This window comes from Macaca fascicularis, chromosome 4 (assembly GCF_037993035.2).
Source record: "Macaca fascicularis isolate 582-1 chromosome 4, T2T-MFA8v1.1".
Taxonomy (NCBI): Eukaryota; Metazoa; Chordata; class Mammalia; order Primates; family Cercopithecidae; genus Macaca; species Macaca fascicularis.
This window is the reverse complement of record NC_088378.1, coordinates 58,304,826-58,449,004: the sequence shown is the minus strand read 5'-3', so window position 1 is coordinate 58,449,004 and position 144,179 is coordinate 58,304,826. Positions and strand designations below refer to the sequence as shown.

The following is a 144,179-nucleotide window of genomic DNA, read 5'->3' as shown; positions in this document are numbered from 1 at the left end:
TGTGTTCATTAAACCTTTATTAAAATGTAATTGTGTCAGCACAAAAAAGGAAAGACCTGCAACACCTCCAAATACATAGCTTAGAATAGCAACCAGGGGTTAGCATGGTCTCTTCCATATTGATGAGTACTCTAACATAGTTCTTTAGCTGGTACTCCCAAACTAAGGCACTTTGGGGTAATTAAGGACATCTTTGCAAGTATTCTTTCTGGATTTAAACTAACCCAAACAGCATTTCCTATTCTTTAAAAAATAGTGATATATAACTTATTCCTACTTATATTACCTACTTATATCATTATCAGAAAAATCTCTTCAATGAAACTATAAAATTTGAAGCATGTACAAAGCATGGCATATACAGCACAAAGCCACTTGCAAGTCTTCATATTAGACTGAGCAAATATTCATAGTTGCTTTAGATCTCAGTTGTCCTGAAAACAACAGAAATTCCCCTCATTAGTGTGGAAGAGATCATTTGAAAATAAGGAGATAAAAACTGATTTTGAAAAGACAAGTAAAACTTTTTGTTTCAAAAAGTATTTTTCTAGCTTTTGTATTAGTTGTCATTGCTATATAATAAATTATGCCAAAAATTGGTGACTTAAAATAATAAACATTTGTAATTTCGCAGTTTCTGTGATTCACAAATCTGGGAGCAGCTTAGCTGGGTGGTTTGACTCAAGGTCTCTCATGAGGATAAGGGCTGCAGTCATCTGAAGGCTTGACTAGGGCTGAAGGATCTGCTTTCAGGTTGATTCACTCACATGCCTAGCTAGTCGGTGCTGGCTCTTGGCAGAAGGTCATCACCCTGGCTACATGGACCTCTCCATGTGACTGCTTGAGTGTCCTCACAACACGGCAGATGGCTTCTTCCAAAGTGAGTGATCCAAAAGAGAACAAGACAGAAGCAGCAAGGTCTTTTATGATCCAGCATTGGAAGTCACCTGGTTGTTTCTACAATATCCTATTCATTGCACTTCATTGCACAGGTCAGCATTGTTCAGTGTGAAACACACAAGGGTGTGAATATCAGGAGGCAGAAATCACTGCTGGCCACCTTGGAGACTGGCTGCCACACTGCTTGAAACTAACATCCCACCAATAAATATCATATTTTATTATAGGACCTAAAATACCATGAGCTGTAAGATAATTTTCTTTCTTTCTTTCTCTCTCTCTCTCTGTCTCTGTCTCTCTCTGTCTCTCTGTCTCTCTCTGTCTCTGTCTCTGTCTCTTAGACTCTCTCTGTCTCTGTCACCCAGGTTGGAGGGCAGTGGTGCAATCATAGTTCACTGTACCTTGAACTCCTGGGCTCCAGCAATCCTCCTGCCTCAGTCTCCTGAGTAGCTGGAATTATAGGCATGAACCACCATATAAGAAAGAAAAAATGGCCAATATTGAAAGACTCTACAAATAAGTTGGGCTAACAAAGGCTATACCTTCATTGTAGGAGTTAATGAGAAATAAATCCACTCCACAAAAAAGAACAGCAGAGGACTTCCAAGTCTCACTGGCATTGGGTGAAGATGGGAAAAATATATTCCCTGCATAGTTTGAACCCAAGTAGGTAAGACCACCAACTTGAGACAACTTTAAATAGAATTATCTGCAAATCCCTTCTAGAGAAACTTGATTTCCATCCATGTTGAATAAAATTGTAAGACACATTCCAATTTTAGAGGATGCTAAAATTTGGGAAAATGTTCATCTTAAAATCAAGAAAGTAGTCAGTCATATCAGTGAAGACAGAAAAAATGTACAGAAATAGTTTAGAGTCAGCATTCCTTAGGGCAAGATTATAAAAATGGAGTCTTATTTATGAAAAAAGAACAGAACCTCAGTCCATCTGTTGTGTTCTCTTGGCCAATACTGTGTCCTTTCTCACATTGGTTCTTTAGACTCAGCTAATTGCAGAAGCAGAAAATGAGAAAAAGCAGAAAGTTATGAAGGGAATCAGTGTAGAATCAGTAGAGATAGAATAATATTTTTTTTAAGACAGATTCTTGCTCTGTCAACTGGGGTTGAGTGCAGTGGCACAACCACTGCTCACTGCAGCCTCAATCTCCCAGCCCAACTGCCTCAGCCTCTAGGGTTAATTATTTTTGTTTTTGTAGAGACAAGGTCTTGTCATGTCGCCCAAGCTGGTCTTGAGCTCTTGGGCTCAAGCAATCCTCCTCCCTCAGCCTCCCAAAGTGATGAGATTGCAGGTGTGAGCACCACAGCTGACCTAGAAAGAATTTAGAATTAGACCCACTTAGGTCCAGATCTTTAATAATTGTGTTATCTTGGGCAAATTGCTTTACCTCTCTGGGCCTCTTCATATGAAGTCATATGACCTTCAGATAGGGTTAAGGCAACAATCTACCTTGCAGAATTGTAAGAATTAAATATCACATATATGAAACACCTAACACAGAGCTTATCCCATTTGCTTGTCTTAGTTCATTTAGTGTTGCTATAAAGGTATAATAAGCAGGGTAATTTACACATTAAAATGGTTTATTTGGCTCTCGATCCTAATGGCTGGAAAGTTCAAAATTGGGCATCTGGTGAGGGCCCCAAGCTGCTTCCACTCACTAGTAGGTGAAGGGGAGCTGGATGTGCAGAGATCTCATGGCAGGAAAGGAAGCAAGAGAAGCAGCAGGGAGGTGCCAGGCTCTTTTTTTGAATTTGATATTATTGTATGCTCAGGCTCTTTTTAACAACCAACTCTTTTGGGAACTCACTTACCCCTAAGGGAGGGAATTAATCTATTCATGAAGGATCCACCCCTTGACCTAAACACCTCCCATTGGGCCCCACCTCCAACACTGGGGATCAAATTTCAACATGAGGTTTGGAGGGGACAAATATCCAAACCATGGCATTGCTCTACGATGATACTCAACAATGATAGCTATTTTTATGATTACTATCTGTCTCTAAGACTGCACTTCTTTTTCGAGATTTTTTTTTAATGACTTAATAGGAAACACAGTACCCAGGAGAGACTACCTCCCTCCTGCTACTCATTTAATAACAACTGTAAATATTGATGGGGTCATAGGTCTTCACTGAACATGGGTCCTGGGCTCAAGTGTTATTCCAACTGCACCAGCTAAGCAGCCCTGCCTCCTTCTTAATGAGCTGAAAAGAGAATAGAATGGTCCTTAGATGGGACTGCCTTCCTCAAACCATCACCGAGAGGAGTCACAGTAAGTCTCCATTCTGGAGGAGTCAGGCAACCCTCACTGATGGGAGATTTGGAAAGACTGGTTCTTCATTCTGCAAACATTTGCTAAGAATCTCCTAAATTCCAGACTCTGGACTAGGTTTCAGGGACACAGAGATTACTAGAACATGGCTAGTGTCCCTGAGGAACTGACCGTCCAGTGGAGGAAAGAGCAGGAAGAAGGAATCATGGCAGCCAAGAGAAAAGTCCCACAAGAGAGGCAGGTGGGGGTTGTGGCAGCATCTGGGAGGACACAGTGACTCTGCCTGGGGAGATCAGGGAGAGCTTCAAAGAGGAAGTGTTATGGGTGAACCATAAAGATGTGAAGTATTTTGCTAAGGGGATAATACTGAGGTCTTAGGGCTTCAATACATAACATCCATTTATTTCTTCCCTTCCCAAATATGGACTCAATTGAGAAATAAGACACAAAGAACAAATGGAGGTCAAAATGTCAGCTTTATTGCTGAGAAAGACCATTGGAGAACATGACTTTTGATTTTTGGTCAAAAGGGCAAGCCAAAAATGGAGGAAATTTACAGTGGAGGACCCTGACAAACACCACCTCAGCCAGGTCATCAAGCTCAGTATCAACACCAATAAGTCACGTTGACAGAAAGTACCCTTGATATGATATGATGTGATGTGATATGATATGATATGATATGATATGATATGATATGATATGATGAGAACAGCACTTAACCTCCAGGGTCTTCCTCCCCCAAACCCATAACCCCAGTCTCATCATGAGAAAAACATCAGATTAATCCCAACAGAGAGACTTTCTACAAAACCCCTGGGTCATCAAACACAAGGAAAGCCTGAGAAACCACCACAGCCAAGACAAGGCTAAGGAGACATGATAATGAGGATGGGATCCTGAAACAGAAAGAAGGGATTAGGTAAAATCTAAGATCTAAATAAACTATGGACTTCAGTTAATAAGAATGTGTTTATATTGGTTCATTAACTTTAAATAAAGGTATCATACTAACATGAGATGTTAATGACAGGAAAAACTAGGTATGGGGTAATGGGCCCTCCCTGTACTAGCCTCTCAGTTTTTCTATAAACTTAAAACTTTTCTTAAAGAAGTAAAATCTGTTAAAAAGAAACACATGGAGGGGGCATGCCAACACGCCCCAGCCCCACCCAAGTACAGAGTGTGGTACAGCTGTGTGGGGACTGCAGGGAAGACTTCCCAATCCAGGGTTGTGCACAGGACAGTCAGGAGAGGGAAGGAGAAGAAACCAAACCCCAGGACTCAAAGGCATGTAATTGGCCCCATCCAACTATGAGCCCCAGGCTTTGGACCTCCACTCCCTATTGGGTCACCAAGACGGCCTCCACGGAGGGTCAGAGGAAGGTTGCAAGAGGACAGGTGCTTTTCCAGAGCAGCCCTGTGGCAAAGCAGTCAGTGCCTGGGTGCTGGAGCTCATCTCTCTGAACCCCAAGCCTGGGTTTGCCACTGTCTACTTATAGGACCTTGGCAGGTTGCTTAACCTCTCTGAGTTTCAGTTTTGTGAACTGTAAGATGGAGATTGTCATAAAACCTACTTCCATGGGCTGGGAGAAGGTAAAATGAGATGCTGTGTGTAAAGTGGCTGTGGGGTACAGTAAGGATGTGGATGCCTGCTGTTATTATTACTCTTGTAGAAACATAAAGCCAGGGGAAAGGGTGCCTCTGCCCCCGGGGGCAGTCAGTATGGGAGAGGACACTGGAGATCTGGAAGCAGCTCCCAGGAGGGTAAGGAGATGGGAGGAGCAGCTGTCTGGAACTTGCGGTCATGGCTGTGGCTGCTGCACAGGGCACACGTGAGGAAATTGTGTGGAATCAGACTGCAGCAGAAGAGATGGGCTCAGGCGTGAAAGTCAATGAATGCCAGGGTTCTGGACTTTTCTATGGTGAGATGGGAATTTTTCAAAGCCGTAATAGGCAGACTTTTCCTGGAAAGATCCAGAGAGTAAATAGTTTAGGCTTTCTGGGTCAAGAGGCAAAAGGCTATTCTGTAGGTACTTTCACGACAAGAGGAAATTTCCCATTAACAAAAAGTGGATTTCCTGAAAAACAGCTGGGCAGGCATTCTTGGGCATCAGAGAGATATTTGAAAACAACTACTAAGTAAGCCTAACGTAATTGTGTAGCTTAAGCTTAATTCCATCCCATCTCAATTGTTTTCCCCTATACACCTCAGTGTAAGAAAGGGTTAAAAAATTAAAGCAAAGAACTAAGGTAAAGTGAGGAATTCTCATGGTGAAACCTCATCTCTACTAAAAATACAAAAGAATTAGCCGGCATGTTGGCACGTGCCTGTAGTCCCAGCTACTCCGGAGGCTGAGGCAAGAGAATTGCTTGAACCTGGGAGGCAGAGGTTGCAGTGAGCCGAGATAGCGCAACTGTACTCCAGCCTGGGTGACAGAGCGAGACTCCATCTCAAAAAAAAAAAAAAAAGAAAGAAAGAAAAGAAAAGGAAAGAAAAAGGAAAAAAATGAGGAATTCTGAGAGCTACAGTCTTTAGCAAAATCTCCTCGAGAGTTGGAAGTGAATGCCTCAGACTCACTCACCACCTCTTCTTTTGTTCTCTATAGTTTAAAGTCTTTGGAAAAGCTGGTAATACAAAATAAAATGAAATGTTCTAGGACAGCATGGGCGGGTAGCACTCCAGAGGCTGTCGGTTTACAGCAGCATCGCTGCGATTTATCATGTGCAGGCAGCAGAGAACAGCGCTGAGGGTGTCACGTGGGCTCTTTCCCAGCTACTCTGCAGTTACCACCCCGGAAAGCAGCTGTGAACAACACATAAACAAATGGGCGTGATCTGTATTCCACTAAGTATTTATGGACATTGAAATTTGAATTTCATATCATTTTTACGTGTCACAAAATTCATCCTTCTTTTGCTCTCCCTCCATAATCATTTTAAAAAGGAAACATGATTTTTAGCTTCAGGACCCTACACACACAGACAGTGGACTCTATTAAAGGAGGTTTTTTTTTTTTTTTTTTTTTTTTGAGATAGAGTCTTGCTCTGTTGCCCTGGCTGGAGTACAGTGGCATGATCTCAGCTCACTGCAGCCTCTGCCTCCCAGGTTCAAGCAATTCTCCTGCTTCAGCCTCCCAAATAACTGGGATTACAGGCGTGCACCACCACACCCAGCGATTTGTTTGTTTGTTTGTATTTTTAGTAGAGACAGGGTTTCACCACGTTGGCCAGGCTGGTCTCGAAGTCCTGACCTCAGGTGATCCACCCGCTTCGGCCTACCAAAGTGCTGGGATTATAGGTGTGAGCCACCATGCCCGGCCCCAAGGATGATTTTAAATAAGCAGCTGTATCAAGACATTAGCAAATTGCATACCTAAAGCATCTCTTTGTCTTGTAGAGCTCCTGGTGACATCATCTCTGCACAGAGCAGCAAGGGTTTAGGGAAGCCGTTCAGTCTCCTCTAATCCTCCCCTTTCCTGGTGCAGTTTGCAGCATTTCACCCCTGCCCTTCAATCTTGGCTGTTGTTTCAGACAGCAGTAGGGTGAAATTCAGAAATACTCTTAATCACTGTAAGCTGAGGTCGGTCGTTCTGGGCTCCTGCCACCATTAAGAGAAAGCTTCTTTTTAGCTTCCTGGCTGTTGCCAGAACTTGAAGAGCTCAATTCAGCTGCTATAATTCACTTCTCTGGCACCTTCCAACTATGCAGGTCTTTGCAGTAAAGGAATCTGTAAGCTCCCAGCCTCGTGGAAAGGGACTTATTATACACTGTGCTTGAGGAAAGCGGCATGTAAACAGCTGAGAATAGAATACCACATAGTAATGGCATGCCCACAATTAAAACCAGTTTTGATTTTGTAACTGGGTCACTTTGCATGTTAAAACAGGAGTTTTGAAATTAATAATAATAACGACAGTGCTGCGTTCACAAGCTGATGCGAAAATGAGGCCTAGGTGCTGGAGGAAAAGAGGGAGAAAAAGGAGAAAGGAAACAGGAACCCACAACTCCTTCATTAGTACAGAGCCCCAGAAATGATCTGAAAGGTCAGTCCATGTTACAGAGCAGGAGACGAGACCAGGCAGGCCAGCGGTTGCCCAAAGTTCGGTAGAGCAAAGGCTGGTCCCTCAGCCTCCCCTGGGCTGAGAATTACATGGCAGAAATATACATCTCTCCTTACTCCTCTTATCAAACTGGCCAGAGCCACAGGGTTTATCTTCATTTACACCAACAATCTCATGTTTCTTCTCTTAAGAAAGTGGGCATTAGATTGAGTGTCCAGGACAGTCTGGTATATATTTTTGTTCAATTCAACTGCATCCTTTTCACTCTCAACATTATGTGGTTTGAATAATTATATGGTCATCCTAGGGTTTAGCCTGTCAAACAGGGTGAAGGAGTGAAAGTGTGGGGCAGGACTGCTAGCATCTGCCGGGCCTCAGGGACAAATACAAGCTAAGGTGTTCTGGGATCTGCTTTGAGACTGCAGGTCTGCATTCAATGGCTTGAAACATGTGTTAATAATGCACTGGTTTGGCCAGGCGCTGTGGCTCATGCCTGTGATCCCAGCACTTTGGGAGGCCAAGGTGGGTGGATCATAAGGTCAGGAGATCAAGCCCATCCTGGATAACAGGATGAAACCCCGTCTCTACTAAAAGTACAAAAATCAGCCGGGTGTGGTGGTGGGGGCCTGTAGTCCCAGTTACTCAGGAGGCTGAGGCAGGAGAATGGCGTGAACCCAGGGAGCAGAGCTTGCAGTGAGCTGAGATTGTGCCACTGCACTCCAGACTGGGCAACAGTGCAAGACTCCATCTTGAAAAATAAAAATAAATAAAAAATAAAAATGCACTGGTTTTATTCTCCAAGCGACTGTCATGGGTATCGAAGAAGTTCAAAGGGTCTTTTGTCCTTTGAACTCCGCAGTGATTTTCTCTGTGCACACGAGGCTCAGTGCTGGTTTCCAGTCAGAGCAGCTCAGCAGCAGCCTCAGGGCATGAGCTGGCACCTTCGGCACATCTGTACCCACCGCTCCAACAGCCTCAGGGCCCAGAGACAGTGATGCTGTGCGGTCTAGAGAAAACCCTTGCCTCCTCGGAGATACGGCTTTGAAATGGATTGTTCTGTGAGAAACAGAAAGGCTAGAAATGTTTACTTGGTGCTGAGAAACAAGGGCCTAAGTCTCACGAGAAGACTCACTCCACACACTCTTGAGTGTGACTCCAAGCATCTTAACATCTAGTTAATAAAAGGAAGAAAGAAGGGGAGGGACACATTGTGAACAGATTTCCAAAAGCGTGACCTGGGGATGGGGCGGGGACAGGGGCTGGTGAAATGCAGATTCCTGATCACCACCTGAGATCCTGTGGTCTTCAAGGCGGCATCCGTACAGATGACCCTGGGTGATTCCAGCATACACCGCACATTTGGGAGACTGACTGAGGAAGGTTTTTCAATACATTCTGACCATTCCTGTCTCTTCCTGCCTTCTTTACTGCCTCGTGGTTGCTTAATGGGCTTTCTTCCCAGAGCTGAAGGTGAGATCCTTGAGGACAGATTTTGATTAATGAAAGAAAGAAAGAATCAGTCAACGAAAGAAGGGCAAAAAGGAGCAAGGAAGGAAGGAATCAATCACATGAACATGAATCCCAAGAAGAATTTCAAGCTGCTCTTGCTCAACAGCTTCCCCCCTCTCCTCTTAGGTGATGCAGGAAATTCACATGCATCCTGGGTTCACATGATCCGGAATCACGTGTCTCCACCCTACATCCTCCCAATAGGTTCCAAGTCAAATGTCTCTGTGGCCTCGCCGTCTGCCTGCAGCCTTGTCCATATATTTCCACAGCACCTTCAGATATCTTTTTCCACTTGTGCCATGAAGTGGAAATTAGGAAACACCAAGATTATTCTGCTACAGACATATTTGCTAGCCTTCTCTTTAACTGCTTGACATGGGGGAGAGTGCTTCAGTTAGCTTGCTATTGAGTGGGACAAGAAAGCCATGTAGTCATAAGCATGTGCCTTTTAAAAATCAAATCCTACAGTCAGTAAGAGCCTAATGGATGCAAGGTCAGCGACTGCTCTGTGGCTTCTCTCCAGAAGGTGCTTTGTGTCCCCAGGCATCTGAACGTCATAGCATTAATCGGTTCTCCAAACTCTCAATCTTAGGTCCCTCTCCTCTCTTCCAGTTTCTTTCTTTCCCGGCTCTGTTTCCTGGATGTCAGCAATAACAAGGACAAGGGTCGGGCAGGGGACCCAATGGGAGAAAGGAGTGTGGAGGAGGAGGAGAAGCGCTGGGGTGGCTGTTTCACCTTCAGCACTCGCTCCAGGCTGCTCTGATGAAAAGACCCAGGAAGGCCATTCACTGCAGACTTTTCTCACCCTGGCAAGCTGGACAGCTCGAGAGCAGAACAAGGACGTGGTTTCTCCCCTGAGACCATCATTTCAAGACCTATTTGCCGTTTGAGGCTACCCACGTTTGACCCTGGAAGATGTGTGTGGCTATATTTCACCTCAAACCCTAACCTCAGCAGCTGTGCTGTTTGGTTACTCAGCCGAGGAGCAGCGGGTGGCCTTCTGCTGTTACCCACGAAGGAGTCAAGCTAGGCTGGGCCTGCTGGGAGCCCAATGGAGATTTACTGGCAGTGATGCCTCCAACACTTCTTTTTCCAGAGTGAGAGCAACAGCAGGTGAGGCAGCCATGCCCTGCCTGTCACTTTCCTCGGAGAAAGAGAAAGGAAGCCATATGCTGACCTTTTGTGTGCAGAAGTAGCACAATCAGAACATATGTCCAGGAGCTGCAGAGATGCCGTACGCATAGCATAGCCTTTGTCCAAACACTTTTTCAAGAACAAAAAAGACTTCATTAATGCAACGCACTCCCTCATGTCCCCCAGACGCCAGCCAGCCTCTTGATGATTTCACCAGCCAGTCTCTTTGTTGTCTGAAGAAGGTTGTGGGCCCTTCTGTCTATCTTCCAGATAGTGGAGGCCAGATGGGCAATAGACTAAGAATAGGGGCTAGCACTGCAGTGGTTTTGTTAAGTTAGCTATACAAAATAGAATTATCTGGCTGGACACAGTGGCTCACGCCTGTAATCCCAGCACTTTGGGAGGCCAAGGTGGAAGAATTGCTTGAGTTCAGGAGTTTGAGACCAGCCTGAGCGACAAAGCGAGGCCTCCATCTTTACAAAAAAAGAAAAAGAAAAAAAAAATAGCTGGGCATGGTGGTGCATACTTGTGATCCCAGCTACTAAGGAGGCTGAGGCAGGTGGATCATTTGAGTGCAGGAATCAGGGTTGTAGTGAGCCATGATTGCACCACTACACTCCAGCCTGTGAAACAGGGTGAGACCCTGTCTCAAAAGAATAAAAGATAAAAATTTGCTGACGGAGTGATGAATATTGCAATAGAAAGCAATGATGTTATCCTAGGTTGAGTCTCTGCAAGAGAATAGATTTGTATCTGCAAGATGAGGGCCCCGCTCACATGTATGTAGATGTGGACAGACAGGCTGACTCATTCTCAGATTGTTTTTAAAAGCCTGTGGCTTAGGAAGGGAAAGGACAAAAAGAGGGAAAAGTGCCCAGATTTGACCGTGTGGGGTACAAGTTTAGGTGAGTTTTGTCTTTCTTCCTACAGGATAGATTTTCCAATATTCCTATAGGATAGATTTTTCTAGTCTCCCATGGCAAGCATTTGTTACCATTATAATCAGAAAGAAGATGACACAGTGTCCCAACACTGGATATACTATAGTCTACACCATGCAAATGAATTAACTCAGTGTCAGATGCCTCACCAAAGGTGGGGAGAACAGGCATGGTGGAGTCATTCCCACAAATCAAGCAGTTGGAATCCATGAAGAAACTGTCTTCTGCAGCATCAGAGCACCTTCTACCAGGAACGTGCCTGAACTCGCCTGGCCCTGGAGGTAAAGTTTAGAAGCAGAGACTGGTTAGGAACCAACCAGTCACACTGAGATACCAGCTAAAGCCGGGTTTCCAGAAACCTCTTTAGAAGCTTAGGAACCTCAATTTTATTGACCATCAACCATCCAGTCTTAGATAAAGGGTCAGGGAGCAACATTTGAAGAGGAAGAAAGGGAGATGAATGGGCTCCCTCTGGCCCATCTGATTCTGTGGCTCTGACCCAGAAAACTGGTCATTGCCAGCTCTTCTCTTGGGGCTTGCCCCAGCCTAGATTAGCAAGACATTTCTGCAAATTGTGAATGCCTTGAGTACAGATTTGCTGGGATGTGGGGTTTGGGGAGGAGGGTAGAGTAGAGGATGTGTGTTCAGACCTTTCTAGGTAAATATATTAAATCATGTCTGCTTAAAATAGAAAGCTAATGAGAATGTTCCCTCTTGCCAGCTTCCAGCATTGATCTTTAAGGGCATACACTAAATAAGGAATATCTAGGTCTTCTTCAGGGCAGCCAGTATTGTTACCAGGGCAGCCCTAATGAAGTCACTGGGAAAGTTCCTTTTTCTGTTTTCTTTTAGTCCCTTTATCTACAGGCACAGCTGCTTAATGAAACCAGAAGGCCTGGGATGGCACCAGAGCTTACTGACCCCTGACCAAAGAGCAGAGGAAGATAAGACCCCACAAAACCAGCACAAACCCGAATAGATGACCCCTAGTTGCCTTCAGATCATTAACATATCATTATAATGCTAAAATTTCCTCCCCCAAAAGAAAATCTCCACCATTTTGTGTACAGGTGATATATGAAGATATATATTTATGAATTAGGTATATCTGGAGTCCCGCCCTGCACATGCAAACACGCTTCTCCTGCCATGCACCTGGTCCTTAAAACCCCACACCTTCTACTGTTTGGGAAGAAGCTACCTTTCAAGTGAGAGCCGCCTTTTCCATTCCTTGGCTACTGAATAAAGCCTGATTGCTTTTTCCAGCTGGATGTTCTTTTTTTGTGACTGACACAAAGTGGTGAAAGAACCCAGTTTATCAGTGACAATATGGTGGCTCTTTATCGATCCCTACCTTCTGCTAAGGGCTTTCTTATATTGCAAACTGGATTTCCCAGACTCTCTTGCAGCTGAGGTTTCCTTTGTGACTGTGAATGGCCACCCAAAGGCACTCATGCAGCCTTGAATTAGGAACTCAGTTAAGTGGAAAGGGAGGCAGGGCTCACAGGAAGCTTTGTAGCCAACAGGTTTGGTGTTAGCTTTTAATTCCTGGATCACAGCTGGGTCAGCGTGTTCCTGGAACCAGCCATTGCAATGGCTTCTTCCTGATCCTTGGAGTGTGGCTAAGGAGTAGGACCCTGAAGCCCTGCAATGGTGCAGTGGCTTGCTGATCCCCAGATTTCTGGAGCTCCTGGTCACTGCACCACTGGGAAAACTAATCTGCCTCTTGCCAGCTTCCAGCATTGATTAACTCTAGAGAGTTAATCTAGAGATTCCTCTAGAGAGCTCAGAAAAATAAAATAGTTCTCTGGGGAGCAAAGTGGGGTTCAGAAGGCTTTGAGATATATATTTAATCCACTCAATCTCTATGTTTCCTCATATAGAGTAGCGCATTTGACCAGTGAAAAGGCCTTGTCAGCAGCTGATCCGAATATACACTGAACATGGATAAATATTAATACCAAATTAGTGCAGGGAGACATATGGTTCTTAAATGAATGGAGACTTTTCTAGTTGGAATTCAATGGGCCTTGCTTTCAAATCAGACTCCTCTCTCATGCACCTGTGAGTCTCTCCCAGGGATTCTTCCTAGATGTCATTTATTCATCTGGATGCTCCCAAGACAGAAATGCCAGGCACATGGGGAAAGCATTGTTAGATCAAGTTTAGCCTAAAGCTGCCTCCTTACATTTTTAAGTTTAGCCAGGTTTCTCTGTACATGGTGAACTGTAATCTAGCTGGATGTACACAACTATAACCTTTGTGCCACGTACCGAGTTTCAGCCAATCACAGGTGGCCAAGTGTTTGAACCATGTTCAAATAAGGCATAATGCAGACCTGTAATCCATCCTGCTGTTTCTGTACCTCACTTCCGTTTTCTGTTTGTCATTTTTCTTTCTCTGTTCATAAATCTTCTTTGACCATGTGGCTGGGCCAGAGCCTCTCTGAACCTATTCTCGTTCAGGGGCTGCCCGATTTGCAGTTTGTTCTTTGCTCAGTGAAACTCTGTTAAACTTAATCTGTCTAAGGTTTTTCTTTTAACAGCATCGCAACTCTCTGATGCCATCAGACAGTCATTCATCACATTCTGCCAATTGTCAGCCTTCAGAGCAGAAGGACGTCGTGGACTTGCTCGTGTGCCAAGGCTGAGGTGGGCCCCATGCCCCCTGCCCCTTTAGATGTCCAGCATGCCTCCCCTTACACAGCACTCAACACACCCATAGGAGTCTCACGACCATCCCAGTCACATTACTTCCCTCATTTTTCTAATGGAAAAAAGAAATGAACTAATCAAACAACAGCAAAACCCAAGTCCAGAGTTAAATACCTTGGCCAAGGTCACACTGCAAGGTAGATTCAGAATCTGTCAGCTCTTTAGCAGCCCCCACTTCCTGCAGAATAAAGTCGAACTGCTTAACTTGTGTGCAAAGTCCTTCATGATCCAACCATCCAGCTTCCCCTCCCACCTCACCGGCACCCGCCCCGCTGCAGGCTCCAGCCCAGCTGGAGTCACTGATGTCTGAGACTCACTGTGCCCATTCTCAGCCAGACGCTTGACTCATGCCATTACCTTTGCTACATCATCCTCCTCCCACCTCCAACTCCACCACCTCCTATGCCTCCTCATGACTCATGCCACTCAGCCTTCGGGTCCCAGCACCCCATTGCTTTCATTGGTCAGTCCATCCACAGGCATTCTGCTAGGCTTATTCTGTGTGCATGGTACCGAGTGCGGGGAAGGCAGCAGTGAATGAGCAGACCTGTCCCTAACCACCAGAGCTTCCAGCTCAGTAGGAGATGCAGTTAAATGGACAGCGCTGAGATGCTGTAACAGGCAATGTGATAGAATAAGAACAGGGTGTGTGCAAGTCATGGCTCTCCAGGGAAACAGGATGTGTGTGTGTGCATATAAAGCAATTCATTATAAGGAATTGGTTCACATAATTATAAAAGTGGGCAGGTCCCAAGATCTGCAGAGGGAGTCTGCAAGCTGGAGACCCAGGAAGTGTGGAGCAGATGCTTCAGTTCGAGTCTGAAGGCAGGAAAAAAGCTGATGTCCCAGTTTGAAAGCAATCAGGCAGGTGGACTTTTACTCACAGGGGGTTCAGCCTTCTGTTCTCTTCAGGCCTTCAGCTGATTGGACGAGGCCCACCTGCATTGGGGAGGGCAATCAGCTGTCCTCAGTCTCTTAATTTAGATGTTAAACTTGTCCAAAATCATCCTCACAGAAATACCCAGAATAAGATTGACCAAATATCTGGGTATCCCATGGCCCAGTCAAGCTAACATAACATTAACCATCATCGGGTGTTGGGGGGACACACAGCTAGAACTCCAACTTTGGAAATGCTTTCATGATCTCCCTGCCCCCTCAAGACTCCATCCAGGGTCTTTTCCCTGTTTCCATAGCCTCATCACAGGCCATATGATATCATTTCATCGTATCATATCACATCATCATACCATATCATATATCATATCATTATACCATACCACATCATCACATATCACCATGCCATATTATATCATATATCACACCAAATCATATCATACATCATATCATCATATATCATATGTCATCATATATCACATCATATCCTATTGTATATCATACCATACCACATCATCATATATCATACCATAGTATATCATATATCATAATACTATACCATCATATATCATCATATCATATCATATATCATGTATCATCATATCATATCATATACATCATATCATCATATCATCATATATCATGTCATATGTCATCATACCATATCATAGCATATACCATACCATACTGCATCATCATATATCATAACATAGCGTATCATATATCATAATACCATACCATCATATATCATCATACCATATCATATCATACATCATATAATCATATATGTCATCATATAGCATACCATATTATCATAGCATACCATTTTATCATATATGATACTATATCATACCATATATCATACTATATCATATCATTATATATCTATCATACCACATCATATCATCACATATCATCATACCATGTCATATCATGTATTATATCATATCATCATATATCATCATACCATGCCATCATATCATATCATATATCATCATTCCATACAATTTCATGTCATACTATATCACACCACATCATATCATCGTATATCATCATGCCATATTATATCATATTCCACATCATATCATCATATATCATCATACCATGTTGTATCATGTATCATATCATATCATCATATATCATCATACCATACCATCATATCATATCATATATCATCATTCCATACAATTTCATATCTCATACTATATCATACCACATCATATCATCATATATCATCATACCATATTATATCATATTCCATATCATATCATCATATATCATCATATGTCTATACCATATCATATTATGTCATATCATATATCATTCCATACCATTTCATCATATATCATACCATATATTCTACCATATCATCATATATCTTACCATATCATATTATCATATCATCATACCATATCATATTATCATACATCATTATACCAGATCATATCGTATATCATATCACACTATAATATCATACCATCATATCATGTCATATAATCCCAGCTGGCTTGTCTTTCTCTCCCACTGCACTGTGAACTCCTTGATGTCTTTGCAGACAGACCGACCTCGGAATCAGACCAACTCTGATTCCAAGATCTGAAGACCTTACTCTGGAATCAGACCAACTGGCTAACATCCTGGCTCTCCTGATCTTAGTTGTATACTTAAGCAACTTCTTTATGACCTGGAGCCTCAGTTCCCTTCTCTGTGAAAAGGGACAGCAGCAGTACTGGTACCCACCAGCCTCACTGGAATGTTGTGGGAATTAAATGAAGTAATGTATATGAAGCACTTACTGCTGGACCGGGACATTGTAGGTCCTCAGGAAATAGAAGGAATTGCTCTCATTCCCTGCTGAACTCCAGCCTCAGCACACCTCCCCGCTTAACAGAATCTTGATTAAACGCCCACAGCACTACTCTGTCCTGCCAGTAACTGGATGTGTCTGTACCCAACAGAGACTCAGCACTTCATCCTTCCAGAACTCTGCTGGCACTGCACAGTTCCCTACAGACAGGCTCAGGGGAAGGGAATGTGTCTGATCATGTCTGCAGGAAGAGGGTGACAAGATGGTCAGACATTTGTGGAAAGCTGGCGGGGGACTTAGAGCAGCTGGCCCAAGAACTGTTCCCAGCAGGGGCAGGACCAGTCATCTTTAGTGACCTGTGCCATCTGGCTTGATCTTTAGTTAACGGCAAGGCTGACTTCAATCAGGCAATTGATTTCTGGCCAATCTCTTTCAAAAGGAGGAGACCTCAGGACAACTCGTGGTCAGGCATTTGATCTCACTTCAAGGAGAAACATTGCAGAATGGATCCACAGTGAGTAACTCCATCTTTTCCCATCATTAAGGATTTTGCTCTCTTTCTGAGAACTTTGGAACCAGCTCCTTGAACACTCTGAACTCAGTGTTGTACACATGGAAGGGTTCTATTGTTCTCCCACGCTCTTCCACCAGAGGCCACAGCACAAACAGGCCCTGCCTCTCACTAGCCTCTAGCCTCTGTGTATCTCAGTAACTGCATCTACTTGATATAGTGACAGTTGCTTCCCTATACATTTCAGGGTGATATCTCGTGAAATGATGTTTCATCCAACGGAGCCACGTGTGAAGATGTGTGGGCGGGCATGCAGCATTCCCTAAGTGCTGAGCTGGAACGTTGCACCGAGGGACTCAGCCCGAAGTCCTTGCATAATCCAAAGTCAGTTTTACATGGAAATAAATGTAAAGAAGGGAAATAACTTCTCAGAGCATGTAAATCAATAACCATGTAATAATGCTTTGTAAAAATTATTTTGGCACTATCTCTGATATTTCACTGAGCCTCCTCTCCTCTAAAGGTAATAGTATAGTGTGCGTCATGGTGTTGGCCTTCATCATAGTTTTTTATTTCTAGTTTTCTTTCCAACCCATATTTTCCCACTAGCCTCACCAACTAAATGAGGACTTATTGTAAGATATAAAAAAGATGTTGAAATATAACAACAGCAAATGTTAAAATAACAGCACATGGCCCTCAACATCAGTCGGCTAGAGTTCCTCTGCACATAAATACCTTGAAACCAGGAATGTATTCATCAGTTAAAGGGCATTACTTTGGGCCCAAGATATAAGCACAGTTTACAGTTCACTGGGACCAGTATGAAAGCAGGGTGTTATAGGTTGAACTGGGTACATCCAAAATATGTTGACGTTCTAACCCCCAGCACCTGTGAATAGGACCTTATTTGGACTTAGTGTCTTTACAGATGATCAAGTTAAGATGAAGTCATCAGGAAGACCCTAATCCAACATGACTGGCATCCTTATAAGAAGGGGAAATGTGGACACAGAGATAGACACTCATGGAGGGAAGATGATGTGAAGACACAGGGAGAAGACACCTCTCTACAAGCCAAGGAACGCCTGAGGCTAGAAGCTCAGGGAGAGACATGGAACAGATTTTCCCTCAGAGTGCTCCGGAGGAACCAACCCTGCCAACACCTTAATTTTGGGCTCTGGCCTCCTGGACTATGAGACAATAAATTTCTGTTGTTTAACCACCCAGTTTTTGGTACTTCGTTTATGGCAACCTGCAAACTAATACACTAGGCTACTCATGATTGTTTTAATTTGGAGGGAGTCTTTTCCAGAAGACAGAATCTTATTAATTATTTATCAATCTACTTCCAATGTGTACAATTATTCCTGGTAACCCGGGAATCTGGAAAACATCTAAGGAAGAACAATCTGTGAAGTCTAGATTTCCTACAAGTGAAGAATGTGGGGCTCAACACAAAATAATTTAGGGCATATGTGTACATAATAATAGGACTAATAGCTTACAGTTATTGGGTATTTCTATGTGCCAGGCATTGTGTGAGTTAAGTACTTCATATGAATCAACTCATTCAATTTGTACAACCACCCTACGTAGAAACAATGATCACCTCCATTTTTCAAATGAAGGAAATGGAGTACAGAGAGGGCTAGGTACTCACCTAAAGTGGCACAGTTGGAAAATGGGGAGGCGATACTTAGAACCAGACAGTCAGCCCCAGAGCACATCTCTTATGGCTGGAAAGGCCTGGAAGCCACCGGTTTTACAAGTTATGGTTAATACTATGACGAGCATCTGTGAGATAATAAGGTGGGCTAAAACATATTCCTTGGACACATGGTTACTGATGACCTACCATAGCCAGGCACTGTGCTGGGTGCTGGGATCCAAGGCTGAATGTGATGCAGACCCACCTTCAAGGGACACATTGTCAATGGAATACAGACCATTGCAGAAATCTTCAGTTTCATTCTTATCCCTCTATGTGTTCATTCTTGGTTCTGCCAGCCATAAAATTAAGATTTTTTTTTTTTTTTTGAGTCTCACTCAGTCGCCCAGGCTAGAGTGCAATGGTGTGTTCTCAGCTCACTGAAATCTCCACCTCCTGGTTCAAGCGATTCTCCAGTCTCAGCCTCCCGAGTAGCTGGGATTACAGGCATAATTAGAAATCATGCCCAGCTAATTTTTGTATTTTTGTAGAGATGGGGTTTCACCATGTTGGCCAGGCTGGTCTTGAACTCTTGACCTCAGGTGATTTGCCTGCCTCAGCCTCTCAAAGTGCTGGGATTACAGGTGTGAGCCACCATGCCCGGCAAAAATTGAGACTTTTACTAGGAGAATTTCCATGGTATAGTTGTGGTGGTTAGCTTTATGTATCAACTTGGCTAGGCTATAGTACCCATTTAATCAAACACTAATCTAGGTATTGCTGAGAAAGTATTTTGTAGATACAGTTAACATCTATAATCAGTCAACTTTAAGTAAAGGAGATTAACCTCAGTAACGTTGGTGGGTAGGCCTTATCCAAACAGTTGAAGGTCTTAAAAGCAGAAACTAAAGTTTCCCACAAAAGAGAAATTCTGCATCAAAACAGCATCATTAGCTCTTACCTGAGTTTCCAGCCTCCCAGCCTACGCTACAGATTTTGGACTTCCCAGCCTGCACACTCGCATGAGCCAATTCCTTAAAATAATATATTTTTATAAATACACACACTTGTGCCTATACAAATATGTGTGTGTGTGTGTGTGTGTGTGTGTGTGTGTGTGTGTGTGTTGTGTCCTATTGGTTCTGTTTCTCTGGAGAACTCTGACCAATACAACCAATAGTCTGGTTAAAAAAAATCACACGATTAAGTAATTTTTAAGATTTGGGCCTGAGTCTCAGATTCATCACATACCAACTCTAGGCTCTTCAGAAATTTCAGGAAGGTCTAAAATTGTCTTTGAGCTTTAAATTCTTCATCTATAAGGGGACAATAATTTAAAAAAAAAAAACAATATTTGCTTCACCTGCTTCACTGAGTTGATATCAAATGACTTAAAAAATTTAAACAATGAAATGCCACACTAATGTCAGTTATTAAATACCAAGGGTATGTTTTCCACAGACGATAGCCAGGGATTTCTTTTTCTTTCAGAGTTTGCAAAATTGGCCTCTAAGTGGAACAATAAAATGAGGTGCTCATCTTCAGGTGGATTGAATGCAGACCACACCCAGCTTGCGGACACTGTGGGCCAGCTCAGGAGGTAGTCACTATACTGCCACTGCCTGGGCTGTCCTTGCCCCTGGCACACGGAGGACTAAGGAAGACAGATACAGGGACCCGTTCCTGTTAGCTCATGGCTGGCATGGAGACAGAAGGAAAGGAGGTATTTTCCATTTGTCCTGCAATGTCTTTAGGAGGTGAGTGACCCGAGTCAGCATGGCTGCTCCTCAGTCCTTTGGTGGAACTGTGTCCAGGACTGTGGCTGCACAGAGTGTGTGTCCGAGGCTATTCCTTCCCAGCAGCTGAGCAGGCCACTGAGTGATTTGAGAGGCGAGGAAGGAACCACCTGTACCTACCACATAGCCTGAAACAGGCCTTCAGAGATGTGCATGCTGTTTGCTGAGGTAGGCACAGTGTCATCTGGGAGAAGTGGTACCCAACTGGTGCCTCCTTGTAGAGGAAGAGACGTGGGGAAAGTCAGAGACAGATCCAGAGCACAGAACGCCAGTGGAGCCAGCAGAGTGTGTGCCTGTGAGTGTGGCATCCCATGCATGCGGCATCCTGTTAACACAGAATCCTGTGCACAAAGCATCCTGCGCATGCCGCATCCTGTGCATACACCATTCTGTGCATGCGGCATCCTATGTATGTGGTATCCTGTGCACATGGCATCCTGCGCATGCCCCATCCTGTGCATACACCATTCTGTGCATGCGGCATCCTATGTATGTGGCATCCTGTGCACGTGGCATCCTGTGCATGCTCCATCTTGTGCATGCATGCAGGGGTGCAGGATGGAAGGGGTGGGTGTAGGCCAGTTGTGCAAAGCTGTCAAGCAGCAAGCAGCCCTCCTTGCTGTGTCTGGGACTTGCTCTAATTATCCCCTTGTCTACCCGACCCAGAGGCCAACACTGCCGATTTTGCCAAGTTCCTCTGGCTGCCTGGTGGTGACTTTCCTGTTTGCTCCCACCTCATGCAGTACAGGGAGCTCAGCGGCCACTGTTTGTCAGAAGCCTTTGTGGTAGCAGCCTCCAGTCTACCCCTCCGCCTTAATGAAACCAATGACACCACACCTGTAGGGCGGTGGGGCCATGTCACATTTCCCTGGTCCTCCAGGATTCCAGGCTTTATTCAAACCAACAACTTGATTCTGAGAACAAGGTGCTTTCTTCTCTAATCCAAACAGAGTCAACCGATTCCCCTCCTGTTATTCTAATTTAAACATTGTCCACTGTGACCAGCATGAGCTTGTTGGAGGCCCCACTGCCAATGACCTGGATTATTTCATTTTTGAGAGTTCCTGACTATATATTTTTCCTTACAAATATTGATGCTTTATTCATGGCTTTGTCAACATTTTCTTTGTTTTTCAGGACTGCCTCCATTGCCCATACATTTTCTACCCTAGATAATCATAAAAACCAGAAGCCTTAATTAGCATCTGCCAAAAGTATGCCAAAGAATTCCAGCATGCCGTGACTATGTGTTCAGCGAGAGCTGCCTGTCACGTCTGTCCTGAAAACAGCATCTGTTCTGGAGCTGAAGCTCCTGGAGGCAGCACAGTTCCCACACTGGACAGCCTGACAAGGCCACACAGGTTTCTGGAAGCAGTGATGATCTCATTGTGAAGGATTTTTTTTTTTTTTTTTTTTTTTTTTTTGAGATGGAGTCTTGCTCTGTTGCCCAAGCTGGAGTGCAGTGGCACGATCTCGGCTCACCACACTGCAACCTCTGACTCCCTTGTTCAAGCAATTCTCCTGCCTCAGCCTCCTGAGTAGCTGGGATTGCAGACACACGCCACCACACCCAGCTAATTTTTGTATTTTTAGTAGAGACAGGGTTTCACCATGTTGGCCAGGATGGTCTCGATTTCCTGACCTAGTGATCTGCCTGCCTCAGCCTCCCAAAGTGCTGGGATTACAGGCGTGAGCAACCGTGTCCAGCCTGTAGAAGGATTTTAAATGGAGCGAGTGGCTCTGGCATGCTGCTCCTCGAACATAATCAATAAAAACCTGAGTTCAGGCAAGAAGTGCTTGTAGTATAAAGAAATGGTGCAATGGGCAAACTGCATGTCAAAAAAAGGCAGAGTGAGAGTGGTGGGGAAAATGGTCACAGACAACCATGGAGAAGAGGGAACTGACAGATTTTGCTGCTGCAAAATCACCTGGGAGCATTTGACAATATCTAGTCAATGTAGAGATACGGAGCATCTCACCTCAGCAATTCCCAGAGCAGGGTGAGCACACCGTGCAGGCCCAATCCAGCCAGCAGCCTGTCTTTGTATAGCGCTAGAGTTAAGAATAACTTTTAATATTTTACAGGGTTGTGAAGAAGGAGGGTGGGGAAGGGGTGACAGAGCTCGGATGAGACCGAAAGCTTAAAATATTTACCCTCTGGCCTTTTACAGAAAGCATTTGCTGTGGAGTTTCCCAAACTTGCAAGATCGTCTTAAGACTCACCTGTGGGCATTGAATGGCTCGTGGGTGGTAGATCCATCATGGAGTAGGCTCAGGGATCTGCGTTTTTAACAATGCCCCTCCCCACCCCCACCACAGGGGTCCTAGGATCAGGTGACTTTGGGAAGCACTGCCAGAAGGCAAATTCTCACTGCTGTGGATGCCAGGTGTCCCGAGGCCCATCCTAGCACTGCGTCAGGAGAGGCCAACACATCCATCTGGGAGGGATTAGGCCTCCCCCTTAGAACAGAGAAGGTGGTCACAATGCTCAACACAGAAGACTCACATGTAAAAAGCAAGGTGATCAGACGCATAAAGTATGATACTATTTTATGAAGTTTCAAATGCATAGGTACGGACCCCTTCAGAAGGAGTAAAAAGAAAAAAGATGCAAGGTAAGGATTCATACCAACTTCGGGTTAAGAGTTACCTCTATGGAGAGAGAGGAAAGGGTCAGGGCCAGGTACCAAGAGGGTTTCTGTCTCATCTATGATGTTTCATTTCTTAAGTGAAGTGTCAAGCAGAGAGACAGAAATAGAGACCTTTCAATATTATTCCCTAGATTTTTCTGTACACGAAAAATATTTTATTATAATAATTTTTTTAAAATTACTGCTTGCCTGGCACAGGTGCTGTAGTCCCAGCACTTTGAGAAGCTGAGGCAGGAGGACTGCTGGAGTCTAGGAGTTCGAGACCAGCCTGGACAACATAGCCAGACCCAATCTCTACAAAAACATTTTTAAAATTAGTCAGTTGTGGTAACATGCGCCTGTAGTCCCAGCTACTCAGGAGGCTGTGGTGGAGGATTGCTTGAGCTCAGGAGTTTGAGGTTACAGCGAGCCGCTGCACTCTGGGCAAAAGACCAAGACCCTATCTCTAAAAAAAAAAAGTACTGAGTAATTTATAGCTCTTAATTGCAGGAAGCTGGAGTCTTTTAGGGCTAATATGTGGAGTGCTGGAAAGAAGCTCCATGTTTTCTGGTGTCTTTTTAAATGATTGTGTATAAAGTGATGAAAATTTTGTTTAAATCAACTGACTTTTGCTAATTGATTTGGAGGAAGGGTCAGCAGCGGGGACGCATCCTCTATCTTTTCTGCAAGACCTCCTCTTATATTATAGGAGGGATCATCACTTCCATCAGGTTCTGGAGGACCAGGAAATGCCAGTCAGCATCTTTATTAAATACCATGGACAGGTGGAGGCAGATTCGGGGGAAAGGTAAATATCCAGGGCTGGTGAGAAGCAGGCGGTGGTGCTTTAAGAGAGAGAACAGGCTCTGCTCCTAGTTGCAATCCCAACAACAAAGACACATCAAGAAAGGAAAAAAAATATGCACGCTGAGACAGCAGAGGAAGAAACGGTAGAGCGGGTGCTTCCAGACAAAATCGAACAGATTACAGCTACCAAAGAATGGTGAGACCTGCAAAGAAAGCCTCGGGGCCAGGAACAAGGATTCTGCTAATTGGAATACAGAATTTAAGAGGTGAACACAGCACACAGCCCCAAAGGGACTGCCTGCAGGTTTAAATAAAGATGATCTTCCCTAACTTTGTCCTTGATTTAAAAAGCAGTGTCCCTGAGAAATGCTTGAAAAAAACACATGTGCCTCTGTAGGTGGGTTTCTTGTCCTCTGAATCTTAGATATGATAGGTCATTTTTCCCACCTATAATTTGGCCCTCTGGGATGGTTATTGGATTTTGGATTCTTGCTCAACTACCACTCCCGCACCCTGGCCAAATATGACCCCAAGAGGGAGAAACAATGAAAACACATTTCAATATCAAAAAGTAGAAAATGTAACACACAAACAACAAAGATATTAAAAAAAAATTTTTCCAGACCCTTCAAACTTTGACTATGGAATTTGAGAGCTTGAGAATTCTGGGGTGCGAACACTTGTCCTAGGGGACGGATGCTCTAGTCCTGCTTCTAGAGACATGTAATCATGGCGTCACAGACTTAAGGTGTGCCGTCAGCTTCACTGAACTTCCGCTGGTTTCACACTCATGGTTTATCAAATCAGATGAATGATAGAAACAGCCCCATAAGGACAAAAAGGAGAAAAAGGAAGAAGGTCCTTAGTGGTCATTACTTTTCAAACTGAATATGAGAAAGAAAAGTATTCTAAGTAACTGCACACAGGATCTTCCTAATTATGTAATAGTAGTAAGGTGCTTTATGTATCTATGCCCTAACCCACACATGAACTCTAATCTTGCTGTTGTTTACATTTTACAGATGAAGAAAACAAGGGGCAGATACCTAAGTCAACACTGGGAATCACATAGAAAGTAAAAGCAGAGCTGGAGCGAGATTCAGATTTTTTTTTTTAAGATAGGGTCTCACTGTGTTGCCCAGGCTGGAGCGCAATGGCATGATCTCAGCTCACTGCAACTTCCACCTTCTGAACTCAAGTGATTCTCCTGACTTAGCCTCCCCAAGAGCTAAAAGTGCAGCTGTGTGCCATGGTACCTGGCTAATTTTTGTATTTTTGGTGGAGATGGGGTTTCACCATGTTGCCTAGGCTGGTCTCAAGCTCCTGACCTCAGATGATCTGCCTAACTCGGCCTCCCACAGTGCTGGGATTACAGGTGTGAGCTACTACATCCAGCCCTAGATTCAGATTTCAAGATCACTGCTCTTGATTGACTGACTGACTGATTGACTGATTCATTGATCGGCAGGCACCACATCTTTGTAGCTACTCAAGCTTCCAAACTAATGAACATGACCTTTCCCCTGTATGTGTTTACACTGTGCCAAACCTTTACACATTAATTGCTCATTTGAGCCTTTCTATCCTGTGGAATTGTCAGGGTAAGTGTTCCTAAGTTTATAGGTAAAGAGAATCCCAAGAAGGCCAGACAGATTAAATCACTTGCTCAGATACCAGGCTGGGCTATAATAGGCCCAAGTATTCTTTTCACTCTGTCAGTCTCCTGTAGACCACTAGAGGCCCACAGAAAATCACAATGAAGATGATACCCTACTCCCCTGCCCCTAACCCCCTTGCAATGTGTTCTGGGCAAGACCCTTCCCTGCAATATTTGCATGGCTTGATTAATGTGTTCTGTGGAGGAAATATTCAGATCAGTGTACCAGAACCACAGACTGCTTCATCTAGCACCTAATTTAGGGCTTGCCTTAATACATATATTATATATGGTTTGGCTGTGTCCCCACCTAAATCTCATCTTGAATTCCCACGTGTTGTGGGAGGGACCTGGTGGGAGGTAACTGAATCATGGGAGCAGGTCTTTACTGTGCTGTTCTTGTGATAGTGAATAAATCCCATGAGCTCTGATGGTTCTATAAGGGGGAGTTTCCCTGCACAAGCTCTCTCTTTGCCTGCTGCCATCCATGTAAGATGTGACTTGCTCCTCCTTCCCTTCTACCATGATCGTGAGGCTTCTCCAGCCACGGGGAACTGTAAGTCCATGAAACCTTTTTTTATGTATAAATTATCTGGTCTCAGGTATGTCTTTATCAGCAGCATGAAAACGGACTAATACAATATACATATCACAAGATAGGAGGCAAAAGACATGATCACCCATGCCTCCCTACCCCAGGTAACAGTCTAACTTGGAGTGTAAGTTCCATGTATAAGCACTAGCTATACACAGTTTAGCTGAATTGGCTTTGTAATCAGATTGCTGGCCTTGCAATAGAAGTTTTATCATCTACTGAACGTATGACCTTACAGTACTTAATCTCTCCAAGCCTCAACATCCTTATCTTTATAATGGGAATGACAGTCCCTTCCTGAGGCAAGGGTAACTATGAAGATTCTGTGGACAATAAACTCAAGTGCACAGTACCTGGCATGGTAAGTACTCAATAAAAGGTAGCTGATGGCCCCATTACTTGCAGCTTGAGCTTGCAGATTCTTTTCTTTTCTCTTTTCTTTCTTTTTTTTTTTTGTGACAGGCTCTCACTCTCTCACCCAGACTGCAGTGCACTGGATCAATCACAGCTCACTGCAGCCTCAATCACTGGGCTGAGGTGATCCTCCTAGCACAGGCTCCCAGGGCCTCCCAGGTAGCTGGGATTATAGACATACACCACCATGCCGGTTAATATTTCATATTTTTTGTAGAGAAGGGGTCTTGCCATGTTGCCCAGGCAGGTCTCAAACTCCTGAGCTCAAGCAATCTGCCCACCTCAGCCTCCCAAAGTGCTGGGACTATAGGCGTAAGCCACTGCGCCCGGCTGGGAAGAGATTCTTGATAAAACCTGTGTGTAGTCATGTGAGCCAGACAGGCCAAATGGGTGCTGCATGGGGTCATCCAAAATTAATAGTAAGAGGGAGACCCCGGCTCTTCCTGGGCCTGTTCTTGCCACAACTGCTTTGGACCATTCTGCAGAGAAAAACTAAACCCGGCCCTTTTGTCAATATGTTACAGAGGGAAGACAATTCCACCTCAGCCCCTCATTCTTCAACACATCCTTATGGGTGTATTTACCACTCCACACTGTCAAGGGCCACCCTAATCTTTCTTGCTGGGGCTGGATAGTATTTTTGTCCTATTTTTTCACATTCCCCATAGTGACCCTTGTAGATCAAGAGATTGGGTTCCCAGAGGCTGTGCCTCAAGCCTTTTAGGTACTAAAACCTCATCCTGTGGGGGCCTGCTGACTTCTTCACTTCTAATAATCTGAGCTTATTTCCTCAATGAGGAAAATCAGTGGCACTACAGCTTGGCCTTGGGACCACAATTTAAAAAGAGTCCGGGCCTGCACTTTGGGAGGCCAAGGCAGGCAGGATTGCCTGAGCCCAAGAGTGAGACAAGTCTGGGCAACGCGGTGAAACCCTGTCTCTACAAAAAATACAAAATTTAGCCAGCATAGTGGTGCACGCCTGTAGTCCCAGCTACTCAGGAGGCTGAGGTGGGAGGATCGCCTGAACCTGGGAGGCAGAGGTTGCAGTGAGCCATGATTGCACATTTGCACTCCAGCCTGGGTGACAGAATGAGACTCCATCTCAAGAAAATAAAATTAAATAAATAAAAAGGATCAGGGGAGAGATGGGGCTGCCACCACATTATTACAAAAACCTGGAATGCAGCATTGTGGGCAAGCTTCATCCATCTCCTTGAGGAGACTCCTATCTGACAGCTACAGGTAATTTGAAAGTTTTTATGAAGCCCTGGGTGGAAAACCAATGAAACTTCCAAACTCAGGCAATTCAATAGAAGCGTCTGAACAGTTAGTCATAAAACATTCTTTCCTAATCCACAGAAGACATTAACATTTATTTTTCCAATTACCAATGAATAACCCTCAAGGGCTTTTCCCTAAAACTGACAACACAAAAATAATTACTCTCTTAGTAATGAAGTGAGTATCCGAGGGAGACGGTTGGGTTGATGAATTATGATCATTTTAAAGCTCCTTCATTTCTGCATGGTTTTCGCCGGATTAATCATCACTGAACGAAACGCTGAGTTTATTTGTTGTTGGCAACAAAATGGGAAATTCAGCTCTTGAAGGGTTTCTGCCTTCAGGCTCTGGCCTCATTAGAAACATGGCTTTGTCTGTTTCATCATATGGTTGAGTCATTCTTCATCTCAGGTGGTGAGAGGGTGAGCGGTACTTAAGTAACAGCAGTTTCTGTTCCTAAGGTTAAATGTGCAACTTACTTTCTCTGTACAATAGCCCTAAGAAGTATCTTTAGTGTTTCTTCCAAATAAAAAGCGTAAGTTAACGAGCAGTACCTTGGATCAAATGACTCTCATGATAAGACACGAGGAAAAAGAGGAGAAAGAGCAATTGCCTTCCTTCTAAAAGTTATATTTTATGGATTTTACATTTCCAGCCCAAATAAAATGCAACAGCTTTGTTTCCTTGCACAGCTATGACACAATAAAAGAATGCATGAAGTGTTTTGTCAAGGAACAGGGCATCATTCTTACTCTTCCCGCCTTCTCTTTTTCCTGGGGATAAGACGACAAAGTATGGACTTTTCTCCCATCCATTGCTCTGTATTGCACAGCAGTATTCACATGTCTGTCTTAATTTGTTTGTCTGATAGCTTAAACAAGATGATGGAGGCACAAAGGAGTGGGTTAGGGCGTTGGCAACTGAAGTTGACGTGATGCTCAATGGGTTGGAGGCAAAGCTACACCAAGGGCTCATAAGCATGGGAACCCACAGGCAGAGCAACCCAACTCGGAGCGCATGGAGGATGGAGGGAGCTGGAACCCACCTCCTGAACAAGCCAGTGTGTGCCTGTGAGCAAGTGGGAATGGGTCCATGCAAGGCTTTCTGCCAAGCAGGCTGTTACTTGCTGCTGGGGCGGTGTCCTGGGGAGAAGTGATCATCTATGGAAGGAATTCAGCAGAGTGAATGATGTGGGAAGGAAGGAGACCAGGAAATCCAACCAAGGTGAGGGCTGAGGCTGAAGATGGGAGGCAGAACTTGACCCTGGCTGTTCTTGGGACACCTGAGCCCTGGCTCCCTGGGTGGCTGCAGTCTACTATGGGTCTGGGCTCCAAGGCTCTGGGTCCTGGCTCTTCACCTGTTCTAGGTATGGATACTTTGAGACCCTCCCACACATGTTCATGCCTGTCTGCTGCTCTCTGGCTCTCTTCCTTCCAGCATCCTGTCTTGGGATCTCCATCTCTCTCCGTTGCTCTATGTGTGGCTCACTTCAATCTGTCTCTCCTTTCTCTCTCTGTAAGTTCCATCTCCCACACAGTTTCAGAGATTATGAGGACTTCACTAAGTCCACATGAACTATAATTTTAAGACCTCCTCGATTAAAGATTTAAGTAGGGAGTTTCCAGCTCTCAAAGGAGAACAGATGTTTGAGATAGAAAATAAGATTGGGGGAAAAAAAAAAAACCTATGCTTTTTTTTTGAAAATCAGTTTGAGAGGTTTTGGTTAATTCTCTCATTACCAATTACAGAAAGAGGTGATTCTCTGTGGCTCTGGGGTATTCTGTGAGGATGAAACACTATAGATTACACATATTGATTCCCCATGTTGAGATTACAGCCAAAAAGAGCAAGGTGCTATCCTAAGTGCTGTAGAAAGATATTTAAGAAAAGACAAATAAACGTATTTGTCCCTTATCCATGAGCTATCAGAAAGAAGGTCTGAGTCAGGAATGTTCCCTTTTAAAAATCCTATCAGCACCAAAGGAATAATTTTGTGCTACTAACAACAGAAAACCAAATAGTAAATCACTCACCCTCAAGCATCTTGTGACCCGGAGGGTGTGTTGGGTTACACTTTATGTAAATCATTTAGTGACCTGATGAGAATCAATCTGGTAGCCTCAGATATTCCCTGACTTCAATTTCTATTTTTGGTAACTGCTGGGTGGGCCGTGATACTGCAAATAAGTTCACAAAACTACTTCTAGAGATTAACTGGGGAATTTCAAAACAGCAAGTGACGATGTACTATTTATTACTATGTAGACACATATTTTAAACAGAAAGATTCAAGGCAAGAGTCTTTGTTTGTCCTCTCTGACTCACTCTACGGGGTAATTTTTACTGTAAACTCCTGGGACAGTCCATCACTCCATCTCTCTTTCATGAGCCTTTTCACCCCAGGCAACATTCGCTTCATGTTGCTAACAAGGAGGACAAGAAAAGATGACTTTTGTGAAAGTAAATTCTTTCCACAGAACGACCACTTCCAGGCATGAAATCTCTTTAAAGGAAACTTCTGACCCTATGCATTTGAAAATGATTAATCAAGTCAGAGTCTAAATATAAGAAAATGTATATTAATGACAAAAATGATTCAAGTCCTATTGAAAGAGATCAAGACAACTGACCATTGTCAAGACTTGTGTAGGGTCTAAGGTTTTACACTACTGTAAGCTAACAAATTAGCTTGTCAGTTTCATAGATGCTGGTAGAAGACGCTACACTCCTGAGTCAGAGAGGAAGGACAGTTACAGCAATAGCAGTGGCTAGATTATTGGCATTTCTTGAGTCCCAGTTCTCCTAGGGTGTTGCAAAGAAGGACAGATGACACCTGTGCATCCCAGGAGAGGGGCTAAGCACTTAGGGAACCCAAATATTTTATAATAGACAACTCTGTTCTGCAAGGAGATACTATCTCTAACTTCCAAGGCTGTTTGCTATACATATAAATATTCTTGGAAAGAGGGTCTGGAACAAAGGCAGTCTCTGCTCACAAGACATGCAAACATGAGACCCATGTAGAAATGTCTCCTAACAACTTGAACACTGAATTACGATTAAGTCTATACAGCGCCTATGTTTAGAATGCACTCTTTACCCCCTGTGCTTGCTGGAACTAATTACCTCCTAGAATCCACTGGAACAAGGTGAGCCCAAAGAAGGCCACCCCACTAGTTTCATTTACGCCCCACCGAGGAGACTGAGAGTGAAGGAAAGACACACCAGACACTAATCTGCCCTTATTTATCCAGTTGACTCAATAAAACAACAGAAAAGCAGGTTTCTCAAGGACTTTGTTTGTAGCTGTTCTAGTATCAGTACCTTATTGAAACGTCTGCTAATGTGTTGTGATGGGAACACCCACAGGGCCACGAGAGGTAGAGAACAATCCAGTCTTGAAAGAACAATCCATCCCCAGGCAAGACGTGCCAGTCAACAAGAGAGAACTGGTTGGCCTTCATGGCCGCACAAGAAGGCTATTAGTGAAGCATTTCCAGCATTTGTTCCTGAGTGGGGGTGGGAGGGAACTCCAAGAAGCCTGCACTGTTCTTTCTCACTCATAGAAGACTGAGAAACCACTCCATTTTTCACAGGCAAATTACAAACACACAGTGGGTTGTACCCCAAGCCCACAAGGATATGAGACTAGTTTCTGAGGAATAATTCTCCAGGACTATTTGGGTTAAAATTAATTCAAGCAAAGAGAAACCAGTAAGGGAAAATAGTGGTATGCTTGTGTCCAATTTGAAAACGGCTTTCAGAAAGTTCCAACTACCCGATAGGAGTTTTGTTTTCATAGACAACAGACAAGGGTCCCCGCCATCCACAGCACTTCTCTCTTAGGCTATGCAGCAGCATTGAAGGGTGCTGAGTCCTTGACCCTGAGCACCCAAAGACAAGAGTCAAAGGAAGAAGTAGATAGGGGCCATAGTGGCACAGATACGACTCATGGCTACACAGGCTCACTCTCAAAGTGGCTAGATTCCAGGGAAGGTTCCCAAGAGGCAGAGGGAAGCCCCAGAACCTTTCATTCAGAGGCAAAAATGGGGTGGGAGAGTAGGGATGGGGATGTGTCCAGCAGCTGTGGGCCTGCCACTCTCTTGCTAAACAGCAGTCATGTCAAAAACAGCTTTTGTTTCCAAAAGCTGATTCTGCACAGCAGACCATCTTTTATGGAGACTTTAGGTGATTGTCTTAGGCTGTTTGTGTTACTATAAAGAAGTACTTGAGGCCAGGTCATTTATACAGAAAAGAGGTTTATTTGGCTTGTGGTTCTGCAGACTGTATAGGAAGCATGGCACCAGCATCTACCTTTGGTGAAGACCTCAGAAGTTTCCAATCACGGGAGAAGGAGAGCTGGCTTGTTACATGGCAAGAGAGGAAGTAAGACAGAGAGGGGAGGAGGTGCCCAGTTCTGTTTAACAACCAGATCTAGAGGGAACTAACAGTAAGTACTTGCTCAGTCCCAGGAGAATGGCACCAAGCCGTTCATGAGGTATCTGCCCCCATGACCCAAACACTTCTCACCTCCAACACTGGAGATCAAATTTCAAAATGGGATTTGGAGGGGACAAATATCTAAACTATGGCAGTGATAAATAAGTGAAAATCCGTTTAATTCCTGTGTTTCAGGAACTGAAAATCGCCTTGTCCTGAGCTGCTCTTTCTCAGGAAACTGATGACTGGATATTCCTTGCTCAGCTGCTAAGCCCAAGTCCAGGAGCTTTACGTTATGGGAAAAGGCAAGAGGACTCTGGACAAGGAGGGCCAGCATCACAGGGCCTGGCTGCACTGCAGGCGGGGAGCAGGGAGCCCCTCCATTCCCAGGAGTGAGGAAGAGCCCCACAGGTGGCTGGGACCTCCTCCATCCGCAAAGCCTCCACCCCTACCCTGTCAGCTCAGGGACCTGGCTCATTTTAAATGTGGTTACCAGGGTTCACTCTTGTGAATGGGACTAAGAGTAATCCCCTAAGAGTGGCAAGAAAGCCTAATTTTTATGGGACTTTGGAGCCAAATAGGTTTGGGTTTGAATCTCAGTGTTGTAGCTGTGTGGACTCAGGTAAGCTGCTAAGCCTGAGTTTATTTTCTTATCTGTAAAATGAGAATAATGGTACCTGCCCCGTCAGGTTAATGTCAGGATTAAATGAGGTGAAGCATGCACTTAGCACAGTGCTAACTTTTATTATGATCGTCACAAATGGAAGCCACTCCATGAAGTTTACATTGAGATTTCCCAATGTTCAAGTGAGCACAAAGTTGGCACTAGAAGTTGGATAATTTGGAGCCATCACCCTAGTGAGGAGACTCTGTAAGAGAAACAGCCAATGTGCTAACGTCACAGCTGCCACCTGCTGTAATAGCATAAACATGGAGAGCTGAGGTCAAGCTAATGCATCTGGCCATCCAATGGCACAAGAGTGACCCAAAGGCCCAGTGATGCGCAAGCTGGAAAGTTTGAAAACAAACACCCCAGCTCTTGTCCTAGAGATGCTGATTTCACTGGTCAGAATTGACTGAGGCCCAGGCTTCCAATGTTTTTAAAGCTTCCCAGGTGATTCAAATGTACACTCAGATCTAAGAACCAAAACTCTAGCTGGGAAGAAAACAGTGGAGTTCTTGAATCTTTTGTCATATTCATTCAATTGGCACACACACATCAATCTCTTTGATGGGCCAAGCCTAGGACCAGATGCTTGGAGAAGTCCAGATCCTCAGCCTCAAAGATCCTAGATTCTAACAGAAGACACCAACAAATGGATAGACAATAATGATACTGTGGATGCGTCTACAATAGGGTATAGGCTGGAGCTGAGGGGGAACACACCTAGGAGGGGATCTAACCCAGCTCTCTGGACAGAGCCTGTTAGCAAAGAGGGTGTTCCGGGCCAAGGCAACAGATTTTACAAAGCATCAGAGAAGAAAATACATAGAACATGCCAGAAACTCCAAGGAATTTGGCAGAACTGGGCATGAGTACAAGGCCAAAAGATGAGGTGGGAGAGGCAGAGACAATATTTCTCATAAGGCATGCAGAGGGGTTTGGTTTCAAGCAGAGGGTGGAGTTATCAGACTATTCTGGCAACTGGGTGGAGGATGGATCAGAGGGAGACAAGCCTGGACATGGAGAATCCAATCCCAAGGTGGTGGCAGCAATCCAGGAAAGTTGGACACAGGATAGATTTGAGACATATTCACAGAGGACAAGCTGGGTGACTGGGAGCATACTGGGGAGTCAAGGAAGAGGCCCAAACTTCTGGCTGGAGCACTCACAGGGATCAGGGAATGCCGGGCCCTGACAATGGCAGGAGGGAAGGTGGCGAGGGGGTGTGTGGTGGGAGCAGAGGCCTTTGGACGAAAAGTCTATTCTTACTTCATCTGAGACCATCACACGGGCTGGTCAATTAAGCCTAACAGAAATCCTGCCCATTCTGTATTTTTCTGACTTCCATGGTGCAAGGCATTCTAACAATAAGTGAAATAGTTTACTAATTTGAAATGTTTATGAGGGTTCTTGTCAGACGAGAAAGGGGAGTTTTAATTAAATGAAAGGAGCTTGGCCTAGGAGAGTGCCAGGCTGAGCACACAGAGCTCATCTTCTTTCTCAGCCCAAGAATGTAGCCCAGCTCCTTTGGGTTCACCACCTGATCTGAAGATGCCTGAGGAGAGGGCCAAGATTACATGCCTAGAAATACTTTGAAAATGAAAAGCTAGATAGACACAGGTGCTTGGTCTTCACCTCTGCAGAGAAACTGACAAAGCAAAACCATCATGTTAATGTGTTGTGCAAGCCACACATGTCAACAGGCTTGTAAGCAGCTCCATTTATTTGAGTAAATATCTTGTAAATAAATCATTGGTAAACAATACAAAATTAAATACATTTTCAAAAGCTTGCCAGTATACGCAAAATTCACAAACATAGTTTTTTTAAAAAAATTAAATATGTTCAGAGCACCCTTGATATAAAATGCCTGACCCCCATCCTTGGACAAGGCCATCTGGAGACATCTTATGGTAGGTGGGTTTCTGTGGGAGGCAGCAGGGAATTCCTGGAGGGAAGGAATTTCTACTCTCACCTATTACCCATCCCACATCCCATCTGAATTTTGATCCTTCTCCAAAGAGCTGATAACTGAGAGGGCTAGAACATACCACCAGGCCTAGCTCCAAGCACGGGGATCAGGGTGCACAATTAGGGCCAGGAGCACCCAGAGTCCTCAACACAAGCCATTGAGAGAAGCCAGAAATGCAATCTCCACACTTCCAAATCAGCAACGTTGGCTCCTAGAGCGACTGTCTTGAGAGAATGTGAGGCTTTCTCACCTTGACACTTAACACTCGGTTTACACCCACTGGTCTGATGCTACCCAGGCACAGAAGCTACCAGAATGTATTTCTAAGGAAGAAGACACTCGATCTGCTAACTTTCTTTTGATCTGCTTTCCTGGAGACAGAATAATACACAGTACCCGGTGGAAAGCAGACGATTCATTTCCACACAATGCTTCCTTTTTCCAATGCAAAATATCACTTAGCTAGAGTGGGCATTTCTCTAGAAATCAAGTTAGTTCTTCAAATTAAGGGTTCATACAACTTTAAAAGACCACAAATGAGACAATAAGCACATGACCTGGCAAAGCATCCCAACCAATGAAATAATAGAAATTCCATAAATTAAGCCCTTGACCAACTTAACATTTCTGTAGTGTAGCACATTAAAATAACGGATACACTGAATTCTTTCACTTTGGTGCATAAAGTGAATGTTGAAGTCAGCAGCACTCAATGAAGAATGCCTAGTGACCTCTTGAAAACACGTGTGCTGGGACCTCCAGTTAAAGGACGACCACGGGTTTATTCCATCCATGTGAAATATAACTCACATCAACATTTTAACTTAGTTGTGTGTAGATATATACAAGTATGAGAAATTTGACAGCTGAGTCAAATGTACAACTTAAGAAAAAAATATTACCAAACTACTTGTAAGAAAACTATCTTCCCTGTATCATAAGGTACTAAACATCTGAGTCCTTGCAGAAAACGCAGCCTGGCACGGCCCTTCAAGTGTCCACCTGCTTTGATAACCCTTGGTTGGGCTGTGGCTAGAGTCATGATATCTTTGCTATTAAAATATTACATTAACAAAAACCTTTAAAACCAAAAATGGAACGCTCTTGAATAAATGTCTAATAGAACCCCCCACCTTCACACCAAACAAAGAAAAAAAACAAAAAACAAAAAACGTTGTTCATAAGGACACCTATTATTTCACAAAAGTCTTCATGAAGTACAAATCCCAGGACCCTTTCTTCGTTTCCAGGAGAGTTCCACCCTGTTCCAGAATCATACAGTCTTCTTCTGTGGAGGGCTCAGTTTCCTCATGCCTCTTATCCGAGAAAGCAGCTCTTTGATAAATTCCTAAAAGAGATCAGAAGAAGTTAATATGAGGGTCACTATTAAAATTCTGTGTTTAAAAATCTGCTTAAAGTAATTGATGTCAACCACAGTTAACCTTAGTTGATGAATTTGGTTGAATGTGTTAACCCCCACTGGTATAATACAGGAGTTTTAAAAACAAGAGTACTAAAACTTCACACCACAATGCCTTCTTATTGTTCTACTTTCTTCAGGGGGGAAACCAGGCTACTTTCACTACTGACATGACCTACTTGGCCCCCGAGGCATTTTTGTTGAGATCAGAGCTATTTAACATTACCACGAAAATAAATTACCTGGTGATCTCACAGATTCTGAGTGAGCCTGTCCAGGTTGGGGTCTGAGATTCTGCATTTCCAACTAGCTCGCAGGTGATGCCAGTGTTAGTCCTTGAACCTCACCAAGAATAGCAAGGCTGGACTAGTGGCTCTCAAATTTGAGTGTGCATCAGAATCACCAGGGGGACTGCTATGGTTTGAATGTGTCCTCCAAATTTCATGTATTCGAAACTTAATCCTTGAATTAATATGTTGATGGCATTTGGAGGTAGGGCCTTTGGGAGGTAGTTTGGATTAGATAAGGTTATCAGGGTAGGGCCCCCAAGGTGGGACTGATGACTTTATAAGAAGAAGAAAGTCCTGAGCTGGCACACATTTGTCCTCTCACCATGTGATAACCTCCACCATGACATGATGCAGCAAAAAGGCCCTCTCCAGATGCCAGTGCCATGCTCTTGGACTTCCCAGCCTCCAGAACTGTGAGCTAAATAAACCTCTATTAAAATAAAATACCCAGCCTATGATATTCTCTTACAGCAACAGAAAATGGACTAAGACAGGGACTCATTAAAACACACAGTGCTGGGATCCACCACCAGTGTTTGTGATTAAGTAGACCTGGGCGGGACCTAATAAGGTACATTTCTGACAAGCTCCCAAGTGACACTGATGCTATAATCACTGGAGAATACTGCACACCACTGGTGTGGATCACACTAAGAGTCTTTGGACTTTTTTGACAGCAAACTATAGGTAAAAAACCAAACGAAAACAAAAACACACTTTATGTCACAATCCAGTACCTACAAACACATATCTGAAATTAAAACTTACAGGATACTTACTACATGCCACGCACTCTGGCATTTCTATTCTACTCTAATTTCATTTACAAAGTAATGCTAGAGAAGACTCACTAAAAGGATTTCATGACCTCTAAATTGATCAGAACCTAAAGATTGAAAAATGATCCAGAATGGTTCCCACTTTACACAATCAGGAATCTGTCATTGTTGCCTCCTGTTTTAAAATGTTTGGCCGCCAAATAAGTCATATTTATTAGGTAACAACTACCTGGTCTTCCTGTTTTACATCTGTCAAATACAAAGCTAACAGCCAGTCAGACTTTCTGATCAGCAGTGACAGTCAGTAAGTGACAGAACTGAGCACATTAGGGACTATCTGAGAGCAAAAACACCAAGAAACTTTGCTGTCCATGGAGCCATCTGAAAAAACAGCTCTCAATCTCCCTTACCAATTATAACCCTCACTCATGAGCTCCCAGACCAAATGAGCCATGCACTACTCTCTGGCTCTAAAGCACAGTAACCCTAAATATTTAATATTTTATTAGCATCAAAATTTCTTTTATGAATAATCTTTTCCCTATTATAAAAGTAATATGGGTTTTTTCTAGAAAACCTGGAAAATACAACCAGCAACAATGCAGTCCTCAAAATTAACTACTATTAATATATTTTCTTCTATGGATATTGTTTTCACCTAATTAAGATCATACCATATAAATATATCCTTTTTCTTCACTTAGCATTATGTCAGAAGCATTTTCCCACATTAAACAATCTTCCTAAAAATTAATGTTAGTGGTTATATAATCTTTTTGTAAGGATGTTATACAATCTACTTAATTCCCCCCACTACTGGATATTTGGATGGCGCCTGACTTTTCAAAATTATAAACCATGCCATAACTAATGTCTTTGTGCATAAATCTTTGTCTGTAGCTTGGATTATTCCCTTTGGAGAGCTATCCCAGAAGAATGTAAAGTGACTTAAATATTTTAATCACCACCATTTCTGAACTTGTACAGAATGGAATACAAGTGAAGTAAAATGGAGGCCTTATTTTAACTTTCTGAACACTGTCTATTCCGATTTAAATAATTTTCTAGGATAAAATCATGCCACATTTTCCTATTTATATTCAATTTTCATTTTGCACATGTAAATGCATTTCCTATTGCCTCCTGTGTTATGTAGTTTAACCAATACATAGTATTCTGCACATACAGTTTCAGTTTTGTTGTTTTCGGAATCTGTTATGCAAGTGACTACTACAAAAAGTTTCAGTATTTGAATGTAAGCTTGTTTTTTGTTTGTTTGTTTGTTTTTGGGTGTGTTTTTTTTTTTTTTTTTTTTTTTTTTTTTTGAGACGGAGTCTTGCTCTGTCACCCAGGCTGGGGTGCAGTGGCATGATCTTGGCTCACTGAAAACTCTGCCTCCCGGGTTCACGCCATTCTCCTGCCTCAGCCTCCCGAGTAGCTGGGACTACAGGCACCCGCCACCACACCCGGCTAACTTTTTTGTAGTTTTAGAGGAGACAGGGTTTCACTGCGTTTGCCAGGATGTTTTTTCTTTTCTTTTCTTTTTTTTAAAGCAAAGGTCAAAAATCACAAACCCTATAATTTATTTTGTTAATAACTTGTAATTTTTCTGCACTATTTTAATAACACATTTTCACAAAGTAAAGACTAAAATTACATAAGGAATAATCGACCCTACAGACCTTTCTCTTCACAACAATCAAATTTAAATTTGGATAATTAAAATCAAATTTGGTAACCAAAATCAAATCAAATTCAAACTTTCTCATAAAGCTAACCATGATGTACATAAATCTCAGAGATTAAAAAGTTTAAATAAATGCTATTTGCCTTGTGCATATGATATATTCACATTAATGAAATACTCATTTTAAATTTTATATTAACATAATTTATACATCTATATCTTAATACACTATATTGTACATAACATGCATATTTTAAACTGTTCATTAAATTTGCATAATGGGGTGTTCAGTCGAGTAAGTTAAAAAATAGCAAGACCAATATTTATTCTTCATACAGAAACTTGGCAGTATTACTTGCACAGAAGGATTTTGTTGATTACAGATGATTTGCAAAGAAAATTCAAGGATCTCTAGTCAAGAATACTTTGATGGCTCTTGGCTCCTATTACTCAAAAGCACTCTATTTCAGTAACAATGTATCTCATTTGCTCCTAAAGTACTATCACTCTGACTTGGGTTACACTTACTCATTTAGTCAGAGAATGGCTGCTCCTTTGAGGAAGTCAGCTCTGAGTTAAGACCTGAACTAACAGAGAGGGGCCATCTTGGGAAGATCTGGGGGGCCTAGGTCACAGCACATGTGCAGTCCTGCAGATAAATAAGCATGGAAGTGGAAGTCCCTGGCACAGAATGACCGGGGTGACTGTGGTGGACCAATACCAGAGGGCTGGGCCCAGTCACCAGGGCCTCATAGGCACAGTAAGGTGACAACAGAGTATCGCAGTGGAAAGCTCTTGGAGGCTCTGGAGTAGGGCAGCAGCAGCATCTGATTTATGGCTCTGGAAGATTCCTTTGGCCACTGTGGGTCTTATGAAGATAACAGTGAATCACAGACCAGTTTAAAGCTACGGCAGTACTCCAGGCAAGAGACGCCAGGGGCTTAGAGTATGTTGATAGAAACCCAAATGAAAACAAGTGGGTAGACCTGGGACCCATTTAGGAAGCAGAGCCAACAGACCTTGCTGCTGGACTGAGTGTGGGAGTAGGGTGTGGCGGGGAGCGGGGACAGGAAAGCAGAAAATTCAGGTCACTGTTCCGCATCAACTGGAGGAAAAGAGAGTGCCATTTGCTGAGACGTGGGATAACTGGAGGGAAAAACAGCACACTTACAGATTTGTGATGAGATGTCAGGATGACAAATATGACTTTGGACCTCAGCTCATGGTTGAAAACATTAACATGGACATCATCGGCATCTAGATCAGTACCTTTCAACTTACATACAAAACCAAACCAAAAACAAAAAACAAACAAAAAAAATCTATGTGTGAATGTGTGAGCCCTAGAGATACCAGCCTGAAACAAATATTTTGTGAAAAATAGAACTTATTTTATTCTGAAAAAATAAAAGTCAAGACCAGCAAATGTGTTCCTACCCACAGCTTGTAAACACACAGTGATCTAGACCTGGACTATTCAATACGGTAGCCACTAGCCATATGTGGCTATTTCAATTGAAATTAAATTAAATAAATAAAATTTGAAATTCATATGTTAGTCATGCTAGCCACATTTCAAGTCATAGCCACAGATGGCTAGTGGCCACCATGTGGACAATGCCAATAGAGACTCTATTATCCCAGAAAATTCTGTTGGGATGTACAGATGCTGCTGCTTTAAATTATAGGACTAGGTGGGATAACCTTGGAGTTGAGTAGAGTATAAATAGAGAGGAAGATAGGGTCAAAGGCCCTCTAACAAGTGACATTTGCTAGAGGAGTTGCAGCCACAAGAGCTAGGGGAAAAAACCCAAGAGAATGTGCTGTTCAGAAGCCAAGAGAGAAAAGTGTTTCTAGCAAAAAGAGGTGCTCACCTAAGTCAAGTGCAATGAGAAGTTAAGTAAATCAAGGACAGAGACAAATATATTGGATTGGGCAAGAAAGGGTCAGTGTGTCTTAGATGAGACAAATTTGAGTAGAATGGTTGGGGAAGAGGCTACAATATTCCCAGTGATTTTTTTTTTTTTTTTGTAAACAGCTTTATTAAGGTATAATTGAAATGCCATAAGCTGAACATATTTAAGGCAGACAACCACTGCAAGCATACTATCTGCATGATCAACATCATGGACACATCCAACACTTCCAGAAGTTTCTTCTTCATGCTTATGTGCAATCCCCCTCTCCTCCCATTCCCAGGAAAAACTGACCTGTTTTCTGTCACTCCAGATTAGTTTTCCTTCTCCAGAGTTTTACATAAATACAATCATAACACTGTACTTTTTAGTGTGGCTTCTTTCACCCTGCACTATTATTTGGAGATTCAGCTACACTACTGCATGTGTTAATAGTTCATTTCTTTTTTGTTGCTGAGTAGCATCCATCATAAAGATGTACCACAATTTATCTATCCACCTGTTGGTAGAAATGCGGGCTGTTTCCAGTTTGGGGCTATTATAAATAAAGTTATTTAAAATATTCATGTACAAATCTTTGTATGGAATATGCTTTCATTTCTTTTGTGTAAATATCTCTGAGTGGAATGGCTGAATCACTGATCTATTTATTTGTCTATGTTTATACCCACACCACATTGTTTTGAAAAGTATGGATTTATTTATAGTAAATCCTGAAATCAGGTAATGTTAGTCTGCCAACTTTGTTGATCTTTCTCAAAATTGTTTTGGCTATTCTAGGTCCTTTAAATTTCCTGAAGAACTTTAGAGCTGGGCGCGGTGGCTCATGCTTGTAATCCCAACACTTTGGGAGGCCAAGGTGGGTCAATCGCCTAAAGTCAGGAGTTCAAGAACACCTGGACAACATGATGAAACCCTGTCTCTACTAAAAAAAATACAAAAATTAGCCAGACATGGTGGCAGGTGCCTGTAATCCCAGCTTCTCAGGAGGCTAAGGCAGGAGAATTGCTTGAACCTGGGAGGCGGAGGTTGCAGTGAGCCAAGATTGTGCCATTGCACTCCAGCCTGGGTGACAGAGTGAGACTCCATCTCAAAAAAAAAAAAAAGGAATTGTAGAATCAGCTTGTAAATTTCCCTGTTTGGGTTTTGATTGAGATTGCCTTAAATCTGTAGATCAATTTAGGGAGAACTGACATCTCAACAATAATGAATCCTCTCACCCATGAACATGATTTATCTCTACTCTCAGTTAAGAACTAACTTATCTCAGCAATGGTTTATAATTTTCAGTGTACGAATATTGTTCATCTTTTGTCAGATATACTCCTATCTAATATTGTTGATGTTATTGTAAATATTTTTATTTCCAATTGTTGCTGGTATAGGGAAATACAATAGATTTTCATATATTTATCTTGTATCCTGCAAGCTTGCTGAATTCCTATTAGTTCTAGGAGATTTTTTGTGGATTCTATTGAATTTTCTACACAGTCGTGTTGTCTATGAATGAAAACAATTTTACTTCTTCTTATTTAGAAGCCCTGTATTTCTTTTTGGCCTAACTGTACTGGCTAAAAGCTGCAATACTGTGTTGAATAAAAGTGGTGAGGGTGAATACCCTGACCATGTTACCAAACTTAGGGGGCAGCACTCAGTCTTTCACCGGTAAGTATGTTACCTGTAGGTTTTGTGCAGATATTCTTTACCAAGTTAAGGAGGTTCCCTTCTATTTCTAGTGTGCTGAGAGTTTGTATCAGGAATACAGGCTGGGTTTTCTCTAATGCTTTGCATCTACTGACATGATTAAAGGGGTTTCTCCCCCTCCTAGTTTTTTAATGTGGTGAATTACATTGATTTTCTAATGTTAAACTAATCTTGCACTCCCGGGATAAACCCCACTTGATCATGATGGCTTTTTTACATATTGTTGGACTCAATTGGACAGAATTTTCACATCCATGTTCATGTAAAATACTTGTCTGTACATTTCTTTTCTTGTAATATCTTTATCTTTAGTATCAGGGTATTGCCAGCTTCATAGCATGAGTTGGGAAGTATTCCTTCCTCTTCAAGTTTCTGGAAGAGTTTATGTAGAGTTGGTAGGATTTCTTTCTTAGATATCTGGTAAAATTCCCCACTGAAGCCATCTGGGCCTATAAGGCTTCTTGTTGTTGTTGTTGTTGTTGTTGTTGTTTTGTTGTTTTGTTTTGTGTTGTGTTTGAGGGGAAGTTTTGTATCAAGTAATTCTCCAGAAGACATCAACAGAGTGTCCTACGATCCTACGATTCAATTCAATTCTGACCTTTTTTTTTTTTTCTTGAGACAGAGTCTCACTCTGTCATCCAGGCTGGAGTGCAATAGCATGATCCCGGCTCATTAAAACCTCCACCTCCCAGGTTCAAGTGATTCTTGTGCCTCAGCTTCCCAAGTAGCTAGGACTACAAGCACATGCCACTATGCCCGGCTAATTTTTATATTATTAGTAGAGACAGGGTTTTGCCATGTTGGCTAGGCTGGTCTCAAACTCCTGGCCTCAAGTGATCTGCCTGCCTCAGCCTCCCAAAGTGCTGGAATTACAGGCATGAGCCACTGTGCCTGGCTGATTCTGACACTGTTTACCTGGAGTTGGAGTTATAGTTAGATGCCACAGGTTAAAGCATCAGGCCCACAAGCCTGACTCCAGCTTCAGATGCCAATTCTAGGTCCCAGGTTGTCACCTATACTTCTGGCTGAACAGCTATAAATTGGGGTTCTCATGACCCTCTCTGTGGGTACAATAATTTGCTAGAGCAACTCCCAGAACTCAGGGAAACACTTATATTTACTTATTACATTAATAAAGGATGTGATAAAGGATACAGATGAACAGCAAATGAAGAGACACACAGGTCAGTGCTTGAGGGAAGGAGCATGGAGCTCTCATGCCCTCTCTGGGCTCCTCTCCTAGCACATACATATGTTCAGCAACCCAGTTTTCTGAACCCCATAGTTCTTCAGGGATTTTTATGTGGGCTTTATCATATAGGCATGATCAATTATTAACTCTACCTTCAGCCCCCTTCCTCTTTTTGGAGGATGGCGGTAAGGTTGAAAGTTCCAAGTTTCTAATTGTGGCTTGGTCTTTCCGGTGACCAGCATCCACTTAGGCACCCACCAAGAGGTCCCTCATTAGAACAAAAGAGACTCCTATCACCTAGGAAATTCCAACAGATTAGGAGATCTGAGGTCAAAGAACTCAGTCAAGAACTGAGGTCAAAGATGAAATATTAGAACAAAAGATGTACATAGCACCTGATTGCTCAGAAATTATAAGAGTTTTAGGAGTTTTGTGCCAAGGACCTGGAGCAGAAGGCGAATATGTATTTCTTATTATATTACAATGTTGAGGCAGGAGAATAGGGTCTGGAGGCAGGGAACCTAAGGCTGATTTGCACAAACTGACTAGAAGTGAATCAAAAGGAAAACCTTAACTTTCCACACTCAGGTAACAAAAATATCAGAGGCTATTCTCTTTGCAACCCTCCCCACTTTCTGCAGTGCAGATGAAAAACGGAAGGTACCTCTGATAGGTCCCCTCCTGCAACCAATCAGACTGGTCACAGGCCTAGTCTTCATCTGCACAGGGGTGTAACTGAAAATTCACTTCAGGCTCTGATTGGCTGCCTTCTGCAACCAATCAGACTGGTCTCAGGCCACTACTTCATTTACATAGGGTGTAGCCAAGTAACCAATGGGAAACTTCTAGAGGTTTCTGTAACCAGCACTCCTGAGCCACTTGCTCCAGCCCACTCCCACTCTGTGGGGTGTACCTTCGTTTCAACAAATCTGTGCTTCCATTGCTTCATTCTTTCATTTCTTTGTGTGTTTTGTCCAATTCTTTGTTCAAAACGCCAAGAACCTGGACACCCTCCACTGGTAACAATATCATGCCTATTTCAACTAAGTTGTCAGATTTACTGGCACAAGCTTATTCATAATATCTATAGACTCTGTAGTGATGTTACCTCCCTCATTCCTAATATTAGTAATGTGTCTTCTCTCCTTATTTCCATTTATCATTATGGCTACAAGTTTATCAATTGTATTGACCTTTTCAAAGAATCGGCTTTTGTTTCACTGATTTTCTTTATTGGTTTTCTTTTTTTCTTCTTCTTCTTTTTTTGAGATGGAGTCTTGCTCTGTTGCCCAGGCTGGAGTGCAGTGGCACAATCTCGGCTCACTGCAACCTTCACCTCCCAGGTTCAAGCGATTCTCCTGCTTCAGCCTCATGAGTAGCTGGGATTACAGACATGCACCACTACGCCCAGCTAATTTTTTATATTTTTGGTAGAGATGGGGTTTTACCATGTTGGCCAGGCTGGTCTCAAACTCCTGACCCCAAGTGATCCATCCACCTCAGCCTTCCAAAGTGCTGGGATTACGGGTGTGTAATTACACTGCTCCTGGCCTGTTTTTCTGTTTTCTATTTCACGGATTTCTGTTTTTTTCCTTTATTATTTCTTTTCTCCACCTTGCTTTGGGTTTAATTTGCTCTTCTTTTCCTGGTTTCTAAGGTGGAAGTTCAGGCCATCGCTTTGTGACCTTTCCTGATGCAGACATTTACTTCTATATGTTCCCACCATCCCCCAACCCCACCAGGAGCACTAAGCATTGTTTTAGTGGCATCTCACAATTTTTGATATGATGGGGTTTTATTTTCATTCAGTTTAAAATAGCTTCTAATTTCCCTTTTAATTTTTTCTTTGGAGTGGGTTATTTAGAAATGTGTCATTTAGTTTCTAAGTATTTGGAGATTTTCCAGATAATCTTTCTGTTACTTATTTCTAATGTAATTCCACTGTAATCAAAGAACACACTTTGTATGGCTTGAATCTTTTTAAATTTGAAAATTGCTTTCTGTCCCAGAATATGCCTGTCTTCGTAAAATTCTGTGTGCATTTTATTAAAAACCAGTCTGTCTCCAAGCCCATGTCTCACCACTACCTTTATACAGCCTCCTCCCATGTAACTTGTACATGCATTGAACATGCTGAAAGGATGAACACGAGTGTTCCCCTGTTGCAGGATATTCAAGTGAAAATGATCAGTTATTTAAGGCAATTTTCTAACCACAAAGGACATGATCTTTTGCAATATTCTAAAAAGGGAATCCATTCTTTTTTGAAGTTTCAGTCCCTGGCTAAAAGGATGGGTGAGGATCAACGAGGAACTCCCTGGTGGATGTGGTTTCTGTGTGGGGATCTGACATTGCTTATGCTCGACTGCCAAAAAAAAGAAGGAAATCCTGATTGAAGGCCTCCACTTTGTGGCCTCTTTACATGTTCCCATATTTAATCCAATGTAGTAGAGGTTTTACAGTTCAAAAATACTGATATTCTAGTTCATTACAAGTCATTGCCTAAGATCACAAAGCGAATATTTGAATCCAGGCTTCTTGATGCCAACTGACTTTGATAAGTATGTACTGAGCCCACACTCTAATCTAAGTAGAGTCTATGCCAGACTCTACTCAAGTGCTGAGATGCAGAGCAGAAGGTGGCACAGGCTCTGCCTTCCAGGAGCTCCCAGGCCAGCTGGGAAAGAAGACACAGAACACAGGCCCTGCCACCATATGGCATGAGGTGCAGCTGGGGGTGCACGGGTGCCCTGAGGGCAAAGGACAGCCCCTGTCAGGCCAGTTCAGGCTCCTCCCACACTGCCTCTCACAGTCAAAGACTGCAGAAGGCAGCCAGAGCTCTGAGAGCCCTCGAAAGACCTCTGTGTTCATTTAAAGGCTACAGAATCCAGAAATGACTGCTCTGGAAGGTCCAGCTCCCTCCCCTTCCTTCCTCCCTCCCTCCCTCTCTTCTCCTTCCCCCATCACTCCTTCCAAGGAAATTTTTATTAACTGACTGCCTCTCCACCAGTTTCTAAGATCTGGCCATTCTAGCTTCCTAGCAGTTGAAATACAATTTCAGCTAACTGCCATAATTTTTAAAAGACAAACAAACATTTGCCTTGACCTAGCTTTCAAGACAAGTAGTATCTATTTTCCACACTGCCTCAGTAGCTTTTGTCCAGATATGTCTCAAAATACTACCTAAGAGGTCCTGGGTCCACACCTTAGAATCTAACTCTCAGCAGAAGCATTCTGTGGGCTGCTGTGCCGAGCCCTGGGCAGGGACAGAACTGCAGGTGGACACATTGTCACATGTACTGCTTGTGATGAGGCTGGGGCCGTGTCCTGAGGACTATGGATCATATAATGGTGCAAGAAGGAGAGAAACAGAAGAGAAAGGTTTGCCTCACAAATATAGGAGGACCCTTTGAAACAGATGCCTAAAAAAACCTAATGGGTTTGTTCCTATCAGGAAGGAGTCATCCAATCCACACATACATGGTAAGAAGCAGTGTAGCCACATGCCTACGAGAGGGACTCTGGAGTCAGATGACTTGGGTTCAAATCCTTCTGCACCACTTAGAGATGAGTCATTTTCTCCATGCCTCAGTTTTCCTCAACTATAAATAGGAGCAATGACAATAAGACCTCACCTCAAGGATGCTGTAAGGATTAAATGATGAGATGAATTTTTGTATGCTACATGTTTGGAAAAGTGCTTACATAGTAGTAAGTGCTGTACAAGTGCTTGATACTGTCATCATCATTATCATCATCATCATCATCAGACTACACTGACCTTTCCAGTCTACACATTCAAATCAAGAATATGCTACTCTGGGCCAGGCATGGTGGCTCATGCCTGTAATCCCAGCAGTTTGGGAGGCCAAGGTGGGCAGATCATCTGAGGTTGGGAGTTCGAGACCAGCCTAACCAACATGGTGAAACCCTGTCTCTACTAAAAATACAAAATTAGCAGGGCATGGTGGCACATGCCTATAATCTCATTTACTCGGGGGGCTGAGGCAGGACAATCACTTGAACCCAGGAGGTGGAGGATGCAGTGAGCTGAGATCACACCATTGCACTCTAGCCTGGGCAACAGAGCGAGACTCCGTTTCAAACAAAACAAAACAAAAAAGAATGTGCTACTCTGACCACAGTAAGAAAAATGTAGCGTATTTCCCCCCTGGCCCACCCCTGCCCATTTTCACCATGGGGAAGGTTTGACATTGAAGACAGAGGAGAAGTATGTTGTGTGACACCAAGTGAGACCCTGGGTGCTCAGGCTGGGGCACGGACATCACGCTGGGCGCAGCACACATGTGTGTCTTCTAAGGAAGCTGTCAGTGTCCTGCCAGTGTTTCTCCCTCAGTGATTGTCAGTTTTCCCAGCTTAGACAACAGAGGCTCTAACCGCTGAGAAAATCCACAGCAGACTCTCCATCCCGCCTGGCCAAGGGCCACAGTCCCTGTAGCTCCTTCCTCAGATTCCTGCCTGGGACCGCTCCTCCCCACAGCCTGAGCAACAGCCCAGGACCAAAATCAGCCACTCCAGAGCCACCCAGAATGTTCTACTTCCCCTCTCAAGGGACTACAAAGGAAAGCATATTTATTCTTCACATCATGAAGTGCTCGAATTGCACTTGATTAGGTGGCATTTCCCAACAGCTCCCTCCTGGCTAAACACACACACACACACACACACACACACACACACAGTGGCACCAACCACTTCCCTCCGCTTTCAGCTCCTCCTCCTCATGCGGGCTCCTCTGAGTCTTTGGATGTGGCCGCTGTCACACTGCAGGTGAAGTTTCACCCTCCCACTGAAAACAATGAAAAGGTCCTCTCTTCAGTAAACTCCTGGGCCCCTACCTCTCACCTCAGTCCTGAGCACTATTTTGGTATCTGAGAATGCACCACATGTACCTTTTTAATGCATTCACTCACCTGAGACTTTTCTTTCCCATGTGTGTGCATTTCTAGTTTGTTTGGCACAGTACCGTGCTCTCACGGGTACTGAATATATCTGTCAGGGATTCAGATACAGCACATACTTACTAGGCACCTTTCATGTGACAGCCACTCTCTTTATTTTCACATACTGTCTCATTTGATCATTACAAGTATTATAAACCAGGCTCAGAAGGGTTTAGAGGTTTGTCTGAGGTCACACAGCAGCTCAATGGTCAGACCAAGATTCAAACCGTAGGTTAATATAAAGGCCAAAGGGACCTGGGATCAGCGCCCTGGGGTGGAGGGCACAATTCCCTTTGCACCATGCTGCCTAGGGTGAATAGTCTTTATTATTAAGCAACTGGGTTAGGTAATTGTAGTCTAATTACAAACTAAACTAAAATGACCGAAAATGCGTTATGATAAACACAGCAATCCTTCATTTTCCAGCATTGGAGGAGGGACGAAAGACATGCAAAGGTAAGTGTCCACAGCTAGACTGGAAATTCTCCCCTGAGTACGACAAACCTTTTCCTCCAGTTCTGCCCACAGCCTCTTCCCAAGGGGACCATAAAAATCTCCAGATCCCTCAGTAGTTCCCTTCTATTCTAGCTGTCTTATAAATCAGAAAAGAAGAAGAAAAAAATGAGGCAAAGCAGGGAAAAAAAGAAGAAAGAAGGAGGGGAAGGAGGAAAGGGAGAAGAGAGGGAGTGGAATGCTGACTTTTCTGCCCACTGAAATTCTACCCAGACGCCCCCAGAATCATCAAGGTTCTCCTCATTGGCACGTCCGGTGTGCCCAGCCAGGTCCCTTGACACTGCTAAGGACCCCTTTCTTTCCTTTTGTCTTTAAGTTATCAACTTCATTGAGGAGTAAGTTAAGAACAATAAACTCCATCTATTTAAAGTGTATCGCTGAGGAGTGGCGATGATTGGTTATACCCAGGAAATCACCATCACTATCAAGATGCAGCACATTCCCTCCCTCCAGCTGGGTGCAGTGCCTCACACCTGCAATCCCAGAATTTTGGGAAGCTAAGGCAGAAGGATCACTTGAGGCCAGGAATTCAAGACCAGCCTGGGTAATAAAGCGAGATCCCATCTCTACGAAAAATTTAAAACATTGGCCCGGTGTGGTGGTGCGCACCTATAGTCCTAGCTACTCAGGAGACTGAGGCAGGAGGATCATTTGAGCCCCAAAATTTCGAGGCTGCAGTGAGCTACGATTGTGCCCCTGCACTCCAGCATGGACAACAAAATGAGATCCTGCCTATTAAAACACAACAAAGAAAAAACATTTCCATCACCACTGAAGATGTCTTATTCCCCTTTAGAGCTCATCTGGTCCCAAACCCAGTTATCTGTCACTATAAATTAGTTTGTGCTTTACATAAATGAAATTATTCCTCTTATGTATTCTTTTTACTTTCACTCTATTTCTTTCACTCTATTTCTGAGATTCACCAATACTAGATACTATTGTGTGCATCCATAGTTTGATTCCTTTTTTTTTTTTGGAGACAGAGTCTCACTTTGTCACCCAGGCTGAAGTGCAGTGGCACAATTTCAGCTCACTGCAACCTCTGCCTTCCAGGTTCAAGCGATTCTCTTGCCTCAGCCTCCTGAGTAGCTGGAACTACAGGTGTGAGCCACTACGCCTGGCTAATTTTTGTATTTTTAGTAGAGACAGGGTTTCACCATGTTGGCCAGGTTGGTCTCAAACTCCTAACCTCAAGTGATCTGCCTGCCTTGGCCTCCCAAAGTGCTGGGATTTCAGCATGAGCCACCACACCCAGCTGTCTTGATCCTTTATATTGCTGAGTAGTACTCTATTGTATAGCTAGACCACTATTTGTTTATTTATTCATCTGCTGATAAATGTTTGGGGTTCTGGTCATTGCAAATTAAGTTGTTATGAATATATTTGTACAAGTATTTTTATGGTCTTTTGTTTTGTTTCTTTTGAGCCCATATTCAGTAGTGCAATGACTGAGTTGTGGAATGTGTATGCTTACCTGTTTCTGAAATCCCCACACAGTTTTCTAAAGTGATTGTGCCATTTTACACTCCCACCAGCAGGGAACGAGAATTTCAGTTCTTCCACATCTTTCCCAACACTTGGTGTTGTCAGTATTTTTCATATTAGTCATTCTAGTAGGTGTATAGCAGTAAAATTTGGGGGGGAGGTTTTCAAGGAGCTTGCCTACTTCCCTCTGCAGCAGGGTCTCCAAGAACATTGGTTTGTTCCACATTGTTTTGTTATAAGGTAGGGGAAAAAATAGATTCCCCCCAGAACCACTGTCTGTGTAGGAGTTCGCACACTCTCCCCATGTCTGCCTGAGTTTTTTCCCGGCACTCTGGTTTCCTCCCACATCCCACAACTGTGTGTGTTACATGAATTGCCATGTCTACAACGTTCCAGTGTGAGTGAATGTGGGTGCAGGTGTGAGCATGCCCTGCAATGGGGTGGCTTCCTGTGCAGGGCTGGCTCCTGCTTAGTGTGTGCTCTGAGCTGCCAGGATGAGCTCCAGCCACTACCAACACTGAACTGGAAAAAGGGGGTGGAAAATAAATGAATACAAATAGTTATAAAACAAAAATCATAAAGAATATGATGATCACTCAAAGGCATGACAATAAATAATGCAGTCCAAAAGTGCCTGGCCAGCCTCCCATACTGGTTACTGATTATTTTGGAACCATGTGATGGGAGGGGGGCACGTCTTACAATTTTCACTTTGCACACATTTATTCCTGGATTTAACCCACTACCGCTATGATCACTATCACTCACAGATTCACCACAAATGGGGTGACTAATTATCAAACTTGATTTTATTAGTCTTTCTTAAATGTCTATATAGCTCACATTTATTTCAATGTTTAATATTAGAAGTGTTTGGGGGTCTTTATTTAGAAGTTTGGAAATGTTTTTGAGACCAGAAATAAGCTGTAGGAACTTAACTCTTGTGTATGTCAATTAGCCTATGGGTCAAATTGGTTTTGTTTATATGTAGTTTCACTTAAAATCTCAGTTTCCAGGAACCTACTGATGATGTTAAGTGAAGACTTGCTGTACATTCTCTACCTGGGTCTCTAACCGCCCCTCCTCACTCCCCTTTTTGCACTCCCACCACCCACCAGCTGATTAAATGCTGGCCTCCAAAGCTCTGTTTCCAGGCCCCTTGGGGCACTCTCTTTTACTAGCCACACTAGTGACTCAGATCATCTTTAGCTCTGGTTTCACCCTGAGATCCAGACCCACATTTTCTGGGGCTACCAAAGATCTCCATGAGATGTCCCATGGGAAGATTGGTCTCAAATGACCAAAAGTGAACTAACTCACTGTTACCCATCCCTTCCTCCAACCTGTCCCTGCCCTTCAGGAAGTTATAGTGTCCATTTTTGTGTGTCCTGAACAAATCATCATCAAGATCTCTTCTCTCACCAAATTAACTTATACATTTAATGCAATTCTGGTCAAATACAAATATTCAAGAATAGTTAAGACACTCTGAATAAGGAAATTGTAGGCTTACTGGACCTTTATTAAGAACTTATTATAAAGCCCTAGTAATTGAGACAAAATGCAGGGGTAGACAAATAGCCAGAAGTAGTACCTACTTATAAGGAAACTTGACATACAACAGAAGTGGATTACAGAGCAGTGAGAGTACACTGAACTGACTGCTCAATAAATGGGACTGGGACAATAGGACAAACCATAATTAGATCCCTACCTCACACCATACACAAAAACAAATTCAAGAGGGTTTGAATACCTAGGTGTAAAAAAGTGAAAGTGAAAGCTTTCAAAACAAAATATAAGGAAGACTGTATTTAAGACCTTAGAGTCATGAAAGATTTCTTTCTTTCTTTTTTTTTTTTTTTTTTTTTTTTTCGAGACAGAGTCTCACTCTGTCACCCAGCCTGGAATGCAGTTGCACAATCTCAGCTCATTGCAAGCTCTGCCTCCTGGGTTCATGCAATTCTCCTGCCTCAGCCTCCCAAGTAGCTGGGACTACGGGCGCCCAACACCATGCCTGGCTAAATTTTTTTTATTTTTATTTTTAGTAGAGACGGGGTTTCACCATGTTAGCCAGGATGGTCTTGATCTCCTGACCTCATGATCCACCCGCCTCGGCCTCCCAAAGTGCTGAGATTACAGGTATGAGCCACTGTACCCAGCTGCAAGATTTCTTAAACAAACCTTTCTTTAAAAAGCACAAGCCAAAGATGTTGTTAATAAATTTGGCTTCAATTAAAATTTAAAACTTCTGTACACAAAAGATAACACAAGTGCAAATAAGCTCCACAGTTTGGGAAAATAACTTTGCAACCTATATCAAGGTCAAAGGACTGTCTTCTAGAATATATAATTAACTCTTAAAAATCAACAAGAAAAACACCAACAACTCAAAAGAAAAGTAAGCAAAGATTTCAAAATGGAAATTTCCAGAGAAGGAAACATGAACACCCAATAAGCAAGTAGGAAAAAAAAAAAATGTCTCAACCTTACTAGCAGTCAGGAAAAATTTTGTTGAAACAATGAAATAGCATCAGATTGGCAAAATTTTTAACACTTAGCAATACCAGGTGTAGAAATCATGAGTTTAACAGGGAATTCTTATATCCTGTTGGTGGGCATGCACGCTGGTGCCAACATTTAAGAGCAACCCCATTTCTTATATATTCCTGGAGAAAGTCTTGTACACAAGGAAGGCAACAGGTCAATAATAGTTATTTTATTGCACCGCTGTTCATAATAACGAAAAACTGAATACAGCCTGAGTATCAACAGAAGAATGGATAAATACATTACAGTATATGAATAGAAAGAAATACTGTACAGTAATAAAAATGAATGAACGACAGCTTTCTGTATTAACATGGATAAATGTCAGACGCCTAATGTTGGGCAAAATACACAAGCTGAAAAAGAAAATTTGCAAAATATTCTTCACACAGTTACAGTGCATACAAAATAATCCATGTGCATACTTGTCACTCCCACGATTCCAAAAGTCTTACTCATCTTTGTCTTCCTAGCATAGTGAGTGCTTAAGAAATAAGAGGAGCTGCTCAAAGTTTTGCAGAGTAAAGGATTGTATGAATGAACCAATTAATTCCTGTAACTCTGGCATAAAAGTGAAGAAAATGAGAGAGGAGACACTGAAATTTTTAAATGTCAATCGAGGAGAAAAATTAGACAAAGTGTCAACTGGCCCAGCAACTATGAAGGCTCCAGACATGCCCCTTCGAGCACTGGAAGCTAGCCAGACTTGGGGAGTGAGGGAAGACACAGAGCATTAGGGGAGGGGTAAGCTAAGATGTTCCTTTACACTCACACACACTAATACAGGGGAGACATCGAAGAAGCAATAGAAAGACATGCAACGTTTCCAGGGAGCTTGGAAAACTGACTTTATACAACATGCTGCTGAGAGATTTCTAAGAAAGAAAGAAGTCCAAACATGTTTCTGAGGGGATCTGGCAATGGCCATGAAAACACAAGGTCCTTTCTCCCCCTGGAGTTTCTACCACATGGCCCTGTCACAGGGGCGTGGTATCACAGTGGCCACGCTCTACTCTGAGCTCTGCCTCCTGCACTAATCCATCTTGGGGCCCATGACTTTAATATTCCACCCCCAGCACCCCACCTGCTCTAGCCAGTACCAGCAGCGGCAGATGGACACACATTTTGTAATTATCACCACAGCCAGCTATCTGGTAGCCTTCCCTAGTCATTCAAAGTAATTCATCTGTTCCTCTCATTGATGATAATGTGCTGCTTTAAAAAGATGGGCCCCTCCATCTCAAAAAAAAAAAAAAAAAAAAAAAAAAAAGATGGGCCCATTGGAAAGCAGGAAAAGGGGAAATCACAGTATCAATGCAAATCCCTGTTCTGTGCATTACCTGTACTTTTGTCCTTCTTTTAAGAATTTTGAGTCATTTAAAAAGCTAAATGAGATAAATGGGTATTATGCAGTAGCCCTTGGATTGGAAGTATTTCCTGACAAAAGAAGAAATGCTTAAAATCCCTGCTCAGGAAACAGTCTCACCAATGGCGGTGATTATGTACATTACGCAAGCTCTAATAAAGGGTGCGCAGAAGAAATCCGGATGCTGACCCAGCTTTTCCAAAAACAAACAAACAACAATAACAACAACAAAAACCCATCCACTACCTATGCAGAGGATCAGGAGACAGGGGAGAGAAACAGCAGATGAGGATTCCAAAGACTGGGATCCACATGGGTCATGCAACTTCCCATGTGTTGCCTCTTCTTTGTGCCCCTGACCAGTTACTTCCTTCAAGGTGCACATTCACAGGGGCCATCTGCCCCAGGCTTGGGGGTGGCTGCCAACTTACAGCAAGTGAGTCAACTCCATGGTGAGTTTCCTGTGAAGCAGCTACCAGACACTTCTTCCAGAAAGCCTGACATTAGCAGACGGGTGGGAATCAGGCAAAGTGTGAAGAGGGTGGTGGGAAGGGAAGAATTTCCAGATTCCCAAAGTTTAGATGAGTGAGGAAAATGAGCAGGTGGTGTGTGCCTCTTGGAAAAGGTGAGAATAATACCTGCAAATTGTTCCAAATGGCAAAATGTCCTCACCCAAAGAACCAGCTAAGCATTTAAAAATCACACTGAAAACTCCTGGATGAGGCCAAACAGGCAGGCAGTTGACTCAGTATTGAAGAGCTCAGCTTTGGGGTGTTCCCCAGCTCAGAGTGACAAAGGGATTTGCTCCCAGAAGTCACAGGCATGAGTCAGCTCCACAGCAAGCCCTATCGCCCACCATCACTCACCACTGACACATTTAATTTCCCCCTTCTTCTTGGGGGGCAGGGGGTGTTTTTTCTTTTGAGAGGTTCATTTGCTGCTAGGGCACACCAGAACTTATCCTATTTTTCATTATCTGAAAAGAGGCTTATGGATCTGTTATGGGTAAGGGTTCGTGGCTGCTGTTGTTAAAATGACTTCTGCCAACAAAAATTCCTGAAGGTCTTAACTACATCCTGGTTTTTTTTCCCCCTCTCCTTTAACTTAAAACCACTGACACAATGTTGTCCATTTATTTTCTTGACTATCTGCCTTTAAATAGTAATTTGTTCCACTGTGAGAGAAGTCCCATTAATCTATTTTATAGATTCAGTCCATTGTTCTTGGGCTAATTTATTTTTTTACCCAAATTCCAACCTCTATTTGTATGCACCAGAACAGTTCATTAACCCTCCCCTAGATTCAATCCTACAGCATTTAATTATCCCCTCACTTACTAACCAGTGTCTCATAATCTTTACATTTTCAATTTGGGCAATATAAAACAAAATTCACATATATCATCCAGCCACAGTAAACAATCAATAGAGTAAATTTGGCAAAATTATATCTCCCAGTTTAAATCACTGAGGAACTAAAGTATAAATAACTTCACCAAGATTCTCATTCACTGTCAATGAGGGAGCATATTATTTGCTACAAATACCTGAATTTTGCCTAGATAAAAGAAACCTATTTCCTGACTTTTGGGGACTTGTTTTTGATTATAACTCTGTTATAGACATAGAAATTAAAGTCATGTGTCATATTGTCTATATTTTATATTCTTTCTTTTGTCTAGATAAGTCTAAGTATAGGAAGAGAGTGTAGAGCTGTTTTTAATACAGGGTTGGCCACTCTGAGTTTAATGAATAAGAAAAGGCCATAAAATCACAATCAATCATTTGAAAATGCTAACCAGGTCCACTGCCCTTTAAAGCTTGTGCCTTCTCTATTGTGTCTCTTATAAAAATAACAATTATTAATTATCAAGAGAAAGAAGGCATCCAAAAGCAAGGCCCACAGGGGTTTTCCTATACTACCATCTAGTTTCTTCTGATCACCATTATTATTAGTGTTATTATCACCATCTCATGGTCATCCTGCTTCTAAGAGTGTATAGTGAAAAATTTAATTTGCCCTCACCTCCTGAGAGGCGAGTTCTAAGCCCTTAGAATATCTGCCTAAAAAAAAAAAAAAAAAGCATCTTCGTTTACTTGGGGTATGGTGCCAAGTTAGATAGTCTAACAATGTGATTTAGAGTAGACACTTTGGGTCAGGTAGTACCAGCTAGAGACAAGGTCAGCCACATGGGTAGTCAACTATGTCTATGTGATCAAGCCCCAGTAAAAACTCTGGACACCCAGGCTCAGGTTAGCTTCTCAGATTGCTAATACTTTCTGCATATTGTCACATATCACTGCTAAGAGAATGCTGTCCATTCCACAGGGAGGAGACACGTGGAAGCTTCACATTTGCACTTTCCTGGACCCTGTCCCATCTGTCTCTTCCCTTGACTATAGCCTTTCCCTGTAATAAATCAGAACCATGAGTATAAAAATTTGAATTATTCTTGAAAATGATCAAAGCTGAAGTTGGTTTTGAGGACGTGTGAACTTGTAATTGGTGCCAGAAGTGAGAGCAGTCTTTTGGACAGTTCCCTAACTTTACAAAGAGTGCTGAATGAAGGCCAGGAAATAAATGCAGAGTTTTGCCTCATGACTGCATGTCTTCAGCAAGCTTACCTAACATTTCTGGGTTGATTTTCCTCAATGAAGATAATCTTAATCAGCTTTATAAATATTCTAAAGTAGAGCTTGTGCTCAATTAGTAAAAATTCAGAAAAAGGCAGTGAGGAGTTGACAGAGCATAGGATTTGGACTCAAATGTGGGTCCTATTCCAGCTCCAGCATCTATGGCTCTTTTACTTTGAGCAGATGAAGTCTGGTGCATAGAGTCCTAATGAAAGTATGTGAGCAACTGTAATAATGGGACCAAAATTATTTGGGCTATTAAGTAAAGCTACACATGTTTCTGGCTAATAAACCTCAATCCTTTAATACTTGCCAGCCCAATGACACTAAAACATTATAAGGCTTTTGTAGCCAGTGGCTACAACCATTAAAATGTAGTTTTCATCTGATTCTGGTCTGTCTTTCTCAATTCCTTCTCTATTCAGAAACATTGTTCTAAATGTGACAACTTCTTTTTTTTTTTTTTTTTTTGAGACGGAGTCTCGCTCTGTCACCCAGGCTGGAGTGCAGTGGCGCAATCTCGGCTCACTGCAAGCTCCACCTCCTGGGTTCACACCATTCTCCTGCCTCAGCCTCCCGAGTAGCTACGACTACAGGCGCCCGCTACCATGCCCGGCTAATTTTTTTTGTATTTTTAGTAGAGACGGGGTTTCACCGTGCTAGCCAGGATGGTCTCGATCTCCTGACCTTGTGATCCGCCTGTCTCGGCCTCCCAAAGTGCTGGGATTACAGGCGTGAGCCACCGCGCCCGGCCGACAACTTCTTAAAGGTGTCTTTTCAACTCAGGAATCTAGCATTCAAGCTCTGTTCCTCATCCCAGCCCAAGATTGCAGTCTTTTTCGAGGAAACCCCATGAGAGGCCAGATGAAAAGGGTCTGACATAAGAAAAGAGTTCCCCTGCCTATGGACACACACTCAGATCCACTGAAATGAATAATATGACTGCTTCCTCTAGCAAGTGCAGATGCCCTAAAAAGCGCATTCTGTCAAGCAATTTGGTTCCTAACTTAGAGAACCATCGAATAAGCTGACAGCCTGACATTTTTGTCCTTTCATTCCTAAATATTCTTTGAGCATTTAAATTCCCACCATAGTTTACTGTGGCCTTCCAAGAGGTTGCTTTAAAAATGGATGTAGAAGTTCCCTGCCAGGTCTCAGTTCCTAGATTAGTTACAGGCACACAGATATTCAATACACATTTGTTGAGCAAATGAATAAAGAAAAGATTGTAAAACACCAAGCTGTGTCTCTTTCAGTCACCACATGGTTTTTCTGTGTTGTAAACACCATTACATTCTCTTTGCACTGTAAACAGCTCAATGCAGAAGGAATGTACCTCCATGTATCCATAAACTGAACAATGATTTTAAAAGATAGGTTTGAATGCTAAATAAATGGTTGACAATGGCCATCACCAAAGCTAGTCAGAAGGTCACAGTTGCCATGAAATCATGGCAGAAGGAAACTCTGCCTTCTTACTGCCAATATGAGAAGAACAACAGAGCAGGCCTGCCTTTTAGAAAATACTGCTTGATTTCTACTTACAAACCAGATCACACATGGCTTTCTGGCACCAGTGCATGACCATGACATTTCCATTACCTGGTAGATTACTGGAACCCAGAAATGCCTCTTGCCACCTACTCTCAGACTTAGTCATCCTAGGTGAATGGATGCCTGTCAATGTATAGGCTTTGATATCATTGTATAATTTGATACAATGATAGGTTCTATCAAAACCTCTAGTTCAAAAAATAAAATAAATGCATGGAAAGAAAACCTGATGTTTATCAAAGAGTAATGGCATAGGTATCTTCAACTACAAAAAGAGATTTTTTTATAAAGCTCATTGACTAGACAACTCCCCTAACAGACGGTAAGGCAGATGCCCTCCAGCCCACATTAAATCCATTTTCTGTTCATCCTCCCAGTACAATGGAGGTTCTGTTTTGTAATCCCAAAATTGGAAACTGCAAAGAAAGTGAGAAAAAGGAAAAGAAGCTCCTCCTAAGTCTGGTTAGCAGGCTTCCAGACCCCTACCTCTGATTTTTACCATGCCCACTAGGCTAACACTACTGATCATGCAAATACAAGTAATATCCAAAATAAAATTACTCTTTGCCTCTTGCATTATATGGAAACATCCTTTTGCTACCCTTAAATCAGATCTATTTTAATATTCACTACATTAGAAATGGCATTTACTTAAGGAAAAAAATGAAATCACCATTCTTACTAATCAATCACTTATACATTAGTGAGGTGCCCACAATTATACTTCTGTGTTTCCCAGCAATCAGGAAGATTTACATGACAAGAGTTCACAGATTGAATATGAATCAGTCAGGTCAGCTATGGATTTGGGGGGGAAAATGAATATGAATCAAAATGGGGGCACACAAGTCCCTTCCCTATTGACCAGTGGCCCATATAGGATGAAGCCATAGACCCAAAGTATATGACAGAAGGTGACACACCAAAAACAGTATCACTTCTGGGAAGTTAGGAGATTCTTTAAAGTCAACTCTTTAAATTTAATAATCCAAGAATATCATTATTGGTAAACTTGGACATCCTGCATATTTAACACGTGATAAAGAAGCATTACTTTATACAGAATCAGATTCAACTAGCATACTAAGGGCCTACTATGTGTGAAGCTTTATGTCATGTGCTTTAATACATACCCTGACTTCTCCACTCATTAACTGTGTGAATTTAGGCAAATTACAGAACATACTTCTATGCCTCAAATTCCTTAATGGACTATAATGGTGTCAATCTATTAGCTTTGTTGTGAAGATTAAATGAGACTTCCTGTGTCCAGTCAGGTACATAAGAAATTTGGAAATCGCCACTGCATCTTAACAAAAGTAAAAAGCTGAACAAACTCAAAAATCCATAACTCTTTCTAGATCCACAAGGGAAGTGAGGTCACTGAGCAAACAAATGCCCCAGAAGTAGAGGGACTGACAGGTGAATACAGAAAATCACCAACTTCCTGGAAGAGAAACTCAAAAGTAACAACTTTTGTGGGAACCAAAAGATGAGTAGAAAAACTTGAACTGGAATTGACAAATTGCTAGTCTCAGAGTGGACAAGTTTTAGAGATTAAAATTCCATGGGGATCCAGTCACGGGCAGAGGTAGGAGCATATCTTTGTAGGACCTTTGTATGAGTTTCACCTCTAAGAATTCTACCAGGTCCTCACAGTGAACACTGGAGAAGAATTCCCTTGAACTTCCAGCAGGATGAGATAAAAAGGAACCATTTTGAAATATACCAGAGCATTCTCATCTTCTTTCTTCCTTCTCCTTCTCCTTCTTTTTCTTCTTTTTTTTTCAAAGTCTAAAAGTTTATTTAACAAGATCTGTCCTGAGGAGAAACTATTTAACCAGAGTCTAACCTGACATGGTTTTACTAGAGCCTAAGTGACCTGGGGGAAGGGAAATACCAAACTCCAGCTGGCTCTGGCTATCTACTCTACCTAAAGGGGAATGGGGGCGAACTGAGAAGCACTTGTGAAGTTCACAGTTCAAGGACACAGGCTCCCTACAAGACTGAGAACTAATCACAGGACTGTGGATGCTTCCCCTCTCCTCACACCTTACTACCACACTACTTAAGGCCCATTTACAGCAGTTCCTTTTACCTAGTTCATCATGTTCAGTTGGCAAAAAAATTATAACACACAGTAAAAGGCAAAAAAAAAACACAGTTTGAAGAGACAGAGCAAGCATTAGAACCACTCAGATAGAGCAGGAATGTTGGAATTATCCATCCAGGCATTTAAAACAACTCTGTTTAATATGCTAAGGGCTCTGATGGATAAAGTAGACAGCAAGCAAGAACAGATGGGGAATGTAAGTAGAGAGATGGAAATTCTAAGAAAGAACTAGAAAGAAATGCTAGTGATGAAAAATACTATAACAGAAATAATGTCTTTGATGGGTTCATTAGTAAACTGCACATAGCTGAGGAAAGAATCTTTAAGCTTGAGGATATCGTGACAGAAATAAATGGAGAGGTATTCTATGTTCATAGATAAGAAGATGCAATATGGTCAGTATGTCAGTTCTTCCCAATTTGATCTACAGATGCAATGAAATCCCAATAAAAATCCCAGGAAGCTATTTTGTGGATATCAACAAACTGATTCTAAGGTTTATATACAAAGACAAAAAACCCAGAACAGCTAACACAATGTTGAAGGACAAAAAACAAAGGTGGAGGACTCACACTACCCAACCTCAAGGCATACTTGAAGCCACATAATCAAGACAGTGTGGTATTGGTGAAAGAATGGACACATAGATAATTGGAATAGAATAGAGACCCAGAAACAGATCGACATAAATATCAACTGATCTTTGATAAAAAAGCAAAGGCATTCGAAGGAGCAAAGGTAGGCTTTTCAACAAATGATTCTGGGACAACGGGAAATCCACGTGCAAAGAAATGAACCTGGACCCAGACCTTACACTCTTCACAAAAATTAACTCAAATGGATCACATATGGACCTAATGTAAATTGCAAAACTATAAATCTCCCAAAGGCAATATAGGAGAAAAATCTAAATGATCTTATGTTTTACAATGATTTGTAGATACAACACAAAAGCCATGATCCATGAAATAAAACACTGATAAGGTGGATTTCATGAAAACAAAAATTCCTGCTTTGTGAAACACCCTGTCAAGAGAATAAAAAGAGAAGCCACAGACTGGGAGAAAATATTGCAAAAAACATGTCTGATAAAGGCCTATTATCCAAAATTTCAAAGAACCCTTAAAATTCAACAAAAAGAAAACAAACCAATTAAAAGATGGACCAGAAACCCTAACAGACCCCTCACTAAAGAAGATATAGATGACAAATAAACATATGAAAAGTTGTTCCGAATCATACATCACCAGAGAAATGCAAATTAAAACAATAATGAGATACCACTACACACCAATTAGAGTGGCCCAAATCCAGAACGATGACAACACTAAATGCTGGGGAGGATGTGGAGCAAGAGGAACTCTCTTTGCTGGTGAGAATGCAAAACGGTACAGCTGATTTGGAAGACAGCTAAGCAGATTCTTACAAAACCTAAACACATTCTTCTTACAATACAGTAATCCTACTCCTTGGTATTTACCCAAAAGACTTGAGAAGTTATGTCCACACAAAAACCTGCTCAGGAATGTTTATAGCAGCTTTATTCATTAATTGCCAAAACTTAGAAGCAACCAAGAGTATTTCAGTAGGTGAATGAATTCATAAACTCTAGTATATCCAGACAATAGAATATTATTCAGCACTGAGAAGAAATGAGCTATCAAGCAATGAAAAGACCCGGAGCAAACTTAAATGCATATTACTAAGGAAAAGAAGCCAGTCTGTAGCTGTGAAATGTTGATATCAAATTTTTTAAAAGCCATTTTGGGCTGGGCACAGTGGCTCATGCCTGTAATCCCAGCAATTTGGGAGTCTGAGGTGGGCACATCACCTGAGGTCAGGAGCTCAAGACCAGCCTTGCCAACATGGCGAAACCCAGTCTCTAGTAAAAATACAAAAATTAGCTGGGTGTGGTGGCACGCATCTGTAATCCCAGCTACTCGAGAGACTGAGGTAGGAGAATCACTTGAACCCGGAAGGCAGAGGTTGCAGTGAGCAGAGATCATGCCACTACACTCCAGCCTGGGAGACAAAGCAAGACCCCACCTCAAAAAAAAAAAAAAAAAAAAAGCCAGTTTGAAAAGGCTACAAATTTTCATGCTATGGCTATTCTGAAAATAGAAGGGCTAAATACTGTATAATTCCAACTATATGACATTCTGAGAAAGGTAAAACTATGGAGACAATAAAGAGATCAGTGGTTGCCAGGGGTTGGGGGGAAGGAGAGATGACTAGGCGGAGCACAGAAGATTATTAGGGCACTGACACTGCTCTATATGATGCTGTAGTGGTGGATACATGTCATTATGAATTCAGTCAAATCCATAATGTACAGTACCAAGAGTGAATCCTAATGTTAACTGTGGACTTCGGGCGATAATGATGTGTTAATGTAGGTTCACCAGTTCTAACAAATGTACCTCTCTGTGGGGAGATAGTGACAACTGGGGAGGCTGTGTACATGTGTGAGGTGGACGAGAGTGAGCATATTGGAAATTGGTACCTTCTAGTCAATTTCACCGTGAACCTAAAACTGCTGTAAATAATAAAGTCTACTTAAAATTTTCTTTTAAAAGCTACGAAGAATTTAACAAATGTTAACATTTTTCTGGAAAAAAAGATTAAATCTCTTAATACATGAGATGTGATTAGACCAGTGCCTGGCATCTACTAAGTGCCTAGTGATTTTTTAGCCACTATCATTGCTGTTGTTACTATCACTAAAATTATCACTGTGGGCCAGGCTTGGTGGCTCATACCTGTAATCCCAGCACTTTGTGAGGTCCAGGAGGGTGGATTGCTTGAGCTCAGGAATTCGAGACTAGCCTGGGCAACATGGAGAAACTTTGTCTCTACAAAAATAACAAAAATTAGCTGAGTGTGGTGGTGTGCACCTGTTGTCTCAGCTACCTGGGGGGACTGAGGCAGGAGGATCGCTTGAGCCCAGGAGATTGAGGCTGCAGTGAGCTGTGATTGTGCCACCACACTCCAGCCTAGGCAACACAGTGAGACTCTTTCTCAAAAAATAAAATAATTTTAAAAAGTTATCATAGCAAATAATCCTTACAAACATGAGGAGAGATGGTTAGTATTACCCCATTTTATAGAGGAGGAAAGGGAGACTCAGAGAGGTTGAGAACATTGCTTAAAGTCATACAGTTGGTGCTAGCATTGGCACAAGACTTTGACTCAAATTCCAGTATTCTTTCCACCACTCACCCTACCTCTGCAATGAGGGGTTATAAAATAAAAGTACCTAAATCAGCAAAGATATCTTCCTTACATTTCTAACTTCCAAGTGGCATAACAGTTGTAAGTAAAATAATTTTGACCAAAAACAGCACCTTTAGAGATCCCTACTTAGAAAAGAACACCTTAATTGATAGGCATTTAGTTCAGATAAGACAAAGTCCTATAAAGTTCTAAGCCTCTTGCTGAGTCAAGTAGCTTAAGAAGACTAGCAGATTGGAAAGAAAGAGTACAAGATTAGGCGTCAGAAACTTGGGTTGAGTCCTGACTCTCTTGCTCACGACTGTGACATTATGGGCAAGCTACCCAAACCCTCTCTACTTGAAATGACGATTGTGAGGATTAAATAAAGCAATGTATGTTAGTGCAAATGTGAACTACAGAGCTCTGGAAAAAAATAAGCTATTGATTGTCATTATCACAATCCAGGTGCCAGTAAAATCTGTTTCCTAGGAACATACGCTCAAAGGCAAAAGTGTCCAGCCTTTTTGAAATGATCCATTAACAGATAAGGGAACTTGAATGAAATTCCTCAGCATTTTACATCATTTCTATTCCTAGAAACATGAGCTAAAAAAAGAACAGAGATGTTCACTTAGAGACTCCAGCTCCTTTTTCTGCTTTCAGAACTCTGAAGAGTGTTCAAATATTATATTCTTCATCTCCTGACCCTCAGTATAGAAACCAGATGAGAAATATTTTTGCTCCGGGGACAAGACCCACCATTTTCATTGAATGGCATGGCTCTCAACTAATGTAGATATTGGTTCCCCAAACATTACAAAAACTAGGGAGAGAACGGGCTCATTTCCATGAGAAAATGCAATGCATTTCACTGTTGGCTGCGAAGCTGGGCAAAAGAGAAATCTGCAAGTCCAAACTTTCTCACCCGAATAACCAAAGCATGAATTTCTTCACTTAGGTGGAGAACTGAAGAAAAAGGGCTTGATGAAATGAGTGAACGCATGTCTGCAGTGGCCAATGGGGCTTCCTCTCTGCAGCAACCCCTTCCACCCCCATATTACATGTTCATTCATCTGCATCATTCATCATTTTTCTTGACTACAATTCCATTATTCTTGTCTAACCCATCACACAACTTAAAATCGCTTTCCTATATTAATTCCCCAACTACCTATAAATAAAGAAGGTTTAGTCCCCAAAGAGCTAAATGGTAAAGTCTCCTGCCTTCTCCTCTCTGGGAGGAAATTTGAGGGTCAAACCCTAAAAATCCTGACTCTCTCCAGAGAAAAAGAAACAAACATCGACATTTTTGAGGACCCATCCCCTTCCACACATAACAGATTAAGAAAATAAATCTGGCTTGCAACGTGGTCACTCCATAGTGAGATCCAGCAATAACCAAGCAGCCCTGGCTGGGTGCAGTGCCTCTTTCTTGTAACCCAAAACTTTGTAAGGCTGAGGCAGGTGGATCATTTGAGACCAGAAGTTTCAGACCAGCCTGACCAACATGGAAAAACTCTACCCCTACTAAAAATACAAAAATTAGCCGGGCATGGTGGCCCACACCTATAATCCCAACTACTCAGGAGGCTGAGGCATGAGAATCGCTTGAACCCAGAAGGCAGGGTTTGCAGTGAGCCTACATGGCGCCACTGCATCCCAGCCTGGAGGGACAGAGCAAGACTCTGTTCAAAAACAACAACAAAAAAACAAGCTGTTCTTATACACACAAATGCAAATCAGCTTACTGTCTCCCCATATTCAAATGTGACTATGCCACCAAAAATCAGCAAAGACATGAAAATAGGCAGAAAAAGGTAAGATTCAGAGAAAACAGAGACGATGCAGAGAGCAGAATAATTTTAAACATAAACACAAAGAAAAATTTCTCCAGATTGTTGTATAGGGGCTCCAGGAGAAAAGTCTGGGGGCAGGGGGATGGTAGTGATGTGTTTGAGCAGTCAGGAAATATATTGCATGTTTGACAAACACACTAGAGAGTTCAACAAAAAATACCAATTGGTATTAGACAAAACTAAAGACAAGGGTTATGGCCGGGCACGGGGACTCACGCCTGTAATCCCAGCACTTTGGGAGGCCGAGGTGGGTGGATCAGTTGAGGCCAGGAGTCTGAGACCAGCCTGGCCAACATGGCAAAACCCTGTCTCTACTGAAAATACAAAAATTAGCTGGGCTTAGTAATCCCAGCTACTCAGGAGGCTGAGGCACAAGAACCACTTGAACCTGGGAGGCAGAGGTTGCGGTGAGCCAAGATTGTACCACTGCACTCCAGCCTGGGTGATAGAGCGAGACCCTGTCTCAAAATACTACTACTACTAATAATAATAATAACAATGACAAGGATTGTCAACTCCAAGAGAAACAAAAGGCTATACAAAAAGGAACCATGATCATATTTTACTGTTGGCTTAACAGTGAAAAACATCTGTTTAAATCATAGTATTATAAACCTTGACTACTAATTTAACAAAATACTGTTAAATAACTTTGATGAGGGTATAGATGAAAAGGAATTGTGTGGAGAGTGAGAGAGTGATCATCTTTCTCCTAAAGTCAATAAATGAAAAAAAAATAGTAAATGCATATTTAAGAACAAAAGAATAAGTAGGCCAGGCACAGTGTGGCTCATGCCTGTAATTCCAGCACTTTGAGAGGCTGAAGCAGGAGGATAGCCTGAGGCCAGGAGTTCAAGATGAGTGTGTGCAACATAGTGAGATACAGTCTCTATAAAATAAAAATAAAAATAATTTAGCTGGGTGTGATAATGCATGGCTGCAGTCCTAGCTACTCGGGAGGCTGAGGAGGGAGAGTTGCTTGAACACAGGAGTTCAAGGTTGCAGGGAATTATGACTGCACCACTGCACTCCAGCCTGGGTGACAGAATGAGCCCCTACCTCTAAAAGAAAAAACAGAAAGAAAAGAGCAAATAGCAGGGAAGGGAAGCAGCCAAAAAGTGCAAAAGTGTTGCTTATTAAAATATAGAAATATGATACATAAATATAATATAAAATAGGGAAGGGGCCCGAAAGGTGGAGAAAGTCACTGTTACCTTTTTAAAATAAGCCTCAGAATTTTTTTGGGGGGGGGTTCAGATGTATTAGTATGTATTTGTATTACATTAACTTAAATATATATATGTATAATTTTTTTTTCTTAAGAGATGAGATCTTGCTTTGTTGACCAGGCTGGTCTTGAACTGCTGGGCTCAAGTGATCCTCCCACTTTGGCCTGGGATGACAGGTGTGGGCCACCAAGCCTGGTCTAAAAGTATATATTTTGATGGCTAAAATTAAAATTAAAAATCTCTATGACTGCAAGATATAATCAAAGCTGGAGGTTGGAAGAATAAAGCTCAAATAGGTAACTAGTCCCAAACCAAGTCACTGAAATCAGATACTTGTCAAAGCATGCTTTCCTCCCCCCTTTTAATTAGATCTCTTCAAAAATCAGAAGTCTTACCACTATGGCTTTGATGTTACAAATAGACTTCAAAACATCTGACGGATCTTATAATTTCTCCAGTTTATCACAGGAACAAAGTACTTCTCTTGCTAATATTTTCATAACTGATTAAACCTTAATTTCTACTCTGTGCTGTCAGTCATGAGAGTCTACATTAAATGCTTTAGTCTAATCACATTAATACCCATTTTTCTGCTAATGTTTATACATTATACTTCATAAATATCTAAACAAAGCATAACATTTTTTTCCCAATAAAGGTAACTCTTTGGAAAGACAGAGCTGACTTTAAGCTTTTAAAAAATACATACCAATAAACTAATAGGATGTATAAACCAGTTATAAACCTAAAACTTTTACTAAAATGATTCCAAACCCTTTCACAATTTCCTTTGAAGTCTGGCTTTTATCTAACACAAGCAACACACTCTGCTCCATTAATTTTAAGTATTTAGAAATAATGAAGTTAGAGCTATTCAAACATATGCACTCATGATAATAATTGCTAATTGGTATACACACACTCAAATCCACTTATTGTGGTTTGCTTTAAAAATAGACAAATTGATTTAATAAAAACCAGTTCAAACATGGCATTTAGGAAAAGTGATTTGTTTACCTCTGTTGGTTTGTAGCAGTCTACAAGAGCTTCCTAGAATTAAACACACAGAAGATCAATTTTATTATCTTAAAATTCAGTATTATTTTTAAGGCAAAATTAAACATCATTTTATATTCATAGTATTATTTTATAATGGTAAAGCAAGATTTCATACTATCTAGAAACACACTTCATTTCAGCACCAGTTGGTTGTCTGAAGATACAAAACGTTTAACCTTCATAAATTCTTCAGCCTGCACACACACGTGCTACATGAAAAAATTTTTTGAACAGGAAAATATTTATTTATTTATTTATTTATTTATTTATTGCTACCATAGCATTGAAAACAAAACATAACCCTTGACCAGTTTTTTTGTTCGTTTTTTGTTTGTTTTTGTTTTTTTGTCTGTGTGTGTGTTTGTTTGTTTATTTGTTTTGAGACACAGTCTTGCTTTGTCTCCCAGACTAGAGTGCAGTGGTATGATCTCAGCTCATTGCAACCTCCGCCTCCCGGTTCAAGCAATTCTCCTGCCTCAGCCTTCCGAATAGCTGGGACTACAGGTGCACACCACCACGCCTGGCTAATTTTTGTATTTTTAGTAGAGACGGGTTTTTGCCATGTTAGCCAGGCTGGTCTCAAACTCCTGACCTCGCGTGATCCACTCGCCTTGGCCTCCCAAAGCACTGGGATTACAGGCATGAGCTACCACACCGGGCCCCTCGACCACGTCTTGAATGCCTTGCTGAGGAACAGTTTCTTTTAAAGAAGGACAGGGACGCTCAAGCATCCATTAGGTTGTAGACTTCAGAGAGATCTGGACTAACTCAGTAGCTCAAATCCAGGATGGCCTTCCACAGGAACCAAATCCCCCTCTCCAGTTTTCCTTTAATTAACTGGATATAACCCAGCAAGATCCAAATGGTTTCAAACCCACTCCTCCGGTCAATGACTTTTTGCCTCCTCTGTGTGCACACACGCATGCACACACCTTTCCTTTGGCTGCCAACTTGGTGGATATTCAAGTTGAGCCAGCCTGTGCAAGATGGTGGCACCCACACTGCACTCAGAAAGCAAAGGGTTTAAGTGCAATGTAGCCATAAACTAGCTTGGGTCCTCACCTGGGAACTGGGAGTTGGGGGGTGATGATAGCTTAAAAACTCCTTTCAAGTTCTCAATGTTAAGAAAACTTTGTTATGTCATTACATTTTCTACAGAACTGATACCTGCATTATCTTTTTAAAATTTTATAACTAGGATGCTATTTTCTCCCAGCTAAATCTACTAAGAAGAACTAATTTTCATAACTCAGACTGTTCACCACTCAAGGGACACTAGTAATGACTAATGCATTAAACACATTAATACATTAAAATGTGCCCTTTGATTGCCGTAGTGGCTATTTGCCATTTGTGGTCACCAACAGCCATTAACAGTAATTATCAGTGGACATTAAGAACAATGGCAAGTCAAAAGTCAACTGGTTTTAGAAACTCCCAAATGTAGATTTAAAAATGATAGATTTGACCTACTGTGGGAAGGGAAATAAGTACTGTACTTTATTGCTGTCCACTAAAGAAATACTAGACATCTCAATATCCATCGTTGTACTGCAATGCTATGAGGTGAACACTGTCTATGAAGAGATCGTCTACTAAATAGAATTATGTCATAAGCAATCATATTTAGAAATTAATTTCATGAATGATACAGTCCACAACTGTGATACCGGAGCCCTGGGCTTGGATATTCCAGTGCTAGTTCAGTCCTTCTCTTTCTCATGCAACTGTGGGGTATCAATTTCCTTCCCTGGCAAGTGGATCTTTGGAAGCAGAATCAGCTGTTTCTCCCAAGAAAATGGGGCTGGAGAAAGTTACACCCATAAGGTACTTTGAGAACAGACTATAGTCAAGAGCTGCTTTATCCTCAGAGAGGCAGTTTAAGAGGGCGAACACTTAGCAGCCCATTGCCTTCCTCTCTGCAAACAGCCATGGCCCAGGTCCTGGTGCCAACTCCACCACAGGGCGGAATCAGTTCATGCCAAGCTCTGGAGACCCAAGTAGACTCCCGAGTATCCATGATTAGAATTTTGAAAACTGCTTACCTGTAATTTTGAAGCTCTCTCTTCATCACTGTCTGCATCAAGAAGATCATCAATGTCAATTTCTACCTCTGGCATTTCTTCTTCCTGGGGGACAGTGGGAGGATATGAAGGCGTTTAATTTAGTAAGAAACCTAACTGTACCCCACCAGTTAGATTAAGTTGAACAAACAACTAGATCATCAATTGAGAAGGGCTGACGGATAAGAGGGTAAGGAGAGGCTAGGAGGAGAGGAGGGAAGGAAAGAGAAGAAAGGGGAAACAGGATGAAGGGGTAAAGAGGAGAAGAGGGGAGAAGAGAAGAAAAGGGAAGGAGGGATGGGGACAGAGGAAGAAGGGAAATGAAGGAAGGAAGGAAAAGAAGAGTGGGGGAAAAGAAGGGGGGGAGCAAAGGAGAATTAATAGTCACAAAGCCATAAAAGTAATCTTTCAAAAAAGTGAGAATTTTCTACTTTCTAGCAGAAAGCTGCATCTGTAAGTATATAAGGGGAGACTGGCAGATGATAGAGCTGGGAGATGGTAGTTTCCTATCTAAGAGCTACTCTTTGCTGGGCGATTACCCCAATCTTTATTTGGGGGTCCACATCTTCCTTCACAGCTCTGGGTCTATGGAAAACCTGACTCCACCATGGGATTTAGGGCATCAGCATTGCTTTAGCCCCAGTTACTGACGTAAGAGAAGACACGTGGTCCAACTAAGAACTAAGGGGGCTCTGGGAAAAGGTGCTCTTTTAACAAGAACGTCCCCTTCACTCCCTCTGAACCAAAGAAGTGTGGCACCAGAAATTACCGGTGGCCACCATACAACCCTGAAGAGAGGCTGAGTTTAGGATGAGGCGCTGACTCCACAGTGGGCGGAGCTGAAGAGAATAAGAAAACAGGGCTCTAGGTAAAATCACCACATCCCTGCATCAAACCACCTCTGAAGCCTGCCTATCGGTGAGTGAGTCAACCCCTTTCATTGTTGCAGTCAGCGTGGGTCTAGTTTAATATTCCTGCCACCAAAGACATCTAGTCCCGAAAAGAGGGAAGAAGGGCCAGCTGGATTTGGTGCAAGACCTCACTAACTTGGAATCTGAACTTCAGAGGAGATCTTGGCTACTTCTCATCTCTTCTGTTACCTAAGTCTTCTCTATACCTCTCAGAATAGCATTTTAAAATGTCAAAATAAAAGAGCATTTAAGAGAGTCCTGCAATTTTGCATTTCATCAGGAGTCACCGCAATCCAACTCCTTCCAGCCACAGGGATGGCTGAGAAGCATCTGCAGGAGCTAGAAAGAAAAGTGTGCATGGGGACACTGGGGACACCTGGGCATTCCCTGGGTGTGGCCTCTCTGTGTCTTGGCTCCAAGAGCTGTTTGTCTTGGCTTCCCAGGAGAGGCTGACTTTCTGAAAGTTTCCTTCCTACTAAAGTGCATTTATTCAGTAATACTACTCAACCTCTTGCATGTGTGTTACAACACAAAAGTGAGGACCCTAGTATACTGAGGAAGTCAAGGAATATGATACACTATCCTTGCTGACATTAGCTCCATGGGCAGGCGCTCAATGGACAGGAAAATTCCAGAAACAACCTCTCTAGTGATTTATTCCTGTTTCTGTGGAGAATTTCTGTTTTGATCCTTTGCTTGGCTCTTATGGGGAAAAATCCACTTCAAAAGCAGTATTTATCAATGTGAATGTTTTAGATCTCATCTGTGCGGTTCTGCCTAATGGAAGAAAGATCTTGTACTCCTCAACATAATTTTCATATTTATACTTAACAATCCTGTAGCTATTAATAGAAGCTGATGATGTAGAAACAGGAAGTTGAAATGCTTTGATGATAATAAAGCTGAAGGATGACCTTTCGATGGCTAGGAGCATTGTTGTGCAAGCATCACAGAGTGAATTTACACAAATCTAGATGACCTAGCTTACCACACACCCAGGCTGTATGGCACAGCCTATTGCTCCTAGGTTATAAACCTGGACAGTATATTACCATATGGAATAATGTAGGCAACAGTAACACAGTGGGAAGTATTTGTGCATCTAAACGTAGAAATGGTACAGTAAAAATAGGGTCTTATAATCTTATGGGACCACTGTCATATATGCAGTCCACTGTTGACTGAAATGCTGTTAAGCGGTAGGTGACTGCACTCACAAGCTATACCACTGTGGGTCCTTAAATCACAACTAACGGAGCTTGGTGTCTGCTATTTTTAAAGGAAATGAAAGAACGATTAGTAACTAATGCCCTCCTCAGAACATCACAGCAATGGGTTTTTCTGCAAATATTATTCAAAACGTTTTGATGCCAGCCAAGTTTAGCCAAACAGGCTTTGACTTGCACAGCAGTGTAGAGCCTCGCCCTATGCAGTAGGCATCTTCAATTAGGCATCTTCCCATTAGGACTGCGCACGGCTCTCTGTTAGGTATTGCACTGACCCATTTTCCCCAGCCCCTGAGATCTGGGCTGTCCCATATGGTAAGCACATGTGGTAAGCACATTTGAATACACTAAAATGAAATACAATTCAGTTCCTCAGTCGCAATGGCCACATCTCAAGTGCTCAATAGCTACACGAGGCCAGTGGCTACTGCACCGGAGAGCACAGATGGAGAACGCTTGCATTGTGGCACAAAGCGCTATTAGACAGTGCTGCCCTGGAGTACACTCGCCCTCTGGCCCAGAAGTTGGGAAGCAAAGCTCCTTTCCCTCTCAAAGGGGCTTGACAGGAGTAAAGAAAAAAAATGCCAGGCATCTCAAGGTCGCTCTCACTACCCAAGGGCATGTGATAAGAAACCCTGAGCTTGGTTTTGCAAGCCAGAAAGCTGATGCAAACAAAGCCCAGATCTCAAGGGTTGGGGAAAACCTCAAGTGATTGAGTCATCACAACAGTCATTAAGCATCTGCGCTTTTTACCAACCTATGCTGCTTCTCAGAAATCCCACCCGGATTTATCAGAGGCATAGGAGAGGACAGGCATCGTGCTCCCAGCTCAGCATGCGCTCCAGGTGTTCTGAATGTCAGTGGGGCTGAAACAAAACCCAGGTGAGAAGAACACAGAGACCCAGAGGCTCTTGGGAGGGAGAGTCCTGGGAGGCAAAGACAGCACCTAGTACCAAGTAGAGAATCCTGTAGATTTGTACTTAATATTCTGAATGAGAAGTATGGAAATATTCTAAATTTCACTGAAGTCCTATTTAACTTTCTTTTCTGTATGCTGATCTTAAAGCAGTATCACTGAATGACCTTAGTGACAGATCAAATCACTTACAACGGAGGGAACACACCCATGGCCTACCATGATGTCCCAGAGCTTAGTTGTGTTTGGGCATTTTCCCACATTAAAGATGTGTCCCTAAACAGTGGCTCTGGTGACAAAAAGGGAAACAACCGTCTTCAGAGCTGCTGGGGAAGTTATCAGCTACACCCTGCCCCACATTAGTGAGAGGCCCTCCTATTGGTACCCATAGCATGAGGCCCTGGGTCACCTCTACACACCTTTCTTGTCGTAGATTTGTTGAGAACCCACAGTCCACAGTGAGCAAGGCGCTGTGTGTCAGCCACAGTGAGGCCCTGGCCCTGGGGGACGGGCCGTCTAAACACAGCTCTGACAAACACAATGACACGCAATGGCCCCAAAGCCACAGACAAACCTGGAGTGCTTTAGTAATTCAGGGAGGGAGAAAACTCTGCCAGCGGCAGGCAGGGAGGTTTCACATAGGAGGGAGGAGGTGAGCTGGCCTTGTGGAATGACAGGATTTGAACAGGTTTAGGGGGAAGGGAGAGAACTCCCAAGAGGCAAAATGGTAGCAGGAGGCAAAAAGACAAGATGAGTTCTAACTATGGGTGTAGAAAGGTCCCTGACCTGGAAGCCAGTCAACTCTGGGCTACAAACATGCATGTTGATGGGGGCCAGACAGGTGACAGAAATGGGGCAGGCTGAGGGGCTATACCATAGAGTGAGGAGTGCAGCAAACTGCAGAAAACACGGCCCGAGGGGAAGGAGCAGGGAACACACCATTCCCACCTCCTGTCACCTTCTAAGAATATGTGCTCAGTGCTGCTGGATTGTCTATGTTTTCAGGAATAACTGAAAGTAGAGTTTTTTAACGTAGAAAAATCCAGTTTTTAAAGCTGTCTGGCAACTTCTTAAAATATTGTGTAGGATAAACAAAACCCATTGGCCCATAGGCTGCCGGCTCCCCTTGTCCTGCAGAGACTGTCCTCACTGAAGGTTCCACGGCTCCAGAACAAGTGAGGGGAATGACAGAAGGAAGAGCTGGCCCCGCTGCGGAGCGCGGGTAACAGGGAGGGGGCAGGAGGCAGTGCAAAGGCCATGCATCAGGTGCGAAGCAACAGGGCTTGAAGATGATCCCGGCAAGAATAAGATTTTAAAACAGTGATAATAGGGAGGAATAAACAGATGGAGTTTGGAGATGAACTGGATGGGGGATGAGGGGGAAAGAAAAGGTAAAGATAAGATCCAGGTTCTGAGCCTGAGAGGTTTTGGAGAAGGACAGCAATGACAGGAGCACACCGGAGCCCTGAAGACACCTCACAAACCAACACGCAGTGCAGGCTTGGCCATCACCAGCACCCCTGCCCCAGCTTGCAAGCAGCAGCGGTACCCCACACTGCCACCACACTGGGAAGCGCTGCAGAGCCTGGTGCTGGGCATGCCACGGATGGAAGCTCAGAACAGGCTCAGGTACCAGGATGCAGAAATGCAAGCAAAGCAGAGTCCTGAAACACAGCTGGCCTGCAGTGACAACACACACACACACACAAATATATACACAAACACACACACAAATGAATACACAAAATTCATGCCACTCATACACTCACAAGCACACACACACAAATATATACACAAACATACACACACATTAATACACAAAATCCATACCACTCATACACTCACAAGCGCACACACACACAAATATATACACAAACATACACACACATTAATACACACACTCCATACCATTCATACACTCACATCCACACACACACAAATATATAAACAAACACACACACACATGAATATAAACACTCCACACCACTCACTTACATGCACACACACACAAATATATACACAAACATACACACACATTAATACACAAAATCCATACCACTCATACACTCACAAGCGCACACACACACAAATATATACACAAACATACACACACATTAATACACACACTCCATACCATTCATACACTCACATCCACACACACACAAATATATACACAAACACACACACACATGAATATAAACACTCCACACCACTTACATGCACACACACACAAATATATACACAAACATACACACACATTAATACACACACTCCATACCATTCATACACTCACATCCACACACACACAAATATATACACAAACATACACACACATGAATATATACACTCCACACCACTCACATGCACACACACACAAATATATACACAAACATACACACACATGAATACACACACTCCACACCAAACACATGCACACACACACAAATATATACACATATACACACAAATACACACTCCACACTAATACACTCACATGCACACACACACACACAAATATATACACAAACATACACACACATGAATACACACACTCCATACCACTCACATGCACACACACAGACAAATATATACACAGATACACAGATGAATACACACACTCCACACCATTCATACACTCACATCCACACACACACAAATATGTACACAAACATACACACACATGAATAGACACACTCCACACCACTCATACACTCACATGCACACACAAAAATATATACACAAACATACACATAGATGAATACACACACACCACACCACTCACATGCACACACACACAAATACACACACATACACACAGATGAATACACACACACCACACCACTCACTCACAGGTACACACACACAAATATATACACAAACATACACACACATGAATACACACACTCCACACCACTCACATGCACACACACACACAAATATATACACAAACACACAGATGAATACACACACTCCACACCATTAATACACTCACATCCACACACACACACAAATATATACACAAACATACACACACATGAATACACACACTCCACACTACTCACATGCACACACACACAAATATGTACACAAACATACACATACATGAATAGACACACTCCACACTAGTCATATACTCACATGCACACACACACACACAAATATACACAAACATACACATAGATGAATACACACACTCCACACCACTCATACACTCACATGCACACACACACACACACAAATATATACACATACACACAGATGAATACACACACTCCACACCACTCACAGGCACACACACACACAAATATATACACAAACATACACACAGATGAATACACACACTCCACACCACTCATAGACTCACATGCACACACACACACACAAATATATACACACACACACAGATGAATACACACACTCCACACACACTCATACACTCACATGCACACACACACACACAAATATATACACATACACACAGATGAATACACACACTCCACACACACTCATACACTCACATGCACACACACACAAATATATACACATACACACAGATTAATACACACAATCCACACCACTCATTCACAGGCACACACACACACAAATATATACACAAACATACACACAGATGAATACACACACTCCACACACAATCATACACTCACATGCACACACACACAAATATATACACAGGCATACACACACAGGAATGCACACACTCCACATCACTCCACATGCGCGCGCGCGCACACACACACACAAATAAACACACAGATATACACACACACTTCTAACTAGCCAGAAAGTTTACACTGTGAGCCCTCTCCGATGTCATGTTAGCTTCCAAAAAATACAAATGTTACCCCTGCCCACAGCAGTGAAGGTGGCGGGCAGCAATGTTTAAGCTAAAACTTCACCTGAAAAATGGATCATGGTCTCCAAGCTCCAGGAGACACAGCTTAGCAGCTCCCTGAAAATGACCGTGGCTAACAGCTCTCATCTGTCTCCATCTCAAAATATGGATGGCGACGTAACATGGGATCAAACTGCTGTGCAAATTGCGGCAGCTGACAGAGAAACATGGGGTGGCAGGGGTGGGGAGGGGCAAATGCCAGTTTATTATGACCTGTTCAACCACTCATCTGAACAATAGCCACGATTTCTTATAGCTCACCTTTCTATAGGCTTATGGGAGAAAACCGGCACAGGAAGCATATAAAAAGAACCAAATTCCTCGGGATTATGTGAGCTCTCTATGAAAACATTTACATTTCATGTTTTCGTTGTAATGACAATCCAAAATAATTCCTGTAAGCAAGCACAGTCTAAGAATAGTCTGGACAGCCGTGCTATAACCACGCTGTGCCGGGCTCCTCTGTGTTTACACATTGGCATCAAGCAGAATTATGTTAATTATTGTGGCTAATGAGAAAAAAGCCACAGGGTAGATTTAATATATACATGACTCATTCACGCCAAGTGAAGCCAAACGTTATCACTCAAAGGACACTGAGCGACGGCAATCTGTACCTAATTCCTGTGACAAAAGGAGTGAAGCCAGCCATCACAGCAAAGCGATGTTGTGCATTTGAGTTTCATTAGCTGGGTACTTCATGTTTAATTTGCAATTTGGATGTGATTTTTATAACCATAGCATAAGGAATTTATACCCAGTTTTAAGTGGTATGTATTTAAGTAATATAACATTAAATATTTAAATCAGCCCTGGAATCTGCAAAAATATATGTTCCCACTTAACAAGGGGCCAAACCTACCCCATGACACATCACTATACAAAGTCAGAACACCGGGGATAAAGGGAGGATCCTGGAAGCTTTCAGAAGAAAACCAGGCCACACATGGAAGATAGAGAATTAATGTCAGTGGGTTTCCCTAAAGCAACAGAGCGTGGAAGCCAACAGCAAGGATTCCAGAAACCCGAGAGGAAACCATTTCCAATCTCAAGGCCTACATCCTCCCTGCTGTGGTGTGGATGTGGTTTGACCCCTCCAAAACTCAGGGTGAAATTTGGTCCCCAGTGCAACAGTACTGGGTGAGAGGTAGTGGGAACTTTCAGAGGCAATTAGGTCATGGGGGCATGCCCTCATGTGTGCATTAACACCGTTCTCCAGAGACTGGGTTGGTTCCCATGAGGCTGGTTGTTATAAAGTGGGTAGGCCCCCTTTGCCCCATCTCTTTTCTCAAGCACTCGCCTGCCCTTCCAGTTTTCTGCCATGCTATGACACGGGATGAAGGCTCTCACCAGAAGCCAACCAGATATGACCCCTCAACCTTGAACTTCCCAGGCCTTGAGGTTGGAAATTGTTTCCTCTTGGGATTCTGGAATCCTTGCTCTTGGCTTCCATTGGGAAGCCTGCTGACATTGAGCTTCCTCCAGAACTAAAAGAAATAAATTTATTTTCTTTATACATTACCTAGTCTGTAGTCTTCTGTCACAGCGACAGAAAATGAACTAAGACATTCCCAATCTATCTAGAAAGAGTAGAGAAAATACGACAGATATTTTAAGACACATTGGGCCTTGCATCTTCATATATTTACCTCCTATTTTGGAAAGGAGTGCTCCAGCAAAATAGAGAAGCAAACTTTGATTTTCTTATAGCCTCTACAGTTGTGGCTCATGAAGGCCAGAGGGCATGTTCCTAAATCCAGATTGAGGAAGGTCCATGGGACGCCAGAGTGAAGAACAAAGCAGATGGAGGCTTGACAAGCTGGGGAGCACGCAAGGCATGCAGATGAACCTGCCTGATGCCAACCAAGGGCCCAGCCCCACCGGGTACCCATCTGCACAGGTGGCCAGGCCATTTAGAGTGGTTGGGGTAGGATGGCCTCACCTTGTGCCTTAGACAGAAGTAGCATGGGTAAACAAGCACATGCCTTTCCAGTGGGGTCCCATATTACCAGTATTTCCCGAATACACATTTGTTTTAAAAGTTAAACAAATGGCTAAAGCTTGCTTAGAGCCAGAGAGCAAAGTCCTCCCAAAGCCCTTTTTAAAAACATCAAAATAGGCCAGGCTCAGTGGCTCACACCTGTAATCCCAGCACTTTGGGAGATCGAGGCAGGCAGATCACGAGGTCTGGAGTTCAAGAACAGCCCGACCAACATGTTGAAACCCCGTCGCCACTAAAAATAAAAAAATTAGCCGAGCATAGTGGCACGTGCCTGTAATCTCAGCTACTCAGGAGGCTGAGGCAGAAGAATTGCTGGAACCCGGGAGGCAGAGGTTTTAGTGAGCCAAGATCATGCCACTGCTCTCTAGCCTGGGCAAGAGAGCAAGACTCTGTCTCAAAAAAAAAAAAAAAATCAAAATAGCCTGACTGAACCTGACGCCATGGTGAAGTGAAGGAATGTTTTACATAATATTTACAGGAATCGCTGTTCTTGTCACCCAGGAGAGCAGGTCCTGACCTACTATATCCTATGAAGGTTCACTTCTGGGGCACTGACACAGACGCAAATGACAGCTGTGTGGCAGAGAGGAGAGCTCCCAGCAGGGGCCATCCCCACGCCCCATATAGAACGCCTCCCTTTCCTCCTGCTCATGAAGACACATTCCAACACAAGTGAGCAGGAATGGCATTATCTCACAAATCAACACTGTAAAACAAATACCAGCGCTCACACATGAAGATTCACATCACGTGTTATGTCAGATTATTCTAGAACTAGGCACATCTACATCAGGATCTCAGGACACCAGGCAAACCCCTGCAGCACCAATTTACTGAGCACCTACTACCTGCCAGGTGCTGCCCTAGATGCCAGGGATGAAGAATAAACAACTGACAAAAATATTTGCTCTCATGGGGATTAAACTCTAACAGGGGAAGACAGACAATAATCAAATAAGTACCATAGGTAGCATGACAAAGGGTGATAAATACTTTGCAGAAAAATTAGGCAGGGGAGAGAGATAGAGAGTAGCGGGGCCTGGAGTTTTAAATCGGGCAGTGACAGGGTAAGGTTCAGCGAGAAAGGCGTCTGATTAAAGACACTGCATCAGGGGAAAACACATAATGCCAGGCTGTGTCTGAAAAGCTGCCAGGAGCCCCAGGGTCACTGTAGCAGAGGTGGGGCCATGGCGGGGGAAGGGTCAGAGCATATGGAGACTCAGAGGACCCTGTAAAGCCTCTAACTTGACCATGAGCAAGAGAAAAGCCATTGGTGGGTTAGGACAGAGGCACGATGGGTTATGGTTTCCCTGTAAGAAAGGAAGGTATACACGACAAGACCACTTAAGAAGCCACAGAAAAAAGCTAGGAAGAGATGACACTGGCTTCAGCTAAGGGGTAGCATGATATATATTTCCTTTTCTTTCTTCTTTTCTTTTTTTTTTTTTTTTGTTTGTGAGATGGAGGCTCGTTCTGTCACCCAGGCTGGAGTGTAGTGGTGCTATCTCAGCTCACTGCAATCTCCGCCTCCCAAGTTCAAGGGATTCTCCTGCCTCAGCCTCCCGAGTAGCTGAGATTACAGGCGCCTGCCACCATACCCAGCTAATTTTTGTATTTTTAGCAGAGACGGGGTATCACCATGTTGGCCAGACCTGTCTCGAACTCCTGACATCAAGTGATCCACCCACCTCAGCCTCCCAAGCATGATATATATTTTGTTCTTACAAATGAACTCTTATCTGGGTCACTGCTGATCCAAACCTCAGAGAGCAAACGGGTATCTCAAGAGCTCCACCAGGTACTGTAGTTGGGTGAGCCACTGAGCACGTTGCGAGATGACAAGTACCAAGCTCACGCCTATGCAACAGCAGCAACAGGCCAGTGTGATGGCTCTTGGTCCTAAAAGTTCAGTGAGGCTGCTAGACGCTGACTAAGCCCAGGCTGAACTGCCTGGGGGCGGCAGCAAAGCAACAAGGAACTAGGCTGAGGAGGTCTTTTCCAGGTCCTGAACCCACCCACCAGGCAGGTTTCTCTTTCCCACCCACCAGGGAAGCTGCCAGTATCACTGGCACCCATGGCAGGCTTCAGTCATGCCCCCAAAACTCTCTCCTACATTTAGCAATTCATTTTAGCAAACGAATATCTCTGGAGAGATTATCAAAGTGCTCCAGACACAGTTTAAAAAAAAAAAGACTCTGAGTTTGAGCCACGGTGGTGTTCTATGCCCAGCCTTGATCTCAAAGGGCTCAAGAGGCCACTTTCTCCTGTGATGGGAGGACCCTAGGGAGTCTGGTGAACAGAGCACAGCATGGGAATAAAGTGACTGAAGCCTCCGACTTCCCATGTATGCCCCAGGCTGCCCTGCTTCTCAGCACAGAGGAGGTCCCTTGGGGAGGGGCCAAGTGGTGTTGCACCCAGAGCATGGAGTTTGGAGAGAGGGAGGCCCAGGTTTCAATTTCATCTCTGCCTCTCACAACCCATGAGAGTTGGGCAGCGTAACGCATCCCCTAACCCTTAGTTCCCACACCTGTAAAATGCAGACTGCTTGCTAATTCTCAGGGCTGGACAGAAATCTGGCACAATCATGCCCAGGCATGTTGTGCAAACTCAACAAATGGCGACAGGACCTCAGCGGGTGCTAAGTTGACTGGGCACATCTGATTCCTCTTCAAATAAGTAAATATTCCATGCAAATGTCTCTTCCGGGGAATCTCGTACTCCTGATGCCTGAAAATCGTAAGTGAAAACTGATCACATTACCAACTTGTTCAAAACCACAGCATTCAAAGAGAAAAAAGGAAAAGTAAATGTCAGCAAAAAAACCCAGATGCAGAGCGTCCCAGAGACGATCACACTTTGCTCTGCATATGAACACTAAATACGCACAGCTGGTAGTTAACAATGCCCCAGTGACGAGAAAGTCAGCAGGTTGGTCCCCATGAGGAAAGTGAAAATAAGTGATGGCTGAGACAGTTCATAAAGATGGCAAGGACAATCTTCTAAGCCATGGCATAAATGAGGACACTGAGGACACCTTGAAAGCACTGGACATAGTGGCCAAATGGCCACCACCCTCATGGCTCCTGTGCTGACAGCAGCCTCTCCTCTCAGCACCCTTCTTTCCCCGTGCAGCACCTACATGAAGATCCCCGGGCGGGACAGGAATGCCACGCAGAACCTACAGGCTTGGTGCTGGTCCTGGGCTACAGGCAATGGATAAGGACACTGGGAAAGAATAAAGGAAGGGCTGGCACAACCCAAGGACAGAGCAGCAGCAGTCCAGCCTGTCTCTAAGAAGTCACACTTGCCTATGTCTTTCTTCCCATTAATTTAGGGACTGAGCCTGAACTGTCTCTGATAGAAGATGGTCCACATCCAGATTTGCAGTGGAATTCTCTTAGACTGGAAACACTCAAATTACCTGATGATGGAATAAAAGCAGTGGGCAGAAGCCTGTTCTAGCCAGTTCTTGGAGAGAAGACGGTTGCCCTGCACTATCAACTGCCCATGAACGAGGCATTCGGGGTTGCTGCAGTGTTAGATTTCCTAATACAGAACATGAAATCCAGACCGTTTCACCACTGCCTTGGGAAGGCTCCTAGATCAGCAACAGCCAAATATGTCCAGTACTGGCAGGTGCACAGAAGCCTGAGAAGATGATATGGAAAAGCTGCTTGGAAGACACTGAGAGGAAATTGTGAATCCCATGGCAAGGCCTCAGCTGGTGAGCAGACACATTGCACTTGGGAGTATGAAAGACCATTGTTGATATGGGCCATCAAGCATGAAAAGACACGACGGACCCTTAAATGCAGATCCCTAAGTGAACGAAGCCAAACCGGAAAGGTACCCATACTGCATGATTCCAACTACAGGACATTCTGGAACAGACTGAAATATGGAGATAGTAAAACCGTCAGGGATTGCCAGGGGCCAACAGGGAGAGAGAGATGACTAAGGCAGAGCACAGGGCAATGTTCGGGCCAGAAAACCTGTATGATCTTGTAAGGGTGCATCTATGTCATCATACATTTGTCAAAACCCAATTAGAGAAAAAGGACACACAACCCCAGAACTCACAGGATGTACAACACAAAGAGTGAGCCTGAATGGAAATGAGGCGCTTTAGTTAATAATAACATAGCAAGATTGTCTCAGCAATTGTAACCAAGACACCACACTAATGCAAGATGTTAAGAAAAAGGGCAACTGGAATGGAGGGAGGAGAAAGAAAGGGGTAGATGAGAATTCTCTGTGCTTTCGGCTCAATTTTTCTGTAAATCTAAAATGCTTTAAAAAATTAAGTTATCAAATTAAAACAAAACAAAAGTCCAAGACTAATATGTTGGTGGTGGCTGAACCTGGGAAGGTAAGGGCCAGGACTTCCTGTGACTGGCTCTGCTGGTTCTTCTTACAGTCGAGGGCTGGGCAAAAGGTCCAGGTGTGAGTCGCACAATGACGTTCGGCCAACTGAGGCACACCCAGGTCCTCAGCTTCAGCCCTGAGACCAAGCCAGGCTGTGTGGGAGGGCACCACGGGGAACCTCCCAGAGAAGAGCCTGCAGGGCTGTCCCAGCGGCAAAGGAGCGGCAAAGTCAGCCGAAGCCTCTTCTGCCCAATGGGGACTCCAGTTTCTGGTTGAGAGGAGCCAGGGTTGCTGCTGACAAGACACGGGCCTGCCCCAAACCTAAGAACAGCAAGGGTGCCAATGAGAAAAGGAAAAGCAAAGCCAGGCGCCAGGACAGCCTGAGGCAAGAAGGCATGGGCTTGATCTGGGAAAAGCCAGCCGGAGCCAGGCAGTACCTCTTCCATGGGGCCCAGCCTGCGTGTCAGAGTGGGGATACAGAGGAGGGACACAGAGACTCACAGAGACTCAAGGCTGGCAAGCCTTGTGGGGGGGCTGGGCACCCACCAGGGATGTTCTGCATGAGGATGAGAAACTTGCTAGAACATTCCTTGCACTACCTCCCTCACACCACACAGGAGAGGGAAGAGAGGAGCTCAGGCTTGATGCAAGGCTACACCAGGGTCAGAGGGCAGGCCCCCTGGGCACACGGACCCAGCTGCCTTTGGTCTTAGAGAATGTGGCCAGTCCAAAATAAAAAGTCATTTAACCAGAGCTGCCTCGTGAAATGAGCAGACCAAAGGGCATGCTTCTTTGTAAATTATTACCATAATCGTTTATGTGTAATGCATGTTTATGCAGGCAATGTGACGGTTCATGGAATACTCCACTCCTGACACCTCCTCTCCCTGTTCCCGCCATCCAGTCCCTCACCATAACTATCAATTCTATGGCTTAATGTCTCCTAAACCTGCACTTTGTACCGCCTCCACTGCCCCCCTAGTGAAAGCTAAATCATCTTTTGCATAAGCTATAGCAGGAGCCCCTTAACTGGCTTCCATAAACCCACCTTCATTACTCCTCCATCCCAGTTTCCACTCTGTAGCCAGAGTAGCAACTTTAAGAACACAGATCTGTCATTCACCAGCTTAGAACCCACGGGCGGCTTCCTACTAGTCTTAGGACCGACATTCTTACCTCCGCCTGGAAGGCTTCCCCTTCTGGGCTCCCAGCCTCCTCTCCGTTCAATGCCTCACCTCGATTCCCTGAGCTCTAGATCTGCTGGTCTCCTCCGATCCCTCAGGACACTCCCCAGCCAGGCCTCCACGGGGCCTTTGTACATGCTAGGTGCATGTACAGGACACTCCTCTCATTATCTCACATCAGCCATCACTTCCTAAAGCAAAATGTCTTCGCCAGACTTGTGATGAGGTCAACCTCCCAGCCCTGGAAACTCAGAATGCCCTGCACCTCTCTTTAACTGTACTTTCCACACACTTCCAATTTACATTTCTCAGTCTCCCTCCCTATACTGGAGGACCAAGAGCAGTGCCTGGGACCCTGCCTGACACACAGCCCTGATAATCATTTTGTAAATAAAATGACAAACAATTCCCTGAGGTGGGTATTATCATCATCTCTATTTACAGATGGAATGTCTGAATATCCTGCTCAGTGGGGCTGATCGCTTCCTTAGTTCCAAACCTGGACAATCTGACCTCAAAATGCATGGCGCCTACAACTTGTGCTGTGTGCCTTTCAGGATGCAGCATGGCTGGGGAAATCATTTCTCCCTTTTGACTTCCATGACTTTTGGAGCAGCAAGGGAGGAGAGCAGAGCCCTTTCAGACATGTGGCTCCAGGAACCCAGCACTTTAAAGAAGCCCTGGTATCCACAGCCAGCTGGAGCCCAGGAAACTCCATGGACACTTAGAGGATGACAACAGCTTTCACACACTCAGGGGACCACACTCCTTGTGAGGCAGCTATGAATGCATTCAGGCTCTCAGTGAAGACTTGGAGGAAAGAAGCAAGTTTGGGAATAAGTAGCCATTTCTGGAGAACATGTTAATCCCCCAGCTGGAGGTCTGGGCCTCTCCTGTTACAAATGTAGGGTCTATGGCTGCTTCTTATCTTGCTCTTCTGCAGATCTGTTACAGAGGAGGCCACAGCTGCACCTCGGGGTGTGTCCAAAGAGAAGGGAGCCAGGGGCAGGGCCATGAGATGCATCACTGTCTCCTGCTCCGGTCTCCGCTCAGCAGTGGAAAAGGAGCACTCCCCAGACTGAGAACGGGAGCTGGCCGATTCACCTTAGGGTGAGAAGGACGAGCCTAAGTCTGCAGACTTGGTTAAGGAAACGTTTGATGCAAGATCACAAGGGAGGGAGAAAAGGCAGCTTCCCAGAGAGGCAAGTAATTCAGACCCCGGCACCGTGAGGGGTAGCCGAGACTACTGCCAATCTCCAGGGCTCAAACAGAGTCTACTTAAGATCCTGTACTTCGGAAAGTTAACTGGTTTTTCATTGTACGTCCTACAGGGGTGTGTGTGTGTGTGTGTGTGTGTGTGTGTGTGTGTGTGTCCTATAAAAGCCCTCAAATATTAATATATCAACTGGTTTCAATAATGCTACCAAAAACGTAAGGTGTACCACAAGGTTAATGTTCAAGTGTACCTAGGGGATTACACCAGGTGTGACAAAAATTAAAGTGTGAAGCACCCCAGGTGTAAGAAAGTGGAAATGAGACAGAGTTACCTTCCTCATTGTTTATTCCTCACTTGGAAAATCCTTCCAGAGCATGTCTGACTTAGTCCATCTGTGCTGCTCTAACAAAATACCAAAGGCTGGGTAATATATAAAGAACAGATTTTTTTTTTTTCTTTTTTAGAGACAGATGCTCGCTCTGTCACCCAGGCTGTGATACAGTGGCACAATCATAGCTCACTGTAACCTTGAAATCCTGGGCTCCAGTGATCCTCCTGCCTCAACCTACTAAGGAGCTAGAACTGCAAATGCGTGCCACTAAGCCTGGCTAATGTTATAAAATTTTGTAGAGACAGCATCTCACTATATTGCCTAGGTTGGTCTTGAACTCCTGGGCTCAAGCAATTCTCCCATCTTAGCCTCCAAAGAGCTGGGATTACAGATGTGAGACACCATGCCTGATCATGAACAGAAATTTTTTTCTCAGTTCTGGAGTCCAAGATCAAGAGGCTGGTGGCTTCATTGTGTGCTGAGGGCCAGGTGTCTGCTTCCAAGATGACGCTTTCCTGCTGCACCCTCCAGGACACTGTGTCCTCACACAGATCAGAGGAGAGTGAAATCGAAAGCTGCGTGAAGCCTCTTTTACGGGGGCCTTGATCTCATTCATGAGGGAGGAGCTCTCAGAGCCTAATCACTTTTTAAATGCAGATCCCTAAAGGGCCACCTCTTAATACTATCACATTAGCCATTAAATTTCAACACCTGAATTTTGGAGGGGACACATTCAAATGATAGCCGTGCCTCAGCTGAAAGCCTGAAGTGTTCTTTTTCAAGTTATGATTCACATTCACAAAACACCTGCCCCAGAATCACCCCCATGAGCTTGTAAAAATGCAGATTCCTGAGAACCCCTTCCAAGCCACTGACCCATCATATGGTCATATCGGAGTGAGGTGTCGCCATAGCTCGGAGCCACAGGCATTAACCTCTGAGAGCCACTGCTTCCAAAGGTGTTCAGTTTAAGTAAAGGATGCCATTCCATTACAGATGGTGACAATAAAAAAAACAAGGAAGGCCACCACTTCTGTCTGCTCACTGATTTCTGTGCATCTTTTGGAGAAACAATCGTGCATGCTATGTTTCCTGGCTATGTTACCCCTACTGCAGGCAGGGCACTGTGCTAGGTGCTGAGGATTCAAAGATCTGCAAGACATAAGAACTACCACTTGGCAGGTAAGACAAAACCATCCCAAGTGATGATGAGCGAGGCAGATGGCTGCTACAGAAAGACACCCTGCTCCCTGGCTGTGGAAGCCAAGCTCAGCAGCATGAGTGCCGGCGGGGCTGCCCGGACTATGTCGGGGCACCATTCCTCGGCCACCACTCATCTTTGCTTCTCCTGAGCCCCTCTGAGAACAGATGGCATTGCTAAGGTCCCTCCGTGTTTCTCAGCCCCTGCTGGCACCTCCATCGCAAACAAGAGTCGAGAAAACCATCTTCCACAACTTTTGTAATCATCCAGGTCTTAACCCATAGGACGTGGCAAGACCGGTCAAAATGTCAAGGAATGCGACATTCTGGCAGGGGAACGAGTCATGCACACCCTCCGTCAGCGAGGGGCAGCTCTCCCCTCCCTGGAGAGGATGGTCACCTGACAACCATGCAGCCAGAGCAGGGGCACACAACGCCGGGCATCCAGGCCCTCCTCCACTGTGGCAGCCAGGGGCACACAATGCCAGGCATCCAGGCCCCTCTCCACCATGGTGGGCAGGGACACAGATGTCATGGCCAGATTGCCTCCACATTGGAAAACAGGAGGCGCTTTCTCTCCACCCCGCTACAGCAACCTGGATACCCACCACCAGCCTTCCCACAGCAGCCTGGAAATCAGCAATGTGCCAACCATAAAGCATCCCATTAGCTTTGATGCCACCTGTTCCCTTCTCACTAACCTCACTGACCCCAGGCCAGCAGTGAATATTCAGTTCAACTCAAACATTTCTTACCTCTCCATGCAAGACAGGTGCCCTCTGGAGCCAGAGCTCTGAGGCCGCCTCCAGGGAGTGACTGCAGTGGGTAAGAGGCCCACAGTTTAACTTACTAGACCAACGACAGTGGCTAGAAAGTCCAGCTGTTCCCATGAATTGGACCTGCGGCAGGTGCAGGGAAGTGCTGCAGGCGGGAGCTGAGCCTCTCACACTGGGCTCCTCCCTTAGTTCTTTCCTCTTCCACAAAGACTCCCTCATCCCCCACCTCTGGGAGGCCTGAGGAAGGCAGGGGCAGAGACAATCCTTGTAACCTTCTCCAGTCCTTCAACAGAGACTTCAGCCATCTCCCAAACTCGGGGATCTAAAGGGGTGAAGCAAGCAGCAGCTGGAGCCTAAGGGGAGGGTGGAAGGTTGTGTTTACTGGAGGGAGGGAGAAGGGAGGACAAGCACATTCCAGCCTTCCTGAGACCCAGGAAGTTCTTGGCATCTTCTGCAAATGCCATTGGCACTGATTAGGCTAGATTTCCACCTTTACAACAACAGCTTTGTAGCTTAAGACTCCAGACAAGTAGTGTAGAATAAAATTCCAATTAATTTTGAAAACCCCAATTTTGTTATTCTGACTCAGCCATAAAGTAGGTTTGCATTGAGGCAGTAAATTGTTGTCTCATCTACCTCTGTTGCTTCTGCTACTAGAACAGACACTCAAATCAGATCACAAGTGACGGCAGATGGACAGGGAGAAGGAGAGGCCGTGCTTTAATTTTAACAAATGAAGTGATTGAACCACATCTTTATTTTTCAAAGGAAAAACAGTGGCAAATACTAACGGGACAAATTATTTATGCTATCTATGTTTCCATTCCCAGAAAGAGATGTTAAATGGTACATGGTTAAACGGTTAAGCCTCTCCCCAGAGCTTTATTTTCTCCTGAGCAGGGAACAATTTGGATTGAGGAGGACATACTCAAAACAACCTTAGAGATTCAAAAAAAAAAGTCCTTGGAAGAGAAACTAGATTCAAGAATTGGATGCCTTGCTACTACTACTTCTGCTAAATATTGACATAAAAGAAAGGAGAAACAGAATGTCTCACACCTAGTGGGCGGTCCATAATTATCTGCTAAGTGACTGACTGAATGATTTACTTTGAGTCCCAGTGGCTCTGAACCAGCAAGCTTACACAGACGCTATAAAGGCAAGCAGGGTTGAAGATTTATGGTTGCCCGGTTGCCCCCAGTGACCATAAATCTTGCCAGCTTCTAGGCTGTTCCAGGCAGTCCAACTAGAAGCTGAGAAGGCTTAACAACAGTGTATTGCAGTGACTTCCTTTGGAAGAACCTGTTGATGCTCCTATTTATAGAAAGGAGTGAGAGGTCAAGTAGGACTACAGTTTTAGTCTCTCTAACACAAGAGAGGAGAATCCCAGTTCCCCACTCACTGAGACAGGTTCTTCAGCCCAGACAGTGACCAGGCTGCACAGTGGCAGGTCTTCAATCCTTGGACACAGCAGAAGATGGGCAAGGGGCATTCAGGCCAATTGCTGCCCGTGACCTGACACTGCCTTAGCACTGGGAGTTTCCTGTCCTCTGGCCTCCCATAGCTCTGTGGTCCTAGGCATATTAAAACTCATCAAGAATGGGCACAGTGTCTCAGATTGGGAAAATGAGAAAGTTCAGGAGAGGAATGGTGGGGATGGTTGCAAAAAAAATAATAAATGTACTTAATATAACTGACCTGTACACTTAAAAATGGATAAAATGTTAAATTTTATATTATGTGTATTTTACAACAATTAAAAAACAAAACAGGGGGCTGGGCATGGTGGCTCATGCCTGTAATCCCAGCATTTTGGGAGGTCAAGGTGGGCGGATCACTTTCAGCTCAGGAGACCAACCTGGGCAACATGGCAAAATCCCATCTGTACAAACACACAAAAATTAGCCACGCATGGTGGCAGGTGCTTGTAGTTCCAGTCACTCGGGAGGCTGAGGTGCGAGGATAGCTTGAGCCCAGGAGGCAGAGGTTGCAGTGAGCCGAGATCGCACCACTGCCTTCTAGCCTGGGCAATAGCGACACTCTATGTCAAAAGCAAAAAACATCAATCAAGATGTGTATCAGTTGTCTCCACTAGCAAACTAAGAGCTCCTTGAGGGCAGGAACTGCATTTCATTTTTTTTTTTTAGCCCCCATGTATAACATGGTATCCACACATATACATACTGCAATTTGTTATTGAGTGAATAAACTGGAGCTCTCTGCCATGTAAAATGCTTAGGCTAAAAACTACCATAAAACGCATTTTCTGAAATGTTCAAGTTAAGAATAAGAGTAACCCATATAATTGCATGAGTATTTAACTTCCTCTTGAAATTGGCACAGATTTGAAGATGGTCATACAGGTTATATTTAAAAGGCAGTAACTAGGAACTGCTCTAAGTATGTAAGCAAAGTACAAAGCAAAAGCAGACACATATTCTTTTTATAACTTTTGTCTTTATTTATCAATTTATTCCAAACAGAATGCCTCCTAGATCAACTGTCATATTTATTAACTGAGTCAATCTCACCTTTAAATCAGTGTCAATAACTGTATTCAACATGGGTAAGTACTCAAACAAGTAGACTTCCCCTGTACTCACTGAGATGCTAAAGAATAACAAACATCAACCCCCAAACGGTGGTCAAATAAACAAAACAGGGTCTTAAACTGTGCAACAAATTATAAGAGCCTCTTTTACATTTTATAGCAGAACAAGAAAATCATTTTATCGGGTTCACCAAGGACAGAACTGTTTGTGCTAACTGTTTGTGAGTCAAGAGTAGTCAGAAGCCAAGGTGGTTTAATAAAATGTAAAATATTTTAAATAAAACACTAATCATTTTTGCATCCTACTGGTAAGCAATCAAAGAGCTACTCCTTTAATTAATGGAAAAGAATGATTTATAATTGGCATACAAATTGTGGTAGAACATTATTTGGTTCTCTTCACTAAATTACACACGCCACTTAAAATCCTGTTTACAGTATCATTTTGTACATACTCTCAAGAGACAAAACAAACAGGGGTTGCCAAACAAAGATAAATCTTCGCTCAAGCTGTGTCCAAATCCTTATGAGGGTTTTGAATTTGTTGAGTAACCATTTCTTGGGATAAGTGGAAGGTAACAGAAATGGAAGAGGGATTTAGAGAAAAAAGGAAATAAGAAAACCATGACCACTGTATTAGTCTGTTCTCACGCTGCTGATAAAGACATACTCGAGATTGGGTGATCTATAAAGAAAAAGAGGTTTAATGAACCCACAGTTCCACACGGCTGGGGAGGCCTCACAATCATGGCAGAAGGCGAAACGCACTTCTTTCATGGCAGCAGCAAAACAGAAATGAGAACCAGACAAAAGGGGTTTCCCTTTACAAAACCAGCAGATCATGTGAGACATTCACTACCACAAGAACAGTATCAGGGAAACCACCCCCCAAGATTCAATGATCTCCCACAGGGTCCCTCCCACAACAAGCAGGAATTATGGGAGCTACAATTCAAGATGAGATTTGGGTGGGGACACAGCCAAACCGTGTCATCCACATTAGGCATTAAATAAATGCCTACTGAAGGAATGGATGAAAGCTGGGATAAGGAGGCTTAGGACAGGGGGCTCCAAAGCCACATCCTATGAATGGCAGAAGGAAATGGAGAATGAGTTTTTATCAAGAGCAGCTGTTCAAAATCAGAATGCGCTTCCTTGCAAGGACATTCCAAATCTGAGTGACCCAGCAGAGGCAGATGTCATCTCCTCCCTCCTCCAGATGTATACAGCTACCTCCCACCCCTCACTCCTCCCCTTCTCCCTGGGCCTCCATCAAGCACTTTAGCATTTACTCATTATCTGCAAGATGCAAGCCAAGTTTTCCTTCTCATTTCCTACCTCTTCCTCATCATAACTCTCTTCTTCATCTTCCTATCTCTTACTCACTCCTGGAAATTATTTTGAAAATGCAGACTCTGATACAGACATCCACACACTCCAGTTCTAATACAGAAAATGTATTTTTTTCTTGTTTTCCTGTTTTCCTGAGTAGTGTGGCATTTGGGGACCACTGACATAGCCAACTTTCCGTCTAGTGTAGCAGTCTCTGAGATTTTCCCACATATGAGACATCCTTGTCTCCTCCTCTTCTTTTTCCTCCTCTTTTTCTGCTTCCTGTGTCCTGGAGATGCTGATTAAACAAGCCTTGTGTGACTTTTTAAAGCTTCCTCGGTGATTTGGATAATAAGGAGATTTGGGAAGCACTGGTCTTGGTAACCTCTAAGCTTCCTTCTCTCAATGAATCAAAGCTTGGCCCATATCTGCCAGGAATAGCCTGTACAAAAAATGATTTATACTCTGTATTTAAACAACAGAGTAAGAAAAAGACAACTGGGAAAAGAGAACTGATCCTTCAGAATATTCCAGGGTCTATCTCCCTCCCACTAAAAGGCCAGCCAAATGTGTGACTGCCATGTCATCCTCTAGCACAGGGGTCCCAACCCCAGGCCATGGACTAGTACTAGTCCTGAAAGATGAGAGGCCCTGAAAGATGAGACACTGTGTGGAAACAGAGAGGGCAAGAAAACAGGCCTGTAGGTGAAGGAACCAGCTCAGTCCGGTCTTCAGATGATTCCAGAGCCAGTCACCATCTGACTCCAACTGTGTAAGAGAGCCCAAGAGGGAACCACCCAGCTGAACCCAATCAACCCCCAGAACCATGAAATATAATAATACATATTATGTTAAGCTACTGAGATTTGGGGGTGTTTTGCGGCATTCAACAACAGACACCTGGAGCAGATAGGTAATTTGCCAATCTGAATCTCCTTTAAAGCATAGTGGTACTGGTCCGTGGCCTGTTTGGCACCAGGCCACACAGTAGGAGGTGAGCATGGACAAGAAAGCATTACCGCCTGAGCCCCGCCTCCCGTCAAATCAGTGGCAGCATTAGATTCTCATAGGAGTGCAAACCCTATTGTGAACCGCGCACGAAAGGGATCTGGGTTGCGTGTTCCTTATGAGAATCCAATGCCTGATGATCTGACATGGAATAGTTTCATCCCAAAACCATCTGCCCCCAACCCCCTGGTCTGCGAAAAAAATTGTCTCCCATGAAACGGTCCCTGGTGCCAAAAAGGTTGGGGACCACTGCTCTAGCAGACTCGAGTACAACACAAATAATCAGGGTCAGGATTTGGAGACAACAAAATAACCAGGCAGCCCAGCCGGCATCCAAATCAAGTCCACAGAATGAATGGGAAAAGTCAAAACGGGCCAGCCTAAACCTGCAGCCAATCAAATCTCATGCATAGAATTTCATGCTCTGTGAGGACCCTGAGAAGAAAATTCAGTAGTACCCTTTAGGGGGACATTGAGAAACAGAATCTGGAATGGTGCTCATTCCCAGACACTGAGTCAGCAAGCTCCAGCCTCTGCGCACAGTCATCTGCACCTGGAACCCTCTTCTTTCCCTATCTACACCTCAAATCCCAGTTCAGAGACCACTCCGGTGCCTGAAATCATTTCCCTCATGAATAGTCAGCAGGGTAAGGTCTCCCTCCTATAAAGTCTCACCTTTGAATTTCATGTCAATAACCACATTCAATGTGCATAAGTACTCAAACACACAGATTTCCCCTATACTCTCTGAGATGCTAAAGAATAGCAAACATCCACCACCAAGCAGTTAAATATACAGGTACTATATTGCCTCCAACATAAAAGATAACTTGATACTATATTGCAGATGAGACTAGAACATTTCCCCAATCTTCCACAAGGAGAGCAGAATGTTTTCCAAATTCAGTCAAGGATCTATGATGCTTAAATGAAGATTCTAAGAGCAGGTGTTATGGTCTTTGCCCCTGTCACACTGTTGCAGACGCTCTGAGAGACATACCGACATCTGATGTATTCATGTCTCTCCCAAGTTCGAGAACTGTTCTTTGCACACAGTCAATACATAAACATCTGGTGGATAAATTCACTCCACAGATACTTACTGAATTCCTGCTATATGTCAGGCATTATTCCAGATGCTGGGAATAGAGCAGGAAACAAAATTGACAGAATCTTTGCACTCCTGGCTTTTAGATGTACAAAATAATGTTAGTAGGAGATAAGTGCTATAGGGAAAAGCAAAGTAGGAAAAGGAGCCAGAAAGTGTGGAGGCTGCTGACACTTCAACAACAGTTGATCCTAGAAGGTTCACTGGGAGTCTGACATACCATAAAGTCCTGAAAGAGGTGAGGGAGGGAACCATGTAGAACGTTCCAGACAGAGGGAACAGTAAGCTGCAGAGCCCAGAGGAGAAAACATGTGAGGACCAAGGAGGCCAATGTGGGGAGCAGAGAGAGTGAAGGGCAAAGAAGTGGGGGATCAGAGAGGTAACCGTATGGGTAGGGTGGGGGAATCAGATCACACGGGTGGTATAAACCAGCGTAAAGACATAACCACTGTACAGCATTTGACTTACATTAACAGGATCACTCTGGCATCTAGGTTGAGGATAGGGAGCAAGAGAAGAAGAAGGGAGGGCAGGTAAGGACTGCAAAAGTAATACAAGCAAGAGAACTTGGTGGTATGGACCAACGTAGAGGAGGCCAGACTCTGGGTCTATTTTGAAGGTAGAGCCAATGGGATTTGCTGACAAATTGACTATAGAATGAAAAATATGGTGGGCGTGGTGGCTCACGGCTATAATCCCAGCACTTTGGGAGGCCGAGGAGGGTGGATCATGAGCTCAAGAGATCAAGACCATTGTGGCCAACATTGTGAAACCCCGTCTCTACTAAAAATACAAAAATTCGCGCCTGTAGTCCCAGCTACTCGGGAGGCTGAGGCAGGAGAATCGCTTGAACCTGGGAGGCGGAGGTTACAGTGAGCCGAGGTCATGCAACTGCACTCCAGCCTGGTGAAAGAGAGAGACTCCATCTCAAAAAATAAAAGAAGGCAAAATACAGAGATCTAGGATGACTTTGAGCAACTGTTAGGATGAAGTTGCCATTCTTGACATGCATAAAGTGGGGAGGAAGAGCCGTGGAGAAAGGAGGGTTGAAGATCAGGAGCTGGGTTTTGGGCAAACTAAGGCTGAGCTTCCTACTAAGCATCCAGGTGGAGACATTGAAGAGGAAGTTGGAGATATAAGAATGAAGTTTCATAAACGGGTCCAGGCTAGAGATATACATTTGTGACTTACCAGTACATAGACAGCATTTTAAGCCATGAGACTAAGAACCTCAAAAGATAGCATGTAGAAGGATAAGAAAGATGACATGGTTTGCCCTGGGTCAGGCATCAAGGGAGAATTTGACCAAAACCATCCTTTTCTCACCTTTAACCTAGAAGTTGGAATCAAGGACAGGCTACGTGCCTAAGAAAGCCTTGCTGAAGGGTGACCATTGGCTTTCACCTTCCTGTAGACGCCTGGAGGGGTTCTGTGTTGGGGGGTTGAGGGACAGATTTATGTGACTCATTTAAAAGAACAGAAAGGTAGTAGAAGCTGCTGGATTCAGTTAGAACTACTCAGGGTCAAGATTCCAAACTGTGGCTGTTGATGCCAAGGAATACACAGTTTTATCCAGAGGTGTGCTTGATAAGAAAGCATTCTATATCAGTCTGAAGAAAGGTTTCAAAGGTTTCAAATGGGAGCAATCCTAGAATGTAAAGTCAGAAATGTTCCCTACTGAAAGAAAAGCAAAAACATCAATGATAAGTTTAGCCATCAACAGAAAGCCTCCAACATAAAAGATGACTTAATACTATATTGAAGATGAGACTAGAATATGTCTCAATCTTCCACAAAAAAAGTAGAATGTTTTCCAAATGTAACAAAGACAGCCAGGTATCTTCCTTATCCAATCAAGAGGCTAGAGTCTGGCTCAAATCCAATAACAGTGGCCCTGAGAAATGGGACTAGAATGTACAGCAAGTCATGCAGGAACACTAACGTCTGCTCTATTGCATTATGATCCCTGTCTGGGGTGGTGCTGTGTCAACAGAAATAGATTAAGAAATGGGGTGTGAGGGGTAGAGAGTGCTATCAAATAGTTCAAATGCATCACTGTTCACCTGGTGCTTTTGGGGAGAAGGAAGTACACAGGCCCTCAAGGATTGATCTCAATGCTGTCCAGAAAAAAGAACTTACAAGAAGGAGGAATTTAGTGAGTGAACAAAGGTTAATTAAAATATCCTATAAGGGACAGGCGCAGTGGCTCACGCTTGTAATCCCAGCACTTTGGGAGGCCGAGGCAGGCGGATCACCTGAGGTCGGGAGTTTGAGACTAGCCTGACCAACATGACAAAACCAGTCTCTACTAAAAATACAAAAGTTAGCCAGGCATGGTGGTGCGTGCCTGTGATCCCAGCTACTCAGGAGGCTGAGGCAGGAGAATCGCTTGAACCTGGGAGGCAGAGGTTGCGGTGAGCCGAGATTGCGGCATTGCACTCCACCTCTGGGCAACAGAGCGAGACTCTGTCTAAAATAAATAATCTAAAAAATTAAAAATCCTGTAAGAAAAAATGGCCCATAAGAAGGTAATTCCTGGCCGGGCACAGTGGCTCACGCCTGTAATCCCAACACTTTGGGAGGCCAAGCGGGGCGGATCATGAAGTCAGGAGATCAAGACCATCCTGGCTAACACAGTGAAACCCTGTCTCTACTAAAAACACAAAAACTTAGCTGAGCATGGTGGCGGGCACCTGTAGTCCCAGCTACTCAGGAGGCTGAGGCAGGAGAATGGTGTGAACCCAGGAGGCAGAGCTTGCAGTAAGCCGAGATCGCACCACTGCACTCCAGCCTGGGCGACAGAGCGAGACTCTGTCTCAAAAAACAACAGCAACAAAAAAGAAGATAATTCTTGTTCTTCTGTTCCCACACCAATCAATCTTCCGCAGGACCCGCCCATCAGGAAGGCATGCCCTGAGCACAGAGGGGTCTTTTTAAAATGCCAATTCACCTTCGACCTCTTCTGAACAAAATGTATGATTTTAGAATGTGGTGTACAAACATTTGTCTGATCATTTAATTAAGCTATTACCAAAAGAAGATTCATGAAAATACATTATTTCACCATCAAACCAGCAAATCTAGAAGACTAATTAATCTAGAAGACTAATCTGTTCTAAATTAGAGATCCTTAATGTTTTAAGCACATAAATACAAAGCTAAATTTGGACAAAACAACAAATTAGAACAACTACCTAATAAAATAAAGAAATCCTGATAACAAACAGACCTTTCTCAACAGTGACTAAAACTATGTTAGAATATAATATTCTACTTCAGTTTTTTTTACATTGTTGAGTCTTCTGTGTAAGTGAAAAAATATTGAAAAGGATCAGATTAAATGTGATATGGTTATTTGGTGTAACATATATCTTTGGGTTAAAACAAATATTGTGAAAACTAATCAGTTGTAGAAATACAAATCATGCCAAGAAGTAAAGCATGTTAAAAATAAAAAACAATGATTAAGTGAAGTACAACTTAACTGGGGTCAAGGAATGTAAATCTCGTCAAGATCCTGTAGTCAAAAAATATAAATAGTTCTATTATACAGACAGTGCACGTGTATATTGACTGCAGCACTCTTCACAATAGCAAAGACATAGAATCAACCTAAATGCCCATCAACGATAGACTGGATAAAGAAAAGTTGGTACATATACACCATGGAATACTACACAGCCATAAAAAGAAAGAGATCATGTCCTCTGCAGGAACATGGGTGGAGCTGGAGGCCATTATCCTTAGCAAACTAATGCAGGAACAGAAAACCAAATACCACACGTTCTCAAAAGTAGAAGCTAAATGATGAGAACACATGGACACATAGAGGGGAACAACACACACTGGGGCCTTAAGGGTGGGAGGAGGGAGAGGATCAGGAAAAAATAAGTAATGGGTGCTCAGCTTAATACCTGGGTGACAAAATAATCTGTACATCAAACTCCCATAACAGAAGTTTACATATACAACAAACCTTCACCTATACCCTGAACTTAAAAGTTGAAGTTAAAAGCATGCAAACACACACACACACACACACACACACACAGAAAAGCCAAGGTGGGAGGATCACCTGAGGTCAGGAGTTTGCGACTAGCCTGGCCAACATGGTGAAACCTTGTCTCCACTAAAAATACAAAAATTTGCTGGGCATGGTGACAGGTGCCTGTAATCCCAGCTACCTGGGAGGCTGAGGCAGGAGAATTGCTTGAACCCAGGAAGCAGAGGTTGCAGTGAGCTGAGATCGCACCATTGCACTCCAGCCTGGGTAACAAGAGTGAAACTCCATCTCAAAAAAACAACAAAAAAAGACTAAGCCAGGCATAATTTAAAAGAAAAGTCAAATCTGACCACCCCACACACCGCTGCTTCCATGGCTCCTCACTGAGCTGAAAATTCTGACTCCCTGGCTTGGCCCACAAGGTCCTCCTAGTTGGACCACAGAAACTTCTCCAGCTTTGTCTCATGCTTAGCAGCCACCCCGGCCTGGTATCCATTTCCTGAACATTCTCCCCCTTTCTCCCCCAGGTTCTCAGTGCTCAGTCTTTGAGTCGGCCACCTACTGGCCCAGGCCGTTCCCAGCTTCAGGTCATCCCCCACCTCAGGCCCTGACCCCATCTTGGCCTCTGGCAAACACTGTCAGTTGGTTTCTCCCTCTCTGAGCCGTCGTGATGTTTATCAACCACTCTGGACCCCCGGAAGCTCAGGTCCTGACACAGTGCACAGAGGCGCTGCTCCCCAAAGCTTTCCATGCTTCCAGCTTCAGATTGTCAAAATCAAGTAGACAGGATGTGGAGCTCACCTATACAATGACAAGCCTATGGATCAGTCAGTATTGAAGGTCACATAAAGTCCAAACACACAGCAGGGCTCAGCAAAAGCCCAGTGGAATCATTGAGTTCGCTGAGGGCACTGTCTGGCAACACACTCCCCTCTGAGGCCCAGCTCTAAATTACACAGGGCATTTGCTCTTCAGACCAACAGTGGAATTACATCCCTTCAAAATGGATGGGAAAATTGCTCCTGAGGGCTTCTGAAGACCATACCACGAGGAAAAGCCTGTTTGCTAAGCTTCCTGGAATTAATGTCTTTTCTCCCTGATTAAATAAAACAATTAATTATCTGAACTGAGGGTGGAGATGTGGCAAGGGGCATTCCTTTATAGAAGACCCGAGAACAGTGGGGCCCCACTCCATTTATCGCAAGACCAGGCACGAATATTCCGGTGGCCTCCTTCCAGAGACAGGGTAGGGCTGGGCTTTCCTGCCCCTCTGGAGCTGGGTGTGACTAAGGGACTTGCTTTGGCCAAGGAACTCCGACATGAAGTGATGTGTGCACTTCCTGGTAGAAGCTTTAGGAGCCGACAGGTGCCACGCCTGACCCTTGCCTGCCTTGCGAGTCATGGCCACACATGTCCACACAGAGCCTCAGCAGCCTAGGTCCCTGAGTGATGGTGAGAATAGAAACCCACATCAGCCAATATAAGCTACACAGCAAGAGTGAGAATATGACTTGCTTAGTGTGAGCCACTGAAATTTTGGGTCACTCCTGAGTGTAACATAGCCTCGCCTATCCTCACCGATACACAGAGCTGATTTGTCACTGCTTGCTGGAATGATAAATGATCATCAGCTTCCTAATAGAGACAGGGAGGCCACAGAGCTATTATGCAGAGGTAGCCTTCACTCTGTGGAGCCCTGAGCCCTGCACCCAGCAGCAAGGGTAGGCAGAAACACAGCATCTTCCAATCAAACACATTATCTGTCAGAATCTATGCTAAGTGCTAGGAATATGGTAGTGGACTGTTGCCGGAAACTCCTGTGGTTAATGCAAGCGTGGTCCCCGTGGCAAGATGAGCAGTCAGGAAATCGGTGAGGTAGTTGGCAAGGGCAAAGAGCAAAGGGCAGATGACAGGGGCCTTGCAGGTCTGTGTGACTCTTTCATGAGACACAGTCGGTGTCAGGCTGACCATTGCTACACACTTTTCTAAGTGTTTCACCTGCACTTAACCCCTTCATCCTCACAACTACCCTGTAAGAGAGGCAATACCATCGTTGACATATTATAGATGAGGAAATTAATACAGAAAGAAGTTGAGTAAATAATGGACCCATGCAACCCAGCCAAACTGAAAAGCAGGAAGTGAGAATGCTACTACATCAGAAATAGAGTATAGTTAATAACGGCCAGGAATGAAAAGAGGGAAAGACCTGTAACTAAATATGATAGCCAGGAGCCAACAACAGATGGTATGTTTAGGTGAGAAGGTCCTGGTTGCCCAACCATGGACATGAGGGTATGAAGGGAGAATTAGTCAATCCCACTGCCAACGGATGAATAAAGCCATAACCTCATGATCAAGCGTATCTCAGTCAGGCTATACGGCTACCCATATGTGCCCAGCTTTGGTTTGTTCAAATAGATAATTTTATTCATTCACCAACTAATTCACAAATCGTTTTGGGCACCAGCCCTGTGCAAGGCACTGTCTTACACTCCGGGACACAAGAGTAAACAAAATCGTGTGGTGGCTGCTTTCAAGAAGCCTTTCAATCAAGGGGAAAAACTAGACAGACTGGGAGTAAGGACCCACTGAGGGCAAAACAGAGGCTACTTGTCCACATTTTTGGCAGACAGAAGTCCAAAATATGCTTAAAAACTGCTGTCTCCAAGATATAGGTACAGTAATGACAAAACACACCACATGGCCATGAAGAGGATGGGATGGGGGAAGGGACAAAAGGGATATGTTCTGAGAAATGCATCCATAGGTGATTCTGTCATTGTACAAACATCATAGAGTGAACTTACACAATCTAGACGGTACAGCCTACTCCATGCCTAGGCTGTAGGGTATGGCCTATTGCTCCTTGGCCACACACCTGTGCAGCATGTGACTGTCCTACAAGATACTGTCTACCAGGAGGTGGCTGCATACCCTCTTCCAAGGGAAGTGAGGCTTGCCGAGGAGCAAGAGGAGGTGGCAATGATGGAGACGGCCCCTCCATACTCCATTTGTGCCTTGGCACAAAGACATGATTGGTCACAGACTGAGTCCCTCCTGTGTTCACATCACATCCTACCTGGGATACTCATTCTCCACGCACACTTGGATGTGTGACTACACCTGCAAATTAGTTGCTAAAGAACCCATATATTAACTTCTGAATCTATGACAGAGAAGAAAACAACATTCAACTTGCCCCATTAGCTCACGGGGTTGTCACAACTAATCCTTCTTCAAAAACCAAAAGAATCACTGACCTGCCATCAACAGGAACTCCTTAAAACTTGGGAAATATGTGAACAGTCGGAAAGTAGGTGTTACGTGATAGCAAGTCTCTGCTGTTTCTCTCAGATGTTTAAAATAAACATGCTTATAAATATACATCAACACGAGATTCTACATAAACCACTGAAACTTTTGTTTGACTTGCTCATCTTAAGAAATGTCCCAGTTTGGGCCGGGCATGGGGGCTCATGCCTGTAATCCCAGCACTTTGGGAGGCTGAGGTGCGTGGACCACAAGGTCAGGAGTTCAAGAACAGCCTGGCCAAGATGGTGAAACCCTGTCTCTACTAAAAATACAAAAAATTAGCCAGGTGCAGTGGCAGTCGCCTGTAATCCCAGCTACTTGGGAGGCTGAGGCAGGAGAACCACTTGAACTCGGAGGGCGAGGTTGCAGTGAGCCGAGATCGTGCCATTGCACTCCAGCCTGGGTGACAGAGTGAGACTCTGTCTCAAAAAAAAAAAGAAAAAGAAACGTCCCAGTTTGGTGACTTGGTAGAACCCGCAGTCAGATATTAACCAGGTTCATAACAACTCTCTCTGTGCTATGACATTTGGAAGCATTTTTCTGAACACTGAATTTCCCTGAAGTCCTAACACAAAATATGTTTATTTTTTATTCTACTTCCTTTTTGTACAGGTGGAGCAATAAAGTTGAATTTACACACCCATTTTCACCAACTCATTTCCTCTTTATAATTTCAGGGCTGACTGTACTAAAGAAAATTCAAGTAAAGTTTATGACTAACATCAGCCAGAATTGCTTGCTAATAGTCCAAGATAACTCACACACATACCAAAAAAAATCCCCTTCAAATATGAAAAGTCTAATTTGCTATAGTAATCATGAAAGATAGAATTAAAAAAAACAGAATCTTTGCACTATTTGTATCGAGTGGATATTTATGGATTTCCAGCATAATAATGTTTCCACTAACAGTGGACCACATATACAACAGTGGTCCTATAAGATTATAATACCATATTTTTACTGCACCTTTTCTGTGTGTAGACGTGTTTAGATATACAAATGCTTCCATTGTGTTACAACTGCCTACAGTATTCAGGATGGTCACATGCTGCACAGGTTTGTAGCCTAGGAGTAATAGGCTGTACCACAGAACCTATGTGTGTAATAGGCTGTACCATCTAGGTGTGTGTAGTTCACTCTATGATGTTCACAAATCAACAAAGTCACCGAAGGATGTATTTCTCAGAACATATCCCCATCACTAAGCAAAGCATGGCTGGCTGCTGTACTTACTTGGTGACAGTAAGTAGTACTGTGCATCTCACATGTATTATCTCATTTAATCTTCACAACAACCTTATAAGGTAGGTCCACATCTTTATTATCCCCATTTTACAGTTGAGTAAATAGAGAGTGCTACCATGGACTGACTGACTGTGTTCCCCAAAATTCACATGGTGAAGCCCTAACCCCCACAGTGATGACATTAGGACGTGAGACCTTTGGGAAGTTATTAGGCCATGAGAGTGGAGGCCTCATGAATGGATGATCTCTATCTCTCCATGTGAGGATACAGCAGGATGACCGCCATTTGCAAACCAGGAAGTAGGTCCTCACCAAACATCCAATCTACTGGTCCTGACCTCGGACTTCCCAGCCTCCAGAACTGTGAGAAACGCATCTATATTGTTCAAGCTACACAGGCTATGGTATTTCGTTATAGCAGCCTGAGGCAGTTAAAACAGAGAGGCCGAATAATTTCCCTCAAGGTACACAGCTTGGAAATAGGGAGGTCAAATTCAAACCCAGCAGGTCTGGACACAGAGTGCATGCCCTTGACCACTACACAGTCTAAAGCTGTTCTGCTGCTGACCATAACCTGAAAATCTATAATTGCATGCCAATTTCATGAAAATGGCTGAATTTAGTCAAACGACAAGATTAAGTTTTATGGTTTTTAAATATCCTTTACACACAAGTTAGTTAGCTATATAGTCAATTAGAAATTTGGCATATCCAAAAAAACTAATTCTTATTCCACCACTGAATCCTATTTCCCACTTCAACTAGCAGCTGCTACGGACGAAGAAGAAGGGGATAAACATACTGCAAATCATTTACTGCAGTAAGTAATTCTATTTCAAGGCAAATTTGAGAAGCAATGAAAAAGAAAACCTGTCCTAGCTCAAAATCATAAATAAATCAAGTCACATTTAATGAAAGATCTTAACACATATACACAAAAGGTATGCTGTGTTTGTCAAAAAGATGACTCACACACACTCAAAGCAAACCTAACAGCTTAGCTCTGCAGCAAGGTACAACTAAGGCGAAGGACAAAGGCATCTTACTATGTTTAGAAACAAGAAGGCTAGGCGCAGAGCTGACATTTTTCCTAATTAAGGTATCAGCAAAAAAAAAATTTTTTTGAAAACATTATGTGCAAGCAGCCAATTTGAGAAGTGGATTGCTTGGGGAACAAGAAATAAAGTAAGCGAAGAGACAGGGCAGCAGAAAAGAACATTGATAGCCAACAGTTAAATACTCAAGAACATTTTTTTAATGTTCTACCAGATTATTCGAATTTCTCCTCTAAGGACAACCTGAATCCCAGAGCAGAAATGCCCACCACTGTCCACCAACTTCCTGAAAAACACCCTTGAATAATAATAACCTCTAGAGAAAGATTAGCTGGGCGTGGTGGTGTATGCCTGTAATCCCCGCTACTCAGGAGGCTGAGGCAAGAGAATCTTGAACTCGAGAGGCGGAGGTTGCAGTGAGATGAGAGCTCACCACTGCACTCCAGCCTGGTGACATAGCGAGACTCCATGCCAGGAAATCCTTACCAAGAACACCTCGTAGAATGCCAGCCTAACATGAAGCCCCCAGCCACTATGGATAGACAGACTAAAGGGGGGATAAACACCGCACTTTGAAAGGCAGCTCCACTAAATTTCACATTTAAAAAAAGACATCAGTAACTACTCAATTTAAATCTGACCTAAGGGAAGAGCTGTAGTTTCTCTACCTTTCTCTCACCCAAATAAGCCTACACTTTGACATTCTGTCCTTATTTTGGATGCACTATAAGAAGAATGTGGACACTAATTTTTCCAGTAACTATGTAAATTTGCACCAGATTGTCTCTTATTTTGTCCAGAGCCCCTGTTAGACCTGCTGACGTAGTCCAGGCTCATCATTCAGCAATAAAAAATCATCTCTTCAAATGACTCAGCACCAGGCTCCCTTCAAAGTCACACAATCTGAGGCTTTCACTTCACTCGCCCCCACTCCAGCCATGCTCTTAGGGAGCTTCACAGACTGCCTCTCCTGTGTCGCCCACTACAGTGCCCACAGGAAGGACCTCAAGACACACGCCTAAAACAACTCTTCCAAGAACAGCTGTGACAACATGGACATCAGAGAAAACAACAGGAGGCAAACTGAGGAGCTCATGACATGTACCCACGGGTGCAGAGTTCCTTATACAATGCTGGATGAAACATGGAAGTATTAAATCTTACAGTGCTTACATTTCATTAAACTACTTTCCCCAAGCCCTGCCATGTACGGCTCTCATAGCCACTCTTTCATGCAGATGCAACTAATATTCCCATCTTACAGATGAAGTAGCTGAGACTCAGGGTGTTATTTGCCCACAGTCACGCAGCTAGAGCTGAAGTCAACTCTTGTACCAATCCATACTATTCTGTCTCAAATATAATAATAGCAAACATCCACTGAGTGCACCCTGTCTACCAGACACTATGCTAAATGCTTTATCGCATGGATCATCTGAGTTAATTCTTTTTTGGTTGGTTGGTTGTTTTTTGAAATGGAGTCTCACTCTGTCACCCAGGCTGGAGGGCAGTGGCACAATCTTGGCTCACTGCAACCTCCATATCCCAGGTTTGAGTGATTCTCATGCCTCAGCTTCCTGAGTAGCTGGGATCACAGGCACATGCCACCACTCCCAGCTAATTTTTGTGGTTTTAGTAGAGACAGGGTCTCGTCATGTTGGCCAGGCTGGTCGCAAACCCCTGACCTCAGGTGATCTATCCCCCTTGGCCTCTCAAAGTGCTGGAATTACAGGCTGGAGCCACCATGCCCGGCCCATTTCAGTTAATTCTTACAGCATCCCTTTTGTCACCTGTTCCCCCAACATACACTTTACAAATGAGGAAACCAAAAAACAGAGAAACTAAGTAACTTCCCTAAGATCACACAGTCAGTAATGTGGCAGAGTTGGGACTCAAATCCCTGTCTTTCTCACTAATTCTATGCATGGATATTATTGTTCAGTTTTGTCACAGCTGTATTTGGAAAGAATGTTATTTATGTCACCCGTGTAAGACAGCCATCACGGATATTATCCAATTTTTTTTAACAGCCCATAAACCAATGGCGGAGATTTAATGAGAGACAGGTGTTTGGGGATTCAGATTCTAATGAAGGGCAAGTCTGCAGAGTTCATTTCCATTTAAAAACATAGGCCAACATGGAAAAATCTAGACACTTATCTGGACTCTCTACACCTGGGCTATCTGTTATAGATAAAGGCTTCATGAACGACCCTCCCTCCCTCCGTCCTTTCTTTCTCTCTTTCTCTCTCTCTCTTTCTCTCTCTCTTTTTCTTTCTTTCTGTTAGTGTCTCACTCTGTTGCCCAGGCTGGAGTGCAGTGATGCAATGATAGCTCATTACAGCCTTGAACCCTTGAGCTCAAGCAATCCTCCTGCCTCAGCCTCCTGAGTAGCTAGCACCACCACACTGGCAAATTTTTAGTTTGTGTAGAGACACGGTCTCGCTATGTTGTCCAGCTGGTATTGAACTCCTGGGCTCAAGCAGCACCCCCATCTTGGCCTCCCAAAGTGCTGGAACTACAGGTATGAGCCACTATGCTTGGCGACCACAGTCTCCTTCCTCCCTGGGTCTCCCCAGTGCCTTCCCAGGTTGGTTCTAATCTCAGGACAGGCAGACACCACAGGCCTCCCTTCCTCCCAAAAGGAAATGCATTATAAGGTATTTTAGGAAGTAGAACAGAGCTTCTAAAAACACTTCCCTTATTCGTAGTGACAGGGAGAGTACAGAAAGCAAGTAAGTGCAGCCACCGAACTTTCCCTAGAGAGCTCCCTTCACCTCCAGCATCTGTGTATTGAGCCGGTCACCCAAGAGCTACACAAATCCTGTCTATTTCCTCCTCTGCAGATGAAGAAATTAGTCCCCTGTGAGATCTGAAAATCTACACCTAGATGTTTCCCTATTTGAGACAAACTAAGTCCATCTCTTCACCTTAGATTGTCATTTTCATTCCAAGTAATGAAATAAACAATAGTATAAAGACCCTCGTTACTATTTCTGACGCAGTATCTTATGTCATCGTGGCAATTGTGATGACTGGGAGTAATTTTATCTTTAATGATTCAAAAAAACAAAGGGAGAAATAAAATAGTTGGAGCTATGCTTAGGTTAGAGATAAACATCTCTTTGGTTGAGATACTTCGTGTAGGTCTACAGGTCTAGAAAACAATTGTATTGACTTTACCTGAACTGAAGAAATGAAATTCAAAGGCTGCCCTGCATATTAGGAGAGGGACACAACCTCACCTGCTGTGACCGCCCTCCTCTCCAATCACACCCACCATCCCCTGACATGCTCTAGCTGGTCTTGCTCCTCAGTCGGCCCACAGAGCCAGCGTCCACTGTCCCCAGGGGCCTCTGTGACAGGCTCCTCTGCCTGCATTCAGGGTTTCCTCCAGCCTCTTACACAGGCTAGGTTGTGGGAAAGACCCGTTGGACCCCTAGGTCCAGACCTACTCCCACTGCTCCCAGATGGGCCCAAGAAAGGTCACGGTAAACCCTGCTGAGGTGGCACCAGCAACTGACGACAAGATGCAGATGGAGTAGGAGGGCACACACAAGGGCAAGGCTCTGCATAAAAGGCCTCACGGAGGCTGCATGGGGGGTGAGGGCCAGCCGCGGCTCCAGGAGACACACGCACAAGCCCTCTAGGAGACTGTAACTATGACACACAGCTGCCTGGGAACAGCACATTCTCATGCAAGGTAAAACATTAACCAGTGAACAGCTGGATAATATTTATATCCCCGCCGGGGCTAACCACACAGTGACGAGGGGAAACACACATGCCACAGGGAAGCCCATCTTCCTCGTCTGACGACCGGGCCTCAGAAGATGAGTCTGCCCTGGCCCCTTGTTGGGAGAGTTGCTGGGGCTCTGCTGCAGTCCAGACTGGCCCAGAGAAAGCGGCCCACGCCCCACTCCCACTGCCTGCCTCCCTGACAGTTGTCAGGAGTGGAACCCCAGGCCTCACAGGATGCTGAATCAAACGGGTCTCCAAGAAGGACACAAGATTGTGGGACTTTGGGGACAACAATGAGGGAAAGACGACTGACTCAGAGCTGCTCATGTATTTGCACCCACAGATATGTGTATGTTGGATCCTACCAGGGAGAGACAGACAGAGAGGGACTGAGAGGGCGAAAGGAATAGTAAGGCTATCGGTGACCACTGGATCTGCATGGAAGCTCCACAGGCCCCAAAGCCAGGCCTGAGGATGTGCTACACATGACCCTTCACGTGCCTTCTCTGCTGTCAACAGACAGGTTCCAGCCTTTTGGTCACACCAGCAAGAGTTTTCCCTTTTTATCTACCAAGATAGTTCCCTTCCCAAAATAAACCTGGCCCCAACACTCACTCCACTAAGTGAGGTCCATATATGGCTCTGAAACTATCACTTCATTTTTTGCCTCTTCTCCCCAGATCCTTTCACAGAAACAACAGGAAAAGACACGGTCTATCTTAGTTTTTTCGGAATTGTCAAGGGCACCCCTGTTTTCAAATGGTCACATGGTGCAGAGAAGATCTGTGCGGCTTCCACTGAGAACAGGCTGGCTGAATTGTGCCCAGACAGGTGCTCCGTGTCCACCACATCTGCCACAGAGCTACACAGCAGGACGTCTGTCAGGACCTAGGGCCAGGCTGAGCCATGGACATTAGGATTTCTGGTATGGAAAAGGCAGCAAACAGGACGTGGGGTTAGGACACAGGCATGCTAGAAGGCAGAGAGAGAGACACAGTGGGAGGCCAGATCACTGGCGGGTGGGACCAGCCCTAAATAACTGGTTCTTCCTCGTGATCTCTCCTCCCTCTTCCTTGAGTGTCCTCCTCCGTATAAAACCCATCTCCTTGCCCACAAGGTCTCCCACATGATGAACAGGACTGTCCTGTTTGAAGCCACTCCTTCAGGCCCTCTGCAAAACCCAGACACCTGCAGCAATGGCAGGACATGGCCCTTACCTGGGCCTTACTCATTATAACAGCTTGAAGGAAAAAAATCTTACTTCTGTGATCCAAAAGGGATTTGTCTGAATGTGGACTACTTGAGGATGATAACAAAATTCTTCTGGCCCAGGGACACCAATCCACAAATCCACCAAAATAGCAGTAGAAAGACGCAGATCATGAATTAGACTAACAGCAATTCCTTCAAATAAGCTAAGGACGGTCTCACCTTTATTGAACCCTGAACTAATCTGGTATTTCAAATGAGATGGCAACAAGATGTTCCTTCTTTGTCCTCTCTTTGACGCTGAGACATACAATGAAGGGGAAAGTTCAGCCTAACCCTAAAGGCATTGACTGGAAGCAGGAAACAAGACAAGAGGTAGTTGCCAAGGAAGCCAGACACAGATTGTACCACGGGCACCCTGCCTCCAACTCGATTGTTAGAAGCAATTTCCAGTTTGGTAACTCATGGAAGCCATAGGCACTCCCGTTGAGAAGACAGGAATCCTTCCAGGGCTGGCCTGCCCAGATAGCCAGTAGGGCTGGCTCCAAGTGCTGCCTGGGTTCTACTGCAATGCCCCACACTCCCCCATCCTGTGGTGCCCACTAGGGCTCTTCTGTTCACCCCAATTATAAGAACACTCTCTCTCCAAAAGACAGGTAATTAACCAAGGGATAACCCCCAAGAAAGGGAAAATAACACAAGACCACATCATCTCACTATTCTAAGTATCCCCAGTGGAGCTCTGAATTCTCCTTTAGTGGAGTCATTATGACAGGTGTGGCCGGTTTACAGATCCTGTTACCAGAGAGAGAAGTATAAGATATTCAGGGCCCGCTGAAGAAGACTGGCCAACCAAACAGTGTTATAAAACACCACAGGTAGATTGGGCTTGTGGTTCAAGCTGCATTTTCCAAAACAGGCCAGTCTGGGGTATGACATCTAGGTTTTATTTTAACTGGTTCTGCTGAGAAAACACCAGCCTCATACCTAGCACAGTCAAGAGCCATGGGTTATGTTACCTGGTAACACTTGGTTAGATGCTGTCAAATGATTAAGCCTTTGACTAGGGAAATCACACAAAGCAACAGTTCTGGTAATTACCCACGTCTGTACCTGGGCTGACCAAGGCACCACCAGGGAGATGTCAAAGTAACTTCCTTGCATTTGGAAATGTCCTCACCAGCCCCATGCTGAAGGAATTCAACTTTATTTGTGCTTTTCATTGTTGAAGTAATATTTTACAAAGGAGATTATTTACTAGTCATAAAGAGCAGGGAGTTAAATATTTATAAGGATTCACAATATTAACAGACTCACTTTCCCCAAAATAAATTCAACATATCAAAGCTCTGCATCCTTAGTAAATGACCACTGTAATTCCACACACAAAAAGAGGCAAGCACTGGGTCCATGTGCTCTCTGCTGAGAGATCCCACTGAAGTAGATCCAAGAAACCCAGCTCAGACGGGGCCCCTTCCAACTCCACCACCTTCTCCACGGCTCACAACAAGTTACTGGACTTCTTCTTGCCTGGTTCTATCCCTACAATGGGACCAGAAGTAGCATCCACCTCACAGGTTTATTAAGAGGATGGAAGGAGTTAACATGGGCAAGCCGTAGAACAGAGCCCAGCACATAATAAGCACTATGTGAGCTACTACTGTCATTGTTGTTTCTGGTTTTATTATTTGGTCAACACGGATGAAATGTCATAGTGGTATCATAAACCGTGTTCAAGCCAAATGAGCATACGTTTCAAACACGAGAGCAAAAATGGAACATCCTCTTCATTTTTTTTTTTTTTTTTTTTTTTTTTTTGAGACAGAGTCTCCCTCTGTCCAGGCTGGAGTGCAGTGAAGCGATCTCAGCTCACTGCAACCTCTGCCTCCCAGGTTCAAGCAATTCTCCTGCCTCAGCCTCCTGAGTAGCTGGGATTACAGGCATGCACCACCATGCCAGGCTTTTTTTGTATTTTTAGTAGAGATGGGGTTTTACCATATTGGCCAGGCTGGTCTCGAACTCCTGACCTTGTGATCCGCCCACCTCGGCCTCCCAAAATGCTGGGATTACAGGCGTGAACCACCGCGCCCGGCCTTCACTACTTATTATTAGATTATCTTCCAGAAAATTATACTTATTTAAAACACACTGTTGAACACTGAATATCTGCCAGGCTTTCCAGAGGACACAAATATTATAAGCCAATGTTCCTACCCTCTAGGAGCTTACAGTCGAATTGAGAAGATAAAAATGCACACATGTAAGAAACCATACCACAGGCAACTATGGCAAGTGCCCACCAAGATGCCATAGCATTTTTTGTAATTGATTTATAAATACCAAGAAGTATGTAAGGTAGTAAGCATTCTCACAATTTAGAAAACGGTATGTATGTGAGGTGATGGATATGTTAATTAGCTTGATTTAATCATTTCACAACGTATGCACCTATGAAAGCATCACGTCTGTACACTGCAAATATATATAATTATTACTTTTCAATAATACTTAATAAATCTGGGGGGGTAGGGGGAGATGTGCTGAGTAAGCAAATTGATTTCAGCCTAAAACAAAAGACCTCATGGAGATGGGGTTCAAGTTGGGCTTTGAAGGATGGACAGCACTGAGAGAGAGGAAGTTTTGAGGATGGGGGATCCTGGGAATGCCATGAGCAGAACTCACGAGGCTATCCTGAAGTTGAGATGAGAGAGTGGGGTGCCTAAGAGCCTCAGGTCTGCAGTTTTGGGCTCCCACGTCCTGGCTGAGTGACCATGGGCCAGTTCCATAAGCCTCTGCGGGCCTCAATTCCTAGCACTGGGTGGCATCGGCATTATTCTAAGACTGAACAAGATAAATAAAGCATGTAAGGAACACACAGGGAGAACTAGGCATCGTCAGGTATTAAGCAGAGTTAAAGAGACTCATCTGTCTGCCAAGAGACCCATCTGTCTGCAGAAGAAGGCTGAAATTGGAAAGTAGTGCAAGACCAAGTTGGAAAGTTCCAAAGGGCTGTAGGGAGCTCAGACTTCATTCAGGGAGAGATCTGAGGCCCCTGAGAAGAGTCATGTTTATGGTGGCATCTCTGAGCAGCACATATACAGCAAGATGGGAGAATCTGGGGGAAGGGAGCCCAGGAGAGGGTGCCAAAGGCTCCACATGAGTGGAAAAGGCTGGGCCCGGGCACTCACCATAGGGATGGGAAAGAAAAAGGGTGGTGCCAAGTGTGGGAGAAAATGAGAGGAGCTGAAAATGAACTCTACTCATGCAATGTGGTTTCCTGGAAGACATGCTGGAAGAGACATGGTATTTGTGGAAAAAATGGGGAGATCTCAATAAAGATTGTCATTAGCTACCTTGTACCATTGCTGATTTCTTAGTATCGAGAAATACACAAGAAAATGTCAACATTGGAGGAAACTGGGTGAAGGGTACATGGGGAAAATTATGTGCTTTCTTTGCAAATCTGTAAATTAAAATTACTTCAAAACACAAAAAAACTCCATGTCTGTTTGGGTGGTTCATCACATCATCAATGAAGAGGGAGGCCAGGCAAGCAGCAGTTTGGAGGTGGATGGGGAGTGGACTGAGCGGCTTAGAAGACAGCACAGCTGATAGGAAGACCAAGGCCTTGCTCACACCTTGACTGTGAGAGCGACCTTGTAACCCACATCCAGCCACGCGAGGCCTCTAGATGCATCCAGCCTCCTGGGGAGGAGGTGTCATCTCCTGTTACTATCCTCATTCTTTGTCTCCAGTCAGTCTCCCCACGTCAGTTACAGCACCCCTCAAACCCCCTGCTTCTGGTTTCAGCAACTCTGCCCATCAGGAGACGTGTCAGATGGCACTTCCAAAGAACTTCATTTTCAGGCTAAGAAGCTTCTGTTCTGAGGCCCACAATAAACCAAGGCTTCATAAGAAAAGAAAGAATATGCCTAACATCAGCTCTCAATATCTAAATGATGAATTAAATAAGTCACACACCTAGTGATGCTCAGAGCTGGGAGTCTGCACTCAGCTGTACCTCGCTCTCTATTTCTACCCGCCTCCCCACCTGCATCACAGGGCCTCGCACAGTAGGCCAGGAATGGTCTGGTGCATTAACACACACACACAAAACCACAGCTTTACAAAAGAGCTTCGCCTTGTCATAAAAGCACCAATGCTGGGGGTTACAGAGATCTTCTAGAAAGCTGTCCAGTCTCCCTGGTCTAGGGAAGGAATCTAATGTTTCCCATCTAGAGTGACTTTAACCATTAGTTCTAAATGTCAATGCCACATAACGAATATATAGAGAGATTATCTATAATCTATCTAATGATGAATTACCCATCTGCAAAGGGTTCCCATCTATAATTCTTTATAGACAGGTGATGAATGAATAGCATAAATTCTTTAGCAAAGAAAGGGAGAGATTCTGAACACTGATAAACATTTGTTGATTTTACTTAGTGACATGGTTCTGTGATCTTTAAATTCATCCCTATTTAAATAAAATATGTCTTGTGCTAAATTATGAAATCAGAAATCAGGCTGTTTGCATGAGAATAAAATTAGAGAGGAACGAGAGAAAGCGATGAAATTCCAGTCCCGGTTTGCAGCCTGAAGAAAATCCCTTAACTTTCAAATGTGTGTGTCAATCACGGACACTGTGTGGAGACGTGAGAAATCTGAGCAGCAGTGGCCCTGAAAGATCCTTTTACCATGCTATAGATGGAGTCAGTGTGTCAGGCAGAGAAGTCAGGACAGAAGATCTCTCGGGTCTCTTTTAAATGTGAGCTTCTGGGATTCTCCTTATAATAGAGTTTAGATTGTTGTTATGCTCATACAAAATTACAGAGAATCCTGCAACTATAAGACGTTAGGTATGTGCAGTGGTATGCTAGATGGAGCTGGCTTGTACCAGCTCACTAGAGACCACTGTTAAATTTTCAGGAATTTTATAAGCCAGCTGTCAAACATGATAATGAGAGAATGTTCAGGTCAGTGGAACTCCTCTGTAACATACCATGGTGGATAAACGTCATTACACATTTGTCCAAACCCATGGAATATACAACACCTTGAGTGGACCCTCACGTAAACTACGCACTTTGGGTGATAATGGCGTGTCAACGTAGGTTCATCGATTGTGACAAATGTACCACTCCTAGGGAGTGTCACGCTGGGGGAGCTGGTGGGGAGGCTGTGTTGGGGGACTGGGCAGAGAGTACATAGGAAAGGTATCTTCCTCTCGATTTTACTGTGAATCTAAAACTGCTCTAAAAAACATTTAAATTTTTTTTAATGTATTTTGAAAAAAATGTTAAATAAAAGTTAACTTTTATAGTCATAAAAAATAGTAAGACCATATCACTTCCCTGCATAAAAGCTATCATACTTGGAAACAAAATTCAAATTCCTTACCATTTAAAAAAAAAAAAAAGAGTCATACTGTAACCTCCAAGGCTCTGTTTCTTCTAACCTCATTGCCTATCACTCTTCTCTCTCATTTCCCTAGAATGTAAAACCCACAAGGAAGGGAAGTGACTTTTGTCTCTTTGGTCTACTTCTACATCATGGGTGCTTAAAAGGTAACTAGCAGACAGGTGCGGTGGCTCATGTCTATAATCCCAGCACTTTGGGGGGCCGAGGCCGGTGGATCACGAGGTCAGGAAATCGAGACCATCCTGGATAACACGGAGAAACCCCGTCTCTACTAAAAATACAAAAAAAAAAAAAAAATTAGCCAGGCCTGGTGGCGGTCGCCCGTAGTCCCAGCTACTTGGGAGGCTGAGGCAGGAGAATGGTGTGAACCTGGGAGGCAGAACTTGCAGTGAGGCGAGATCACGCCACTGTACTCCAGCCTGGGCGTCAGAGCGAGACTCCATCTCAAAAAAAAAAAAAAAAAGTAACTAGGACATGACAAAAGTGTAATGAATATGTGTTGAATTCAGTTCTCATCACCCATATTTTCTTATTCTTTCTTGTGTGGCAGATTGTATTTTCCAAAACTGGCTTCAACAATATTTTCCATTCCACTTCCCTTCCTCACAAGGTGATCTCACTTGACTTTCCTCCCATCAGAAGGTAAAATCTATGTTCCTTTTCCTCGAAACCTCGTTAGAACCGTGACTAGAACAGAAGCGATACTATGTGACCTCCAAGGAAAAGTCATTAAAAGCAATACAACTTCTTCCTGATTGTATTGAGATGTTTACTCCAGAGCCCAGTCCCCATACAGCAAGGAAACCGAAATAGCACATGGAAAAGCCTGCATGCTGAAGAGCTGACACAATGGCCCATGGCCCTAACAGTTTCCTGAATGCGGGAGTGAGTCATGTTAAAAATACATACTCAGGTCCTAAGTTTGCCATATCAATTAATTCCCCATGAGACAGAGATGAGTCACCCCCAACAAATGATGCACAAATTGGATTTGTAAGCAAAATAAATGATAGGCACTTCTTAAGCCACTAAGATGTGGGGCAGTTTGTTGCATGATATTGGTAATTAGTAAAGCTTGGTTCATTCTACTTTCATCTCCTTCCCGCTTGGGCCTTTTCATATTTGATTTCATCAGCCTAGAATTTTCTTCATTCACAATTCACTTGTCCTGTGCCTTCACCTTATACAGGTCTCTGCTTATGACACCTTCTCTTTTATTCAACCATTGGGTTTGGCTGCATGTAACAACAACAACAACCTTTTAACAGCAGTTTGGAGATGAAATATGATTTTTTTTCTGCCATATACAGAGAAGTCCAACACAGTTGGATATTGGCATTTGTTCAACAGTTCAAAGACGTCATACGTAAGTTCTTATTTTATTGTTTCTATTTTTAATTTTTTTTCCTCTTCTACTTACATTTCAAGAAGTAAGGAAAAGGACAAGTTTCCCATGACAACTGAATCAATTACCATTAAATTATTATTCAGACACTCCATGCAGTGAATTCATTTCCCTGGTCAAAATTTGTCATAGAATCACCTCTAACTATAATGGAAGGTTATATATTTTTAAGGAGTGTAAAATATCTTATTGATAATTTTATATTGAGGCTGGGCACAGTGGCTCACACCTGTAATCCCAGCACCTTGGGAGGCCATGACGGGTGGATCGCCTGAGCTCAGGAGTTCAAGACCACCCTGGGCAACATGGCGAAACCCCATTTCTACTAAAATACAAAAAATTAGCTGGGCATGGTGGCACGCACCGATAGTCCCAGCTACGTGGGATGCTGAAGCAGGAGAATCACTTGAGCCCGGGAGGCAGATGTTGCAGTGAGCCAAGATTGCACCACTGTACTCCAGCTTGGGCTACAGAGTGAGACTCTGTCTCAAATAATAATAATTTTATATCGATCATATGTTAAAATGATAATATTTTTGATACATTGAGTTAAATGTTACTAACATTTTTAATTAAATTATATAATTGTATAAGAAGAGTATATAATAAAGTTGTAAATACTCAAAACATGACTTTCTAATTATTTGATGACATTTTCCTATTCTTACGCTCTTAAGGTTACTTCCATCTCCTGCATCTGTATGGAGGAAGTACTTGTCCCTGCTCCTCCCCAGGGACCTCACAAGGGTCACCTGAAATCAACCATGGTGAGAATTTACACCAAGGAAACTGGGCTGCTGTGAATCAAGGAATTTTTTTCTCTCATAAGAGCCAGTTGTTAAACTTTCACCACCAATTCACTGCATATATGTGAACCTCAAAGACGAAAAAAGACAAAAAAAAAGAAAAAGGACACTGTATTGTGTTAGGGAGAAGGAGTAGGGGAGAGGAAAGTAAAAGGGGAAGTTAAAACCGAAAGGGAGAAAGCAAGGTGGGGGAGGAGTGGGGGAGAGGAGAGTCAGAAGGGGAGGGACCGCAGAAAGGGTGGGAGAAAAGCAAGGCGGAGGGGAAGGGGGAAGGAGAGAAGGAGAGAAAGAGGGGAGGAGAGAAGGGGAGAAAGAGAAAGGGGAGAAGGGAGACATGGAGAGAAAGGGGGAGTTATTTTATGTTTAGTATCCCAAGGAAAACAAGGGTTCTATATAGGTAAATTATTTCAACTCTTTTTCTTCAAATCTCTCTAAAGGGATTCCTCGTGTGCCTGCCTTTGGGGTCTGAATGGCTCAGGTCACTCCTATGGCCAGGCGTCCTGCCACACTGCCTCTCGGGACACGCTGCAACAGGCTCAGAGCTCTCTTTGCCTTATACAGAGTATAAGACGGCTCTGGTCTTCCAAGCTTTTTATAGATGCTCCATCCCCTCCCTTACTGTCAGGCTGTCAGCTGTCACTTCTAGATGTTCTCCCAGGATGTATACCTAGCAGCCTAGTTTGCTGCTTCTAAATCTAGTGAACTAAAAAAGCAGAAAACCAAACTTGTTAGAAATGTGGCTAAAGTAAGAGCACAGAAGCTCTACGTGGAAGCCCAAGGACCTCTGTGATAAATCAAGAACATACCCCAGCATACCCGAGAATATCATATCTCTTTAGGGTCTCAAAGCTACGCTTTCTGCTTTCTTTTTTCTTTTCTTTTTTTTTTTTTTTTTTTTTTTTTTTTTGAGACAGAGTCTTGCTCTGTCACTCAGGCTGGAGCGCAGTGGTGCGATCTCAGCTCACTGCAACCTCTGCCTCCCAGGTTCAAGCAATTCTCCTGCCTCAGCCTCCTGAGTAGCTGGGATGACAGGTGCCCGCCATCATGCCCAGCTAATTTTTTTGTATTTTTAGTAGAGACGGGGTTTGCCGTGTTGGCCAGGCTGGTCTCAAACTCCAGACCTCAAGTGATTCGCCCACCTCGGCCTCCCAAAGCGCTGGGATTACAGGTGTGAGCCACTGTGCTCGGCCTAATGTTTGTATTTAGAGATGAGGTTTCACCACGTTGGCCAGGCTGTTTTTGAACTTCTGACCTCAAGTGATTCGCCCGCCTCCGCCTCCCAAAGTGCAAGGATTACAGACGTGAGCCACCGCGCCTGACCTCTTTCTGCTTCCCTTTAGGTTCCTTCACTCGGTTCCAAATGACTGGAGTTACAAAATTCATGACTTCAAGGTTGGTGAGGTTTCACTAAATATATAAAATATTTGCCTGAGACAAGCTGAAAAGGAAAATGGACATGACATTAACTAAATAGAAAAGAGAATCACAGTCCCATCACGGAAGTAACATTAAGCACCAGCCGCCCTGTTCCCTTAGCAATCTGCTTCCTCCTCCTAAGGAGGGGAAGCTACGAGGCTGCCTCTCCCAGTGGCTCCAAAAGGCTTCAGAGCAGCTCAAACTGCAGCCACCGGACATGGGCAGTGGTGGACAACAAGTGCTGGTGGAGGCAGCCCCATTTTCCAACAGCTACCTCCTGGAGCTGGCCCCACTTTGAAGATCTGCTTGTCCCTTGCCCCTCTTTGTTCACATCCATCCCCAGAGGAAAGGAGGAACAAAGAGACCCTGGGACATAACCCCAGGCCCTGGTGTCACCAAGCAAGATGGCACCATGGGAGAAGCCTCTAGGGCTCTTCTGTTCCCCAGGGGGCAGTTACCAAGAAGAGCAGCACTTGGCCAGGCACAGTGGCTCACGCCTGTAATCCCAGCACTTTGGGAGGCTGAGGTGGGCAGATCACGAGGTCAGGAGATGGAGACCATCCTGGCTTACATGGTGAAACCCCGTCTCTACTAAAAATACAAAAACTTAGCCGGGCATGGTAGTGGGCATCTGTAGTCCCAGCTACTAAGGAGACTGAGGCAGAAGAATGGCATGAACTTGGCAGGCAGAGCCTCCAGTGAGCCGAGATCATGCCACTGCACTCCAGCCTGGGTGACAAAGCGAGACTCCATTTCAAAAAAAAAAAGAAGAGCAGTATGCAGCATGTGACACATGGTATGTGGCACGTGGCCCACTCACAATGCGATCTGGTGTACTGGCACTGACTGGCACATCCAGAGTCCACACCAACCTCCTGAAAATGCATTCGTCTATTTTTCTAAACTTGGTCTTTGGTCTGGCACTAAATTTTGAAAATGAGAAAAGTACTTAACTTCTCGCTGAATTCACTGTATGAAATACTGCACTTCACATTTATTTTCATCTCTTTTTCTTTGTAGGGTTTTGTTTGTTTTAAAATAGTCTGATAGCAACATAAAAGTTCTAATTCTTAGGCCTGTTGCCTGTTTATCCAGGCTGTCACACACAAAAATTTTAAATAACTATAATAGAACAATAAAGCTACCTCAGATATGGAGGAATATTCTCAAAATTACCCTCCTTGCACTGAGTGTTTAACTTGTAAAGAAAGAAACAACAAATGTTATAAAATTAAAAATAGAAACTCCGGAAATAATCCTATTATTTCAGTTCTACTTTATGCCTACCACATAGTAGGCCCATAAAAGATATTTATTGTATGACTGGCTGGATGGTTAAATAGATGCAGTACTGCCAACTGAACAATCTGAGGTCAACCAACCTTCCCCAAGGACTTTAGCCAAAAGAGCTGGTCCAGAAACATATTTGGGCCTAGAGAAGAAATGTAATTAACTAGGCAAGTCGAGTCTTCTCTAACACAAAATCTGAGCATCTTTTCTTGGAGTAGGAGCCCAGATATTTTAAAACTCTTGCCTAAAGGCAAGTTCAGACCTGTCCACCAACTAACTGATGTTTTATTGAATATTTACAGCACAGGGGCCACTGCCAGGAAATGCAGATGGAGTATAGTGAGCAAGACAGAAAGGCTCCACCTAATATTCGAACATACTCACTAGAATCTATATAGAGCCACACATATAAGGTCTCCTGTCTTAGTTAGTTTGGGCTGCTTTAACAGACTACCACAGACTGGTAGTTTAAACAACAGAAATATATTTCTCACCATTCTGGAAGTTGGGAAGTTCAAGATCAAGGTGCCACAGATCCCATGTCTGGTGAGAGCCAACTTCCTGGTTTGCAGATGGCTAACTTCTCAATGTGTTCTCCCACGATGCAGAGCAGAGAAAGAGAGCTCTCTTGTGTCTTTATTTATAAGGGCACTAATCCCATTCATGAGTGCTCCACCCTCAGGACATAATCACCTCTGAAAGGCCCCTCTCCCAGTACTATAATATTGGGGCTTAGGATTCCAACATATAAATTTTAGGGGGATATAAACATTCAATCTACAGTATCCCCTGATTTTTAACTATAGTGCAGTGAGAGAAGATGATCTTTAAATGAATGGTACTGGGTCAACTAGATGTCCAAGTGGAAAAAGAATTTTTTTTTTCCAAATTCAGGGCAGATGGGTAATGTGCCAATGTCATAACAAGGTTCAAGGCTGGTACATCTCACACACGCGTGTGAATACCCAGTCATCATGCTCATGTACTACAAAAGTACAGTACTGCCAACTGAACAATCTGAGGTCAACCAACCTTCCCCAAGGACTTTAGCCAAAAGAACTGGTCCAGAAACATATTTGGGCCTAGAGAAGAAATGTAATTAACTAGGCAAGTCAAGTCTTCTCTAACACAAAATCTGAGTATCTTTTCTTGGAGTGGGAGCCCAGATATTTTAAAACTCTTGCCTAAAGGCAAGTTCAGACCTGTCCATTATACCACACATAATCTTAATCTTAATCTCTACATCATACCACACATAAAAATGAATTTCAGATGGATTACAGATCTATATATAAAAGGTAAAATAATGAAGCATCAAAAAGGTAACAGAAAAACATTTTCATGACCTTGTAGCAGACAAGGGCTTCTTAAATAGGTTGAAAATATACCAAATATAAAGGAAAAAGCTGACAAATTGGAAAATATTAAGATTAAGAACCTCTGTGCCTCAAAAGTCACCATTCAGAGAGTGAAAAAGGCAATTCACAAAGTGGAACACATATTTCCAACAAAGGGCTCTTATCTAGACTGTAAGAGATCAATGTCCAGGATATATAAAAGACAACCCAAACCCAAAGTTGTTGTTTTTTGTCTTTGAAATGGGCAAAAGAATCGAACAAGTACTTCACAAAGAGGATATCCAAAGGCCAGTAAACATATGAAAAGGGGCTGGACTTGACTAGTCATCAGCTAAATGTAAATTTGAACCATAATGCAACACCACTATATACATAATGGACGGCTAAATGAAAAAGTCAGAAGATAGCAAGTGTAGGTGAGGATGGAAAACAATCAGGACTTTCACATAGTGTCGTGGGCATGTACATTGGTGCAGTTACTTAAGAAATCATCTGAGAGTACCTAGCAATGCTGAATATATACATACTCTATAAACCAGCAATTTTGCAACTCTGTATATAAGCCAACAGAAATGCAGACATAGGTTCACCAAAAGACACATGCAATAATATTCACAGAAGCGCAATTCAGAATAGCTCAAAACTGAAAGCCTTCCAAATGTCCATCAAAAGTAGAATCAATAAAAAAACAACTGTGACGTATTCACACATGGAGTACTATGTGGCAACGGAGATGATCAAACCTCAAATGACATGCAGCAATGTGGGTATCTCACACATCTAATGTTGAACAACAATAACAACAAAAACAGATATAAAAGCTTTTAAGAAGGCAAAATTAATCAGATGACCTTGGAGGGAGGACAGGGGGCTAATAATGGGATGAGCATACATGAGGGACCCCTGCAGTGCTGGCACTATTCCATTTCCTGATCTGGAAGGTGGGTGGCTTCAATTTGACAAAATTCATCAACTGTGCACTTGCACTTGGGTTTTGTGTATTTTGCATGTTATACTACAATAAAAAGGGTTTTTTTGTTTGTTTGTTTGTTTTGAGACGGAGTCTCGCTCTGTCACCCAGGCTGGAGTGCAGTGGTGCGCTCTCTGCTCACTGCAAGCTCCGCCTCCCGGGTTCATGATTCTCCTGCCTCAGCCTCCCAAGTAGCTGGGACTACAGGCTCCAGCCATGACGCCTGGCTAGTTTTTTGTACTTTTAGTAGAGACAGGGTTTCACCGTGTTAGCCAGGGTGGTCTCGATCTCCTGACCTCGTGATCCGCCTGCCTCGGCCTCCCAAAGTGCTGGGATTACAGGCATGAGCCACAGTGCCCGGCCTACAATAAAAAGTTTTTAAGAAAATACTCTCATTCACATCTTCACCTCTTTCTGTTCCTAGTCCCTTGGTCATGCCAAGATTCATCCTGCCACAGGGTGTTTGCATTAACTGAGTCCAGTATGTCCCCCCAGGGCTTTGCACACCGCTGGTGCCATCCCTCATCATGCAGACCCAGATACAAATGCAATGAACTTCCTCAAAGAAGCCCTTCCTGGCCCCATTAACCTGGCCACAGTCTCTCACTCATTATCCTATTAGCTTTTTTTTTTTCCTAGCACTACTCAGGAGCTGAAGCCATTCTGATTTACTCATTTGTGTTTGTTTTTAAGATTACAGGGACTCTTTCGCTGTTGTATCTAAGCACCTGTGTCCCTAGCACCTAAAAGTGCATGTGGCATTTTGACCTCACTAATTTCTAACATATATCCAAACAAAAGTCCACCCACAAGTGTTTATACCACGCTTACTTGTAATCATCAAAAACTGAAGCAACCAAGATGTCCTTCAAGAGCCAAGTGGATAAACTGTAGTACATTTATACAATGGCATCTTATTCAGCCATAAAAAGAATTGAGCTATCAAGCCACAAAAAATACCACACAGATGAATCTTAAATGTATATTGCGTAGTGAAAGAAGTTAGTCTGAAAATGCTGTATACTGTATGATTTCAATTATATGACATACTGGAAAAGGCAAAACGATAGCAATAGGAAAGGGATCAGTGGTTCAGGAAGAAATGGCAGAGGTTGGGCTGGCACTGTGGCTCTTGCCTGTAATCCCAGCACTTTGGGAGGCCCAGGTGGGCAGATCACCTGAGGTCAGGAGTTGGAGACCAGCCTAGCCAACATGGCGAAATCCCGTCTCTACTAAAAATACAAAAATTAGCTGGATATTGTGGCGCATGCCTTTAGTCCCAGCTACTGGGGAGGCTGAGGCAGGAGAATCGCTTGAATCCAGGAGGCAGAGGTTGCAGTGAGCTGAGATCACACCACTGCACTCCAGCCTGGGCGACAAAGCAAGACTCCGTCTCAAAAATAAAAGAAAACAAAACAAAACGAAAGAAAACAAAATAAAAGAAAAGAAAACAAAAGAAAAGGAGGAGGGTAAATGGGTAAAGCACAGGAGATATTTTAGGAGGTGCAACTATTCTGTTTGATACTGTAAGGGTGGATACATGACACTATGCATTTGTTAAAATCCATAGGACTGATTCCACAAAGAATGAATCTTAATGTACAATATACGCAAATTTAAAAAATCATTTAGGAGATTGCGGGATCCCAGGATGGAATGTAGAATGTGATAAAACAATCTATCTATATTACAAATGTATGCAACAACCTCACTGAAGGGGATAGGGGAAAAGGGTGCTAACCAAAGTAACTAGAAATAAGTAGAGTCTGTTAAAATCAAATGCAAAAGGAGTGCACATAAGCACCATCTTCTAGTTGATAAAGTTGTTTCCCATAGGGATTGAGTTAACAATTCTGATATTGCTGTACATGTACACTACAACTGAACAATTAAGGGCATGGTTACGGGTGGTGGGAACCACAGGTTTGTCTCTGTTGCAGTAGGAGTTTAAAGACAGGGAAAGAAAGGGGACTAGCACGACCCATGTGGTAATGGATTAGAATCGAAGACATCAAATGAGCTGATGTTTAGCTTGATATAGATGCTGATGGTTACATATGGAAATATTTGTAGATATATATACACAAATTAGAATATACATATATCTTTTCTTGCTGTCATGTGAGAGATCTTAGAAACAATGGCATTTCAGTAGCAACAAGTACACCTGGCATCCCTTATGTTGGTTTTCTTGGTTACTTTTCTTTTTTTTTCTTTGAGACAGAGTCTCACCCTGTCACCCAGGCTGGAGTGCAGTGGTGCCATCTCTGCTCACTGCAAGCTCCACCTCCCGGGTTCACATCATTCACCTGCCTCAGCCTCCTGAGTAGCTGAGACTACAGGCACCCACCACCACGCCCAACTAATTTTTTCTATTTTTAGTAGAGACGGGGTTTCACCATGTTAGCCAGGATGGTCTTGACCTCCTGACCTCATGATCCATCTGCCTCAGCCTCTCAAAGATTTGGGATCACAGGCTTGAGCCACCCGCGCCCAGCCCTTTTTTTTTTTTTTTTTTTTTTTTTTTTTTTTTTTTTTTTTGAGACAGAGTCTTGCTCTGTCACCCAGGCTGGAGTGCAATGGCATGATCTCAGCTCACTGCAACCTCCACCTCCTGGGTTCAAACGATTCTCCTGTCTCAGCCTCCCGAGTAGCTGGGATTATAGGAGCATGCCACCACGCCTGGCTAATTTTTGTATTTTTAGTAGAGATGGGGTTTCACCGTGTTGGCCAGGCTGATCTCAAACTCCTGACCTCAGATGATCTGCCCTCTTTAGCCTCCCAAAGTGCTGGGATTACAGGCACGAGCCACCGCACCTGGCCATATCTTGGTTTCTAATAACAATCTCTAATAAAAGGAACCAGGGGTCCTTGGAGAAATGACTGGCTCTAAATCTGGGGCAGAAGACATACAAGATGAGTATTTTATAGTGCTAGAAAGTAAAGAAGTATTCAAGTATTGTAGTGCTAGAAAGTAAAGAAGTATTAAATACACACACACACACACATGATCATGGGGGTATGTCAAAGGAACACAAGAACCAATAGAAACAGCTCCCAATAGCCAAAACTGGAATAATATGGGCCACAAAATAAAGTAATATTGAATTATAATCCAAGGCAAACAAGAAATATCCATGATCCATAGTGACATAAATAAAGCAGACTAAGTAAACAAATGAGGAAGAAGAGACAAATCTCCCATGCAAAAGAATTCCATATACATTATGTAGCTACACAATGAGGCGGAACATAACTTCCCATTACTTAAGAATGAGCTACACATAGTGATTTTCTTCCAAAGAATACAGTGTGGAAAGAGAGGGAGTAACTGTACAGTGAAGAAGCCTGACAGACACTATCTCAGCCAGGTGCTCAAGGTGAATATCAACAGGTGAATATATATATATATAAAATATGTACCTAGAAAAGAGATTCGAATGATACATGATACCTATTAGTAGTGTTTTTTAGTATCGATATGGGTAATTTATTTTGTTTATCTGTTTTGTGCAATGCGCATATTGACAGGATGTACCTTGACAGAATGTGATAAAATGTTTCTTTACCTTTTGGGTCTTCCTCCCTCAAACCCATAAACACAGTCTAATCATGAGAAAAATATCAGACAAATGCCATTTGAGGGACATTCTACACAATACCTAATAAGTACTCCACAATAATGTCAAGGTCATCCAAAACAAAGGAAGGCTGAGAAACTGGCATAGCCAAGGGAGTCTAAGGAGACATGCCAGGTAAATGCAACGTGGTGTCCCAGATGGGATCCTGGAACAGAAAAAGGACTCTAGGCAAAAACTAAAGAATCTGAATAAAGTATGGACTTTAGAGAATAATAATGTATCAATATTGGTTCATTGATTGTGACAAATGTATAATTCTAACACGTTGCTAACAGGTAAAACCTGTTGCAGAATATATGGGAACTGTGTTCTGTCTTCGCAATTTTTCTGTAAATCTAAAACCATCTAAAACATAAAGCATATTTGTTGAAAAAAAAAAAAAAAAGAATGCCTGGCAGAGACAGACGAAGGGACTAGTAGGTGGATATTGGAAGGAGGGACAGAAGGACAGTGCCTTGTATGATGGAAGGATGGACGGATGCTGGGATGGCTGATGGACGGATAATTGACAGAGTGGCTTAGAAAGCTGAGAGCACACAGGCCGGGCGCAGTGGCTCACACCTGTAATCCCAACACTTTGGGAGGCCGAGGTGGGCGGATCACGAGGTCAGGAGATTCAGACCATCCTGGCTAACACGGTGAAAACCCGTCTCTACTAAAAATACAAAAAATTAGCGGGGCGTGGTGATAGGCACCTGTAGTCCCAGCTACTCGGGAGGCTGAGGCAGGAGAATGGCGTGAACCTGGGAGGCGGACCTTGCAGTGAGCCGAGATCGCGCCACTGCACTCCAGCCTGGGCGACAGAGCGAGACTCCGTCAAAAAAAAGGGGGGAGGGGAGGGGAGTGGGGGGGAGGGGAGGGGAGTGGAGGGGAGGGGGCTGAGAGCACACAAGACAAAAACTGGAACAGGCACTTGGAATTTAGCAACATGGAGGTCATGAACCTTCTGGGTGGAAAAGAAGGACAAGCCACACAGCAGTGGCTAAGAAGGTCACAGAAGTTGATAAAATGCGATCAAAGAATATAGACAATCTCTCTGTCAAATGTGGCTGAAGAGAGGAAGAGAGAGAAAGACTTTTGTATGTATTTGTGTTCTAATAGTCTACTGAGGTATAATCTACATATCACAAACTGCACAGATCTTCAATATACAGTCTATGACTCTTGAAACAAAGGAACAGCTGATGATACAGAAGTCAGCCCCTGAGCAGTTAGAAGGGGCTGGGCTCCAGAAGGAAGTTGAAAAGTGATCCAACCTTCCTTTTAACTTTCCTTCCGTCCTGTGGGTGGTGGTACCATCCTCATCCTCAGAGACTGTCTTTCCTGCCCCCCAAAAATGAAGACACCAAAGGAGTCTTCCAAAGTGTTATGTGTTCTATCCAAAGTGTTAAGGCTGCTTCCTCTGAAAATATAAAGAATCTAATATAAACAAATGTACTGGCTTTTTCTTCCTTATTTATAATTTTTTAAAAATTTAAAACCCATCTTCCTCAAAAAGAGAAGATGGAAAAAACACCAATCAAGCTATTCCAAACATTGTAAAGCCCTGTGGCAGGGGAGGGCTTGTGCCCCTTTCTCACCCATGACAATAAAACAGTGGGATACTCATGCCCGCCCCTTCTAAAAAACAACTTTGAAGTTATTCTCTTATAGGAGAAATACATGTGCATTGCACAAAACAGATAAAATAAATTACCCACAATTACACTAAAAAGCACTACTAATAGTTACCATGTATCATCCGAATCTCTTTTTTAGGTACATATAAAAGATACCCTATGAAAAAAGAGTTTTACCTAGAATACATGTTATCTATTATTACTTAATTCAATGTGATAGAGCTCCTACTACAGAACAGTAATTCTCTTGAAGCAATCCAACAAGAGTTTTCATTCTGGAGTGTTGATTAGATTATTTTACATTCATAAAACCTGGTGTGTGACCAAATTTGCAATCAAGGTAGAAACTCCACCAATATTCCATAATAAAAAAATCTCATAAGCCTCTGCCCCCCATTGGGTCAAAGAACAACCTTAAATTTGAATACACAGATTAACAAGGCAGAATTAGTTATAGCAAAAGTATAGTAGATGTTGCTAATAATACCTTCATAAATATTCTGAGCTTTTAGGGGGATGGTTTTTCATATTATTAATCCTCAAAATTTCTCTGAAAGGATTAGATCATTTAAAAGTGGAAATTAAAGTTAGCCAAGGAATGATGACTGACAATCACTCTTAATAAAGGTAGGTAGTGGGCAGCCTGCTCATCCTTCTAGACAGACCAAGCCAGCTCCCCTACCCCAGGAAGATGGGAGGGTCTATCTTAGGAGGCAACGTCTCTGTTACGTTTTGAATTCCCCCATCAAAAGGCATGTTGCAACCTTAATTCCCAGTGCAGCAATGTTGGTAGGTGGAAACTTTAAGAGGTGGAACTCAATGGGAAGAGCTTGGGTCACAGAGACTCCACCTTCTGGGCCTAGGTGTCTTGGCACAGTTCTCACTACAGTGAGTGAGTTATTGCTCTTGTGAGACTGGATTCATTCTGGAGGTGACAGATTAGTTCCCACCAGGCCAGGGTCTGTTTTGATCCTTCACCTGTATCCACTTCCCCTTTGACCTTCCATCATGTTATGACATGGCATGAGACTCTCCCTGGAAGCCCAGAAGCCAAACAGATTCAGTGCCATGCTTGTGGGACTCCCCAGCCTCCAGAATCATGAACCAAACAAGACTCTTTCTTGATAAATCACCCAGTCTCAGGTATTCTGTGACAGCAACACAAAATGGACTAAGACATCCTCTCAATCAGGGCATAAAGGATGTGAAAAGAACCTGTGTGTGTAACCAGCAGGTATCTCTGAAATGAGACAATGAGACAAACTTTTTCCCACCACCAGTAAGAAGCCATACTTAGGAGCTTTTCTGTTTGTTTTGATTTTGTAAAGTGGCGCTAGAGGTAGGAAGACATTCACAAGCATGGACTCCTGGAGCAGAAGGCTGAGGTCCACACCCACTCCACCCCTCCTGTGTAGACCACACTCTCTCACATCCTTGGAGTTGTGGTTGTAACAGCTGACATGAGAATTTCATTTTACTAAATATTTTATACATTATCTGTATCTCATTCTTTGCCCTCCTTCAGAGTTTATAGTAAGGTGTCAGTAATTAACTAAGTAAACTAATTCCTCATTTTGTTCTTCAGAGTGATGAGTTAACTCAACCTTGGGATCATTCACCATTGAATACAGCCCATCACCTCTTTGAACCCCTAAAAGGGTTCTTAATCTAAGTCTAACATGGGATGTTCCCAAGGTTTAAGGCATGACTGGCAGCTAAATGCTTTGGAGTCTCTGGCTAATTTAGGTGGCAACCTTTCCATAATACAGACAAGTTTTCACTATCTAAACATCTCTCCATGTAAACTGCTTCTGGTGTAAGATTAGTAAATGCTGAACCGTAGGATATAAAAGATATCCTATGAAAAAAAGTTTTTTCTTTTTGATGAAGAAATGGAATATTTTAACATAACAAAAGGCACTTGTCTAACAGAGATAGTACGTGCTGTTTTCTTAGTTTTAATATTTCTAGGGTGCTTTCATTATAGCAAGCATAATCATGTTTTAGCACCAAATCAATGACTCATTTTCTTTTGACTTGTCAGAGAGCGGCCACAACCCAACACAAACATGAGAAAAACCAGTTGACTAATTTGAATTGTTATGTAGAGTATTAGCTCATAAGAACCAAACAGAAAAGCCACCTCTGTCAATCTGAAACTCAACACCTCACCTACCTGGCTTGAAACAGATTTAATTCCATTAATATTAGCAGAAATGAATGAAATGGGCTTTGCCAATTGCACTATTGACATATAAATATAAGAGAAAAATATTAATAGATGATTGGCGGCAGCAGCTAAGGACTTGAGCAAAAACATCATTTAGCATAAGCAAACCAAGTTATTAATAGTTTTTTACATTGTACTTAGGAAAAGCATTACTTTACTTCTGCCATGTCAGTGATAATATCTGCTGCCTTCAAATATGTAAGATAAAATATACACTCGTATCCCTTGGCTTATTTAAAGACAGTTTCTAACTTTTAACCTCAAAAGGGATTCAGCATGGAGCCAATTCCATCTAAATAGATAGACCAAGAGCGCAAGGACTCCATGACCAACTGCCCATGCAAACCTGGCAAAGAAGGAAAGACGTAGCTCACTCACTGGGGTGTCTACTTCAGAGATAATGGATTTGAATTTTTCTTTTTCTTTTTTTTTTTTTTTTTTTGAGACAGAGTCTCACTCTGTCGCCCAGGCTGGAGTGCAATGGTGTGATCTCAGCTCACTACAACCTCTGCCTCTCAGGTTCAAGCGATTCTCTTGCCTCAGCCTCCCGAGTAGCTGGGATTACAGGCGCCCACCATCACACTTGGCAAATTTTTGTATTTTCAGTAGAGACGGGGTTTTATCATGTTGGTCAGGCTGATCTCAAACTCCTGACCTCAAGTGATCCACCCGCCTCAGCCTCCCAAAGTGCTGGAAATACAGGCGTGAGCCACCGCGCCCAGCCAGGAGTTGCATTTTTCTTAAGAAATGGCTGACTCCTGTAAATGGTTCACTTATGAAATAACAGAATCCTATAACTTGTTCAACTAAGATGAAGCATATTTGAAAATGTATCAAGTAAATCAAACAAAAAAGATTTGCTCAATCTATTGGCCAAACATGCTAGAATACATGGAAGGTATCTGGGGGGAAATGGTGCAACTGATGTTCACAGTTTCCAGGAAGCAAGCCTTTTAAACAGCAAGGCAGTTTAAACTTGGGCATGTTCCTAAGACTCTTGGAGCCTCCCCGTTTTCTCATTTTAAAATGGAGTAACTACTTATGTCACAGAGTCTTTATGCGGGTCAAATGGGATTATCCAATGGTGCTTTATGATTCTATCATTATACCAAATAAATATTACAAAGAGTAAGTTTTGCTTTTCACTTCCTGCCAGAACTGTCCATAAAAAATCTTAAGTTTTTCTTGTTATCCCCTCTTATTAGTCCTAAAACTAACTATAAAGCGACACTCCAGGAATAAACTCCCCAATAGAAAGTAATTTGCTCAGTATAGATTTAGTCATGCTCTTATTCAGGCTAATTTGTACAATTCACCTTGTTCAGTTCAATTTTACTCCTGAAAACTGCTGTGATTTTCCCTCTCAGATGCTCATTTCATATCTCAAAACGAACCTCCCTCAAGTTAAAATAAATACCACCATTAGTTAATTAGGAGGTGCCAAGATAAAGGACAAATAATAAGAACAGAAAAGCACCCCCCAAAGTCAATATTATAGGTTATATGCCTAAAATCTTAAGTGAAACATGCTAGTTCTTAAAGGTTAACCCAATTAAATGCAAAGAAAAAGCAGCTACGGTGGCTGTAAGTGTCTGTGCTGTCAGATTCCAAACTTAACTTGAAAGCCAGTAGTTAAGGAGAGGTTTCAGAAGAGGAAAAGATGATTTTTTTAAAAAGTTCTTAAACTAATCCTTACATTCTAGTCCCTATCCAAGCCACTCACACAAGACATCATGCCAGTGCAGGATGGATACGCTCCCACTTCAGCCACAGGAAATTAGCTCTGCAAATTTGATGGCCCTTTGGTGAACTAGTCTAATCCTTGTCTCAGGTTTGCCTTGAAGGGGAAGACACTTCTATTTCTCCTGCTTTCAATATCACTCTTTCTTTGATACATCTCACTTTCGCCAGTGCAGCCCTGGCTTTAGCATAGAACGTCTAAAGGTTGGAGCTGGAAAGCCCCAGACCTCCCTCATCTTTTTCAGATGAAGAAAGAAAACCTGAAAACAAACTCTGTGACTTGCCAAGCTCCTCTAGCTGGTCAGCAGTGGCCCGACTAAGACGGAACTCACAGGCAAGGGCCATTCCCACTACCTCACACTGGGAACAGCCGACTGGAATTAATCTCATAGTTGCCAGCAAGGTTCCCACAGCCACAAAGCATACATCCTGCCCTGGCTTATTCATTTCTGAAGCCCAGCTCTTAAGAGATTACTTTCTCTTACTTAAGATCTGACTTCCTATTAAAATGAAAGATAACTAAATTGTTTTTAGTCATTTGCATTATAATGTCAGTGAATTTATCATATCCTTTCCTAAATGCAGACTTTGAGTAAAGACATGTGCAGTCACTATGTACTAAATAACTGTACTGAATACACTAACACAGCTGTGAACAGGATAGAGTCCTTGCCCCAAAGACCTTTCAATCCTATAGTCTCCTCCATTCTTCTGTCATAATGGGAAGGATTCCTTGACTTTTTCTATTTTTTCCCTTACACAGTTTAAAAGCGGTAAAGCTTCTTATAACCCCTTTCCTTCCCTATGTTATCTGTTGAACAAGTGAATGAATGAGTGAGTGAATGAATAGTCCAGCCCTCCACAGCTCCTTCCACAGTTTTCCCCATGGATTCTTTCAAAATGAAGAAGCTGTTTCTTAATCACTTTATTCCTCAACCATAAAGTGATTATTTAGAGACCCACCTACGCTCTGGTCTTCTCTTTTTTCTAAGCTTTTACTCAGTGGAACAGATTTCCAAAATGCCAGTGCTGACTAAGAAAAACCTGGTGAGAATGTATTGGCCCTAACTTTTAAGCAGAGGCAGGAATCCAGGCTTTCATTCTTGTTCTATGAAGACTTGTGTGAGCCTGTTGCTCCGAGTATTATCCACAGATGGAAAAGCACTTGCTACTTCCTTGCACAAGCATTTCTACTCGCATAGAAATAAGCAATTCCTGTTCAAACAAAATTCTTGGACATGCTGAAGACTTAAAATTATAGAGAATGGCAGTAATTCGTGATCCCTTTCTTTGAAGACTTTCATTACCCCATACATCTGTGCCTTATGCCACAACTTCCTTTTAGTTCAGATGTTCAAAGGACTCCATAGTTATAATTTATAACCAGGAAAAAGAACCATAACTTCAAGTTGACAGTGAAAGAGCAGGTTTTCAATACAGGCAGAGCCAAATTATATTCATGTGTTTAATTTTGGGAACACATTTCTGAAATGCACATCACGAAACCAGAAGATGCAGCCACTGTCACTCACTGACAGTCAAATAAATAGCACAGACTGAGTGGCTCAAACAACAAGCATTTCTGTCTCACCGTTCTAGAGGCTGGAGGTCTGAGATCAGGGTGCCAGCATCCTCCTCCTGGTCTACAGGTGGCCGTCTTCCATCTTCTTGCTGTGCTTTCATGCTGCGCCCTTGCATGGCAGTGAAAGCGAGCTCTGGTCCCTTCCTCCCCTTTCAAGGGCATTAATCACATTACAGGACCTCCACTCTCTCATGACCTCACCTAACATCAATGACCTCCCCAAAGTCCTTCCTCCAAATACCATCACTCTGGGGACTAGGGTTTCAACCTATGAATCTGGGGGGACACAAACATTCAGTCCATAGCAGGGACACCCAAGTGCAGCCAGGTGTATGAGAATCACCAGGGCTGCAAAGGTACAAGATTCTGCCTGCAGGAGGCTGCAGTGAGGGTAGGAGACAGGATTACAGAAAGAGGGGCCCTGGAAAGGCCCCAGAGCCAGCCTGACAGCAGGAGATGGATCAGAGAAGCTCCTGCGAAGGTACTGCCAAGTGCCAGGCTGAAGAACAGGTGCGAGCTAGACAGCTGGGAAGTGGCGGCAGGGGAGTGAGTGGAGGTGATTCTGGCAGAGGGGTTCCTGCTGAGCTGCCTTAGGGACTCAGCTGATAGCTGAAGCAGCAGGGCCAGGGGTGGCCAGAGACAAGTCCAAAGACTGGGGCAGGGAAACCCCTGAGCCCTGGTCACGTGCTAAAGGGCTCCTGCTTTATCCTGAAGGCTGTGGGGAACAAGATCCCACCTGGATTTTAGAAAACACACCAGCTGCAGCACATGGAGGTGGCTCTGAAGGACCATGGGGAGCTGGAGCAGGGACAGAGCGGGAGCCCCAACCCAGGAACCAGAGACCCTGCCACCTGCCAGCCATGTGGCCTCTGACGGGGAGCCGCAGCTCAAGCTCTCTGTACTTCAGTTTCTTCACCTACCTTGCAGAGCTACAGCAAGGATTAAATTAGCACCCATGAAGGACGAGGTTTGCAATCAGCACTTCTTCAATGTAGCTATCAGGAGCAATGGGAACATCATAGCTAAGTGACTTTGGAATCAGTGTGACCTTGGACAAGGACAAGCGACAACTCAGATCTCAGCTGCTTCCTCCAAAAAATGAAGACATGAAGATAATACTATCTCCTTCATAAAGCTGTTAGGAGGATTGATGGTATGAGGTAGGATGCATAAATCTCCTGGCTGTCATCTGAGAGCTGGGTTAGTCCCAGAAGTAGTAGAAACAATAGCAGCAGTGGTGGAGGGTGCGGTAGCAGGAGTAGTTGCCGTAATTTGAAAGAAACCGGACTGCAGTGACCATTGCTATTAGACAGGTGAGAAGTTACAAGGAGCTGGATTAAGGCAGCAGCAGGGACCAGTGGAGACTCAGATTCCAGAGCTGTGGGAGCATCAACAAGACTTTGTGACTCCTGGGTGTGACAGCAAGGAGGAGGCAAGAGATAAGCATGCCACGTAATCTTGGGCTGGAACAACTGTGGACAGCAGCACCTGCCGCCCACTGAAGGAAGTGAGGAAGAGGAGCAGGTTTGCTAAGGAAGATGAGAAACACATTTTCAGACCAGTTGAATATGAGGTTTCTCTGGAGTACTATGTGGCACTGTCCATTTCAAAGCTGTCTGAATACATCTGGCACACAGAAAACAGATCAGGGCTAAAAATACAGAGTTACACATTGTCCGCATATGGACAACAACTAAAACCACAGGAAGGGTCCTGTCATCCAGAAAGAGCACGCAGGAGTGAAGGAAAAAAAAAACAGAAAAGAGAGCCAGGGCCCAAAGACAGAGAAATGTCGTCATTGAAGAGCAGGCAAGAGAGGAAAAACCCAGAAAGGAGGACAGGAAGGGCAGACAGAACACAAGGAGTAGACCAGGAGACCGGATGGCCCACAGGGCCAGGGGACAGGGATACAAAAGGAGAGGGTGAGGAGTGCCTAAGGCTGCTGAGGTCGAGTCAAAGAAAGGTGCAAACGTGGCCATGGGATTGAGAAACAAGAAGGTCCTCAGGGAAGTCAGTTGGAGCTGACATGAGTTTGTGGTGGATAAAGGAGGAGTGTGTCCTAGGGGGGAGAAAGATCTTCTGGGAAAATAGTAAGGGAAGGAGAAAGACAGGGTGGCACGTGCGGTGGGGGAATATAGGGCGGAGGAGGGGAAGCTATTTGTGCGGTAGTGGGGGATGGTGGTGGTTTAAACAGAAGAGAAAGATTTCAACTTGTGTATATGCTGAAATGAATGGGCCAGAGAGGTTGAAAACTCAGCCAAAAAAGGAGTGTCATGAATGAAGTGCCTGGAGGGTGGCTGGTCTAGCTTGCACAGGAGGAGACTGGGAGGTGCCTTGGAAAGGCAGGTGAAGGCTTGAACTAGACCGGTGCAGGAAACAAGAGCAAGAGCGCGCACTACAAACTAAACCATGTGGCCAAAGCACATGCCACATGGAAAACAAAATTCAGATTTGATTCTTCCCTCCATCTAGAAAGAGACTTCTTGGCAGAGAGCTGTGGGCTAGGCGAGGGAGGCCAGGGGCTGCCAGGCTGTTTTAGGCTGGGAGGAATAGGACAAACAGAAGACAGCAAAAGCACGCATGTACCCACAGAGATGAGAACAGCAGGCAGAACTAGTGTGGCACGGGCACGTTAGGAGCAAAGGAAAAGACAGTGGACAGGACTCAGGGAAGATCACATTTGCAAAAGAATTTTCTCAACCTAAACTTCAAAGTCAATTGGCTACCATTACCACCTTTCAGTTCCGTTTGGAGCAAGTAAGTCAATGAAGAAAGGTGTATTTTCCAACAGCACTGACATAAAGCTGTAAGGATGCAAGAATGTGATATGACTATAGTAACAAAAACACAGATTGACTTTTTCCCTAGCCATGTCTATGATAAAGGAATACCACCAACTAATTCAGATACGAAAACATCAGTGACTTTTAAACACTTGCTGAGCATTGATCCTTTTACATTCATTCAAGCAAATGCTTAAGGGTTGAAGAACTGTGTCCTGCTACGAACTTTTAAATGATGAAAATTAAGACAGTTCCTTGCCTTCAGGTTGTTACAGTCTAACTTCCCTACACATACGTAAAAATCCACTGAAACATAGAGAATGAGGAAGGCTCTAGAAACAGGAGGAATAGTTTAGAGAATATTTGCCCATGTTCAAGTTCAAACACACGCCAACACCCCTGACCCTAAAGTAACCACATACTCTTCTCCAAATTATTGCACCAAATAGATGTGAATACCTTGTTTTCCTTCCCCCCTTTCCTCTCTCTCCACATCACAGAGAATAACCAACAGTTAGTGGCAGCTTGTGGCTCCAATAACACTGATGTGCTATGTCCTAAGTACTATGCTTGGTGTCTCACCAGTCAGTCCTCCTGACAGCCCTGCAAAGGCACCAGGATGATTTCCTTCAACATACAGAGAAAGTGGCCAGGCACGGTGGCTCACACCTCTAATCCCAACACTTTGGAAGGCTGAGGCTGACGGATCACTTAAGCCCAGGAGTTCGAGACCAGCCTAGGCAACATAGTGAGACCTTGTCTCTACAAAAAAAAAAAGAAAAAAAAAAAAAAAAAGAGGTGGGAGGATCACTTGAGCCTGGGAGGTCGAGGATGCAATGAGCCATGATAGCCCCACTGCACTCTAGCCTGGGCTCGCACTCTCTCTCTCTCTCTCTCTCTCTCTCTCTCTCTCTCTCTCTCTCTCTCTCTCTTTCTATACACACACACATACACACACACACACACACACACATATATATATGGAGACAGTGAGGCTCAGAGGGGTGAAGGAAATTGCCTAATCACATACCCCCACTGAATGACAGGGCCACATGTAAATTCAGGTTCATCTCACTTCAAAGCACACATTGTAACCACTGCTTCCACCCCACATTTCCCTAACCACTGTTCCAAAGGGAATGTGTTAAGCAGTTTTCTTTTCTTCCTTTGGCAATTTAGAATTCTTGTATCTACTGACTTTTTTTTTTTCTTTTTATTTGAGGCAGGCTGTTTCCCAGGCTGGAGTACAGTGGTGTGGTCTTGGCACACTGCAGCCTCGACCTCCCCGGGCTCAGGCGTATGCCACCATCTTTGGCTAATTTTTGTATTTTTTGTAGAGATGGAGTTTCATCATGTTCCTCAGGCTGGTCTCCAACTCCCGGCCTCAAGCAATCGGTCAGTACTGAGATTACAGGCGTGAGCCACCATGCCTGGCTTTATCTACTGACTTTTTGCATGTGTAATTTACTCCTTAGTAGTTTACAGGTTGAGTTTATGGAGTTTTTTGGGTTTTGTTGTTGTTTAAAAGCCTGTCCTCAAATACCTGAACAAATGGGGATTTACCAAACAATCCACAAGACGAGTTCTAAGCAGCAGCTTCTACCTTCCAGCTTGGTCACTAATAAAGTAGCAAAGCCGGCTGATGCGATACCGTACCTAGAAAGTCTATGGAAATCCAGGACCTGCACGTAAAAGGAGAGGCCTCATCCAGGTACAAGAACTAACCTGCTGACAGTGTGTCCCCCACATGCACTCACATTTACAAGGTACGACAACAGCATCTGGAACACACAAACCATGGGGTTCACATAGGTGCCAGGCTCTGTCCTGTCTCAGGAGGCAGGACAGGGCATTCGCTAAGGTGCTCCTGACTCCCTGGCCACAGCCTTGCTCTGTCACATCCCAGCTGAGAGTCCTGGGGCAACTTCTTAACTTCTCTGTGTCTCAGACGGGTCTCAGAGGTTGTTGCCAGGATTACACGAACCTTGCCTAGTACATGCTAAGTACTCAGCCAGTGCCTGCTAACTCTATTACACACGTTTAGGCTTCTCCCTTTCAGAAGCAGTATTTTTAAAATTGCAGGTCACAACCCATAAATGCATTATGAAATAAATTTAGAAAAATAAAATCATCGTCAGGCGTGGTGTCTCACGCCTGTAATCCCAGCACTTTGGGAGGCCGAGACGGGCAGATCACGAGGTCAGGAGATCGAGACCATCCTGGCTAACACAGTGAAACCCCGCCTCTACTAAAATTACAAAAAATTAGCCAGGCATGGTGGTGGGCGCCTGTAGTCCCAGCTACTCGGGAGGCTGAGGCAGGAGAATGGCATGAACCCGGGAGGCGGAGCTTGCAGTGAGCCAGATCACACCACTGCACTCCAGCCTGGGCGACAGAGCAAGACTCCGTCTCAAAACAAAGAAAAAGAAAATCATCATTTTTCAGAAAGTGAGGAATAAAACATTGTATTTAAACATTAATGACATTGTATTTCAGATTACTTTTATAATATTTTTCCTTAGCATACATAGTAAGATTAAGTGGTGCCCTATGACTCTCTGTTTCTATGTATCCATGTGTCAGGCAGCAATCTATACATCCAGATGTATCAGGCAGCAATCAACAGGATATTTATTTCTGTGTCACCACTAACATCTCTCAGAAGACAGTTTTTATAAAATGGGGGTAACGGGGAGTCAGGGTAGACTGAAAGGTGTAGTAAGTCAGGAACCATTTTATAAAAAGCAGACACTGGAAGCAAAGGGAAAGACTACTAAGTTGACAGTCAGAACAACACAGCAAGTACCCGAGGCACACAAGCTTGTTTATGGCTAGGATGCTACGGGCATTGCAATCATCTGAGCTCAGGAACATGTTTTTATTTCCAAAGCAAATTGAATTGCAAAACTGGAAGTACAGATGTTATCTTGATGCTGGGCAAACTTGGAAATATTCATATGACTTATCCAGTAAGTCATCTTGCAGTACTTGTTAAAGTAGATATTATGCCAGATTTCAAATGCTCTTAAAAACCACCAGGGTTGGCCGGGTGCAGTGGCTCATGCCTGTAATCCCAGCACTTTGGGAGGCCGAGGCAGTCAGATCATGAGATCAGGAGTTCGAGATCAGCCTGGCCAACACAGTGAAACCCTGTCTCTACTAAAAATACAAAAATTAGCCAGGCATGGTGGCATGTGCCTGTAGTCCCAGCTACTCGGGAGGCAGAGGCAGGAGAATTGCTTGAACCCGGGAAGTGGAGGTTGCAGTGAGCTGAGTTTGCGCCACTGCACTCCAGCCTGGGCGACAGAGAGAGACTTCATCTCAAAAAAACAAAAACAAACAAACAAAAAAACCCACCAGGGTTTGGAAGACATAAAAAAAAGTCTTTAAACAGAAATCCTTAAATGTGGATACAGATGTAGATTTGGTCTAACAGTTACGTTATAATCATATTCCTAGCTGAAAATTTACCTGTATAAGCTGTCCCATGAGAAGATGAGATGGAGAAGAACTATAAGCACATAACAAATCATTTTGGAATCCAATAAAAGCATTTATCTATGTATTCAAAAGGCTGTTTGGCACGATATTTTATAATGTTGCCCTTCAGCTAGGTAAGAGGGGGCCACATCTCCGGGCCCCACTCCTGCCACACATAACCTGTCTTCCTGAAGACTTTGTACGACAAAGTGGACCCATCTATCCAGAACCAGTGTCCCTCTACCTGGTTTTAGTCTGTGATCCAGGTCCCCAGAATTCCCTTCTCAAATCCCAAGTAGCTTCTGGGGCATGAACAAGCTCCTCCCAGATCTGTCCTGCCCAAGGGGGACATCACCACTGGTGTGTGCAGAGGCATCATGGTCAAGGAGTGGCAGGTGCATACCAAGACTGGGCGTGCAGGTGGACACAGTGTCCTTCACCAGGTAGGACTATACCAAGGATGGGAAGCAAAAGGAAAGAAACCTGGGCCAGGGCAGAGTCTCCCAACTGCATTTCAGCTCATGACTCTGGGAAGTTACATTTTGAATTCAAAATGCAAACCTAGCCTTCCAGGTCATTATGAAGATGTAGCTGTCAAGATCAGTGGATAGAAGAAATTTTATACAAATGTTGTTAGTTTAACTCATAAGTTGTAAGCATTTAGACAGATGCCCTGTAGACCTTCATTTGTTCTCTTGCATGGTACAGACAGGCCTGGTTATACAGTTATACGGTGGACTCAGATTCCAGACTGGGTTCATCCCCAACCCAAACCCACCCACCAGCTACATGAGCTTGAAGAAGCCTTTTAATCCTCCCTGAGTCTTCATTTCTTTATTTACATTTAAACAAGCATAAAAAGAACATCTTCTTTATAGTATTGTTGTGAAGACTAAATGAATTAGCCCAAAGCACCTAGAAGAGCACCTAGTCACCTAGTAGGTAGGTAATAAATTCCCCTATGACATTATTCTCATACAAAACTGATTAGTCACTGCATACTTCCAGAAAAAAACCACAGACAGAAAGTGGTTCTGTGTATTTCTTCTTTCCTCTTCCTCTTTCCTTTTAAATACATTGCTTTATGCTGCTCCAAAAGATTATTTTCTATTCTGAAAAGGTCAGGTCATCTGACTGCTGACCTGCCTGGATCAAGTTCTTCTGAAATTAAAGATGTGTTCATATTCTACCCCAACTCAGCAGATAACTCAAGCCTTTGGCAGGTTTGAAGTTTGAAACCTGGGAAATTGGCTGTGTCACTTTCATGGGCTGAACATTTGAAAGAATTACCACTTTTAAGTGTAAAAAGGACATTTCCTAATCTTCATATGCATGAGGTTCAGAGCTACAAGCCAGGGTATGTCCTTCTTGATTCACAAACCAGAGGCTGAAATACTTGAAGCTATCAACAAAGAAAGGATACTCAACAAGAGAACCCAATGCTAAAAATAGAGCCCTATCAGCAGAGAAATAGATGCAAAGACACAAGACTTTATTTGGCTACCTATTTGCCCATGTTTCTTTATTATTAAATGGAGGTACACCACCAGCACAGTGATTACAAATTGCCAACAACCTCCTAATGATTTATACTCCTTCAGCCAACAATGACTGAACAAACAACTTGAAGAGAAATACTTGCCACATATTAATAACATGCAGGCAGCATATAGCATCTTGTATTATTTCACCACAAAAAATCTCCCTTTCAAATGTCTAGCTGTTTGCTATGGGTTGAAGATTTAAAACCCAAGAAGAAAAGTACAATACAAGGAAAAGATTCAAGCTCATGTTTACCCTTTAAAATATATACCTAACCTACATGTTCCACACAGCAAACAATCAAACCTCCATTTTTCCTAATTACTCTGAAGAATTTTTTAAAATATATTGTTTATCAGTCTACTCAGGGGGAAGAGCTCTTTCTAGTTTCCCAATCTACGTCTAATTAGTCTCCCACAAAGAGCCATGCTGGAGCATTGTTAATTTCAACAATACTTTTTCTATTAACTCAAATCTTCTCCAAATGGAGAAAAAAAAAACAGTATGAAATAAATGAAAATTAACTGTATTCTACAGAGGCAGGACTGAGCACATCCATTCATCCAACAGTAATCCTATCTACATCAAATAATGTTGTTTCTTTACCGAGTTTTGCCAACTTCCTATAAAAATCTCATGAGCACTTCTTATGTTTGCCAGTTTTTATTTATGCAATTAAATTGGCTTTTTGTAAGAGCTGGGTTGGAGAAACAACACATTTTTACAACCCCATTAGTCATACAGTCGAGCTTCGTTATATTATAATCATTCATTGGTAGTAAAGAGTATGCTGTTTCCTTGTGCAATGAGGGTGTTTAAGAACATGTGTCTTCACAACACGCCATGAAATGTGTCAAATACAGAATACCCAACATTAGTGGTAAAGCCTTTGAGTTCATCTGGTTGTCATCTTTGTTGAAGAGCACAACAGTTGAATGAACACAAACCTAGCTTTAGATTAGAAGCCACATCCTTAATTATTAACCCGTTCATGCTTCCACCCTTTCCAAACTCCACTCCCTTAAGAGGAGGACACTTCATTTAGAATTAATTACTGTTATTCAAGATGCTCATGAGGGATCATTTTGGCTTCAGTCGTTTTGCTCCAGTTTATTCTACATATTTATCCCTATATCAAACATATACATGTCCCTGAGACTTGTGTATGACCTTAATCCCTGGACTGTGGGAAGTCACGATGTCGTGCAGGAGAGGGGAGCTGGGAGCCTGAAGCTGGCAGATCCCGGGATCCCGCAGGGGACCCACAGGGCTCCCGCCCTTCCACCGAGGCACCCGTCGAGGTTGCCCCAGATGCTCGTTCTGCGCCCATCAATTGGAGTAACTGAGCTTAGAGAGGAAAATCTACGGCTTCAATAAAGCACAACGAGTGCAGCTCTGATAACGCAGGAACGAATTATGGAGACACCGTCGGGGCTGGCTAGAAAGCGGAAAGCGTTCCATCTCAGGATTTTCACGGGGAATTTCAGGAACCAAGGGGGCCTCTGAGATCCCCAGAACCTCTCCTTTCCACGAGACAGCTTCCTTCCTTCCCTGCTTGTTCTCCACAAAAATCAGGGCTGCTCGGATCCCAGCAGTGAGCGCTGCTCTCTTTGGTTGCTGTTTCCCCAACGGCTGCTGAGGCGCAGCTGGAGCGAGCCCCTCCGAGTCCCGCTTTGCGCAGCTGCAGCTGGAGCCCAGAGGCACCCGGAGCTGGGAGAAAAGCACTGTGCTCCACAAGACCCAGCCCTCCCCACGGCCACCAAGGGAGCCTGGGCGCCGGCAACCGAACCCAGACAGGGGCGTCCCAACCGCTGAGCCCGACGCCAGAGGGCACCGCGGGGGAGAGAAGGCGCCGCGCCTCGCTCCTGGCACTTGGTCCCGGGAGTCAGGGACGTGCGCGCCCCAGAGCTGGAGCCCTGGAGAATTCCTGCGCGGGCACAGAGGAGCTAGAGAGGTCCCCTACCCTCCCAGCCCCGCGCCCAGGTACCTCGCAGCCGTAGAGCTGACCCAGCTGCTCCACGATCCACTCCTCCAGCACCAGCCGCTTCCGAAGCTCCTTACGATCGTATTTCACTGTCACTTTTCCCTGCTGGTGTCGCCGCTGCTGTTGCTGCTGAACCTGCCCTGCGGCGGCCGCCGTGGCCACGGGCGCCGAGTCCTCCCGGGAGGAGCCCGAGCCGCTGCTGGAGCTGGGGCTGCCACCGGCGCCACCCCGGGGGCTTTGGAAGAAAACCCGCGCGCCGCCGCCGCCGGCCCCTCCGGCCGCCTCGCTGCTGCCCGTAGCCACCGACATGTCTCCGCACGCCCGAGCCCGAGTGCAGCCCGGAGGAGGGGCGGGCGGAGCGCGCCCGGCGCCGCTACCACCTCTGGCCCGGCAACCGCATGCGAAGGGCTCCCCGGCACCTGCTCCGCGCAGCGCGCGCCCAGCCGCCCGGCTGCTTTGGGAAGGCGGGAGGAGCCGCGGCGGGAGGAAGGAGGGCGGGGAGGACGGCGGGGCGGGGACCGCAGCCTTAAAGACGCCGCCGAGGACCCTCTCAGTCCAGCCACCGGAGGCGGGATCTGGCGCCTGCGGGAGAGAGGGCCCGGGACGTGGGAGTCTCCGCAGGGTGGAAAATGTGTGCGCCTAGACACTGGCGGTCGCCGGTGTGTAGACTCTGGAGGGACGGGCGTGGGGCAGGGTGCCAGGAGATGCTCCTGCGCGGGTGTCCGTGGCCTCTAGTCTCAGAGACAGGAACTCGCGCTTCTCCCGCAGTCCCGGAGCGTAGGAAACGCGCCGCCTCTCGGGACCTCCACCTGGCGCAGCCCTGGGCAGGACCCGCAGCGAAGGGGACACAGGAAAGGACCGCGCCGCAGGCTCCCCTTGGAGGTTTTCCTAGCCCCACCGTCTCCTCGGTTGGCTGGGTAGTGTCCCCTCCCCTCCCAGCCCCGCCCCGCGGCTCCAAACACACATTCCTATTCATGCCACGATGGATGCCACTTCCTCTCTGGCTTGTGAGAAACATCGAAGAGGCGATGTTTGTGCAATAAGGCAGTCACGGCGCTTGAGAAATTATTTCCAGACCAGTGTTTTCTTTCCTTACTAAGCATCTGCTTAATCATAGGCAGAGCATTAGGATATCTTCATATCAAAGGGCAGAAAGCGTGACGGCGCTCAGGCAAGGCAGCTGGGGGCATCCAGACAGTAAACGTTTCTCTAAAAGGGTCGGCGACAGGGCCCTGGTTTCACATTTCTAGCGTTGCGTCCCCTGCACTGCCAGCTTTCTCTCAATCCCATTCCAAACAGCCCCTTCCACCCAGGAGGGCAACAGCACTGCCTGACTCTACTGTAAAGCATCACAGCCTAGTAGTTACACATGAAGGAGCTTATCAGAAGGGTTAGGACAATAAGGTGGGTAGGGAAGTTGTAAACAGAAAACTGCATGTGAAAAATTAGGGAGACACTAACATATTCTTCTTGTACATAACAATACATTCCTGTACAGGAACTGATAGAAACCACAGAGACGTCCGAATGAATACAAATAAGCGGCTTTTATGAACGGTTTGGTTTTGTTTGTTGAGACAGAGTCTGTCTGTCGCCCAGGCTGGGGTGCAGTGGTGAGATCTCGGCTCACTGCAACCTCTGACTTCGGGGTTCAAGCGATTCTCCTGCTTCACCCTCTTGAGTAGCTGGGATTACAGGCATTCACCACCCCGCCCAGCTAATTTTTGTATTTTTAGTAGAGACAGGGTTTCACCATATTGGTCACACTGGTCTCGAACCCCTGACCTCATGATCCGCCCGCCTGTGCCTCCCAAAGTGCTGGGATCACAGGTGTGAGCCACCGTGCCTGGCCATGAACGGTTTTTTTGTTTTGTTTTGTTTTGTTTGTTTTTAATAAAAGAGCCCTAAAGGTTACTGGCAGCTACTCAAAGAAGTTTCTCAGAGATAAAATAGATACCAAGTCAATTTCCTCAGAACACTTTCCTATGATGGGGAAGATCCTGTGTGGGGTTCTAGACTGACACTTACA

General features: G+C 43.7%; 1 protein-coding gene and 1 non-coding gene across 2 annotated transcripts; both read right to left on the bottom strand.

Annotated features, from left to right (window-relative positions):
- Nucleotides 1-34,414: 34,414 nt before the first annotated feature.
- On the bottom strand, nt 34,415-142,606 carry PPP1R14C (protein phosphatase 1 regulatory inhibitor subunit 14C). Its single transcript, XM_005552123.4, has 4 exons — nt 142,154-142,606; nt 70,253-70,336; nt 68,166-68,198; nt 34,415-36,029 (listed from the first exon to the last, which is right to left on the bottom strand). Exons 1-4 carry the CDS (start codon nt 142,457-142,459, stop codon nt 35,955-35,957), a joined length of 498 nt encoding a protein of 165 aa, XP_005552180.1. The 5' UTR covers nt 142,460-142,606; the 3' UTR covers nt 34,415-35,954.
- Nucleotides 120,115-120,218, bottom strand: LOC123573254 (small nucleolar RNA U13). Its single transcript, XR_006697981.2, has one exon. It is a non-coding gene; the product is annotated as a small nucleolar RNA U13 (small nucleolar RNA).
- Nucleotides 142,607-144,179: the final 1,573 nt, after the last annotated feature.

Excerpts from the sequence above, each read along its gene's own strand:
- PPP1R14C (XM_005552123.4), bottom strand. The coding sequence starts at position 142,459 with ATGTCGGTGGCTACGGGCAGCAGCGAGGCGGCCGGAGGGGCCGGCGGC. Across the intron at positions 70,337-142,153 it reads GTCAGCTCTACGGCTGCGAG|GAAGAAGAAATGCCAGAGGT; the intron begins GTACCTGGGCGC and ends ACTGTCCCCCAG. Across the intron at positions 36,030-68,165 it reads ACTGCTACAAACCAACAGAG|GAATTTATCAAAGAGCTGCT; the intron begins GTAAACAAATCA and ends GATCTCTTTTAG.